This window comes from Dermacentor variabilis, chromosome 6 (assembly GCF_050947875.1).
Source record: "Dermacentor variabilis isolate Ectoservices chromosome 6, ASM5094787v1, whole genome shotgun sequence".
NCBI classification, from domain to species: domain Eukaryota; kingdom Metazoa; phylum Arthropoda; class Arachnida; order Ixodida; family Ixodidae; genus Dermacentor; species Dermacentor variabilis.
The window spans coordinates 45,375,824-45,520,002 of record NC_134573.1 but is presented as its reverse complement, the minus strand read 5'-3'; the positions used below and the strand labels follow the sequence as shown (position 1 = coordinate 45,520,002).

The 144,179-nt window shown below is 45.3% G+C and overlaps 1 protein-coding gene across 1 annotated transcript; it reads right to left on the bottom strand.

Moving 5' to 3' along the window:
- Positions 1 to 61,304: 61,304 nt before the first annotated feature.
- LOC142584774 (thiol S-methyltransferase TMT1B-like) lies at positions 61,305 to 120,267 on the bottom strand. Its single transcript, XM_075695023.1, has 4 exons — positions 120,060 to 120,267; positions 112,487 to 113,097; positions 80,893 to 81,042; positions 61,305 to 61,624 (listed from the first exon to the last, which is right to left on the bottom strand). The coding sequence occupies exons 2-4, from the start codon at positions 112,934 to 112,936 to the stop codon at positions 61,391 to 61,393; spliced, it is 834 nt and encodes a 277-aa protein (XP_075551138.1). The 5' UTR covers positions 112,937 to 113,097; positions 120,060 to 120,267; the 3' UTR covers positions 61,305 to 61,390.
- Positions 120,268 to 144,179: the final 23,912 nt, after the last annotated feature.

Sequence of the window (144,179 nt, the reverse complement as noted above, 5' to 3'; positions counted from 1 at the left end):
AGCACAACCTGCATTGGAGTCACATGAAATTGCGCCGCCCTCAGTGACCTCATGAACCGCGGATACGACGACGACTGAGGATCGCCAAGTCATAGTGATGCTTAAGTCACTTATAGACGCCATGCGCATTCTGCTGAACAGCATGAAAACCCCGTTGGCACAGAGCGCACTGCAGGTGCTGGACACTTTGAGTCCGGTGCTTGCGGCTCTAGGGTAAAACTACGGCCCGAGAATTGCCGTCGTTTCAAGAGGAGGTCAAGAATGCATCTGTCTTTAAGTGGAACGCCAGAGGGCTTAGGTCACACATGTCCGACTTTAGACAGTTTGATTTTACGCATCAATTTCCCATTATCGTGATTTGCGAGCCCAACCTGTCAGCTCCTATCAGACTGTCCGGGTATGAGTGCTTTATGTCCTCTACCCACGGAGAGTGCAGCAAGGTTGTTGTGTTTATACGCCGTGACTTGACTTATGTACATCACCCAGTCCCTCCTGACGAAGCAAATCAATACGTTTGCTTAACAGTGAAGAAGAAAAAGCTCACTTTCACAATTCTTGGAGTCTATCTCCAACAAGCCGTCTAGATTGTGAGCACTTACGGGGAATTTTGACATTGACACCACAGCCGTGGGTGCTCACTGGTGACTTTAACGCCCACCATTACCTATGGGGAAGCTCCAAAATGAACTCTAGAGGCAGAACGCTGGTGTCCTTTGCCTATGAACTTGAATTTTGCCTGTCAAATGACGGAAGCCCTACTTATCTGCGTGGATCAGCGTATAGTAGCTGCTTGGACCTTACCTTCGTTTCACGTTCGCTTTCGAGAAGAGTGCACTGGTTTTTGGATTTAGAAACACGGGGTAGCGACTACATCCCAACCTATTTGAAGATCGAAGGATTGACTAGCTCCAAGTCCTCCAGAATCGTCCAGTGCAGCAATTGGCCTAAATACAAAATAATAATGGAAGACTGTTGTCGTGACGGCACCTACTATAAACTACAGGGCGCGATAAAGGATGCCATACAAACAACCACGCATTCGCTTTCGAAGAGTTCTTTCCGCACCGATTTCGACATCGAACTAGCGAAACTTCGAGCAATTCGCCGTCGTGCGGAGCGAAGATATAGTCTAATTATGATTGGAGATTGACTAGACGAACACAAAAGAAAATACAGCGTCACATGAACAAGCTGGCTTCGCGACAATGGGAATCCTTTTGCGACTCCCTGGATCCGCGAAAACCTTTGTCGCTTATATGGAGGACTGTTCGTGGCATTCGCACAACCTCTGGTCAGCGCCACCCGTTTATATTTCTGGCACTCCATATAGAATGTAGAGATATTGACGTCACTGAATCTTTCTGCAGAAAGATTGCTGGCGAAGCAAATTCCGATGGAACGGCTACTGGAGCGCTCGAGCACCCACTGTTCTCACGCGATACCCGCATGGAATGCCCTTTTTCTATTGAAGAACTAGAAGCTGCGCAGGCTTTGTGCAGGCGTTCTTCACCGCCAGGACCTGACGGCATTACATACCGTGCCCTGTGTAACCTAGGAGACCAAGCTTGGAAGGCACTTTTGCTCCTGTACAACCAATCCTGGCAGACGGGTACGGTTCCGCAAGAATGGAAGTCAACTCGCCTTATTCCAGTTCTCAAAGCTGGCAAGTCGCCTTTGGACATTTCTTCATACCGTCCGATCGCTCTTGCCAGCTGTGTCGGAAAACACAATGGAAAGAATGATTTTAAAACGTCTGGAATGGTACTTAGAGTACTATGAAATCTACCTAGATGCTGTGGCCGGATTCAGACGTGGCCGTTCGTCAACAGACAACGTTGTTGACTTGATAAGATTTGTGCAACACCAAAAGGCCCGTAAGCGACTATGTGCTGCTCTGTTTCTAGACGTTAAAGGGGCTTATGATAATATCACCCATGAAGCCATCCTTAGCAAGTTAGAAGCCGTCGGACTTGGTGGTAAGATATATATGTGGGCGTGCAGCTACTTACAGAGGAGACCACTTTACGTGCACACAGAAAATGGCCCGACATCCGAGCATTACGGTAGCCGAGGAGTCCCTCAAGTCGGAGTGCTTAGCCCGACTCTTTTCAATCCCACCCTCTGTGGATTAGTTGACAACCTGCCAAGCGTCGTACGACTTTCCATCTATGCGGACGATATCTTCATTTGGGCATCAGGTGTGACAGGACTTCAGCTTCGTGCTCGGCTTCAGAAGGCAGCCACAATGACATCTTGCTACCTTCGTGAACAAGGACTTGAAATTTCATGCGGGAAGTGCGCAATGGTGGCATTCACGAGGAAGCGAATGTCTGCTTACGGCGTATCTATTAACGGGCAACTTCTACCATACAGCAGAAGTCACAGGTTCTTGGGAGTCGTAATTGACAGAGACATATCTTGGACTCCGCACGCGAATTACGTGAAAAAGCGGCTGACTGCTATCTGTCACCTGTCCAAGTTCCTTGCAGGAAAAAGTTGGGGAGTATCTATACACGCTATGTTACAGCTGTACATGGCGTTGTTCGTTGGTTTCCTGCGATACAGCCTGCCTGCAATATTCAACACCTGCAAGACTAACCTGCGTACGATTCAGAGTATCCAAGCCCAAGCCTTCAAGATGTGTCTTGGCTTACCACGTCGTGCATCAACGGTTAAAACCATTGCCCTTGCGCAGGATTACCCAATCACGGCGCACATTACCTTTGAGACAATACGTATGCATCTGACGCATTATGCTAGTGCCCCTTCCCACCACTCGGCGAGCCTCACTGCTGCAAGGCCCTGCTCGACATCTAGCGGTGTTGTCAGTGCACATCGTGCGTCGTTTACTTCAGGGTACGCACCTGCGGCCAAGCCAGCGTTTCCTCCGTGGTGTTTGAGCCGTCAACAAGTACATATGATTATTCCAGGACTACAGAAGATGACAGATATACCGGACCCTGCTCTAAAACAGCTGAGTTTACTTTTGCATGAGAAGTACAGCAACCACGCGCACATCTATACCGATGGATCGTCTAGGTTGTGCAGTTCTGCTGGTGCCGTGGTTACACCAACGCGAGGAATGACACTGCGGTTCAAGACATCGCATATCACGACCTCAACGGTAGCAGAACTAACGGCCCTGCGTCGAGCACTGGAATTCATTGATTCTGAAAGACCTACAAAATGGGCTGTGTTGTGTGATTCAAAACGGGCACTACAGTGCACGCAGTCAGTTCTCCGACACGGATGCCATGACCAATTGACATACGAAGTCGCGAAACTTTACCATCACGTCCAACAAAAAGGTCGCGAGGTCGTTTTTCAATGGGCACCTGGCCATTGTAGAATCAGTGGCAATGATTCCGCCGATAACGCTGCTCGCACAGCACATCAAGAAGAGCACAGCGTTCTAATTCCGCTTTCGAGGACAGACACCGCAAGGCAGCTTCGACACCTAGAACGCAGTCTCACACTGGCCGAGTGGAACTCGCCATACCACTTACACGACTGCATCGACTAAACCCCTCCCTGCAACTGCGACCTCCAATCGGACTTCCTCGACGCGAAGCTACGCTTCTCTGTCGCCTTTGGTTATAAGTTGCCTTCACAAAGGCATACTCTACATTAGTTGGAATGACCGACAGTGCAGCATGCGAGGTCTGTGGCACCGAGAAAACATCGACCACCTGCTGCGCCACTGTCCACGATACACCCCAGAGAGACAAGAACTTGCCAAAGCTTTCCAAAAACTGGACAATCGGCCGCTTTCTGTGCAGGTGCTTCTTTGAGCTGCTCGCTCGCTGGTTTTGGGCATTCTTCTACCGCTTTCGCAGCGGTGCTCATGTGTACAATACTCTAAAATAACTATTGATACCTTTATTATATCGCCAGGGTACAGAGATGCCTCAACTGGCAAAAAAAAAACACGTCAGACAAGTAAGCTTACATTGTTTATTGTCAATCGTGAATGAAGCAGTACATGTCCACAATTTTTGTACAGGTCAAGTGGAGCTAATGCTCTGAATCACTGAGTTTACAACATACAGAAACACAGATAGCAATATATTTAACGGAATTAAAAACTGAAATCGAGCGAACTTTTCTCATTGTGTTTGTCATGCCGCTAAATCAAGGACAACGATATTGTGCTCGACTACACTCGTACTTGTGTTGTTTACAAGGCTGTTTGACGTGTTTCGTACATACGTATATTGTCTGCCTTCGACGATTTCAGCTAGAATAAAAAAATACATAATTGTTTGGCAAAGACTTACTGTCAGTAAGGTAAGCTGGAGCTGCAATGTCGCATTGTTTTGATAATACACATAACATAACACAGGCATAACAAATAACACAGGCACGAAGTCTAGAGAAAACAAAAACATTATGCTAAATTTTGGATTACATATTGTGTGTTCTTGATACTTCTGCTGCACATGTTGTGTTCAGGTGCAGCAGTAAAGGTTTTGACACAAGTGGAGTACTCGTAGGAAGGCGAGGAATGTTATAGAGACGACAGTGCTTACAAGGACCTCTGCAAATATTGCGTATAAACAAGGACACTAAAGCGAGCATTGTTTAACTGCGCGAACAAACGAACCACAAAGACAGCGAGGGACAAGGACGGGCGCAGACTTGCAACTAAAGTTTATTCCACAACGTACACATATAAGTACACACCTGACATACACCACTGCGCGTGCGCAAAAAAAAAAAGGAAAAAAAAAGGCAAGGTAAAAGAAAAGTAAAACCTTGTATAAGCGAATCGCGACCTACCTACGCTCGTCAATAAACCTCATCTCACTGTTATGTAAATAAACTGAGGTGTCACTGACACATTCTTGTCCCTTCTTTCTAATATGGTACGCCTCGAGTAGCTCTCTGGCTCGGCTATCTCGGCAGCGGCACAAAATCTTTGCTTCCTTCATGATCGGCTTGCACGTGCATGCCAGGCAGTGGACAGGCAGGTGCCCATTCGCTTTATTCCTAATAGACAATTCATGCTCACGCAAGCGCACATTCACACACCTTCCTGTTTGACCTATGTAAACTTTGCCGCATGATAGAGGTATCTGATATACTACTCCAACACTGCAATCTACGTGGGAAATGGAGTGCTTTGTTCCGCACCCTTGGAAGTTATTTTTACTTCTTCCTATGCGCGAGCATAGCCCAGCGAGCTTGCCGGGAGCCGAGAGCGCTATCTCAACTCCATACCGTTTCGCAACCTTCTTTAAGTTGTGGGAAGTTTTGTGAACATAAGGCACAACTGTCCGTTTCTTATTTTTGCGCTCCCTTGCGTCTTCAGCAACATTGCCTTGCGTCTTTATCTTCTTAAGCACTGCCTCCACTACTGCTGAAATGACTGACTGCGGGAAACCGGCTTCTTCCAGCCTTACAATCTGCTTGTCAAAGCTTTCCTGTATTTTGTGCGTGCAGGACTTTCTTATGGCTGATATGATGCACTGGGTGGCTATTGCCCGCTTTACCGTTTTCGAATGAGCCGAATCGTAGGGCACCAGTTTCTTTTGGGATCTTGGGTTATATTTCCAGCACACATGGTCGTCACAGAAGCTTATAGCGTTGTCTAAAAACTGAATATTATTATCCTTTGTTAGTTCATGGGTGAATGTTAGACCTTTGCCAAGGCGCTGAAAAATGTGTAGTACACCTGCGATGGCGTCGTCATATGTGTAACTGGCCTGCTTTTTTAAAAGAACAAGAAAATCCTCAACATAACGGAAAACGGTAACAACCAGGTCACGATCGATCCCTTCGTTTACCGCTCTGTCAAATTCCGATAAGTAAATATTGCACAAGATAGGAGCTACGCAAGATCCTATACATATACCTTGTTTCTGCACGTAATAGTCGTGTTTAAACTGGGTGAAGGTAGATTTGAGGTAAAACTCAAGCAACGCTAAAAACCTATTAACAGTCAACCCGGTAGAATTCTGAAAAGACACTTCGCCATTAACTTCAATACATTTCTGAACAGCCTGAAACAATGCAGCGTGAGGGATAGAATAAAACAAATCTTCTATGTCAATGGAAAAAGCATGGCCAATATCGTCATTCGACTCTATAAAGCTAGTAACAGCTTCCGAGTTCCTTGTTTCAAACGGGTCGTGCACTTTCAGGTGCGATAAACATTTCTGCAAAAACTTGCGTACTTCGTTCTGCCAAGTTCCTCTTTCACTCACGATTGACCGAAAAGGGATATCGTCTTTGTGCGTCTTGGCCGTAAAAAACACGATCAAGCCATCCCCTTTGCTTTTGTTGACTGAAGTAGCCAGTTTGTGCAGTTCCATCTCCTTGCACATAGAAACGGCCTTCGCCTTTATCCTTGCGGCTTTCACTGGCACAGGCTTGAAGTTCTTTTTCACAGCAGCCGTCGCCTTCTCGTCGAAAAGCCCCGACGGCATTACCACAAACCCTCCTTCTTTATCCTGTTGCAGCAGTCTGAGGTCGTTCTGTCTAAAAAACCTGACGATTTCTGACGTTGGGTTCTTCCGCTTTGGCCTTTTTTCAGTCTTCTTGACTGTGTTGATTAGGCTGTCCACGCCATCCAACAAACACCTTTCTTGATCCTCTGCCTCCGCTTGCTTGGCCAGGCTCCGGTTTATGGTCAACCATTCATGCGCTTCCAGTGAAGTTTCCATGCTGTACTTGGGCCCTTTCTTGAGGGTGGACAGTATTCTCTCGGGCACCGCAGCTTCTCCGAGCTGCATAACGTTACCCAAAGCTTGTGGTTTGGTGTTCTTGATCTTTGCTAAGGCATCTCGGAGGTAACAGCGCCACCAACGTTCCGTCGTCTGAGCTTCTAGCCGTTTGGCGTCACGCATTTTGATGGCAGCCAGCCATGCAGGATAATTCGCAAAGAAGAGAAGTCGTAGCAAGTCTACAAACCTCCGCGTCTGCTCCTTCAGCTCGTCGCGTATATTTCGACATACTTGTTTTCCATGTTTCAAGGAAGGTTTAACATGCCCATACAACCGGAGTACTTCTTCAGGAACCACATTCTTCCTTATGTAGAAGGCATACAGGCGCGCGCGGCACTTCGCAGTGACGATGTTGGCGATGATCTCCGGAACACGGTTTACAGGAGTGGGAACACAAAAACCATAGCCCGCTGTAGAACATACATAGTTTAGAAGAACTTGTTGTTGGGCGAGTTGGTAGATATTAGCGAGCATTGTTTAACTGCGCGAACAAACGAACCACAAAGACAGCGAGGGACAAGGACGACTTAAAGAAGACTATTACGTGCAGAAACAAGGTATATGTATAGGATCTTGCGTAGCTCCTATCTTGTGCAATATTTACTTATCGGAATTTGACAGAGCGGTAAACGAAGGGATCGATCGTGACCTGGTTGTTACCGTTTTCCGTTATGTTGAGGATTTTCTTGTTCTTTTAAAAAAGCAGGCCAGTTACACATATGACGACGCCATCGCAGGTGTACTACACATTTTTCAGCGCCTTGGCAAAGGTCTAACATTCACCCATGAACTAACAAAGGATAATAATATTCAGTTTTTAGACAACGCTATAAGCTTCTGTGACGACCATGTGTGCTGGAAATATAACCCAAGATCCCAAAAGAAACTGGTGCCCTACGATTCGGCTCATTCGAAAACGGTAAAGCGGGCAATAGCCACCCAGTGCATCATATCAGCCATAAGAAAGTCCTGCACGCACAAAATACAGGAAAGCTTTGACAAGCAGATTGTAAGGCTGGAAGAAGCCGGTTTCCCGCAGTCAGTCATTTCAGCAGTAGTGGAGGCAGTGCTTAAGAAGATAAAGACGCAAGGCAATGTTGCTGAAGACGCAAGGGAGCGCAAAAATAAGAAACGGACAGTTGTGCCTTATGTTCACAAAACTTCCCACAACTTAAAGAAGGTTGCGAAACGGTATGGAGTTGAGATAGCGCTCTCGGCTCCCGGCAAGCTCGCTGGGCTATGCTCGCGCATAGGAAGAAGTAAAAATAACTTCCAAGGGTGCGGAACAAAGCACTCCATTTCCCACGTAGATTGCAGTGTTGGAGTAGTATATCAGATACCTCTATCATGCGGCAAAGTTTACATAGGTCAAACAGGAAGGTGTGTGAATGTGCGCTTGCGTGAGCATGAATTGTCTATTAGGAATAAAGCGAATGGGCACCTGCCTGTCCACTGCCTGGCATGCACGTGCAAGCCGATCATGAAGGAAGCAAAGATTTTGTGCCGCTGCCGAGATAGCCGAGCCAGAGAGCTACTCGAGGCGTACCATATTAGAAAGAAGGGACAAGAATGTGTCAGTGACACCTCAGTTTATTTACATAACAGTGAGATGAGGTTTATTGACGAGCGTAGGTAGGTCGCGATTCGCTTATACAAGGTTTTACTTTTCTTTTACCTTGCCTTTTTTTTTCTTTTTTTTTCTTTTTTTGCGCACGCGCAGTGGTGTATGTCAGGTGTGTACTTATATGTGTACGTTGTGGAATAAACTTTAGTTGCAAGTCTGCGCCCGTCCTTGTCCCTCGCTGTCTTTGTGGTTCGTTTGTTCGCGCAGTTAAACAATGCTCGCTAATATCTACCAACTCGCCCAACAACAAGTTCTTCTAAACAAGGACACTAAATAAGCATATAAGTATGCCCAAGTAATGCTCACGGATCCTTGTAAAATGCAATTTACGGTTTCAGGCTCAAGGAACATTGTAGTTTTCGTGTTCAAACAATGCACAAAGGCTACAAGGACATGAACACTTTATCAGACTAACAGAGGAGAGGAAGGGAAGCCTCACCCAGTAGCCTGCGTTCCAACAATCAAACATATTTGTGAGGGCCGTGACGAAGTTCCCATGCTGATGTTTCCCTTGCTCGTCCACTTTTGATTGGCCGAATGTTAAGCCAAACTTCGAGTATATTTCAAAACCTTTTTGTGAACACACTGTCCTCAGGTATGTCATCTGCTGTTTGTAGAGAAAGAAAAATCAATTTTATTGGTTTGTCATGTTTGAGAAGTGTGGAGTAGGCCACTTGTGTGAAGTTGCCTGTTCTAGCTAATTCTTTCGGTGCAGGGCTAGCCTAGTTACTGATTTCATGAAAACTGTACATGGGCCTTTCGTAGTTAACAAATGAAAAATTAAATATCCGGATCAAATTCTAATCCTATCACTTACCATAGTAACAACGTTCATTCGGATTTCGTCATGTCCTATAGATATATTGGTGTATACATTACAATTAAATTGGACCAATATGAAGTGTGTCACTATTAATGATATTCACCTGCTCGGGCACTTACAGTGCAACTTTTCCAAAGCACTGTCTAGTTTTAAACTAAATCTTTACAAGGCGCTAATACGCTCAAAACATGAATATGCATCTGCAATATGGAATCCCAGTCGCCTTAGTCTTATTACTTCACTTGAACTAGTACAAGATAACTCTGCTCGTTTAATTCTTTCTAATAATAACTGTACCGCAAGTATAACCATAATGAAGCTAACCACTACTTATTCCCCTAGCTAGGTGCTATGTTTCGCTATTTCATAAACTTTTCCGTCATACCACACTTGGCGACTTCATACCGCGGCCTCAAGTATATTTCAAACTGCATCGCTCATCTCAGTAATGCAGGGATTGATTCTTGCTACACGAAGTCTTTCTTTCAATCTTTCATCCCCCGCACATCTCAGGAATGGAACCACCTTTCCTCAAGCATCGTAGCCATCACCGATAACAAACTTTTTTTGCAAAACATTAGCTAACATTGTATAATCAGGAGAATCATTGTATTACCAGAACTCTTAATCATAGTCAATGTTATTTGTTATGAGCACTTTGTAATTATAATTATATTTGCACGTATCATGGCTGACATCATCTCTGTCTGAGTTGTATATGCAACGACATGAGTTTCTACAAGTTATGTTGTTGCACATTATGACGTTTACTAAGTGAGGTCCTGTCAGCTGCACAAGCCTGTCTTTGTACAAAGGGCAAAATTCAGGACTTGCAATTGTCTCCTCGCACAGCTCCTAGGCCGATAATCACCTGGCATGTAAGCATTGAAGTGAGCGGCAACACCAAACACAAAGCATAATAGAAGGAAGGTACCTAGCAATGGCGGATGGTCAGGAGAGACGATGAATGTGAGTTCACATGCACACTATGTATACAATTTGTTGAACAGGAAATGAAGCATAAGGGAGCGAACACGTAATCAGCGAGTCCCCTCTTTCAATGATTGTAGTTTGGGGAACATTTGTATTTTTTGTTAATCTGTATCCCTGTTAAACTTTCCTCTATATACCATTTCACCCTTGTATGTTATTTTACTTACCTGAATAAGAGCAATTCTTTGATAATGTTGTCACCACATGTTTTATGCTCACCTGCAGTTCTGTAATTTCCGTGACCAAATGTATTAATAAATGCAACCAGGCAAATCATGTAGGACTGTACAAAGGTAATAACGTACAGCTTGTACGTTTACAGGTAATCTAGCCTGACGCAATGTGTTTTCTAGAAAGTTGTTATTCTTTGTTGTTTGCTGTATGCTTTCATTGTATTTTGTTCAACGCATCAAAATGGTGTGAAAGTGTCTACGCATGGCGATCAGGCTTTTCAGTGCTAAGTACTTGTTTATTCTTTTTATGTGTTGTGAGTTTGGTCATTTCTTTTACTGTTAGCTGACTCTTGTCTTGTGTGAATTATTTGTCAAACTAATAAATACTGTGCGCAAAAGTGTAAATGTGGGAAAAAATAAATTTTGAATTGTTTTGTGAATGGGCGTTTTTAATAGTTTTTTTCTAAGTACCACCGGTGGTAGCACTGCTTGATCGCTCCATAGGGCTTCATCCAAATTTACTATTACAGCCCATTCCAAACTTCACATCTTAACCTACCAAAGATGTTTGAGTGAACAAAAATGTTTTTTGTTGGGGAGGGAGCGTAAATGAAAGTACACGTGTACATGTGTCTACTAAACTGGAGATCAAACTTCTGTATTTGTGTATGATACTAAGCCTTTTATAAGAATCTGAGGCATGGTTTGTGTAACTAGGTGGAATATAGGTAGACATGCCCTGACGACTAGTGCAGCTTTTCAGTTTTATGAAATCAGTATATGATAATTATCTGCAGCTTAACATACTTTTGATAGTATTTAACTGGCTGAAAATGTAAGCATGTGCCACATTATAGATGCTACTAGGCCTCTCATGAAGCACTCATTCCAATTTCACTTGTTAATATATCTACCAACTTTCTTTTCATCAGGAAAACTTATTTACCACTCGACGTATTCAGGGTGTGTGTATGCTTTGACAAGAACAAAAATGCAAAAATTGTCATATTTTAATGCTATTAGCCTTCTTGGGGAATTGAGCCAGTTTGTGTATGTCCTCATATGAACTATTTCCCATCTTCGGTCAGTGGGTGATTCATTGTCAAATAGGTAGATCATCCAGTTGTAATGAGGTATATAGCTCGAAAACCAACCTTTGGACTGACTTTGCTCACTGCCTATGTAACTCATGGTATTTACCGGTCTTCATTGATCCTCTTTTACGTCAGCTTAGGTCATTGGGTATCTGCCACTGTTATGTGCTGCTCTTCAAAGAATCTTTCCATGCCAACTTGGATCACTGGGTATGTGCCGCTCCTTAATAAAGCTCTGATGCCAATTTCCATAACTGGGCGTGTTTTACTGGGTCTGCGCCGCCTTCCATGATAATCATTATATAAAACATATCGATACCCACAACCATAACATGCATTGCTAACAGCGTTGAAGAGGCCAATCATCTCGATACACCGCCACATTTCTTTTGTTTATGCTCGTGTCTCCCTTTGTTTTCCTCACTTTATCCCGAAGAGATTCTAAGAGTGTTTAGTTTTCTAACGATTGGTCACTTCTCAAATCAATTACCTCCCAATTTTCTGCAGTTCTTTCATATGTCAACAAGAATAACTCCTTTACTACTAATGATTTTTAAATGTATTATGGTACATTCATTTCTTACACAGTTGTCTCAGCAATGAATTATCAAAAAGAATTAACCTATAATTTCTAATATGGCTTCATTTTATAGTAATGCATGCCTATCAGAAGAGCATTTTCTTTTTCAGTTAATTCATCATTGTGTTCCAAGGATATTTCAGATGTTTAATGGTTTCAATTGTTTCATTTGACAGATCATTGTCTCTTCTATGTGACTTCCAAAGATTGATTATCGTTAGCTAAAGTTAAGTTGTAACTGCTGGCATGAGAGCTGCCTTTGTTAACACGTTAAGTAATGAAATAAAATGCATTCGATGCACGCTAAAGAACTTGGTGAAAATTAATCTGAAGCTCCCCTTCGCCCCCCGCCCCCCTGCTGAACAGTGCCTCGATCGTGGCGTTAGCATAAACCCCAGAATTGGTTTTAAATCGATATTTTGGCAAAATATGTAACGCGGGGATTTGCACAAAAATGTGCTCTATATGATAGACCAACCTGTATTATTAATGCGAAAGCAATATATGGCTCATGAGGTGGGAAATCCGGCATTGGCATGGCTAACAATTGTCCAAAAAGTCAAGTGAGCCAATTGAGGCAGTTGATGATCCCAATTAAGGCAAAATTAATTAAAGCAAGTTTATTTACAAAAAGTTCATTACAGCACTCGAACCCATGTCCTTTGATGTTAAGGCGAAGCTAGCTCTGTCTCCTAACTAGCTTCACTTTAACATCAAAAGACATGAGTTGATGCCGTGTACATTTTTACCAAACCCTCCCTTCTGCTTTCCTTTTGAATAACATAAACACTACTCCATAATATTTCAGGTCTATTAGGTCGTGTTTATGTTTTTTACAAGCTTACTAGACAGTGACAGCATAGGGCGACATTGTGTCAGCAAGACTTGACTAATACAAAGTTTTGGGTCACTCAGGGAATTTTGCAATGCCACTCAGGGAAAACATGAAAAACTCAGGGAATCTGGAAATGCCAGTTTGGTAGAAACCATGCAAATATAGCATGCTTTAGAACGAGTTAGTAAGTGTATTAATTTTATGGTGTTGGTGTCACAAAAGGCGTAAGGCATTGATTTCGGCCTATTGCTTGCGAGAATGTTCTTCAGAAATAATACGCATACAGACCTCATTTGTGCACAGCAGTATAAGAATGTTGCTGACTGTATTACCACAGTGTATTCAACTTCAGTGAGGCAATATCACGCAATGAAAACAAGAAAAAATGGTCCATTTTTGTTTCCAGCGAAGAAACGTTTGTTAGGACAGCAGTATAAAAAATTATGCGAAGCATGCTTATGTCGGCTTCTTTTTGCTGCGGCAACACCATATATATGGCAACTTACCACAAACGGAATGCCTAGGTTCACCTCGTGAATTTCAAGGCTGGCAAATCCAGAACTTCTGAACAAATCTGCGCTATCCCGATTCAAGTAGCAGCCACAGGTTATATTCGTGGCCAACGGGGTGAAAAAGTCTTCGAAAAATTTGGCCAGGCTGCCCTTGGGATGACCCAAGTGCTCGCTAAAGAGGAAAGTCCGCCCTGCGTAGTATAGCAGAAATGAGATAGAGCAGGTCTGTCGGATAAATAGGGAACAAATCTTAAGGAAGGAGTGACATCCATACCGTATACTCCTATATTTTACATGGACACATATATTTGACGAACTGTGTAGATTCTTTGTTTATCAAATATTTATTTCGTACAATTCTTTTCAAGCGTATCAGCAAACTTTGCTTGCGGTAAAGTAACTGCCATTACGAAATACGCAGCGGTATTGATTACACGTTTCTCGTATATCCTTATCTATGTACCGGTGTGCATAGATGTGCGTCGGCCGCCTAGGTGAGAGTTGACGCAACCTACGTATTCAATGGCTTACAGGTCTCAACATTGCCTTGGTGCAACTATATATAAGAAAGACCGCATTCACGTATCACACACCACATTCATATCACATTCACACACCACACTTAAGTTAGCAACACTAGCGGAATGCTAACAAATGTTCGAGCCAAATCACTCTAGCTTTCACTAAAATTACGCTCTTAGAAAACCGTTGTCCGGAAAGTAACAGGGATATGCAGGCGCTGTTTTGGATTACGCACATACTAATTTGATTATGCACAACTAGTACAAAATAAATCTGTTTGCTTCGTTTTGTCCAGCGTGTTCGCTACACTGTAAATCGATTTAAACCTTCAAGGCCCTTATGTATAGAAATTGCTGTATAAGTAACACCTGTTTAAGGGTCTGCGTTATAAACTGAAAGAACACTTACGGTTACTAATCGGTTTAAAGTGTACATCTGCGAATGCGCGGTGGAAATAGGCACTGTTTAAAGCTTGTTCAATAAAGCGACAAAGCGGAACCAAATGTGCCGTATTAAACAAACCAACAGAACTGGTGACTCGCCACGTCCATGCGATTCAGTTTATGTTGAAAATGATCAATTCTTCAAGGGTTATACACAGACATCCCTCATCCTGAATGTCCGAATATTTGAAGCTTCCTATTCAAAAACGTTTTGCTCCCCTTTCAGTATCGTACAACGATACTGAAACGTGCATTCTAAGAAGCAGTAACATTTAGTACCATAATCATAAATCGAAGTTCATAAAACTGTACGGTTTTTTTCGATGAGCGAAACAAAGAGAGCGATGGTAAGCACGCCAGGCCCGTGCAGGTCTGCGCCGCACTGGCCTGCTGCGGCGCCGTGCACGCTTGTGCTCAGCCTTCGCTCGTGTTCGAGTACGTGTTCAACCACCTATGCGTAGCTATTCTTGCAACAGTTCAAATCACGTGCACAATGAGAAAACACGCCGAGAGGCAACCACCGAATGCAAATGTCGAGCGAACGACGTGGCCTGGAGCAAAGGCGCAACGGAGAGACCAGCAGTCGTATACGGTTCTGAAACATTCGCCACATCTGCATTACTACCGCTCACCGCCAGGTGCACGTGTCGTCGGCTTAGGCGCTATCAAAGGCTGCTAATAAGCCCTGCGGCCTTGCCAAGATTACATTGATACTATATGCTATGCATTTATATGGAATTTAGGGTAAGCGGAATTTCGTTGCAGTTGGCCGCGAACCACCATTCCAGAGGTTACCAGCGTCACAGGTGTATCAGACGCGATGTTGTTTTCTTCTTAGGTGGAACTGCGTCGTTACATGTCACTTGTTTATAGAACAAGTGACATGTAACGACGCAGTTCCACCCAAGAAAATAACATCGCGAACAAGGGACATGTGGCTATACGCACGTGACTATATGAGAATACTCACGCTCTCACATAAACCCATATGTCCACGAACGATTATGGTAGATAACAAGGAAAGCAGGCATCTTACTTGTGAATGCATCGTAAGTTCCAAGCAAGTGTGATCTAGAGCCTTTATAACATGCTTTGACATTTTACGTAATAAAGTTAGATACAGAAATACTATACCGGCTTGCCGTTTTTTTTCATGAACAATACAAGGAATCCATCACTCAACTGCGTCAAATAAAGTTATATTTCAAAGGTTGTTCCTACGCCTTGATGGCAAACTGGTAGCTTATCAAACTTTTGCAGGCGATAATGAGTACCCAGTTATAGCCCTAACTGGGTATTAAGGAATGAAACCGCTTTCCAAGGCAAGCCGAGAGGTTAAGAAACAACGGTAGTTTTCCATGTAATGCAAATGATATCCTTTATGTTTTTCTTCAATAAATGTATGGTAAACCGATGGACATTTTTTGTGTTAATTTCATGGACCTAATACTAGTTCAGTCTTGTACATTGCAGATTTGCTGTTTACGCCACATGTATACCATGGCATTTTCATTCTTAATTCTAAGGCATGATCATGACCCTCTACGAAGACTCGCTTTTAAGGTATATGGCTGAATTTGGCTTGCATCCTCATTTTTATATTCGTTCTGAAGTGACGGCGCATTGTAAACCAAGCTAAAAAACTGTTATTGTTTCACTTCACTCGAATATAATCTTTATTACTTATTTTCTTCCCTTTAACGAACTAAGATAATACTCGAAAAATGTGGAGATATCCTCCACCCTCAACCCCAAGTAAGTTCTCATGATAATTTGTAGCACATAATAGACATATCTATGAGTGTGTCCTGCTTAGTCATACGCAACATAGCAATTCACTTACAGTTTTGATGCTACTCAAGTTACGAAAACTTCTAAAAATGTCTTATGTTTCATGAAATACTAGTGCTCTTTCTCATTACACTCCTAAAGAAATACTTGCGTTTCCCTATGCATTTTCCTCTGAGCAATTTATGTGCTACAAAAGAGAAATAAACACAAGGTTCTTTTGGTGTACAAGTGCGTTTTGCATTTCTTCAGCATTGCCAATTTCTATACATGATAATTTGTCTTTAGTGGTTCTTGAATATTTAATACAATATATAATACAGATGGAAATTTGCCGAAAATGTTGCAAATATTGATTTGCTTTTTCAAATGAAGAACGCAGGGAAAGCACTTAAACAAAAGTGTTCTCATAACTACTACTACCAGGATTAAAATTCACCACAAAGTAAGATTCGAAGGTGTGACTCAGTTTTCAAATATTTAGTATCTTACCAGAATGACACGCGGGAATACGTCCTCTGCAGAATGTTTTTACCATGTGAATAGTAACATGCAGTGTGTTCACTGGTGTTTACATTTAGCACATTGTCAGGAAAGGTGAAGTTTCACTGAACTACAAGACAAGTTAGCTGCAACTCCTACGCACAGGGAAGTGCTACTGGGACTCAGCGTTTTTTGAGGATTGAATCATCATTCCACGAAGGAAGTGAGCACTTACTTGAAACTACTCAGGGCAAAAGTAGAAGCACTCTGCTTCATTGCATCTGTTTACGCCTCAACCATGGTGGGCCGATCGCAACTTCAGCTCAAGTGCTAGCGCTAATCTCCGGTGGCCAGGAAGGATATCGGGCCTAAAATGTCAAGGTTGGCTGCCGAGAGCTGACCTTCGTTTTGAGCACAAACCCAACAAACAGGAGCGTATGCACTGTCACATCTGTGTTTGTGGCAGGTTGACTCCCATTAAGCAGCAGCCAATTGCCGGAGGTTCATACGAAAGATTATATAAAAGCAATGTGATAACGAGAAAATAATTTTTGTAGAAGCCTACACGTTTATTGCACTTAAAGGGACACTAAAGGTTACTATTAAGTCAACGTGGACTGTTGAAATACCATCACAGAAACCTCGAAACGCTTGTTTCGTGCCAAGGAGAGACTTATTTTAAGAGAAAATGCGTTCTGAAGCGTCCGCGCACCTCTAGCGCAGTTCAAATCGCCCGCCCTCCGATCGAGGAGTACTGACATCATGGTCTCATAGTGACGTTGCGCCATCGGTGAGTAGAACGGCGTCCGCAGACGGCGCTACGGCTTTTCTGCGCAAAACGCGAACGCGCGGCCAGAAACAGAGCCAAGACAGAGCCGACAGCAGAGCGAAAGCGGGAGTATGGTGGCTAGCGGAAGGAGAAAGGAATTACGTCCTACATTACGTCCCACGGCACACGGAGAGTCCGTTTTCGTTAAACTATAGGCTGCGGCGAGCTCGCAGCGTGGTCGGCGTGGTCTATGAGGAGCGACGAGCCTTTTCGCACTCGCAACAGGGCATAAAAATGTGCGAATCGACGCAAAACTTGGCCTAGAAACGTGCTTCGCCACAGTCAGGGCTCAATACGACCCAAGCTGGCACGACCCAGATGTCGTTTCCCGCACCGCCACCAGGCGCCGCTACTATACCTCAAACTCCAGCGCAAGACGCCCTAAGCTGGTACTTCATTCTATGACGCTAACTTCGACGCTCGTCGCAATGGACCCTGACACCGACATATTGGCTCGCGATGGTGGGCTCAACTTCAGCGATTTGAGCACCGACGAGCGCGACCTGCTGCTGAGGGCTCGCACTGCCGGCGTCGTTGCGTACTACGACGGCGGCCTCGACATCGGCTCTCCGGAGCGGGAAAGCAACGAGGGCTTCCCACGACATCACATGGACGTGGCATTCTCGCTGCTTGTTCCAAATGAAAGTTTCGCGAGCCAGCAGAACCCTCACAGCACGACGCGATAACGAAACTACTGAAACTCCAAAGCGTGCGCGGCGCAGAGTCGAGCGCGCAGAGTCGAGCGAAAACGAAACCTTTCGAACACCCATATTACTGAAAGGTAACGTCAAAATGTTATTTTTTCTTAGAATCGAATAGACGTAGACAAGTAGCATTTTTTTTCCGTCTTATAATCGAATGAAATGATATTTTTAATACGAGTAGTTGAGTATTAGCAGAGTCCTTCCATGTTTTTCTGGTCACGAAACTCCGCCGTCACGCTATGGGAGAGGTTCATATGCTGCCCAAAGGTGCCGCTACGCGGCGCCACTGTGCCACAGAGGACATCGTTCGCGTACCGAAATGCGTGCGCAGTGCGAGGCGAGCTGACTTTTCGGGTTCGTTCTGTGCATGTGCTGTGCTATTTTTCGAGTGTTGGGCTGTTTGGTTGAAGTGGTGGGGTGGGGCAACGATGCCGAACACGTGTTGCGTGCCTGGGTGCCGTTCCGGCTACAAGGGCACGACCGAAAAGGTGTCGTTCTGTTTACCTAATAACAAGGAGCAGCGCGAGAAATGGAAGCGGGCCATACCGCGGCAGGAAAGTGGCGGTTTTAATTTCGAATCGAAGTATACACGTGTGTGCGCGAAACACTTTGACGCCTCGGACATCGTCACTGCGTACAATTTCAACATCAACGGCGACGACGTGTCCCTGGAGCGTGAGAAGCCGACGCTGAACACATTTGCTTTATGCTTTGTTGCAACCCCAATTTGTGTTATACCAGGATAGAGTAGTTCACAGCAATAGCGCCCTTGCCCCGACCATCTATGAAAGGTATAGCATTAGAATTCCTTTAAATGCAAGTGTTAAAACAGAATAATATGCATTGTTTTATTTTCCATTGTCCTTTAGTCTTGGCTAATGATGGGCTACAATTCTTCAATTGCACGTACTTTTAAGTCTATAAGCTGCTATGAGTAAGAAGGTTATTAGCACACTGTTAGCTACATTTGTATTGTGATTTGCTGAGCAAGTTTTGTCTGCATGTTTAAGTAACAGCTGAAGAAGTAGAAAGGTGGTATCTCTAACAAGCCATTTAAAAAAAATTGCTGTATTTGTGATGTGGCTACTTGTGTTCGTTTGAGAGTTCTTTAGCCGTGTGTTATGAAATGCTTATGCTTTACACTTTCTTGTTTATATAAACAATCGACTATGCATTCTGTACTTATTGCCATTCGTTTGCTGGTGTTTGTTTCCTGCCTCCCAATGCATACCTCTCACGTTTGATCTTATTTCTTTATGCGTATTATATCAGTGTCATGCTTTTAACAAACTTCTTGCATTGTGAATGGTGGACCATTTGTGACCGGACGCCTCCGTGCTATCTGTATTTCGCTCCGCTTATTTTACATGATAAATAAATGATCGTGCTTGTATTTTGTTTTTGCACCAACACGTTTTATTTATTTTCTTAATCGAATTATAAAGTTGTTTTTTCATTTTTCGACCATGATAAGAATATCAGGACCGGCGATTGCAACATTTTAACATATTGTAAATAGTTGCGAATTAAGAACCAAAATACCTAGTCTCGTCGTTTCTGCGTCGAAACCACGAGCAGTGAAGTGCTGGGCTTACTGACGCTTCTAAACGACTGCTTGCTAAGGCAATTGCCTAATTACAGCTAGTTTCAACTGTGCAGGTCCTAACACTTCAGGTTCGCCTTAATCCGTTGTTAAAAGCCGCACCGAAGGCATTTAGCAGGATGCGTTGTTGGGCAAGTTGGTTCATTGTAATAGGAAACATTGGTTGCGCTTTCTAGACAATCACATGTAAGAAGACAGGACAGGTCTGTCTGTCCTGTCTTCTTACATGTGATTGTCTAGGAAGACATTTAGTAGCGAAGTTCGTCTTGCATTAATTCTACCTAAATCTTATTCAGAAATGACATCGCTTTGCAAGAAATCTTAAGCGCATGGAGCAGCTCAGTTCCCTTTTCTTTGTCATTAAGTATTCTACGGTAGCAGCCCTTTGCAATAGCAATTTCATTCTTTTGATCTCGTTATAAGATACTGCCCACAGAGTCCTTCTATGCCACAATTTAACAGAAACTGAACAGCTGTGCTCGGCGAACAATCTGACGCTATGCGCAACGGAAAATTGGCGCTTACTCCTCTGGTGATAAGTGGGACCACTGGCGTTTTGTTGCGAATGCGCGGTGTTTAATTTAAGGCAAATATTAAAAAGCGGAGCCCACCGAAGCGTTGAGGCGAACGGCGATGACGAAGAAATCCGGACCGGGACCGCCCGGCCGTGTACAGCGGACGCACTTCGACGGGGGCGAAATGCAAAACACCCGTTTATTTAGATTTAGGTGCATTTTAAAGGATCCGAGGTGGTCAAAACTAATCCAGAGTCCCCCACTACGGCGTGCCTCATAATCGTATCGCGGTTCTGGCTCTTAAAATTCCAGATCTTTCTTCTTTTTGGTCTGAGACCGCCGCAAGCTCCATGTTATGAGCGGCTTTTTTTTTCGTCCCGTGCGCTCATATCATCGCAGAAGACACGCTCAGGCAGTAATTTAATTATATTCAATGTTAAAAATAGTTACGTGAAACTAAAGCGATCGTTGAGGAAGTTCAGAAAGCTAGAATACCGAGGCTGCCCCACACACAACCACAGCGGTAGCGGCGTTCGCATGCCCTCTCATGCACGGTTGCGCCTCTAGCGGCGGGCGCTGGCGCTATATGAAACTGAGGCGGCAGTTTCGTGACCAGAAAAAAACATGGAAGGACTCTGGTATTAGTAACACAAATTATGAGGAGTCCTTTCGTCATCGGGCTAGTACCGGAATGTCGCTGGGGGGTCTCAAATCGTGTCATGCATTTACCTCAATTTCTCGGTTACTAAAGCTCTGTTCGCGATTATATTGACGCCTTAGACGTTCTAGAACATTGCTCTACCACTTTAACTTGAGTTTCTGGTAACCTTTAGTGTCCCTTTAAAAGCAAGCTAAAGTGGCTCATTTACTGAGCGCTTCTTCTTTAAGAAATAAAATTTGGTGACGTTGCATTATGTGTATCGACGTATCAAACTGCTAAAAGGCGTTGGCGATAGCAGGACTGCAGTAATACGAAGAACGATGGTTAATTATGCCGTCTGCATTTACACCTTATTCTATCGTTCACTGCGCATGCTTGGTTACTTGCCATTTGTTGACGGCGAACCCGCGCCGGACACAATATGCAACCACACCAAATGGGTTTCATCATCATCATCAACGTTAGAATCATCAGCCTATTTTATGTTCACTGCAGGACGAAGGCCTGTCCCCGTGATTTCCAATTACTCCTGTCATGCACCAACTGATTCTAACTAGCGCCCGCGAAGTTCCTAATTTCATCACCCCACCTAGTCTTCTGCCGTCCTCGACTGCGCTTCCCTTGGCGCCCATTCTCTTACCCTGATGGTCCACCGTTTATCTAGACTACGCATTACATGACCTGCCCGACTCTATTTCTTTTTTTTAATGTCAAATAGCATATTGGCGATCCTTGTTTGCTCTATAATTCACACCGCTCTCTTCATGTCCTTTAACGGTACGCCTAACATTTTTCGTTTGTTTTCAAGCTTCTTTGTCAGTCTCCAAGTTACTGCTCCATATGTCAGCACCGCTAGAATGCATTGATTGTACACCTTTATTTTTAATGGGATTCAGTGTAATGGTAAGCTTCCAGTCAGAATCTTATAATATACGCCGAAAGGCACTACAATCCATCATTTTCTTTTGTAAATTCCCTTCTCATGATCAGGGTCCTCTGTGAGTATTTGACCCAGGTAAACGTACTGCTTCACAGACGCTAGAGACTGACTGGCGATCCTCAACTCTTGTTCCCTTGCCCGGCTAATGACCACATTAATCTTCAACCCCACTCTTATACTCTCTCTGCTAAGGTCCTCAATCATTTGTTGCCACTGTAATTCTTTGCAATTTATAGTACATTGTTCAGACCGTTCACTGCCTGTCAAAAGCCAGTGATCTCAACCATGTTATTTCACACTGGCATGCAAACTGGAAGTTGGAATACAAAGCTGCAAATGATTATTACAACTGCAGGAGTGTGCCACAAGACTTTCTTTTTCGCCAGTAGTTTCCTTTATGTCAGCATCTAAAATTTCCTGCGCAAGGTTAGCGCATTGCAAACAGGCAGCAGTGCATAGCCAACTGTGCCTGAAAATTGTAGGGTTAATGTAAGTCACAAAGACGGCTAAAATAAAGTGAAAGCCTGCATGTCCTTCTCGATGCAGGCATTTCCCTGCCACCAGAGATGCCTTTGCGTCAGTTTAGTACCACCTGTAATAGAAGACTAGCCAGCAGCAACATGTACTTTGGGATTGCGACTTGTTGAGCGTTCAAGATTGCTTTTAGAAATACACCACTTTGAAAAAAATTATATATAGTAGGGGGGCAGACAAAGGGGATGGTAGGAGTACTACCTGTTGAGCTAGTTGGGGATGGAAAGCTATTAGAAAAGGAGTGCAAACTAACACACAGAGGAGACAGGTCAGCTTCCTCTCTGCATTAATTTCCGCTTTTCTAATAGACAAAAGGGAGGCTGGAGTTGCTATTAAAAACGTCATCTGGATCCTCAGCTCCGACATGAAAGGCAGGGGAGCAGTTTCACTTGGACTGTTTGATGCAAAGGGAGAGTCTTTACTGCGGTAAAAGTAGCTCGCCTGCTCCGAGGATACTCCTTTTTTATTTATTTATTGCTGATATGTATCCACTATTGTAAAAACCCTTTTTAAAAATTTATCTGCTCAAGAATTGCCAATGTATATTAACTAAAATTTTAGAAGGGGCTGGTAAGCATAATGAGCACGAAATCTGCTAAATTGAGTCACATGGTTTGCTTCTCAAGAGAAACAGTAAAGCATTAATTATAGTGCATGTTGCACTTTAGCATGCCTTATGCATTTGTTTGACAACTTTCGCTTCTTCATCATTTACAACGATACGGAACCCACCGCAATTACTAAGGATGAGCTCAAGTTTCTGGTTTTCCAAAGCAGCTTACAGGAACTCCTGTCACATTGCCGTGTGTGCAATTCGCCATGTGTGAACAAGTACTCTGTGTTGGGCACTATGGTAACTGTGGAAAGTAGGTGCCATCAAAAGCACATAAAAAGCTGGCGAAGTCAACCAATGGTGGGAGCCACACCAGCTGGAAATGTGCAGCTAGCAAAAGCTATCTTGTTCTCAGGATATTTTATTGGTCCAGTGCTTCGGTGCATTAAGTTTATCAACATAGCAGCCATTACTGAGAGGTGCTTCTGCACCTATGAGAATGCGTCTACACCTATGCTTCTACACATGATGTCTGCGGTCAATGCGGCAAGTTTCCATTCAACTTTACTTTTTCTTCAACAAGAAGGGAGCAGCTGCACAAAAGCTACTGCACTGAGCGATCTGAAGGATCTGAAGGGGCATCTGCCCCCGTCTCACGCAGCAATGGACAGCTTGAAATCAAACCATGCTTAGGACAGGCATCTAGTAACCAACAAAAAGGCAAGATACACCACATACACACAAATATGAGTGCATAAATATTTATATGCATACAATTGCATTAGAAGTTTGAAAGAACAATAATACCTCAGCATATATATATATATATATATATATATATATATATATATATATATATATATATATATATATATATATATATATATATATATTAGCCAATCTGGGATCCCTTATAGACATTACCTAAACTTTTTAACAACCAGTTTATTGTTCAGTCAGATGAAGGCAATATGAAGACAGCAGGAAGTATGGAAATGAAACCCAGGGCTTGACGGAATCTGGTCTGGTCAGGGAGAGGCATGACCAAAAATTATCAACACCGACCAAGAATTAAAAACACTGAATGAAAAAATAAAAAGGTTTCGGCTCTCACACAGGAGCCTTGTTCACAATCATCATCACTCGAAACGTGACGACTGTACAAATGAAAGTGTCTTTAAATTTTTCAGTGAATGCTTTCTTTAATTCTTAGTCGGCATTCTCCCTTTTTATCACGAAGTATGGAAATAAGTGTGAAGCTGGACAGTACACCAGCATAATATTGAAGACATGTTCTTTTAAAGCAACGCAAGAACAACAAACTTGGAGTGAGGGCCAGAACTGTCAACCACAAAAGTATATCACAAACAATTTGCAAACCATATTATACTATTCGCCTAATGTACTTTAGCAAGACTTGCAACTGTGGAACAGGCTTTGCCATTGCATGAACAATTGGTAGTGGAATGACTATGCCCCGTTAGAAGTACACTGAACGATGCGCTATCACCGAATAAAACGAGAGCATAACATTGCACATCATCATCATCATCATCATAATCATCATCCGCCTGGTTACGCCCACTGCAGAGCAAAGGCCTCTCCCATACTTCTCCAACTACCCCGGTCATGTACTAATTGTGGCCATGTTGTCGCTGCAAACTTTTTAATCTCATCCCCCCACCTTACTTTCTGCCGCCCCCTGCTACGCTTCCCTTCCCTTGGAATCCATTCCGCAACCTCTAATGACAATCGGTTATCTTCCCTCCTCATTACATGTCCTTCCAATTCCCATTTCTTTTTCTTGATTTCAACTAAGATATCATTAAGTCGCGTTTGTTCCCTCACCCCATCTGCTCTTTTCTTATCCCTTAACGTTACACCTATCATTCTTCTTTCCATAGCCCGTTGCGTCGTCCTCAATTTAAGTAGAACCCTTTTCGTAAGCCCCCAGGTTTCCGCCCCGTACGTGAGTACCAGTAAGACATAGCTGGTTATATATTCTTCGCTTGAGGGATAATGACAACCTGCGGTTCATGATCTTAGAATGCCTGCCAAACGCACCCCAGCCCATTCTTATTCTTCTGATTATTTCAGTCTCATGATCCGGATCCGCAGTCACTACCTGTCCTAAGTAGATGTATTCCCTTACCACTTCCAGTGCCTCGCTACCTATCGTAAATTGCTGTTCTCTTCCGAGAGTGTTAAACATTACTTTAGTTTTCTGCAGATTAATTGTTAGACCCACCCTTCGGCTTTGCCTCTCCCGGTCAGTGAGCATGCATTGCAGTTGGATCCCTGAGTTACTAAGCAAGGCAATATCAGCGAATCGCATGTTACTATGGTATTCTCCATTAACTGTTATCCCCAATTTTTCCCAATCCAGGTCTCTGAATACCTTCTGTAAACACGCTGTGAAGTGCATTGGAGAGATCGTATCTCCATGCATGATTCCTCCCTTTATTGGGATTTTGTTGCTTTCTTTATGGAGGACTACGGTGGCTGGGGAGCCGCTATAGATATCTTTCAGTATTTTTACATAAGGCTCGTCTACACCCTGATTCCGCAATGCCTCCATGACTGATGAGGTTTCGACTGAATCAAACGCTTTCTCGTAATCAATGAAAGCTATATATAAGGCTTGGTTATATTCCGCACATTTCTCTATTCCCTGATTGATAGAGTGAATATGGTCTATTGTTGAGTAGCCTTTACGGAATCCTGCCTGGTCCTTTGGTTGACAGAAGTCTAAGGTGTTCCTGATTCTATTTGCGATTACCTTAGTAAATACTTTGTAGGGAACGGACAGTAAGCTGATCGGTCTATAATTTTTCAAGTCTTTGGCGTCCCCTTTCTTATGGATTAGGATTATGTTAGCGTTCTTCGAAGATTCCGGTACGCTCGAGGTTATGAGGCAATGCGTATTCAGGGTGGCCAGTTTCTCTAGAACAATCTGACCACCATCCTTCAACAAATCTGCTGTTACCTGATCCTCCCTAGCTGCCTTCCCCTTTTGCATAGCTCCCAAGGCTTTCTTTACTTTTTCTGGCGTTACTTGCGGGATTTCAAATTCCTCTAGACTATTATCTCTTCCATTATCGTCGCGGTTGCCAATGGTACTGTATAAATCTCTATAGAACTCCCCGGCCACATAAACGATCTCATCCATATTACTAATGATATTGCCGGCTTTGTCTCTTCACGCATACATCTGATTCTTGCCTAGTCCTAGTTTCTTCGTCACTGATTTTAGGCTTCCTCCGTTCCTTAGAGCATGTTCAATTCTATCCATATTATACTTCCTTATGTCAGCTGTCTTCCGCTTATTGATTAACTTGGAAAGTTATGCCAGTTCTGTTCTAGCTGTAGGATTAGAAGCTTTCATATATTGGCGTTTCTTGATCAGGTCTTTCGTCTCCTCCGATACCTTACTGGTATCCTGTCTAACGGAGTTGCCACCGACTTCAATTGCAGACTCCTTAATGATGCCCATAAGATTGTCGTTCATTGCTTCAACACTAAGATCCTCTTCCTGCGTTAAAGCCGAATACCTGTTCTTTAGCTTGATCCGGAATTCCTCTATTTTGCTTCTTACCGCTAACTCATTGATCGGCTTCTTGTGTACGAGTTTCTTCAGTTCCCTCCTCAAGTCTAGGCCAATTCGTGTTGTTACCATCCTACGGTCACTGCAACGTACCTTTCCGAGTACGTCCACATCTTGCATGATGTCAGGGTTAGCGCAGAGTATAAGGTCTATTTCATTTATAGCCTCGTCATTTGGGCTCCTCCATGTAAACTTTCGGCTATCCCGCTTGCGGAAGAAGGTATTCATTATGCGCACCTTAGTCTCTTGTGCACAGTCTACTAATAACTCTCTCCTGCTATTCCTAGTACCTATGCCATGTTCCTCTACTGCCTTGTCTCCAGCCTGCTTCTTGCCTACCTTGGCATTGAAGTCGCCCATCAGTACAGTGTATTTGTTTTTCCTTACCCATCGCCGATTCCACGTCTTCATAGAAGCTTTCGACTTCCTGGTCATCATGACTGGATGTAGGGGCGTACAACTGTACGGCCTTCAATTTGTGCCTCGTATTAAGGTTCACAACAATACCTGCCACCCTCTCGTTAATGCTATAGAATTCCTGTACGTTACAAGCTATATTCTTATTAATAAGGAATCCGACTCCTCGTTCTCGCCTTTCCGCTAAGCTCCGGTAGCACAGGAAGTTCCCGCTTTTTATTTATTTATTAGTTACCTGCATTGCCCCGTAGGGTATTACAGCAGGGAGGTTACAAGCTTGAATGAATACATCAACAAATTATTTCAAGGCGTGGAAAAAAGCATCATTTTCTGTAATATATACAATGCTCAATGGCAAACTGTTCCAATCTCGGACAGTTCTAACAAAAAAGGAATAACGGAAGACGTCACCCCTACAAGAAAATTCCCTGACCTTCAAACAGTGGTCAAGTCGCGTAGATATATAGTGTAGTGCCTGGATATATTTTTCGCAGTTTATGCCTGTTTTAGGATAATAAATATCGTGGAAAAATTTTAATCTGATATGCCTTCTACGATCCTTCAGCTCTTGCCATTTAAGTTTAAGTTTGCTTTCTGTCATGCTAAGCTGCCGGCTATAGTTGCAAGAACAAATCTAACTGCCCTATTCTGGATTTTTTCTAATTTGTTTATAAGCTCAGATGTGTGTGGGTCTCAACAAACACATCCCTATTCAAGTATTGAACGTACATTACTGAAGTACAACTGTGTATTTAAGTTACTCGGTTAATGACTAAAATTGCGCCGCAAGATCCCAAAACTGATGCTGCCTTATTTCCAATATAGTTAACATGCTTGTTCCATCGTAAATCAGAAGTAAAAAACACACCTAGATATTTAAATTTGTTGCTTATTTTTAGAGTTGAATCATGAATTATATACCTATAGGGATGATTAGCTCGTTTTCTTGTAAAGGTGACATGAACGGTCTTATTTATATTTAATGACATATCCCAACGCACACACCAGTCTGCTATAGTGTTTAGGTCAACTTGCAGGATTTGTGAATCGGAAATGGCATCTACGACTCTATAAACAACACCACTAGCACTGTATACCACTAGCACTGTATATGCCTCATTTGTCTTCCTAACTTCACTGAGCCCTATTACATCCCATTTGCTGGCCTCTAATTCCTCCAATAGCACAAGTATGCGAATAGGGACATCTTATTATTGGTGTAAGGGCAGATTATGTTGGTACACAGCTTTTCAAGGAGAGCGGACTTGCTTGACTAGCAAAATGGTAGGTACCGAGGTTGGCTTGACTGGCGATGACCGCTGCGATTCACCAGGGCACGGCGCCAAGTACTGCACATACAGTCTACTTTGCACTCAGGCTAACCAAATCTTGTATTGTGAGCAAGGACAAGCAAGACAAGCAAGTAAAAAATAGGGCAAATAATTCAGTGAACTGCTACCAAGTTCTAAACGGCATGTTTTTTTCATAGTCGGCTGCAGTTCCAAGCAGCACATCAACGGAGAAGGAGAGGCTTGTGAGTATCCTAGACTACTTGGAACAACAGGGCATCACAGTGGGCTCCCTAACCACCGGTATCCTCGAACCTTAATACAGAGACAAGTGGTTCTAGTGGTCATGCAGTAGCTTGCATGTGCAGCTTGCCAACCTTCATTATTTAGTACTGATCTTGGCTCTAATTGAAGCAACTCTACACAGCGCAAAGCACAATGTACAGTCACTGAAATGTCAACAGTGCAGTGCATGGGGAGTGCACGGTTCTTATGAAACAAGCGAAAAGCAAGAAAGGTTGAAGCTGTGTGCCGAACTACGAAATCACAAACACCACTAGTGACATATCGCAGTTGGTCGTACATGTCTATGCCCTTTGGCTTTCAATAGTTTGTACAAAAACCATGTACTCCACTGGTTGCACTTGAATGACTGCAGATGGTACCTTTACGTTTAATTTTAGGCCTGTCGTTCTCAAAAGTTACCTTATTTCGCAGATCGCCACGTGCCATCAGGGCCTACTGCAGGCAGAAAAAGCCTGACATGACACACCATTTTGATGCGTAAAAGGAGAACGAGGTGAAAGCAGGCGCCAACGTTTCGACAAGTCGACTTGTCTTTTTCAAGGCGACGAAAGCGTACGTCGCCTTGAAGAAGACAACTCCACTTGTCGAAATGTTGGCTCCTGCTTTCACGTTGTTCTCGTTTTGCTCATCGTCTTGAATTTCCATCTCCCGCATCCCCCGTGCTTTCCCTATTTTGATGTGTGGCACATTGCAAAGGTATGTCAGGAATATAACTCATCAATATACAGCAACAATGAGTGTCTTGATTCCGTGCTGTTTTTCCTACGATTGAAGAAGAAGACCAAAGCAGCTGCCAAATTCCGCAACTGCGCTTATATTCACCAATGGATACACAGCATAATCAACCATCTCTACTGGGTGGCTGCTATGGGACAAGGTGATGGCGACCTGATTGTGAGCACGTGGAAGTCCCTGGTGAACCAAATCTGTGACTAGCATCATGGACGTGAAGGGCACTTCAGAGAATGTCTGCATGGCCCCCTTGAAGACAGAGCTGGATGACACGAGGTAATTTGCTTAAACTGCTCTCTTAAATGCCTAATGCCTTAAAAGCCTTAAATGCCTCATCAGACGGTTGTCTTTAATACATTGCGTGTGGTACAGGAAGTCACATAAGCTCGCTTTACGCAGAGCCGTGCTTGGCCCGTTGCTGGTGCGTTGGTCATCGTCTTCCGCAGATGGCTCCGATGACGCTCATCGTGCCAGCGCTCCCATACTGCCCCTTGCACTCATGCCACTACTCTAGCGTTCGGAATCATCTTCCATAGCTGCTCCGATGCTGCTGATCATGCCAAGAAATAAAGGCAAAGTTAATTAAGATAAAGTTAATTCTGGCCCTCGAACCCCTGACCTTCGGTGGGAGTAAAACCCTCAAGCTTATGACCCATGACCTTTGGTGTTAGGGCGAAATTAAGGCACACGAACCCTTGACCTTTGGTGGGAGCTGAACCCATGACGTTTGGTGTTAATTATGACAAAGCTAATTAAGGTAGCGTCCATTAACACACTTGTACCCACGACATTTGGTGGGAGAAAAAAGTGTGCTAAGCTGACTGTCATTTTTTTATCTCATGTGCAATCGGGAAATGTTCATGTGCTGCTACGCACGCAAGGTGTCTTATTTTTAAATTTTGCTTGCACAAATGCACGACTAGAACATCACAAATTCCATGAATGAGCATAAATAAAAATTTTAAGTATGTATATTTGTACACAGTATGGATTCAGCAACTGCTGTAAAAATTAAAATATGACGTAGGTTGCTTGCAGCAGGTTTGTGCGAAGCAAACTACCACACACAAAGATGCATGGGATGAATTTGGACTGACAAAGGGTACGTCTAAAAGTTTTAGTCGCTGTTGCAAATGTTGCTTTTACCTGCGATATTCCTATGACGGGTGTTCTTGTACTACCCCAGATACCTTACATGGGAGTGTTTTGCAGCTTTTCTTTTCTTTTTATGACCATGGATTATTTTTTTTGTTTTGTTATTCTGCCAACTCGTGCTGACGTATATCCTATACTGCTTGTGTATTTCCCTTTGTAACCCTCTGCGTGCAACCTGCCTACCATGGGAAGGAAGGCCGTTGTCGGGCATTGTGCCTTTCGGCCTCCTCCCTGCAGTGTATGCACTTTGAATAAAGTTCTATTTAATTTAATGTATAACCTTGTATCGCTTTCCTGTGCATCTGAATGCGTGGCCATCTGCTTAGTCGTACAGAAAGACTGCGCCTGTCCTTCTGTCACGCTCTCTCTATGGTCGTTAGTTTGCACAGTTTAAATTTTTGCTATACTCATTGTAAGCACTCACGCATCAACTACCAGACATGCCAAAAATATACTGTGTTTCTATGGTTCAGCAGAAACAAAATCAAATAATTTTGTCGGTGAATGTCAATAGAAAGCCACGCTATTTCATATGGTTGTCTATACTTGCCAAGTTCATCATTTTAACACCTTCTTGAAAATGTATTTTGCAAACAGATTCACCCTCCTCCCAAAAGCAGAGATCAATTTTGGAAAACCCTCGCTTGCTGAGTAATCTGCGCCACCTTTCACCTGGAGCACAGATGTACTCATTAGAGTCATTCAACAACTTGTTCATTCGCTTTGCCCCTAAATCTGTGGCTTACTCACCAGATTGCATGAAAGCAAGGTAAAGTTCCTAAATGAAATGCTATGAAAAAGCATACCAACCTCCAAATTTCTTTTCAGGACTCAACTAGCTGTTCTTTACTATAATGAGAACGCTACGAGACATCAGGCTTCCCCCAGGAAAGGAGCGCTACGATGGAAAGTAAAGCTCAGCAAAGCGAGGAAGGGGCACTTCCCCGTCGGCCTTTGCAAGACACTGCTAACCTATGGTACTGAAACAAAGTTCGTTCCTTGAGAAATTTACTAGGCTTGTTGCTAATATTTACCACACCTGAAGAATGCCTATAACATCGGCTTCGGTAATACGTTTGTTGTGGTATGAGCCACTCCACAAAGAGCCATGCTGTGACACAATTTATTTATTTATTTACTTATTTATTATTTATGTGTTTATTTATAGGCTACGTTCAAAAGCTCATCCAAGCAGTGATGATGACGTGTGAGGCCAGCTCATACCAGAGCAGCCTTGCCCGCAACTCATCTGGTCCACGCCCGCACATGACAGACGCTTATGAAAAGCCAGCCAAGGAGGAACTCATTGCTACACGGCAGTCAAGATTCTCTGGTACAGGTGAGTAATTTCTAAGAAAATCGCTGCCTTTTTTTCATTTTGCCAGAACAGCAACTGCCTACCTTAACAGAATCTTTATGTACACATTGCTTGCTCTCTTCCTCACTTGAGGGGAGGAGGAGGAGGAGGAAAATAAGCTGGTGCACCGATTTAGTGAAATTGAGAATGTTGAAGAAAAAGGAAGGAGAAAATGAAAAGAGGGGCTGAGGACGGTGTTTAGTTGTCAGACTGAGACAACACTGGGAATCTGATACCGGTTTACAAGCAAGGCTGACGAAAAAATGTAAGCGGATACAAACATGCAAGCAGTTGCTGGTAACAACCGCACACCCATCTTCCTGCAAAAGAGGGAATAAGAAGTTGTGCTGTTCGAATGCGTGGAAAGAAAAACAACAAAAATGCAGGAAGAAAATCGAAATTGTTGGAAGGAACTAAGTTATAGCAAGACATGTTCAGTTAGGAGTCAAAATACAAATGCACGTCTTCTTGAAAGCTGAAGGAGAGGTAAACATGATTGATTAAATATTAAGTTAACAAAGAGCTTATGCTGGGGAAGACAATAATATTTATCAGTAAAACTTATGTAAACATAACATCATTGGCTCCTAGTTTGCCATTATAAACAGGGGGCCAATGAACGTTAGAATAAATCGACACCGTACGAGCACGGCTAAGAAACCTCCAAAAGCTGTCACACATCATTTTAACCTACCAGGTCGCAATTTGGACGAGCTTAAATTTCATATCCTATGGTCACACTTTTCTTCGTGGAGACATGGAAAATACAGAAAATGATATCTTTTTCATAAGTTCAATACACTGCAACTAACAGGCATAAATGTTTCAAATGGAGCAGGCCTTAATTTTTCTCAGTCTTACAACTAGTCAGACCAGAGCTGAGAATGCGCCACCCTTCCCCCTGTCTAATTTTTTACACCAGATATTTTTCTTTCTAATTTGATTTCCCGTAATGTTTTCTCAAAAGTGTCTTACTAATCTATTGTCTTCCACAGTATAAGGTTACAGATAACTTAATTAATATTTGATCAATCTTAATTCCCTTTCCCTCGGCCTTCAAGAAGGTGCGCATTTGTATTTTTACTCCTAACCGAACATGTCTTGTTATAACTTAGTTCCTTCTAATAATTTCGACTTCCTTTCTACATTTTTGTTATTTTTCTTTCCACGCATTCCAACAGCACAATTTCTTATTCCCTCTTTTGCGGGAAGATAGGCTTGCGGTTGTTTCCAGCAACTGCTTGCATGTTTGTATCCACTTACATTTTTGGTCAGCCTTGCTTCTAAACCAGTATCAGTTTCCCGATGTTGCCTCAGTCTGACAACTTAACACCGTCCTCAGCCCCTCTTTTCTTTTTCTTCAACATTCTCAATTCCATTTACTTGGTGCACCAGCTTATTCTCCTCCTCCTCTCCTCATCAATTGAGGGGGAGAGCAAGTAAATAAACACCAAGGTAGACAGTTGCTGTCCCATTGAAGACAAGTCCGTTGCCGAAGCGTTGGCTTCAGCGACATGTTCTACCAGAGTTTGCGACTTAATGTCACCATCTACCAGCGTACCCCTCTCTTGTTTTGAATAGAATAAAGTTTATCGAGCTCTTAACTGGAGTTGTACACGCAAACAGAAACTACTATTGTATCGCGACAAGGGCCAAGCACACAATTGTGCCCGCAGTTTTCTGCCACTGTCCACTGCAGGTACCTTTTTGTGATTTTACTGCTTCCAGTAGGCACAACCTCCATGTATTGTTCAATGCCACAGTAGTTTATTATATTAGACTGCCATGCCGTGTTAACGTGCCACAATAGTTTTGCTTTTGTGTCTAACTCTACCTTTTTACTAATGAATGTGAAAGAAATGAGTATGTGTTGTCAACGCTAACTCCTCCTTCTTCTTACTTCACTTCTCCTATGTTGTCCTGCGCCGTAGTCCATTTTCGCCATCTTCCGAGGGGATGGCGAGGCCGATGCAATGATGGGCATAAAAATGCAGACTTCTTTTGCAATCCAAAGTTTCATGTTACGCTGCTCACCCTGTCAATCATAGGCTAAATCTGCTCACCGTTGCCTAGCTCTTCATGACTACCGTCATGTGGTGATGATGCGACGAGTCAACTCGTACATTTGCTGACCAAAAGTAAACGGTTCTCTTATGCTTATTGTCCCTCTTTAGAAGCCATTTCTGAAGAGAGGTATGCAACAATTTCCGATCAGTTTTGTTATTTTCGCACACAATGACAGCCCTCCACGAACTGTAAAATAGTCGCTGGAGCTCGCTGCTGTGCAAGGACTAGTCTCTCTTCCCTGGGCAGCTTCACTTCGCCTACATGAAGTGTTTGCACTGCATGCAACAGGCGTGCTCATTTGTACATTTTGCCACATTCTCTAGCTTCTAAATCTGCCACGCTAATTTCATGGGTGGCCACTGATGAGCAACAGTAAATCGCATTTTATTTACTGCGCTGCGTAGATAGCTAGTGTCCTTATCTATCACTTGCTTGCCAATTACATCAGCACTGACCAGGTGCAGTTTCGTCGGATGCAATCGCTTCTTGTACCATCCATCCAAAAGGGGCTTTTATTCGCTGTAAGTTGAGCACTGATGTGGTCCACTCTTCCATGTGTTACTTTTCGCTAGCTGTCCGCTTCAATCAAAATGCTTGCGTCGTCATTGAGCAATGTTTAGGGATGGGAACCATCAGCAGTAGCATCATACTTCTTGGAGCCTAGAAGTCGAAGCACATCGCTGTTAAGTGGTGGACTAGTCATGCAGTATACCTCATGGGCTTCGAGAGCCTATAGTGTGAGTGTTGTTGAATCGTATACGAAGTGTGACAGAAATGCGTCGACAAAGCAAGTGATGCCGTGGCTTTGCATTGCTGAACATCACCAACAGGCTCTTCAATACCCATTTCTCGCCACTACATGGCTTTGTCAATGTCGGTGTGAATAAACGAATGCTACCTTCCGCTGTCTAGCATTACAGAAACCATGAGTCTTCGGTGTCCACATTCCGCGATAACGCGATCAATCTGGAGCAGCACGGACTTTGCTCCTATGTCGCCCGTTGTGGCTGTGGTAACAGTTAGCGGAGTCAGCCGAGACACAGGAAGCTGTGCACTTGGACTGGGTGACGCGGTCCTTGCGACGGCACTAAAGAACTCATAAAGTACTATTAGGCGTCTGAGTTGGCACTTGCTGTATGTGAGGCCACAGGAATTTCTGCAAAAGTGAGCGACATGATTCAGAAAGGTGACATGCCTGTTGACATCGCGCTCCTTGGAAACAGGATTCTGCTGCAGTTCTGAAAGGACCATAATATTTCGAGATGCATTTACCCCAACACTGCCATGCACTTTCCGAAGGCACTCGCCTGAAGTCATCACGTTCGCGGAGGGGCGATTCCCAGGTTTCATGGAGGCAAAATTTATAATAAACAAGGATCCGTGGACAAAGCGCTCGGAAATCTTTCTAAGCAAGGGCTAGCTTGTCCTTCTTCCTTCTCTTCTCGTCCTAGGTTCCTACGTAGTCCAGCGCCATAGTTCATTTTCAGCAAGCTATTCCATCATGACAGAGACTAAACCATTTACCTGTGCAAGCGCGACTCAGAACCAATGGTGGTGTCTTGATTGCTGTAGCTGACAATATTGTGTCGAATATCACAATTTATCATGTCTTTAGTAGTGATTTGTGTTCATATCGTTATGAACTACTACAGTGCATTGTTCTGGCTGTGTGATCGCCTGCTAAGTGCAGCATTTACATTTTGTGATTTGGCATTGCATGGTCAAGTTTTTTGCTTTAGAGCTTCTACGCCCACCCTTTAGATCTATCAAGCGATTTCAATTTCCGAAAAATACTCATTTTTTCCCTATCCTTGTCGGCACATCTACCAAAAGGTAATCTTTTGCTAACTTGATTTAAATTTTAATTCTATGCATTTTGCTTCTAGGCCTTCATCCTACAACATCTAACCCCCTAGACCCAATCGCTCACTACCAAACCTTATTTAGTAATTATCTCACTCATTTTCGTGGTTTAAGCCATTTTCTTATAAAAGGCAGTTTTGTTAATCGAATTAATAGTGAGAAAACTATTACATTTTGTGAAAGCCTACTACTTTGCAAATAACGAGCTTGCATTTTTGCTTGACAAATACACGCTAGAATTTTTTTACCGTACCATTTACGAACACCGAAACTTCTAAAAAGATTGCACTGCTTGTCACTAAGTGTGTGCCTTCAGGCCCAAGTTCATCAAAGAGAAGCAAACTACGGTATACGGAGACGCTAAAAATACTCTCAAATAAAAAACAGCCCTTTTCCACTTCGCAAGAAACAATATTTCAACTTGTCTGGCTGGTTATGGCGACATTTACTGTGCAGCAATAAAAGCAAACCACACCTTTCAACTACTTTCTTTCTAAGCCTATTTTTCAACTACTTTATTCTTTCTACTAACCTGCCAAAATTGTGGAGCATGTCCAAGTGTAATAAAAAGCTATATACCACTGACAAATACAAATGTTAATGTAATGAGACCTAGAAAACAAAAAAATGTCAAGCAGTCTGAAACGATGCCTCTGCTAAAACTTTTTCTGATCTGTTGAAGCGTCAGACGTGCCCAATTACCTTTAAATTTCAATGATTCCACCTGTTCCTGAAAGGAAAACTTGCCATCCATGTGCATGTAGCATAAAGCTACAAAGAAACCAATCCGGGTGAAGTTGGATGACAACTGTCCCTTTCACGAACCTTCCTCCACTTTATGGGATTCCACAGCACTGGTTTGCCGGAATCCAGCTGTTGTTGACATTGCAGAGGTTCAAGTTAATTCATTAGTTAAAGATGTCTTGCTGTGGTATGGGCATGGGCATGGGCAGGACATGTAATGAGGAGGGAAGATAACCGATGCTCATTAAAGAGTACGGACTGGATTCCGAGGGAAGGGAAGCGTAGCAGGGCGCGGCAGAAAGTTAGGTGGGCGGATGAGATTAAGAAGTTTGCAGGCACGGCATGGCCACAATTAGTACATGACCGGGGTTGTTGGAGAAGTATGGGAGAGGCCTTTGCCCTGCAGTGTGCGTAACCAGGCTGATGATGATGATGAGAGGAAATGATCGAAAAAACTACTGTTGAACCGTAAAGATAACTCATTGAATAGTTTTCCCTCACATTGTTGCATTTGCTTTACGTGTGTGTCTCTATGTCATTGTCTTCCGTACTGTACTCACGTAGCCATCAATCCCGAACTTGCCCCCAAGCCCTTCTCAGCTTTATTAAACAAGGAATTCAAGTAAGTTGAATCTAATACTGCATGTCAAATGACTGCCGTGTTATTCGTTTTATCTAAATACTGTGGACTGGAATTACTTGGCAAGGATTAAAACACAATATTTTTTTATTGCACTTGGGCTGCGGGCGTCATGGATTGCCAGAAAATTTTCATGAAAACAGCCAGGGAAGGCTTGGGAAAAGATCGGGGAATTTTAACATGACCACATAGGTATGCTGTCTTGTTATACCATTAATCGCTGCTCGCAGGAAACGAAAGGTTGGAATGGGTAAAGAACACTCCATGGGCAGCAAATGCAGCCATTACCCATGTCGATGATCCAGGGAATAGATTGAAAGAGCAGGCAGACGTTCTTGTGAGCGCTTGGAGCGTGTCTCCAGTTCAATTCGTTACTATAAGTCGTTACTCAAATATAAACAAATAGCGGAACGTAAGACAGTGGATCAAAAAAAAATTACCGACGATTACGTTACTTCCTAATGCGAAATTTGAGCGCAGCAAATAAGCTGTTTCACCTTTTGGATAGATTGAGGCAAAGAAATCGAGCAACACATGTATGCGCTATCACAGAATTTTTTTTTTATTTTTCACACGTATTCCTTTAACAAAGACTCCACTAACAGTTCTTGACAGTCATGAAGGAAGCTTTGTGGTCGGAGAAATAGACTGATATATGTTCGACTTGGTACACCAATGCTTGATTCTCAAAGACGAGATCTATACAAGTGCCTCGCGAGGTTGTCACAGCCGTGGGGGAAGCAGAGGCTAAGCGCCGCCGCCGAGAAGACCCTGCCGTTCGCGCCGCCGAAGCGGAGGCTCATTGCCGCCGTCGAGAGCAACCAGCAGTAAGCGAGGCTGAAGCAGAAGCTCATCGCCGCCGCCGAGAAGACCCTGCAGTTCGCGCCGCCGAAGCGGAGGCTCATCGCCGCCGTCGAGAGCAACCAGCAGTAAGCGGAAGCGGAGGGGGGCGGCGTGTACACCCAGCGGCAAACGATGGGGGCAGAAGCGCGCGCAGCAAGCGGACAACACGATAAAGGGAGGAGGGAAGAGATAGCAGCGACTGACTGATGCCTTTGACTGATACTCTTTCTGCATGGCGGCGACGGTGTTCTATGCAGTCACGTTATCTTGACTCTCTAGCGGCGTCAGCGGCATCCAGCGGTATCAGTCGGTCGCTGCTAGCGCTGGGGGGATGAAAGGGGGGCGGAGTTGGTTACGAGGCCGACGCCGACGACGACGCCGACGACGACGCGAAACCCAGGAACGGACGCCAAAGAGCTGCGCTCTAAAATGCAGGCAAAATCAACCTTGTAACCACCCTTTCACCGTAGCCGAGTATAGAGGTCCATTGAGCGCATGTACCCATGTCGGCGCTCTGCACCTGCAGGCGATAGATTCGTGTACGACAGGAACAAGAGCTTCCACTAAGACACACAAATGAAACTTTTTGCACTTTTGAACACGATTTGGGCTTCGAGATACCTGCGTTGAACTTGGAGAGATCGTAGTTCCTGTATTGCAAAATGGAAAAGATCCACCTTCAGTTAATACTTGCCGGCAGCACTTCCAAATTTTCTCCAGAAGCTATTCGCGACAATGGTAAAACAGCGCATGTTTCGCTTGCTCAGATCGAAGAAATTATTGACCCTTACTCGAGTGATTTCGGGGAAGGCTTTAGTACAACTGACCATCTCGTACGCGCAGAGTGTAACAAGCGTGACGCTTTAATTCATAAGCAGTACTTCTTTTTCATACTCTTCGATATGGAAAAGGCATACAATGATGTGGCGCTGTGGAGTATACGAGTTTGTCGAAGGTTGGTATATGTGAAAACATGCTGAACGTTAAACAAAGTCACTTGAGCCCTATCAAGAGCTCCTGTAAGGCCATATGGCCTTTAGCTCTTGTTTCCTTTTTCTGTAATGAAGAAAGAAATAAACTTCAAACTTAAAAAAAAAATCCTCCAAACTTTTCAAATGGAAGAGTCTGCGTCAGAATCGGCCGGTAATTCTCGCTCCAGGCCATTTCTTCGGAAAACAGGGGTGCCACAAGGTCGCGTATAAACCTTTACTCTTTTTGTAGTATAAGTTCGAGTTCTTTATGCTCATGAATTTCATGTACCATTTTATTTTTCAGAACATGCTGACGAAGTGCAAGAAGCATTCAAATTTTCTAACCGCGAAGTTTACGAGCGACAGGTCCAACTTGGCCTCAGCAGGGTGTCAAAATGAAAATTAGTTTATGCTAAATGCGTAGAAATGCTCCTGATTAGCTTTTACATGGAGGACATGACTGGTCCCAAATGCAGATATTAAACCCAATGGAGAGCGCCTAAACTCAGCACAAGGAACGCACATCTTTTGGGTTTAATACTTCACTCAAAACTACGCATCCTACGCATCATAACGTACACAAAAGATATTAAGGATAAACGCTTGAAAAGATATGTTAAGCGCGAAGCGTTTACTTAAAATGCAAGGCAGATCAATCGGAATGGTTGGCGTTTTTCGGGACCGGCATCAAGGGCGCCCGCCGAACGTTGTCCTACTTCTCTACTATCCTTCTCCATAGTCAGTAGCGCTCCTTCTGCGCTTTGTTACGAGAGCTCGTGACATTTCCCCGATGGCAGACGAAGCCCACCGGGCAAGTCAGTCAGTCGCTCGTTAATTGTAAGGCTTCAGACGGGTAACGTGCGTGACTTCTGTTTTAGCGGAGTGTCTTCCACTGATTGTGACGCGTGCAATACGATGGTTGACCTCGTTGAGGCCTTCGAGTATAACGTGAAGCCCAACATAGTAGGCCAAGAACTTCTGCCACAAGCGGCGCTTCCATAGTGGCGTCTAGAGCCACGCAAGGTCACCGGGATCTAAATATACATGTAGGCGGCGGCCGTCGTAGCGGATCTGTGGCCGGTCCTGCGAAGTCAGGGTGCGTAGCCGAGGAAGGCACAGCGCTTCGGCTCGACAGAGGAGCTTCGTAATAGAGTCATTGGCATGAGCGAATTAGGGAAACATGGTGTCGGGCGCATTGCGATGCGGACAAGCATAAAGAAGGAAGAACGGTGTGTAACTGGTGGTATCTTATCTTGCGGTGTTGAATGCTGAGGTGACAAAAGGCAAGGCACTGTCCCAGTTCTTCTGTGTGGAGTAGATATGCAGGGTGTTTGAGCATTCAAAATCTATAATAGTTGTCTGTGGCAGATATCACAATTCTAGTAAATGAGAAGGTCTACTCGAAGGAGCAGACAATACTTGCACGAAGAATTGATGCAAAATCGACTAATTAATAAATATTCACCACTTAAGTTTTTAATTAACTACATTATGGCCCATATTGCTATGTACAAATTTTAGCCGTGGAGCTCTCAAGGCATTTCCAATTGGAACGAATTTTCAAGATGACACCAGTTTCGAAATATAAATTCCCGAACTTTGCAGAGAAATGCGTTGATGTTGCAGTTAATTTGTTAAAGAAACGTCGTTTCATGCACTGAATCACACAAGTAACTGGAATGTCAATGCATTTCTCCGCAAAGTTTTGGAATTCATATATCGAAGCTGGTGTCGTCCTGAGAATTCATTCCAAGTGGATCCCCCTTGCGAAGTCCACTGCTAGGAGGAGGGGGAAATAACTTTATTGAGTCCTCAGGAACCACTCCCCACCCACTCTTGGTTTAGTGGTCAACAGGGGTCGCGGGCCGCACCCACGTTGGGACAGGAAGCCTGTGAGCCTCGGGCCTTTCGTGAGGCCTCTGGACGGCCCGGAACTGGGTCTGGCCGTCGGTTCGCAGGGCCTCCACCCAGTCTTTTTTACTGAACACGGTGCCGCTCAACGCGGAGCATTACCAGAGCATGCGCGCTAGCGAGCAGTACGATTCGCCACAATTCGGACATTGCGGCTGTACCTTTGTTGAATAAAGGCTAAGTCTGCCTCTCGAGGAGAAAGAACCTGTCTGAAGCATTCTGAATATCCATGACTGTCGTCTATTGAGTTTAGCATGTGGGAGCGGGAAGGTCCTCCTCGACAGATGATAGTGCGTTGTTATTTCGTTGAAGGTGAGCAGCGGGTCTCGGTGCTCCACTCCCTCTCTGCCACTTCCCTCGCCACGCTCGCCGCAGTGCGTGAGTGCTTGCGCTCCGCCGTGCGCCAGCTCATTGGCGTTAGGAAAGTCGGGGTGCACGTCGGCCCCCATGTGAGCCGGAAACCATTTGTCGATGTGATGACCCGCGACTCCCTCGTTGCCGAGGACGGCCGTCGCTGCCCGCAATATCGAGCCCGAGGCAAATGCTCTGGCCGCCGATAGCGAATCTGTGTACACGTGAGGACATTCTTGGTCCCTCATTGCCATGGTTATTGCCACCTGTTCGGCCACTTCGGATGTTACCCCTTGACCGATGCCGCATTAATAATCGTCCCATTCCAGCGTATAGACACGGCCGCGTACCGGTCGCTGCGCCCGTACTGGGCCGCGTCTACAAATGCCGCCAGTCCCGGGCAGTTGGCGGTCGATTTCAGCAGCGCTCGGGCCCTCGCCTTCTGGCGCCCCTCGTGGAATTGCGGGCAGACGTTTCTCGGAAGCGGTTCTACCTTGAAAATGCCCCTGACCGCCGCGCTAAGCGCGACCTTGCGTGCGTTGCACTCTGCCTCTGCATTTATGCCTGCTTCTTCTAGGATGCGTCTGCCGGCCCTGGTGGTGGACAGCCGCACGACCTGTGCCTTGGGCTGTGCTTCGGTGATTTCTGCTAGTGAATTGCGGACCCCTTACCAATCAAGCCACTTCGTGCTTGTAGTGACAGGAAGACCTAGCACCCTTTTGATGCTCTTGCGCATCAGTGCCTCTATCTTGGCCTCGTCTCTCTTGGTCCATTTTAGAGGCGAGGCTACGTAATTTACGTGTCTCATGAGGAAGGCGTGGTAAAATCTGATGAGATTGCTCTCGCTGAGCCCTCCCCCTGCAGTTGGACACGCTGAGGATCAGCAGGAGCATGTTCTCCGTTTTGGACGTGAGTTTCATGACTGTTTGCGTGTTACCGCCTTCAAACTCAATTTGCAGCCCCAGGATACTTATAGTCTCCACTCTGGGGATCGGCTGGCCGTCGCTCATGTGTAATTTGATCGGTATTTGATCGATCGGCGTGAAATTCCTCATGCCTTGTTTCGAGGGCATGTACAGCAACAGTTCCGCTTTGCTGGGTGACAGGCGGAGTCCCGTTTCCTTCAGATACCCCTCCGTTGTGTCCAGCGCCACTTGAAGAGCCCGCTCGACTTCTGCGTCAGACCCTCCCGGGCAACAAACCGTAATGTCGTCTGCGTACATGGCATGATTGGCGTTGGTCACTCTCGTCAACCAGTCCGAGTGCCCTTTCTATGCTAGATTGAATAATAGTGGGGAGACCACCGCCCATTGTGGGGTGCCCCTCGCGACCAGCGTGTACCAATCGGACGTGGCCTGTCCTATTTTGATCGTGGCCTTCCTGTCTCTGAGGAAGGAGCCTATGTAAGAGTGGAATTTCCGGCCGAGCCCCATCACCGAGATCGTTTCCATTAGAAATCTGTTTGACCGTGTCGAACGCTTTCGTTAGGTCCAGGGCCAGTATGCCCCTGGTGTCTCTAGTCATGCCGCCGAGTACATGCTTCTTAAGTAGTAACATTACGTCCTGTGTGGAGAGGCCTGGTCTGATTCCCACCATGTTATGTGGCAACAGACCCTCTCTCTCTATGTACTGCGCGACTCTGTTATGTATGGCATGTTCCGCCTTCTTTCCCACGCACAAGGTTAGCGATATCGGCCGCATGTTCTCGGCCGCTAGTGGTTTACCGGTTTTCGGTATTAGTATGACCGCGGCCTCTTTCCAGACCTCTGGTACTCACCCCACGCTCTCTTGATTTCTTCTGTGAGCTTCTCGACCGAGTTTCCGTCTAGGTTTCTCAACAGTCTGTTCGAGATCGCGTCCGGGCCCGTCGCCGAGCGTCCGTCGAGTCCTTGTAAGGCATCCCAAATTTTCGATTCCGTGAAGGGCGCGTCGAGTTCGTCGACCTCTGCGCCGGCGTATTGTGGATAGTCGCCATCGTCTGACACGCCCAGTGGCAGATACAGCCAGCTCCTTTAGGAGCTCGCTCTCCATTTTTCCCTGCTCCTTTTGCTTGTGTAAAATCCTATCGATTACAAATCTCTGAGTGCTTTTGGATTGCCTGTCGTCTAACAGTTTCTTTGGGAGGTTCTATTTGCCTCTGGCTCTCATTTGTCCGTCTACGGACGCGCACACCTCGTTCCACTGTTGCTTGGAAAGCTCGATCGAGTGCGCTTTGATTTCATGGTTTAGTGCCGCTACTTTCTTTCGCAGTCTGCGATTTAGTCTGCGTTTTCCACTTGGCCGTGATGGAATTCTTCGCCTCTAATAGGTGCGCAAATCTCACGTACATCCTATGCACGTTCAGTCCGGTTTGGACGACCCTCGTTGCGGTGCTAACGTCCTCTTTAAAGCGTCTAAAGATGCGGTCTAGGTTCGTGTATTCGCTTGTCAGTGGCTATGGTGTTAGGCTGCTGAGCACGAGGTCGCGGGATCCAGTCCCGGCCACGGCGGCCGCATTTCGATGGGTGCGAAATCGCCGGTGTACTTAGAGTTAGTGCACGTTAAAGAACCATAGGTGGTCGAAATTTCCGGAGTCCCCCACTACGGCGTGCCTCATAATCAGAAAGTGGTTTTGGCACGTAAAACTCCATAATTTATTTTTTTTAAACGTAGTGGTCACTGCCGAGGTTCTCGTGCAGGTTACGCCACTCGACCCCTCGCACGTTTTTGACGAAGGTCAGGTCGGGCGTCGTGTCCCGCGCCACCGACGTGCCTAGTCGAGTCGGGTAGCGGGGGTCCGTCACCACCTCTAGCGAGCACTTAGTGACTGCCTCTAATAGCTGCTCTCCCTTAGGCATTGCTTGCCTTGCGTTGCTTGCCAGTGCAGTTGCCTTGCGTAACCCCAGGCTTCGTGGGGCGCATTAAAATATCCCGCCACTATTAGTGGGGCCCAACTTGCCATTGAGGCCGCCTTCGTTATTATCGATGCAAACGGCTGTCTCTAGTCAGAGGGCGGGCTGTACACGTTGACTACGAATGCGCTGTTTTTCAGCAAACCGTTCGGTATGATTTCGATCGCGGTTACCTCTGCTTTCGTGTTGCCTAATTTCAAATCTCGTTCCTGGAAAGAGCATTTGTTCACCACGAGGGTCGCCACTCCGCGCTTACCCTGTTCGAATTTCGACGAGGCGACCCGGTAGCCAGGCAGGGTCGCCTAGCTACTCAAAGTTTCTTGTAAAATTGTGACGTGCGGGTTGTCCGCCTGTGAGGCAACGAACTGTAGCAACGGAGCCTTGCGCTTTTTCAAGCTAGCGCAATTCCATTGCCACACGACCAGCTCTTTAGTTGAGTTGTTCACCATGATTGCTACCTGGAATTTGTTTAGCACCTGCAGGCGTCATGTGTGCTTCGATACGCGTCACTCTTGCCGCGAGCGCTACCACGCTCTCCGCTAGTTGCTGGACCATTCTGGAAAGAGCTAATCGACTGCTGAATTCCCAATAGGATGCTACTGGACTCGGTTTCAGCCAGGTTTTCCTCCTCCGTCAGGGGAGGGGCCCTCCGTTTCACCGAGCGAACCGACTGCTCCCCTTGCGGGGTCGGTGTGCTTTGCGGCACCTGGTGCTGCTGCTGCTGTTGTTGTTCGACTAGCTCGGGAATGGAACCTCTTTTCCGAAACGATTCGAAATCCGCCCCGATTTGCTGAATCTCCGCCTTGAGACGAGCGTTTTCTTCCGCTAGCTGAGCTATTCTAGAGTCTTCCTTGTTAAGCTTTGGCAATGATACCTGCGTTACCTTTGATAGTGGTTCCGGCTTTGGCTTTGGCTTGGCCCGGTCAACCCAGGTCGGGCCCTCTTGAATGCGCACTTGGGAGCGGGAGCGCCCCCAGGAGCGGGCGCGACCTCTCGGTCGGCTGCGCTGTTGTCGTGTCGGCGTTATCGAACGTCCCCGTCTGGTGGCGCTTGCCACGCTGGAATCGCGTGATCTACTCTCCAGCTGTTGCGGCTGGCTTTGCAGCTGTGATTTCTCCGCGTTTCTGCATCGGCGCCTCCTGCACCGCACGACGTAAGGGATTTGGTATCGCCGCTTGCATCAGTACGGAACGATGCGGGCCGTGGGGACCATGGGAAAGGCGGCCCTAGAGCACAACGCTTCTCGAACAGCAAGAAATTCAACACAAAAGGAGGAAGGGGGCTCTTCGATTTCAAACTCGGTAGTCTTATTAAGGGCAGGTGCGCAAGGGCAATAAATTGCAGTGGTCGTTTCGCAGCACTGAATGCTTGCATCAATGTAAAGCACGATGGAGCCAAGCGACAGGTGGGCATCTTGAGCTATAATTCAGTCACGAAGCGACGCAGCCGCATGAGTTGATGTCGGGCGACGTATATCAGTTGGCTTGTTATCGACCAGCTGTACAAAACTCCAGGGACGAAGAACTAGTGATGGCGGTGGTAGAAGGCAGTACGAGAATGCGTAAGCCCTGAGAGCACACGTGGCATGTGAAAGGCTGGCCTTAAGCCTGCGAGCATCAGGCCACTGCTGTACCAGCTCATCTAGTGTGTTCCGCTGTGCATTTTCTTGGAGAGCCACGATCGGGGTGATGCGGGGAAGGCAAGTGATGACCCTCATTGCCTCGCGATTAACAGCCTCAAGGCGATCCCATTGTGCCCTCGTCAAATGCTGAAATTGGGCTTGATAAACAAGGCTGATAACAAGGCTGATAACATAGTCTGCAGCGGCGGCGTAGAGGTAGAACACCCGCCTCGCGTGCAAGAGGTCCGTGGTTCGAATCCCGGAGCCGGCAATTTTCCACCGGATTAAAAAAAAATCCGCGTGTTGATAAAATTGCACAAACAGGCCTGGAGTGTGGCCTGATCCCGCTGACCAGAACCGGTAATGCACTCCCTCACCAGAGCAGGATTGGCCACCCTGGTGCAGTACTTGGCCACAACCTCCTATATGAACACAACAATGAAACCCCGGTCCTCAGTCCCAAGCAGCTGCGAAGCAACTGACCACGGCGGCGGTCAGACCTGCGACGCAGCAGAGGGTGCTAACAATCACTGGCTCTGGACAGGCCGCCATTGGAATCTGAACCTGGCAATGTTTAACGCTAGAACGTTATCTAGTGAGGCGGGTCTAGCAGTGCTATTGGAGGAATTAGAGGGCAGTAAATGAGATATAATAGGGCTCAGTGAAGCTAGGAGGACAAAAGAAGCATATACAGTGCTAAAAAGCGCGCACGTCCTGTGCTACCGGGGATTAGCGGAGAGAAGAGAACTAGGAGTCGGATTCCTGATTAATAAGAATATAGCTGGTAACATACAGGAATTCTATAGCATTAACGAGAGGCTGGCAGGTCTTGTTGTGAAACTTAATAAGAGGTACAAAATGAAGATTGTACAGGTCTACGCCCCTACATCCAGTCATGATGACCAGGATGTCGAAAGCTTCTATGAAGACGTGGAATCGGCGATGGGTAGAGTGAAAACTAAATACACTATACTAATGGGCGACTTTAATGCCAAGGTAGGCAAGAAGCAGGCTGGAGAGAAGGCAGAGGGGAATATGTCATAGGCACTAGGAATAGCAGGGGAGAGCTGTTAGTAGAGTTTGCGGAACAGAATAATATGAGGATAACGAATACCTTCTTCCGCAAGCGTGACAGCCGAAAGTGGACCTGGAGGAGCCCGAACGGCGAGACTAGAAATGAAATAGACCTCATACTCTGCGCTAACCCTGGCATCATACAAGATGTGGACGTGCTCGGCAAGGTGCGCTGCAGTGACAACAGGATGGTAAGAACTCGAATTAGCCTAGACCTGAGGAGGGAGCGGACGAGACTGGTACATAAGAAGCCGATTAATGAGTTAGCGGTAAGAGGGAAAATAGAGGAATTCCAGATCAAGCTACAGAACAGGTATTCGGCTTTAACTCCGGAAGAGGACCTTAGTGTTGAAGCAATGAACGACAATCTTGTGGGCATCATTAAGGAGTGTGCAATGGAAGTCGGTGGTAACTCCGTTAAGCAGGATATCAGCAAACTATCGCAGGAGACGAAAGATCTGATCAAGAAACGCCAATGTATGAAAGCATCTAACCCTACAGCTAGAATAGAACTGGCAGAACTTTCGAAGTTAATCAACAAGCGTAATACAGCTGACATAAGGAAGTATAATATGGATAGAATTGAACATGCTCTCAGGAATGGATGAAGCCTAAAAACAGTGAAGAAGAAACTAGGAATTGGCAAGAATCAGATGTATGCGTTAAGAGACAAAGCCGGCAATATCATTAATAATATGGATGAGATAGTTCAAGTGGCTGAGGATTTCTATAGAGATTTATACAGTGCCAGTGGCACCTTCGACGATAATGGAAGAGGAATTAGTCCAGAGGAATTCGAAATACTAAAGGTAACGCCGGAAAAAGTAAAGAAAGCCTTGGGAGATATGCAAAGGGGGGAGGCAGCTGGGGAGGATCAGGTAACAACAGATTTGTTGAAGGATGGTGGACAGATTGTTCTAGAGAAACTGGCCACCCTGTATACGCAATGCCTCATGACCTCGAGCGTACCGGAATCTTGGAAGAACGCTAACATAATCCTAATCCATAAGAAAGGGGACGCCAAAGACTTGAAAAATTATAGACCGATCAGCTTACTGTCCGTTGCCTGCAAACTATTTACTAAGGTAATCGCAAATAGAATCGGGAACACCTCAGACTTCTGTCAAGCAAAGGACCAGGCAGGATTCCGTAAAGGCTACTCAACAATAGATCATATTCACACTATCAATCAGGTGATAGAGAAATGTGCGGAATATAACCAACCCTTATATATAGCTTTCATTGATTACGAGAAAGCGTTTGATTCTGTCGAAACCTCAGCAGTCATAGAGGCATTACGGAATCAGGGTGTAGACGAGGCGTATACTGAAAGATATCTATAGCGGCTCCACAGCCACCGTAGTGCTCCATAAAGCAAGCAACAAAATCCCAATAAAGAAAGGCGTCAGGCCGGGAGATACAATATCTCCAATCCTATTCACAGCGTGTTTACAGGAGGTATTCAGAGACCTGGATTGGGAGGAATTGGGGATAAAAGTTAATGGAGAATACCTTAGTAACTTGCGATTCGCTGATGATATTGCCTTGCTTAGTAACTCAGGGGACCAATTGCAATGCATGCTCACTGACCTGGAGAGGCAAAGCAGAAGAGTGGGTCTAAAAATTAATGTGCAGAAAACTAAAGTAATGCTTAACAGTCTCGGAAGAGAACAGCAATTTGCAATAGGCAGCGAGGCACTGGAAGTCGTCAGGGAATACATCTACTTAGCGCAGGTAGTGATGGCGGATCCGGATCATGAGACGGAAATAATCAGAAGAATAAGAATGGGCTGGGGTGCGTTTGGCAGGCATTCTCAGATCATGAACAGCAGGTTGCCATTATCCCTCAAGAGAAAAGTATATAATAGTTGTGTCTTACCAGTACTCACCTATGGGGCAGATGCCTGGAGGCTTACGAAAAGGGTTCTACTCAAATTGCTATGGAAAGAATGATAGGTGTAACGTTAAGGGATAAGAAAAGAGCAGATTGGGTGAGGGAACAAACGCGAGTTAATGACATCTTCGTTGAAATCAAGAAAAAGAAATGGGCATGGGCAGGACATGTAATGAGGAGGGAAGATAACCGATGGTCATTGAGGGTTACGGACTGGATCCCAAGGGAAGGGAAGCGTAGCAGGGGGCGGCAGAAAGTTAGGTGGGCGGATGAGATTACGAAGTTTGCAGGCATGGCATGGCCACAATTAGTACATGACCGGGGTTTTTGGAGAAGTATGGGAGAGACCTTTGCCCTGCAGTGGGCGTAACCAGGCTGATGATGATGATGATAATGATGATGATGATGATGATGAAAGAAGGCTTGGTTGCACTACCGCCTTCTCCAACTGTCGCGCGACATATGAGCGGGCGCCGCCCGTTTTAGGAGCAGTGCGCCTAATCGGACCCAACGTCTGAATCGCCTGCTTTTTAGCGCTGGGAAGCCAAGCAGTTCCGGTTCCCGACTCATGGACCATCAGTCCGAGAATTTTTAAAGTTGAGCATTGTTGAAGTGGGGTTCCGGATAGATGAAGAAGAATGGGTGTCGCAGAGAGCTTACGCTGGCCCCAGCGATTAGCGACTGACATGTAAGCAGATTTGCTGACGGAAAGCTAAGGCCGACCGAAGAAGCGTAAATCGACGTCATATTTAAAGCTGATTGAAGGGCAGTGGCTTGAGTCTGCACGTCATGATGAGTGCTCCAAACCGTAATGTCATCAGCGTACAACAAGAACCTAATGTCGGGTACATCGTGTAAGCGCCATTCAAGCGGGATGAAAGCAATATTGAATAATGAGGGTGAGAATACCGATCCGTGGGGTACGCGGCGAAGAGGGACAAATGAGCCAACGGCGTCACTAGTCAGGCGAATTGCAAAATGTCGGTCTTCAAGGAAAGATTTACAAAATTCCGTACTCTAGGGGGAAAATGCAGCATGTCAACTGAAGCCAAAATAGCAGCATGACTGATGTTATCAAACGCCTATTCGACGTCCATAGCGAGCACAGTACGGACACGGTGGCTACGAGCTGACGATAAAACTGAGGATGCCAAGTCAGCCAGCCCATCTTCAGTACCTATGGATGGACGGAAGCCAATTTGAGCCGGGTGGTAGAGACTGTGTTGCTCCAGCCACCATGACAGTCGTGTGGCTAGCATTTTCTCGGCAAGCTTGCACAACATTGACATTAGGGAAATGAGGCGGAAGTTGCCAAGGTTGGTCGGCGGCTTGGCTGGTTTCCGAATATGGATAACAATAGCCGATTTACAGCCTGGAGGAACAACGCCATCTAGCCATACCGTGTTAATGGTGTCGAGTAGTTGAGGCAGCACAACGCAACTGAGGTTCTTTTAAGCCTCATAAGTAATAGAGTCTGGACCGGGTGCTGTCTTGCGACTGGTACCATCTATCGCTGCAAGCAACTGAAGCATGGTGAAAGAGCTTGCAATCCCCTCGGAGTCTGCTGTAGATGGTAACCTGTCGATATGTGTCGTAATGCCTGCCAAGGAAGTACCATTGGCTGTTTGAGGCAACGCGTCGTACTGAGGGAAAAACTTCTGGGCTGCTTCTCTGGCGAAATCGTCCGGCGACAAGCCAGCAGCGAAGCAGGCTGTGCCCGCTACATCTGGACGGTGGGAACCGTGTTCCATGGCACGGAGCGTTCGCCAGAGAGAAACATTTGATGTCTTGGAAGAAAACCGCTCACACCACGTAAGCTAGTGCCACCGCGAGAGGTCGCGTTCATATCTTCGGGCCTTAGCAGTAAGGAAATTGAGTCTTGTACGTGCTTGTGAAGAAGTGGGGTCTCGGGATGCTACCAGCTCAGCTTGTCTGCGAACAGCCCACAAGTTGAGCAGGCCGATATCCGGTGCTGGTCGATCGACGTCTACCCAGCTGATGGTTGTAGCTTCATTGAGCGCGCTTTGTATGCGGTCAACAAGTAGTGATGACGAGTCCACAGAGGGATCTTGGAGTATGGGGCGAAATGTATCCCAGTTGACTACAGTACACTTGCGGTGCAATCGGCAGACCTGTGACGGATGAAGGCCTATGATGATAGGGTGGTGGTCACTACCTCATACATCGGGCTCCAGCTGCCAAGCGGGAGTGCCAGGACCCGACTACCACGTAAGATCCGGTGCGTATGTTGTACGTCGAGCTTGAAGCACAGCCCGCGTTGCTGATTCGGGATGGTTCAGTAGTACAAACAACGCATGCGCAAAGGTGTCGCACACACGCCTACCTCGCTGGCTAGAAGTAGGGTACCGGCAATCTGGGTGAGGGGCGTTGAAATCACCACCAACTAATATAGGACCGGCTGCGTATTCTCGAAGGACATTCAATAACCACCCCAGAATAATCCTTGAAGGAAGAGCCACCAGCTGGTCTTACGTAGTATGACGCCACCACAACAGTTGCTTCGGGTAACTTCACAGCTACTGCCGCTACCTCCTGATATGAGTTACACCAGTTTTTTAGAGAAAGGCAGACCTGAGAATAGCACGTATCAACATACACTGCCGCCTTTCCTGGATGGGCAGCTGTGTGCACGCGACGGTCACTCATCGAAGGAGACATGTATCCACTGAAGCCCGGAATGGCAGGCAAGACGTCGGTCTCCTGTAGTAACAGTACGTGCAACCGGACCATTAGTTCGTGGATGGTATGGCGTCGAATGCTGAAAGCTAGCTGAACACAGACGACTAGTCTCTTTAACAACGTCTACGATAAATTATCTCTCACAAGCGCTAATGATAATGCGAAGGGGCCCATGTCGGAGAATGATGGAATATAACAAGAAAAGAGAGACATATGTTGCTGTTGGCAATGGCAGCGCTGAAATCTCACAATAACAGGTCAGGTGGCCTACACAAACAACAATCCGGCGATTGCCGTTGGACGATCGCGGGAAGAAGCCCTGGAGGTCTATACCAACTTGTTCAAAAGGGAAGCTCGAAGGCACAACTGGCTGAAGTTGACCGTGCGGTGTGATGGAGGTCACTTGTAACGCTGGCATTCGGTGCAGCTGGCGACGTACCGCTTGGGATCGTGACGCATCTTGGGCCACAAAAAGCACTCTTGAGCACGGTAGACCGTTCTTCTCTGCCAAGCCAAGATGGCCAGAAGTTGGATCGTCGTGTATAGCTCGTAGTAATTGAATGTGGAGGCTCTTCGGCACTACTAATTGGGAGCGCACGCCAGTGCACGCGTCGCTTTTGTAGAGGACCGCGTCGCATAAGTGAAAGGGACTATTTCCTGAAGGCTCATGTGCGATCGTGAAGACCGGTTGCAAGCTCTCGTCCTTATGCTGTTCGGATATGAAGGCACCCACGTCAGGAAATTCCGGAGATAAAATGGCGATGTAGTGATCGAAGTTCTTTAAGTCGTTGGAAGAGTCATCTGAGAAGGGCAATTAGCATCAGCGTGGTGTCGACCGCTCTTGTAGGAAACAACAAAATCGCACTTTTGTAGACGTAGAGCCCAACGCGCAAGTTGACCACAATGGTCTCGAAGCTGCACGAGCCAGCACAGTGAATGATGATCTGTGACCACCGTGAAAGGGGGCACGTAGAGGTAAGAACGAAACAGTTGTACCCAGTAGAGGACCGCCAAGCGCTCTTGCTCGATCACTGTTTAATGGGGCTTGGAGGGACTCAAGGAGCGGCTAGCGTACGATATCACGTGCTCACTTTCCCCGATGCGATGAACAAGCACAGCGCCGATGCCAACGCCATTCGCGTCGCTGTGAACCTCTGTCCGTGCTGAAGGATCGAAGTGGCGCAGAATACGCTGCAACGTAAACACAAACTTTAATTGACGAAACGAAGAGTCGCACTCTGTGGTCCACTCAAAATGAATGCCTTTCTCGAGAAGGCACGTGATATCATGGGCCGCGTGAGTAAATCTGAGAATGAATTGGGTAAAGTACGAGCATAAGCCGAAAATCTTGGTGACTGCTTGGCAGCATGAGGTTCCCTAAATGCATCTACAGCCGCAGTCTTTTGTGCATGCAGTCGTATGCCATCTTAAAAGGCCTCATCTTATAACCCAAGAGCCTGTCGTTCACCAATAAGGCACTTCTTCAAATTGAGGACAAGGCCCGCTTTCTCCAAGCATCAAGACCAACTCCAGGCGCTTGCTATGCTCACTTAATATTCTACCGAAGCTCACAACGTCGTCCGGCTTGCACGTGCAAACTTCCGATTTAAAGCCCCAGAGTATAGTGTCCACCAATTGTTCTAACGTTGCGGGCGCATTGCACAGCCCGAAAGACGTGACGTTAAGTTCAAGTAATCTGTCAGGCGTTAGAAATGCTGTTTTCTCCTTATCGTCACCGTGGATAGGAAATGGCCAGTAACCTGATCGCAGATCAACGGAAGTAAGAGGCCGCAAAAAGGCAATCGATCGCGCGGTCAATTCGGGTAAACGGGTACACGTCTTCTTTAGCAATCGCGTTTAGGCGTCGGTAATCAACACAGAATCGCCACGTACCATCTTTATTTTTCATCAATGTCAATTATGCTGCCTAAGGGCTAGATGATTCTTGAATGAATCCTTTTCTCAGTATTTCTTCGACTTGATCGTTGATTATCTTGCGCTTTGCGAGCGACGCACGACCGGGTTTTTGTCGAATCGGTTGGGCAGACCCTGTGTTGATGCAGTGACGAGTTATAGACTCCGGGATTGACGGTCAGCTGTCGTTCTGCGCCAAGTCGAATACTGAGCAGTGTTTCGCAAGGAGGGCCGCCAATGCCTGACGCTTATGGTCACAGTGACTTAGCGACCATCCAAAGGATATCTGAGTCAACAGAGAGCATGCTACTGGCTTCTCCTGTGTCCGCAAGTTCTGTAAGCATCGCCATGGGTATCGGCGAGCCTTCTTAAAATGTTGCAAACCTTAAGACTTGAGGCAGCACTGCCGCATCAGTAAAACAATTTGTCACCCACAGCCCTGTGCACACATTTACCACCGATATCATGCAATGCGGAACCAACACATTTTTCTTTAGGCAGTTGACATGTGGAGGATCCACTGCAGCATTAAGCGGCTTCGGAGTTGAAGAAACAGAAACACGGATCGTGAATAAAGCGGGCACAGCGGTATCCTCGGAAACACAAACATACTTTCTCGGCTGGGCGACTCTTCCAAAATCACGGATGAAACACTCCCGCCCACACTGAGATCACCCGCTCGGCAGTCAACATCGGCACCACATAATTGTAAAAGGTTTATCCCTAAAACACGTCGTTGGCTGAATGAGAAAGAAAGGTAAACTCGGTGTTAAAAACTCGGCAGCCCAAGGACACATTCACATTGCAAGCATCAACCGGTTATAGTGAGTCAACACTCACCCCACGAAAAATAGTGCTCTGGTTCCAACGAAACAAACCTTGCGTCTCAGAAGGCTTTTAAACAGAACACTGATGACAGAAACAGTTGCACTTGTGTCGACTAAAGCCATGGTTGGAGAGTGTCAATAAGCACACGAACCCTATTCATCAGCCTACAAATAATTCGAGGTATCTCAGTCGGCAGCAAAGCTTTTCCAGCGACCTCACCTCCATCTGCCGCGTTAGCTAGTTTTCGGCTGGGGTGACGTGAAGCGGCGCCGTGGAGACGATGACGTGATGCGTCGCCGGGGATATGGTGATCGGTATGCTCTGAAAGCTGGTGGTGCTGTCAGAATGCAATCGCAAGAAGGCGAATGGTTGCGGGTTCTCGCTTCTCCAAAGTAGCTTCCTAGGGTGGAGTTATGTGACTTGTCTTCTCGGAAGTGGCCTCCTAGAGCGGAATTCCCTGGCCGCTCTGTGTCGATGATGCGACCACTGTGCGACGTAGACGGTATCCATTGCCCATAGCCCGCCGGTCGGCGTTGGTTACACTACCTAGCCATGTGACCGATTTTGCCACGGCTGTGGCACACTGGCATAGGGCGAACTTCGGAATGCTGATGACCATGTGCAGCCGGGGCCTTGCGTGAAGACTAACGAATAATCTCTCTTTGTAAGTCATAGGCAGCGGCTGGTCATCCAGAAGGAACGTTGCGTGGGCACCGTGCAAAGTTTCGGTCAAAGTGATCGTTATTGGTTCGTTCAGGTCATAACACGGGCCGTCTCAATAGCTGCCAAGCAGTCGAGAGGGTGGCACAAACGGCGTTTCGGAAAGCGGAGGACCTATAATGTGGCGCCACACAACGTGCTTCTTCTTCGGGTCCAAGGAGCTCCTCACGGACAATCTGACGAATGGTAGACGATAAGTCTGTTGGAGAACTCATGTCCACACTGGCCACAGTTGTCGCCTTAGGTAGCCGTCCAAATTTTGGTGCAATTCCTTGATTCTTCACTCTTTCGAAGGTACGGCAGTGCCGTATCACGTCTGATATGGTTTCCAAGTTTTCTTTTCCAATCATGAAGTTATACACGTCTTCCACGATTCCCTTTAAAGGGCGTCCCATCTTGTGACATTCGAGGATTTACGGCTTTGCAGTTTTAGAACTTCCTCGATGAATGTGGTGCATGTCTCCGCGGAGAGACGAGCCCTCTGAGCTAAGGTTAACCCGCTCGTTTCTCCTTACCATCCGAACCACCAAAACACTTCTTGATCACCTCAGTAAAAAAGACCCAGGTAGTTAGTGCGTCCGGATCGGTGTCATGCCAAACCATCGCCATGTCGGTGAAGAAGAAAACAAAGTTCCTCAATTGGGAGGCAGCGTTCCAGTGATTGTACTGGCTTACCACTCCTGATGGATGAGGCAGTTGTCAAAATCTTCTCCTGCCTTTGGGGAGAACGTGCGCGGCTCTCGGTAGGGGCTGAATTGGGGCCGATCCTGCCGGCGCAGTACGCGGAGCACCTTCGTCTCGAGGCAATGGTGGCCGATGGCAAAAGTCGGGCAAGGCGGTGGCTTCTACGGAAGTCTTGTACTGACGGCTTCGTTGACGGTCGTGGCAGTTACGCTGCACAGCTTCAGCAAATGTTACGCGCGAAGCGCTTACTTAAAATGAAAGGCAGATAAATCGGAACGGTTGGCGTTTTTCGGGACTGGTACTATGGCAGCCTACCGAACTTCGTCCTCTTTCTGTACTCTCCGTCTCCATAGTCATTCGCACTCCTGCCCTCTGTTACGAGCGCTCTCGTCACGAGAAAAATGTCGCGAGCTCTTGTAACACCAAAGTAGAATACACTTGGTTACTGCTATGTTAGCTCACTGTTTGTCTGGTAGGTAAACAGGTAATTAAGTAAGGAGGCAAGTAAGTGAATAAGTAAGTAAGTAGGGAGGTTATAGCCCCTTTTAAATGAGGGAAGGCGCTGCTTGAGCTCTGTGCACCAGCTGGCTGCACCGTGCCAGCCGTTCATGTTCGCGCCTCCGCTCGACCTGTAAAGCCTCTGTCCGCTTGCGCTTGCTTTTACCCGAATACCGGACTCGCTAAACTCTGTATTGTGGTAGTAACCCTTCTGAGGGAAGCGACGGTTCCAAACGCGTAGTTGCTGGCACCATTCAGACGCCGAGTGACCCTTGCGCAGCAGCCGCCCCGTTTGCATGTTCCTTTGAGAAAGCATGATGTCGCTGTTTGACATGTAACAATGCAACAAGGACGATTCATGGTTCACGCGAACAGAAACTTCGATACCAACACTATGCACGTACCTCGCGTCAACACGGAGCACTTCATAACACAAGCCGATGGCACTTAATGTGTACCGGAAGTGCTTGAATGTAGTGGTAAATGGTTGTTCTTTATTCACTTTCAGTTACAGATGGATTTTAATCACGCCGTACAAAACACAATGATCATAAAAACGCTTATTAGTAGAAATGATCCGAAAACGAGAGGCATGATAAAACTATAAAGTCGTGCAGCAGTACACTTGGCAAAGCCCGATGTGGGGGCAGCATGAGGAAAAAGGAAAATTAGTAAACGCTTATTGAAAATGCTTAGAGGGAAACTATTCAATCCAGCGCGGATCATTAGGGTTGGTATTAGGCATATACATTTTAAGTGAAAATAATTTGTGTGACATCGTGTCGATCGCGTTTCAGAAGTCCAGGAAAATGCAGTTAGCAACTGGAGTTAACAAAAGGAGCATTAATAAGGCATACTCAACCGCACGAAAACATCATCCTGAAAGCGTGCTGGAATGTGGGAATGAATTACACTCAAGAAATGAATTTCAATTAATCTGAATCACATAAAATGAGAAGGCGAAAGTGTGAGTACGCAAATTCAGTAAGAATTATTGAGAGTGTATTACTTAACCACGGATTCGTCACTCTGAAAATAAAAATTCAACCCCCTTAACGTAAGGTAGCTTATGCATTGCTTCATGTGTGCTTGTTCATCGATAAGGTCTTGTGCTTCTATTATCGAAATTCGGAACGTGAATCAGGAAGAAACGCCCATCCAATACCGAATAAGTGTGTCTACAAACCGGGAAATCCTGGAATTAGCCGGCATTTTGAATAGTGTGGAAATACTCAGGGAAGACTCAAGGAATTTATGCTTCTGTCAGGTAAAATTAGCTCTAATTTTATTGAAAGGGAGCGAAAGTCGCACTAATGCTGGCTTAATTATCTCAGAAGAATGGTAACGAATCGACATTGACGTTGTGTCGTCGGCTGCAGAAGTTGCCAGTGCACAGTCAGCGGCTGATTTTCTTGACGCCCGATTTTTCTGGACGCCCGATTTTTGGGACATGTCTGATAATTCGCACGGCTACGCGGCACCGCCACGTGCCCCATAGTGTCACTGTATAAGAACGTATGAAATTTCGGACGCAAGAATCCTTCGCCGTCTGATTTTCTGGACTTTTGTCGCCACCGCAAGTCCGAAACGGCATTCAACAAAACAACCACTGCCGCCATTTTGATGATCTCAACCTCGATGCGATGCTCTCACTCGCAGATCCGCTGGCCGCCGCCGCCACCACCGCGGCAACGCAAGGCTACTTGGACGTTCGCTACTGTTAGCAATGGCACCGACTCGTGCATCGTAATCGTCGCCGACGGCTTCGAAGCTCGGAAAGCACAAAGTGTTGCAGTATGCTGGTTTCCGAAAGTAAGCGGCGCCTCCATCGAGAAGTGTTATGCTGTGAAGCATACTCGAAGTATTGCGGCGAGCTTAGCAAGTGTGGGAAGGGACATTTGTCGAGGAACCCAGTATGTATTCCGTAATTATACAAGCGTGCACCCGCCGTCTCCTGTCACAGTACGAGCACCCATATGCCTAATAAATCTATTGGCTGACCTTCAGAGCTTTCTCAAACATGTCATTGGCGGTTTGAGCCCTGAATGACGGTAAAAAACATGCATTCATTTATTTCAGACTGCCCAATTTGTCGGACGCTTTCGCGACCCCTAGAGAAACCCAAAAATAGGACGATAGCTGTACAACTGACCAAGAGAATGCCTAAATTGGTCCATGGGGCGAACGCGCAGCGGCAGGAGGACGAGAACAGAAAGGACCGGCGCATTGACGAATGAAGGGGAAAGGAAGTGTGCCGCCACTTCTTTGAAGCAGCTTCAGCTAGAAAAACGTGTTAGCTGACGTCGAGTTGCAAGTGTCCCTCGTTCAAACCAAAGTAAACTCTTTAAAGCAGTGAAACGCAACACTGAGGCGTTCTGCGCGGGCTCAGAGTATGTCAGGCCAGTACAGGTTGACTTTCCAGCTGCCGAGAATCTCAGTTTTGACAAAGTTCCGGCATAATACCAGTGAGCATGCTATCAGTTGGCAGAAATAGCTCATATTCGAAAATATTTGCTTCTGTGTGCATCTCTTTTATCTGTATTAGAAATTGTGCTACTCTATTTGCAATTGGCTTTACCATATTTTAAGATTAGATTTAAGCACAGTCCATTTTTATTAAATGGCTGTCATTGTTTGAAAAACGTAAACACTACTCAGTACTTTTTACTGCTCCCAGCATAGTGCAGGATGTAGAAGTGATGGGTAGGATAAAGTGCAGTGATCATAGGTTAGTGAGGGCTAGAATTCACCTCAATTTGAACAGCGAAAGAGTAAAATTGGTCAAGACGAAATCCGCCAACGTAGAAGCAGTAAGGGTCAAAGCAGACAAATTCAGGCTGGTACTTGCAAACAAATATAGCCTTATAACAGACAGATAAAGATGACACAGAGGTAATGAATGAAACCGTAACTAGGCTGGCTTCAGAGGCAGCATTTGAAGTGGGATGCAGGGCACCAACACAATCAGTATGCAAGCTTTCCCAAGTAACGAAGGACTTATTAAAGAAACGAAAAAGAATGAAAGTGTCCAACTCAAGAGATAAGATAAAATCCGCGGAACTTTCAAGATTGATCAGCAAGGCGGAAATAAGTGATATTCGAAACTCTAACGTGGGAAAGACGTGAGAAACATGGGAAAATGGATGCAGCCTGAAATCAGTCAGAAGAAAACTTGGCATAGGACAAACCAAGATGTATGCACTGAAAGATAATCAGAGCAATAAAATCAGCAATCTCGAAGATATAGTAAAAGCAGCGCAAGAATTCTATACTGACCTGTACAGTACCCAGAGGAGTGAGGATACCTCAAATTCAAACAGGAATGAACAGGATACAGAAACTCCTCCTGTAACTAGTGATGAGGTCAGAAGGGCCTTGCAAGACATGGGACGAGGAAGAGCGACAGGAGAAGATGGAATAACTGTCGATTTAATCAAAGATTGAGGAGACGTCATGCTTGGAAAACTGGCGGCTTGTTATACGAAGGGTCTATCGACTGCAACGGTCCCAGAAAACTGGAAGAATGCAAGCATTTTACTGATCCACAAAAAGCGAGACGGTAAATAATTGAAAAGTATAAGCCCATTAGCTTGCTCCTAGTAATATATAAAATTTTGACCAAAATAATCGCCAATAGAAAAAGGCCTACGCTCGACTTTAGTGAACCGAGGGAACAGGCTGGCTTCAGGAAAGGATACTCTACAATGGATCACATCCATGTCATTAGTAAGGTTATCGAGAAATCTGCAGAGCACAATAGGCCTCTCTACCTGGCTTTCATAGATTACGAAAACGCATTTAATTCAGTAGAGATACCGGCAGTCATAGAGGCATTACCTAATCAAAGAGTACAGACCGCTTACGTAAATACCTTGGAAAATATCTACAGAGGTTCCACAGCTACCTTAATCCTACAGAAGAAAAACAAGATAAAGGAAGGGGTCAGACAGACAAACACAATCTCTCCAATGCTATTTATTCACTGCGTGCTTGGAAGAAGTATTCAAACTATTAATCTGGTAAAGCTTCGGAATAAGGATCAACGGCGAATATTTCCGCAACCTTCGGGTTGCCGATGACATCGTTCTATTCAGCAACATTGCAGGCGAATTACAACAAATGTTTTAGGACCTTAACAGAGAGTGTGAGAGTGGGGCTGAAGAATAATATGCCGAAGACAAAGATACTGATGAATAGCCGGGCGAGGGAACAAGAATTCAAGAACGCCAGTCAGCCTCTAGAGTCTATGAAGGAGTACGTTTACCTAGATCAATTAATCACAGGGAACCGTGATGATGAGAAGGAAATTCATAGAATAAAAATGGGTTGGATCGCATACGGCAGACATTGTCAGCTCCTGAGTGGAAGCTTACCATTATCATTGAAAAGGAAGGTGTACAATCAGCGCATTTTACTAGTTCTGACATATGGGGCAGAGACTTGGAGACTGACAAAGAAGCTTGAGAACAAGTTAAGGACAAAGAGCGATGGAACGAAGATTGCTAGGCATAATGTTAAGAGACAGAAAGAGAGCGCTTTGGTATCGGAGAGCAAATGGGTATAGCCGATATTCTAATTGAGACTAAGAGAAAAATGGAGCTGGGCATATCATGTAATGAGCCGGTCAGATAACCTTTGAACGATGAAGGTTACAGAATGGGTACCAAGAGAAGGGAAACGCGGTTGAGGACGACAGAAGACAAGGTGGAGCGATGAAATTAAGAAATTTGCGGGCGCTAGCTGGAATCGGTACGCACAGGAGAGGGGCAATTGGAGATTGCAGAGAGAGGCCTTAGTCCTGCCTTGGACATAAAACAAGCTGATGATCATGATGGTGATGAAACACTACTACATACTTTTCAAAATGTATTAGGTCGTGTTTATTTTTTCACAAGGTTACTAGAGAGTGAGAGCATCGGACAACATGGTATCAGCCTACCTTGTCATAATGCAGAGTGCTGTCACTCAGGGAATTTCGCAATGGCACTTTGGGAAAACATGGAAAACTCGGGAAACTTCAGAATGTCACTTGGTAGAGACGCTGCAAATAAGGCATGTTTTGAAAGGGTTAGTACGCATAAACATTTTAATGGTGTAGATGCCATGAGAAGCGTAAGGCAACGGTTTTGTGCACCTGCTTGCGAGGATGTTTTCAGAGAGAATATGCATACAGATTTTATTTTTATACACACCGCATAAGAATGCTGCGGAGTGTCATACCACAGTGTATTCAGCTTGACTGGTGTAATCCGTAAGATAATATCATTCAAGGTTTACGCGATGAAAACAAGTAAAATTGTTTCGTATTTCTTCTCAACGAAGAATGTTTATTATGAGAGCAGTATAAAAAGATTTATGGAAAGCGTGCTTACATCGGCTTGTTTATGCTGTGGCAACACCATATATTTGGCGGCTTACCACAAACGGGATGTCCAGGTTTAATTCGTGCATTTCAACGCTGGCAAATCCAGAACTTCTTATCAAATCTCCGCTATCACGATTCAAGTGGCATCCGCAGGCTACATTCTTGGCCAACGGGGTGAACAAGTCCTCGACAGATCTGGCCAGGCTTCCCTTGGGATGGCCCACGTGCTCGCTGAAGAGGAGAAGTCCACCCTGCGTAGTGTTGCAGCAATGAGATGGAGCAGGCCTATCGGATAAATGGGAACAAATCTTAAGAAAACAGTGTCATCCCTACCGTATACTCCTATATTTTGCATGGATCACACACATATTTCATGAACTGCGTAGATTCTTTATTTATCAAATAATTACCTGATATAGTTGTTTTGAAGGGTATCAACAAGCCTGGTTTGCGGGGCAGTAACTTACGTTTTTAAATGCGTATTGGTCTTGATTATATGCTCATCGGATTTCCTCATCCATGCATAAGTGAAGTAATGCGCCACGTCTCATTCCCTCCCAAATAAACATATAGGCTGTTTGTTAGGTTGATTGCCAAAGAATTCCACACGCTAATGAGGCGCAAATTTTGTAATCTGAAATTGATCGTATTGCTTACTGTTTTGAAGAATGGCCCACGAGACTAGCCACAGCAAGCTGTAAAGGGATGTGCGTCTGTTGCCGAGGTGGGTGCTGACTTAACCTACGTATTCCATAGCTTCCAGGTCTCAACATTGCCTTGATGCAACTATACATAACGACCGTAATTAGAACGCATCATATCTCACTTAAGTTAGCAACGCAAGCGGAATGTTAATAACAAACTTAGAAGACGTTGTCCGGCAACAAACAGGAATATGCAGGCGCTGCTTGAGATTTCACACATACTATTTGATTATGCACTATAGTTGTGCAAAATAAATCTGTTTGCTTCGTTTTGTCCAGCGTGCTCGGTACACTGTAAAGCGATTTAAACCATCGAGGGTCTTTATGTGTAGAAATCGCGAAATATAAGTAACACTGGTGTAAGGGTGTGAGCCATAAACTGAAAGAACATTTATGGTTGCTAATCGGCTTAAAGTGTACAGCTTCGAATGCGCGGTGCAAGTAAGCGCTGTTTAAGAATGCTTCAATAAAGTGACAAGCGGAAACGAATGCTCCATATAAAACGTCCATGGGAATGCTTCAGGTCCATGGGATTCGCGTTGTCTTGAAAAGAATAAACAATTCAACAGCTATACGTACGCACACCTCATCGGTAGCCCAGCTTAAAAGTTGCTTACGGTGAATCTCTTAAAATTTGAAGGTTCCTTCTCAAAAAAGTTTTCTCCGCCTTGTAACGGATTTGTTCGTGCAACGATACTGTAACGTGCATTCAAAGAAGCAGTAACATTTAGTTGTATAGTCACATATAAAATTTCATTAACGCGTACAGTTTCCCTCGATCAGCGAAACGGTGACAGCGATGATAAGCACTCGAGGTCCGCGGTGACCTGCGTCGCACTTGCCTGCTGCAGCGCGGTGCGCGCTCGTGCTCAGCGTTCGCTCATGTTAGAGAACGTGTTCAACCAAGCAATGCGTAGGTATTCTTGCAACAGTTCAAATCACGGCCACAATGAGAAAGCACGCCGAGAGGCAACCATCGAATTGCAGATGTTGAGCGAGCGACGGGCCTGGGAGCAAAGGCGCAACTGAGAGACCAGCAGTCGTATACGGTTCTGAAACATTCGCCACACCTGCTTTACTACCGCTCACCGCCAGGTGCACGCGTTGTCTGCTTAGGCGCGATTAAAGGCTGTTTGTAAGCCCTGCGGCTTTGCCAAGATTACATTGATAGTGTATGCTAAGCATTTGTAGACAATTTGGCACTTTATCGCAAGTGTATTTTCGTTGCAGTTTGCCTTGAACCAGCACTCGGGAGGCTGACAGCGTCATAGGTATATGAGACGCGACGGTGGTTCTGTTTGAGGTCAAAGTTCGTCGTTACCGCATGGTGTTTTTTTAGCGAACGCAAACGCGATGCCCGCCACACGTTCGCGCTGCCGAGGACGCGAGAGCACACGCACAAAAGAAACGAGAATACGGTGCAGACTGATCGTGCTGCTTTGTGCTTGATCGCCCTTCGCATTATTTTTTTATCGTGGCACCAAAAGCACATGCTGGGTGCTGTCCCAACCACCTGCCAAACATGTTCTCCGGAGACGATGCGGAGACGGCAACGCTCTCTGGTGGCGCTCTCTGACTGCCCCACCTACAGCTCACAAAATGAAAATGGCACCATCTTGTGCGGATGTCAGGAAACTAGCATAATGATGATTGCTTGGTATACGTGGAAGGGTGAAATATTTCCTGTGGAGGCCCGCATAAAGAACTTTCTCTTTGATAAAAATTTGATGGTCCGAAAACATGATGCTGAAGTAATTCAACAATAACATTTGTTATTCCCTTTTACAAAGGCTAACACTGCGCAGTAACTAATCACCGAGCACTACCGTTTGCACATTTGTGTCGGAAGATCGTTGAACATATTTTACGCTTGTCTAACCCGTTACAATTTTCGATATTCATATGAGCATTTGAATTGTAAAATTTCTCGAGGCTTTAACATTAGAAGCATTACCTATGAATATACAGAGATATTATGCTTAACTATACTTGAATCGCATTTATGCATGTCTGAGATCTCAATTTGGGCTCCTGACTGACGACTGTTTCGTTTTTCGTTCATTGATTCTTCTGAATGATTGCGCCAACTTGTACTCTACTTAAGAGGTAAAATAGAAAGTCCACTATGCACTATCTTGTCAAAATCAGTAACACGAGCACTAAACTAAGAGATCGGCCTGCAATTCAGCGTCGGCATTAAAACCTTCCCTACCAAGCTTACCGTTATGCAGAAATTTCAAGGAGACTGGCAATGTGGGACACCTCATTTGATCCCTGTATGTCGAAAAGATGAATACACTGGACAACTTGCAAACAACCTTTCGACGCGCATGCGTGGAACAGGTATTTCCTTATTGGTGTGGGATTCCGCGCCTGGTCTCGCGCCTTCTACTTGCATATATGGGGAACAGGGGGCTCGCTCAGACGTTGAATCAAATTGCTGAACTGCCAGATATGCGCACAAAAGATGCAGTTGCCGGCCCAGCCATCCCGGATAAGAGTATCCAGGAAACACCTTAACGAACCTACCGGCGCTGTTTACAATACGCCAGGAACGCCTTTCCAAAGTCTATGAGCTTTCTTATGAGGTTAATGAGCCTTATAATTACCTGTACTATCAAGAGATTATATCTTTCCCTTTACCCTGCCCCAATCATTCCATACAATTATAAAGCCTCTACCATGTAAACACTTATGTTCTAATATAAACCGATGCGCCCATGTAAGGTTATGGTAGCTAACAAGGAAAGCAGGCATCTTACTTTTGAATGGATCGTAACATCCTAGCACATGTGATCTAGAGCCCTTCCAAGATGCTCTGACATCTACCGTAATAAAGTTAGACAGAAAAATAATATGCCAGCTTGCCGTTCGTTTTTCTATAATTGTTGAAGAAACATATCCAGCCACTCTGGTAGTGCTAACCAACCACTCTGTTTTCGCCCTACCTGGCCGTTAAGGAATGAAACCACTTTGTAAGGCAATTCACATGGTTAAGAAACGATGGTAGCTTTCAGTGTAAAGTAAATGATACCGTTTGCGTTTTTCTTCCCTCAATATGTAGAAAACCGATGGACATTCTTTATGTGCTTATTCGATGGAAGTAATATTTGGTTGAGTTTTATACATTGCAGATTAGCTGTTTAGGCCACATATATATCATTGCATTTTCCTTCGTAATTCTAAGGCATGGACATGAAACTCCAGTAACTGTCACTTCTAAGGCATTTGCATTAATTGGTATTGCATGCTTATATTTAAATTCATCCTAAGTTATGTCGCATTGCAAACCAAGCTAAAAAACTGTTATTCTGTTTCACGTCACTCGGATATAATGTGCATTATTTATTTTCTTTCCTTTTACAAAGTAACATATTAATTGACAAGCGTCGCGATATCCTCCACGCTCATCCCCAAGTAAGTTCTTAGGAGAATTTGGAGCGCATGATAAACAAGTTCATATAGGTGTCCTGCTTATTCCCACGCAACGTAGCCAATTCGCTGACAATTTTGATGTTACTCAATTGACCAAAGCTTCCAAAATGTCTCATCTTTCTTGACATTTTACTGCTCTTTCTCGTTAGACTCACGAAATAATCCTTCCATTTCGCTATGAATTTTAATCTGAGCAATTCATACACTACAAAAGAGAACTGAACGCAAGTTTGTTGTGATATACAAGTGTTTTGCATTTCTTCAGTGTTCGCAATTTCTACACAAGGCCATTTCTATTTAGTGGTTCTTGAATTTGTTCAATACAATGTAAGATATTGATGGAAGTTCTCCAAGAATGCTGCATATATATATATATATATATATATATATATATATATATATATATATATATATATATATATATATATAAACGAGAAGAAAGGGGGTTAACCGAGGGGCCCGATTTTTATTAGTCATATCATGAGAAGCCAACAAACACTGACACCAAGGACAACATAGGGGAAATTACTTGTGCTGAATAAATGAAATAAAGAAACGACAAATTAGTGGAAATTAAAGTGGTTGAAAAAACAACTTGCCGCAGGTGGGAGCCGAACCCACAACCTTCGCATTTCGCGTGCGATGCTCTACCAATTGGGCTACCGCGGCGGCGTTTCCCCATCCACTTTCTTGGGTATTTATGTGTACTAGTAGAACCCTGGGAGTGTTAGCCAGCGCCACCACTCAAGGACCTTGGCGGCGGACGTGGAACGTCGTTTTTGCCGCAGGCGTCACGAGAACGTGATCTTTTTTGGGTGAAGGCAACTGGTCAATAAACCCACATATGCTACCTGAAGGCATCAATGTCGCCGGATTCGAGACCCTGGTTATGTAATAAACAAAAGGGGGTTAACCGAGGGGCCCGATTTTTATTAGTCATATCATGAGAAGCCAACAAACACTGATACCAAAGACAACATAGGGGAAATTACTTGTGCTGAATAAATGAAATAAAGAAACGATAAATTAGTGGAAATTAAAGTGGATGAAAAAACAGCTTGCCGCAGGTGGGAGCCGAACCCACAACCTTCGCATTTCGCGCCTGTTTATTACATAACGAGGGTCTCGAATCCGGCAACATTGATGCCCTCAGGTAGCATATGTGGGTTTATTGACCAGCTGCCTTCACCCAAAAAAGATCACGTTCTCGTGACGCCTGCGGCAAAAACGACGTTCGACGTCCGCTGCCAAGGTCCTTGAGTGGTGGCGCTGGCTAACACTCCCAGGGTTCTACTAGTACACATAAATACCCAAGAAAGTGGATGGGGAAACGCCGCCGCGCTAGCCCAATTGGTAGAGCATCGCACGCGAAATGCGAAGGGTGTGGGTTCGGCTACCACCTGCGGCAAGTTGTTTTTTCATCCACTTTAATTTCCACTAATTTATCGTTTCTTTATTTCATTTATGCAGCACAAATAATTTCCCCTATGTTGTCCTAGGTGTCAGCGTTTGTTGGCTTCTCATGGTATGACTATATATATATATATATTAAGCAAAAGTCTTCTAATACCTACTGCTACCTGCATTAATATTCCTTACAAAGGAGGATTCAAACGTGCTACTCATTATTCAAATATTTATTATCTAACTAGAATGCCACGCGGGCACACGTCGCCTGTTGAATATTTTTACCATGTGAAAGCACCATCTACTGTGTTCACTGGTGTTTACATTTAGCCAGGGCACGTGAACTTTGACTTCGCCAGAATACGGGTTAACCGCAACTTTTCTGCAGAGGAAAGTGCTGCGGGTGCTCAGTGTCTTTTTTAAAGGATTGCATGATCATTTTACGAAGAAAACAAGCTTAAACTTCAAATCACTCAGGGCACAACTGTTTACGCCTCAACCAAGGTGGGCTGGCGCAACCTCAGCTTATATGTGCTAGGACTAATCTCTGGTGGGCAGGAATGATATCGGGTCTAACATGTCAAGGTAGGCTGCCAAAGACTGAAGTAGGTTTTGAGTAGAAACCCAACAAACAGGAGCATATTCACTGAAACATGTGTGTTTGTGGCGTGATTCCTTATAAGCAGCAGCCCATTGCAGGAGGTTCATACGAAAGGTTATATCAAAGTGATGTCATAGCTAGCAAATAATCTTGTTAGAAGCCTACTCACCTATTTTACTTAAAAGCGTGCTAAAGTTGGTCATATACTGAGCAATACTTGTTTACGAAAGTAAATACGAAATTTGGTGAGGCATTATGTGTACAGATGTATTGAACTGCTAAAAGATCGTGCAACTGCAGAACTCCAGTAATACGAGGAACGATGGTTTATTATGTGGTCTACATTTATGCTTAATCCTACCGTGCACTGCGCATGCCAATTACTTACCATTTGTACACGATGCAACTGCACCGGAAACAATATGCGACTTGAGGCGACTTGAGGAATATGAGGCTTGGCAGTGGTGACCACGCTGCTTGGCGCTCAACTAAAGGTTACTGCTTGTGCTTACTACGGATCGCCGTTTCTGCTGGAGTTGCATTCCGACGCTTTGGAAAGAAGCGGTCTTCGTCACGTGCACCGCCGTGGTCAGCGAAAGCACGGAAGACGTAGCTTTTGGACTCGCTGCCACCACGACGCGTGGTGCCTTTCTACAGCTCTGGGGAATATCTCGGCATCTTGCGATACCGCCTTCGCTATAAATGCAGACTGCCAGCCACCCGTCCTTTCACTTGGCAGTGGTGACCACGCTGCTTGATCCCCACTGCAAAGATTACTTCTTGTTCTTACTACAGGTTAGTGCCCATTGTACATATAGATTTGCATTTCTATTCATACAGTGTCGTCGCCACTGCCAAGTTTGAGTGTGTATTCGCTTGTTTCGCGCATCAGTTGCAGTATGTTAGGATTGCCGATATGGCTAAGGTACTCGCAAAGCTGAAGGAAGAGATAAAACCTGAATTGCTCAACGAAATTAAACAAGAATTCAAAACTTTCAAACATTCCTCGGAACGTGACCTTAGGAACGAGATCCGGGAGGTGCGCAATGAGCAACGCCAAATGAGTAAGAGTATTCACGTTTTGCATGAGTCGATCGAGGAAATGAGACAAAAGCTTGATTCTGAGCTCTCAAAGAATGAAAGTCAGGCAAAGGAAAATGAGAAACTGCGCGCTAATTGTGCCGCTCTGGAAAAGAAAGCAGCTGAACTTGAAAGGCGACTCACGCATTCGGAGCAGTACTCACGAAACGCTAATCTGGAAATACAGGGCGTCGTAAAGGAAGACAATGAGGACCTTGCTACTATTTTGTCTGATATAGGCACTGCAATCCATGAGCCAATCAGTTCATCTGACGTTGAGTGTTGTCACCGTGTTCCCACATCCAACCCGGATAAAACAAACATTGTCATTCAGTTTAAATCTAGAGCTAAACGTGACGCCACCTTGAAAAAAGCAAAGAAGACAAGAATCACGAACAGAGACGTACGATTTACGTGAGCGTTTACGTGACGTACGTTTACGTGAGCGAACATTTGTGCCCAGCGCTAAAGAGGCTGCTTGACATGGCAGGGAAAACAAAATATGACCATAAATGGAATTCTGTGTGCACCAGAAGCGGGAAAATCTTTGCAAGTAAAAATGATACCTCTGATGCTGTGCAAATATCGGAGAAACGAGATCTTGCAAGGATTACGTCTGCTGTTTCTGCCGTGGCTGGGGACGCTCAGTAAAAATTGCCATGGAATATCACGATTTCATCTTGCCGCAACCTTTACAATTACAATCTAACTCTAGCATTTCTGTTCTACACTTGAATGCTCGATCTGCAGTCAACAAACATGGAATTATTACTAACGTTTTAAATCGCTTTTCTTTCAAGTTCGATATCATTATGCTAACCGAAACATGGTATCACGACAGCAGTGCTCGGCTGTACCTTGATGGCTATACTGATTGCGTTTTAAATCGAACTGATAGGCGAGGAGTGGGTGTAGCAGTCTAGGTCTCGTGGGGATGGAACTGTGAAGAAATATCAGAATTTTGTAAAAGAACAAACGACTATGAAATTTTAATGCTTAAACATTACGCCGATATAATTTCGGTCGTATATCGCCCGCCAAATGGAAATATTTTTGGCATTCTAAATTTCTTTGATAATTTACTGGAATATGTTTTTGCTAACGAATTTGGACTTGTCTGCGGGGCAGACACAAACATAAGTTTTCTTGAAAATACTGCTGCCACACTGGATTTTACTAATAGACTTAGCTGTGCGGGATTTGTAAACCTAATTAGCACACCAACTCGTGTTACGTTGTCTTCGTCTACATGTCTTGAAATTCTTATCACGAATATTGACACTGTCGTTGAGCATACTGGAACAGTAACGTCGGACGTGAGTGATCATTGTCCTGTGTTCAAGACATATAAAGTCAATGTGAGAAAAAGTTGTTCAAAGTTAAATGTGTCTACTATACAAGATATAAGCGATAAAAATATGGATCTTTTTAAACGCACAGTTTGCAATTATGACTGGCCTTTCCTATACAAAATAAGTGATGTAAATGTCGCGTATTCCAAGTTTATTTAAGCGTTTATACAAATCTACAGCACACATTTTCCATTCGAAAAGATTAATCAATCCAAAAAGATAAGAAAACCCTGGATTAATTACACAGGAACTTTAAAAATTATAAAACGCAAAGAGTAACTGTACCATAGATTTCTTACAACACGCTCACCTGAAACGCTGATACTGTTTAAAAAGCAGAGAAACAAACTAAATACGGAACTTAGACACACTAAGAATGGTTATCATGAGCATCTGTTTGCAAACGCCGCTGGTAAACATCCTGAAACCTTCAGGAGCATTAACAATAAGGCTCTGGGCCGTGCAAAGCATTCTACCTTAGCAGACAAGACAATCTATAATAATAATGAAATTTCAGGTTTAGCACTTGCAAACAATTTCAGTAAGTACTTTGCAAGTATAACCGTGCGACAGCAAACTCGGCGTCATACGTCATCGTTTCTTTCCGTTTCGAACAGCTTAATTTTAAATCCCACTAGTGAATCTGAAGTATTTAGCACTATCATGAACCTTAAGTATAGTAAAGCTCTTGACATTGATGATATCCAAACAAAACCTATAAAGTATGTTTAAGAATACATTAGTTCCGCTTAAACGCATACTTTTAATCTAGCTTTACAGTCTGGGGTGTTTCCAGAAAAGATGAAAATGAGTAGGGTAACTAATTTTTAATGGAGGCAACAGAAACGATGTGTAAAATTACAGAGTCATCTCAATCATTCCTATATTTTCCAAATGATTAGAAACGATTATTTTTTCGCGCTTATCAAACTTTTTCGACAGAAAAAACGTTCTATCTAGTGCTCTGTTCCGTTTTCGTAAAGGCAGGTCAACAGAAACGGCTTGGCTCACACTCAAGGAACATGTACTAAAACACATAGAAAGAAACCTCTTCACATTGGCACTATTCATTGATTTCAGTAAGGCATTTGATTGCATAAATCATAAAATCTTGTTATGAAAATTATCACAGAATGGGGGGGGGGGGGCATTAGAGGTACTCCTTTAGCATTATTTGACTCTTACCTTACTAATCGAAAACAATCAGTATGCATAAAACACGAGAAGTCAAGTTTTGTTCCTTTACTAAATGGCGTCTCACAAGGAAGCGCACTAGGTCATATGCTTTTAACCTCTACATTAACGACATAAATAATATTGATACAACTGTAAAATTTATCGTGTATGCCGATGACACTAATCGTTTCATTTCTGGTCCGAATTCACAAGAAATAATGGAAAAATGCAACTATGTACTCACTAAGCTATCTTAATGGCCAGTCACTAATTGCCTAAAAATAAACCCTACGAAAACTAAAGTAACGTTATTTCACGCAAAAAAATAAAGTTTTTATTTATTTATTTATTTATTTATTTATTTATATTTATTTATTATACCGTCAGGGCCAAAGGCATTACAGAGGGGAGTGGGCAATATAGGTTACAAAGACAATAAATACAATACAGTGAATTTTGTTAGAACATTATTTCAACATTCTCGAAAATAAACAAAGGTTGTTAGTGCATCACGAAACCGTTGATATATCTTCAATGGCTGCAATATCGCGAAGGAGGCGGTTCTCTTCGGCAGATGTCTGGGGAACTTAGGAGTGAAAACAAGCTTTAGTATTGCATTTTTTATGCCAACCTTGTGCCGATGATCAATGCGATAGCAGATGTATTCCGGCGGTGAAATAAAATCGTCGTGTAGCGTGACGTGATGATATACCTTGTGGAATATAGTGAGGCGACTGATTTTCCGGCAAGATTTTAAAGATGGGAGAGAAAGGTTAGTTCTCATGGTTGTGATACTTTTAGTACGGTTGTAATTTGAAAAGATGAAGCGAACGGAGTTATTTTGTATAAGTTAGAGAGAAGATAAAAGATTTTCATGCCCAGGGTCCCATATAGATGACGCGTATTCAAGTTTAGGTCGTATTAGTGATTTATAAAGTAGGAGTTTTAAGGGCGATGGTGCAGCAGAGAAGTTGCGCCGTAAATAACCTAACATGCGATTAGCGTTATTGGTAACGTAATCAGTATGGTCATTCCATGTTAAGTTTTGTGATATATGTACACCTAGTTATTTATATGATGCGACGGAATCAAGCGGAATGCCATCAAGACAATAAGAAGGCCATAATAAGAGACAATAATAAGAGCGGCGAGAAACGCGCAATGAACTTACATTTCTTAATATTTAATTCCATTTTCCAAGTTTTGCACCAGTTAGAGACCAAGTTAAGATTCGTCTGGAGAGTATTAATGTCGTTGAGGTTACGTATTTCTCGGAAAATTACACAGTCGTCAACAAAAAGGTGGTTGGCAGAAGATAGGGTGGACGGAAGTTCATTAATACAAATTAAAATAGAAGTTATCCTAGCACCGATCCTTGTGGTACACTAGACAGCACGTTACTAAGCGGTGAGGTTGTGCCATTAGTGAACACAAACTGACAGCGGTTGATAAGGAAAGATTGAATCCATCTAAAGACACGTGGATCGAGATTAAGATGACTTAATTTTTAAAGCAAAAATTGATGGCACACTTTATCAAAAGCTTTCGCGATATCTAAAAAGGTGCAATCGGAGCAAGATGACTGGTCATGAATGCAATGTAATTTAACAGTGAATGAAAGTAACTGCGTTTCGCAGCAATATGTTTGACGCAAACCAGGTTGCGCAGAAGAATAAAGAGTTATAATCAAGAAAGATGGCGATGTTTTTAAAAATTATATGTTCTAGTAATTAGCAGCATGTGGGGGGAAAGTGTATGAAATGGGACGATAATTTTGAGGCAAATGCTTATTACCGGATTTGTGAAGTGGAACCACCTTCCTGATTTTCCAGTCGTTAGGGAGGCTTGATGAATCGAGCGACTGCTGGAACAGTTTTGTTAGTATAATTGAACTATAAGCGCATGTACTTTTCAGGAATTTAGAACTAATTTCATCACACCCCGGAGATGAATCGTGCTTTAAAGAGTCGATTCATTTAGCAATGCCAGGATCATCAATAGTTATTGGTTACATAATGGAAAATCTGTGGTGCGGCATATCTGGAAGATCAACTGTCGAGCTTGAGGAAAAGCTTTCAGTGAATGTTCTATTCAGTGTGGAAGTACAAAGATTATTTGGGATTATGTTGCCGGAGGTATCTTGCAATGTAATTAAAGGGTCGTGTGCAGGGTGTATAATGCGCCAGGACCTTTTTAACATTGGTTTTCAATATAGGTGGTAAAATAGAAGAAAAGAAGTTGTTCTTTGCAAATTTGAGGGTTTTCACGTATGTGTCTCAAGCAGTCTGGTATGTCGACCATCGCTCAATAGAAGGTGGAAGCTTGGCAAGACGGAACAAACGCCGCTTTATGTTAGTCGTCTGATGTATGAATTGTACCAGGGTGCTTGAGGGTTATAGGTGACGACGCGCTTAGGGATATATTTGTCTGATTTTTGGTCTACCTTCGCTTTGAACAGTAGCCAATTTTCTTCGACAGAGCGAGTATTGAAATTAACAAGAAAATGATCAATAAATTCAGATAGTTCATTATTAATAGCGGCAAAGGTAGCCCGTTTGTAATCTAGGATGGATTTTTTTATTTTATTTGTTTTAGGACGTGGCGTATTGATGACGAAATTAAGCAGAAGATGATCACTGATACCTGGCAGATATATAACTTTATAGCTAGCTCTGGATGTGTGGTTATGATTAAATCTACAGTATTTGCAGTACTTGTTACAGTCCTAGTGGCTTGTGTTACCAACTGTGTTAGCGTAAACAATGTACATAGATCTAAGAAATCTTTAGCTTGTAACAAGGGCGGCGATGAATAACGCGGATAGCAGTTCACAAGATACTTCGAAAGTTAAAGCCTCCGAGTATAAACAGTGGTGATGTAAGATAGCGTGTACGAACCAAGTTTAGAGCATATCATGGAGTTCGTTAGTAAATGTGGACGAATAGGATGGAGAGTGGTAGCATACACCAATAATTATTTTCAGATGATCGATGACTACCAAAGCGAAAACTAGCTCCAACTCGCTGCAGATTTGAATGCATGCATGATATTACTAGTAATCAAACTGCAGTGTGTGCTGGTAAAGAACTGCAAATTGTGGATGAAAATGAAATATTAGGCGTCACTTTTTCTTTGCACCATACTTGGGCTTGGAATAAACATATTCAAAATATCTGCACTGAAATATCTGCTATCACAGGCGTTCTGTCTCGATGTCGGCGTCTTCTTCCTAGCCAAAGCAAAACTGAACATTTATTATGCCTTATTTTCTTCCCATATAAGTTACTGTAGCTTACTGTGGGCGACTACAGGAAAGACAAATATTATCAAAATCCTTTCTTTACAAAAGAAAATGATTCGGCACATTGACAATATCGGTTATCTAGAGACAACGCGGCCAGCGTTTTTAAAGCATAAAATTATAAAAATAGAATATTTCTACACTTTTTGCCTTCTAAATTCATTTTATTTCTCAAATACGGCCTTCAAAAATTTCCTGGTGTCTAGTGCATCTTTGGCACCAAAATTAAATTCTTCCAATACAAGAAATAGAAATAGTATGTTCCATGGTTTCGTAATAAATATAGCCTACAGTCATTAAAACATAATCTAACACATATTTTAAATAAATATAAAGGTACATATACTTCTTCATCGAAGAAACTGCGAATGGATTTTGCTAAGATGTGACGATTGATTGTTTATCGTTCTTCAGAGACAACTGTACGTGTTACTGATTTTGTAAACCATACACATGTATTTCTATCTTCTGGTGTATCGAATGTTTCTTTTTTTTAGTCTGTAATATCTAGTCTCTATATTAGAGCGAATTGTGTTAGCTTTGTTAGTAACCTTTACACACATACTTCCATTTTTCTAATGTATCAAATGTTTTTTCTCTTAGTCTCTATAATATTTTCGGTCTTGTTATTTTGCATTTATGTAATTAATTTATTCTGAGTGCCTAAGAATGCTACAATTTTGATGCAACCACCATGTATGCCTTGTAACGGACCATGAGCCTAGTCAAGCTGTTTTTCCAACAGCTTTTAACCTTTGGTATCCACCAGAACACTTGTAATTCTGGAAATAAAAAAAATGAATTGAGCCACACCCTTTCGGTATAGGCTCAAGGTATTACGATTATCTTTTATAACCTCTCCACAAAGAAAACCTATGGATTCTCAAGGGCTGTTACGACGTCAGTCATGAAAGACACCAATAATTTGCTCATAGGATGCACCACATAAAGACCGCTTGGTTTTCCACAAGGGGGAAATTACGTGTATTATCAAATGACTTGCTGTTTTGAAACTGATGTTGATATACGTCATGTATTGGTTTTCTGATAAATTTATGATTGCAGGGAGACAGTTTGCGCCTGACAACGAAATTCCACAATTGTTTTCACAAAAAGCTTTGCACGCGATTTCTTTGTGACCCTAGAGAATTGGAAGACAGCAAATTGTATACGTTAGTTTCTAATAACTTCTGGTGGAGCACTCTGCCATTTCTTACAGACAAGTGCATAGCCATAACGTTATTTCAGCGGATGTGCCTTCCTTATCAGCCACGTGTACGGAGAAAACATAGTCTATAGTTTGTTTTAAATGGTGCGCAGTCTTTTATTCATGTCACATCAAGTGTACCTCAAGGATAGGGCATGCCATAGAGTTTCATACAATAATTACTAGAGGGAACTCTGGTACTGCTGTCGTTCTACCATGGTAATGATGAGAGGTACATGGATTTGTCTGATCTTTGTCCTTGTGGATTCAGGCGTTCTTTTGGCTTTGCATATTACACTATCGAAATCTTACTGTCGTAACTTTCAGGGCAATCTATTCTGCTCTTTTCTAAGTCCAGAAGTCCCCCCGAACACGCACAATTTCTATCAATTACAACGACTGAGCTTGTCCAGGTGGCCAAATCTAAACGCGCCAAGCGTCTCAAGGCACTGGCATGCCCGCGATAAATTCATAAGGGCGTTTTGTTCGCTTGTCGACACATGCGTCCGAGGCTTAATGGTTTCAGTTTCAGGCTTCTGTGCTAGAGTTCCTGTTTTCGAATAATGCTGTGGAACAATTTTAATTATGTTTATTTAATTATTTCTTACGCAATACATTGGTGAAAATGACAAGTTTACAAAGTCACAAAGCCGTTTGAAAACAAAAAGACAAAAGCTTAGGCAAATCCATGCACTTCCCATAATTCCCATGCTGGTAGAACCGCTCTCATTGCAGCTCCCGTAGACACTAGCGCCATAGTTCCCTCTAGTAATTATTTTAAGAAACTCTACGGGTCCTACAGCCTTTTTTACTTTCGATCTAAATAGATGATAGCAAACGCTAATGTGTTCTGTGTATGAGGTCACGTGAACTGAATTGTCCGTTTTCACGCCACAAAATCCAGATTGTGTTATGAGGGGGGCTGCTGTAGGAGGCACCCGAATAATTTTGACCACTTGGGGTTCTTCTGCCTTCCCCAAAAGCAATACAAGAGTACTTTCACATCCTCCCCCCCACCCTTCATTTCAATGCGATAATCGCGGAGGCGATGAAATTCATGACCTTGTCTTCGGCAGCGCAACACCACACTCACTGAGACCCGCCACGGTTGCTTAGTAGTTTTGGCGTTTTGCCGCGAAGCACGGGCTCACTGGATCAAATCCCGGCCGCGGAAGCCGCATTTTGATGGATGCGGAATGAAAAAACCCCGTGTACCGTGAATTTGATGCATGGTACAGAACCTCAGACGGTAAAAATTAATTCGGAGTCCCTCGCTAACGTTTGCCTCATAATCATAGCCTGCTTCTCCAATGCGAACCCCACAAATTAATTTTACTTTTGAAGCCAGTGAGGCAGTTCGACGTTTTTAGATTCTGACTGATTCTGCCGCGAGAATTATCCTAAGAACAGTGGAACCAAGCAATGTTCAATACGCGGGAATCATACGGGCGCAGCCCTCCCAAAGTGCTTGAGGAACACTTTAACCTACCAGATCACAACTTGCTGGAACTTAAACTTCCGATCGTAAACGCAGACCTTTGTACCCGGAGAGAGGGATAAAATTACACCTGCTCAATAATACGAGTCGGCTCTTGTTTGCCCGAGGTACAGATGCACCTCATCCACACTTTGAAGAATCTCTTACCAAGAATTAGAATGGTTTCAAAAGAAGCTCTCGCTTACAAACATTAGAGCCTCTCTTTCCGTTCTTATCTCTGGTCAGAACAGGTCTATCCTTATATGCTACCCGAATTCTAATCCCACATTCAGCGCCGCCCCCGCCCCCCGGCCATTTTGTCGATTGAGTATGGGAAATGCGACATGCAGTGAACGAGTAAGCGATATCGGAAACCAATGCGAGATACAGTACAAGAGCATCTCCAGTGTTTTGGTATGCAATTCTCTAACTCTCTTCAAAATAACTCGGAAGTGATACAGGACATTCCCATGTTCCCGGAACTGCGCGATAGTAGTTCAGCTAAATTACTGTATTCAGCTTTCGTGGAAAGCTTTCGTGGAAAGTGAGAATTACGCAGGCAAAAGGGGTCTGAAAAAACTACTGCGTAAACTTTGCCTGCGTAATTCTCAGGCACTAGTTCAGTATTTGAGAGAGGAAAATCCTGGTGATTGTACTGCTTTTAGTATGGATATCGAAGACCTGTATTATTCCTTGCCGCATGACGGGTTGCTAAATTCCGTAAATGAGTGCATTAAAGAACAAGTGCAAGAGTCGGCTTTTATTGACAGATGCGGTGTTTCCACGGGAGCTTTTCTAGAAATTCTTTCAATGTACTTGAAGTCGACGCTGATTGGGTGGAGAGATGGCGTTATTCTGCAGAAATCAGGCATTTGTATTGGCTCAAAGGTTGCCCCTATTCTTAGCAACATTTACCTGAGTAAGGTTGACAACTGCTTAGAGAAAGCCTTAGGTGATAGTGTTATCAAGATATTTCGTTACGTTGATGATTACCTGATTTTCTGTAATAGGGAAGAATTCGATTCCGCTGCTACCTCTGTAAGTGAGCAATTTAAACTTTATGGGGGAGGATCAAAGTTTACCAAGGAATTTCCTCAGCGACGCGTAATTCAGTTTCTTGACATTTCCTTGATCTTCGAACAAAATCATGTTTGTTGACAGTACTCCCCAAGATCTTCGAAGCCGTTGCTAAACTTTCAATCCAAGCATTCTAATTTAGTAAAAAACGGAATTGCCATGTCGTGCCTTAAGTCTTTCCTCACCAGATCGTGCATGCACAAAATGAGCGCCAGTTTTAATGCGCAGGTCCGGCGTCTATTAGAAGCAGGGTATCCTAGTGTAGCGGTGGCCACTGTGGCTGAGCGCCTAAAGAAGTCGGTTTCGAGAGGGACGGACGTGATTACAGAAAGCAGTAATAGCAAAAAAAGAGTAGTAGCTATTCCGTATATTCATTCAGTGTCGCACAGGCTTAAAAAAGTTGCTAGTAGATATGATGCTAATGTTGCTTTCACTGCTCCCAATAAGCTAGGTAAGATATGCGCTGCCGTACAGAATAAAAAGGAGCGGCTAAAAGGCAAAAAACGAACAGATATTTGTCCAGTGAAGCACAATAAGAACAACTGTTTTACTGACTGTCGTATGGGTGTGGTTTATAAAATTCCCCTTAGCTGTGGCCAGTTCTACGTAGGGCAAACGGGACGGTGTATCAATCAGAGGCTAATGGAACGTAAAAGGTCGTTAACCGGTGGATCGCCTTCTAATCTTTCGCTTCATTGCCGAGATTGTAACTGCACGCCAGAGTTAGATGAATGCGCGATATTGTACAGGCATAAGAATGAAGATACGCGTCTTATGGTAGAGGCATGGCATATCTATAATGGTGGAAGTGCGTGCGTGAGTCAGCCTTCGATTACTTTACATAAGGAAGAGATTAAGTACCTTAACAGTTATCTCTCACGTAGGCCGGCACGTTTACCCGATTGACAAGTGGTGTTACCATTCCTGAGCATGCGCAGATGAGTTTTGTGCCTTTCTTCTTTTTTCGCCTCAGTGCCCCCTTCAGTTGATAGTCGGCGTTCGTGTTGTCCACTTCTCTACTCTTGTGTCCTGTCTGCACGCCTCACTTCTATTTTGCATAATGAATACTTACCAACTAGCTCAGCTTTCTGTCGTTCTAAGTGACACCATTTTGGTCTCGGCCGTTCTGTCGTCACTGACGAGAAAAGCAGCCGAGAATAGAGCCGCCAATGACGCCACCTTGTACGGAGATTCTTTGATGCCCCACATTCGCCTCTGTGAACACAAATACTAAATATGCAGAAAGCGTTGACAATGGTGGTTATTGTAAGGGAATTGTTTATTGATGCGGGCCTTGATACTTTCACTTGTTATTTCCTTTCATAATTATGTATAGAAAACAACTGTTAATCATCACATCTACAGCGATAGTAATTACCAAGCGCTCCACCAGAACCTCAAATCCACAGACGCGCCGAAACTCTCGCGCTACAGCACAGCGGATTAACGACATACGTTCCCCTCAGTTCTTTTCCGCGAAATCACGTGGGCTTTGCTTCAGTGCCTTTGTCTCGTCATTGAAAGTACGACCACAGACCACCACGAAAACAAGCGGAATATTCAGCGAATGTTATTCAATTTTAAAGCTGCCTTTACGACGAAGAACACGAGATTACGCTTGCTTTCTCGAAACGCAAAGGGGGTGCTGCCTCTTGAACTTGCTCAAGTATTTTCGCAATAATAACGTGTTTCTCTCTCGTAACATAACCGTCGGTGATAAGAGCCCACATGGAAAGCACGCCTTCGGGTCTGCTGATAAAAGTCACCGTGATTGGCTGACAGATTTGAGGCGTCACACGCCGACAGTGCAAGTGTACATTACAAAAACAATTGCAGTTATACAAGTATCACGTGTTTGTTAGCCTATCTTCGGGTGCTAGCGCAAGTATTCTACAAAAATAGGGCTGAACTTTAAAAGGTGGCGATATTTTAAACGTAGTTGCGTTTTACTTGCAATTATTGGTGGAGCGTTTAGCGCTATGACTGCGTCGTTATAAGCTTTCCACAATATCAGCCATATTTGACGGCAAACAATACTGCTGTGTATAGAGAGGGAAATCGCTTATTGGAAACTGCATCAGTCGGATGAGCTGCGTGGTGAAAGTCAAGGTTCCGCGGCTACCTTGGCGCATGTTAACGTGGGCCATTGTTAAGCAAATGTGGCAGATCGCATTCTTGATCATCCCACTATTCTGTGCTTCACGGTCAAGAGCAGTTAATTGGGACACTTAATGCCGATTATTCAGTAAGGTCTCCGAAATTCTTTTTTTTTCTCTAGTTCTTCTACACGTTAAAATGAACTTTGCCAGAACATTAGCTCACCGTTATTACGTCATAGTTTTTGCCTGTTGCCACCTGTTATCGCGCTAAGAAACTGTTGTGGTGAACATCAAGCTAGAGAAGCTTTGTCGATCCAAAACTGACCCTCTTTCTACCATGAGAAAATATGAGGCTTTTAAATGTAGCCTTATGAAATAAAGCCACATGTTTCATATACTTGTGTCGGTGCCCTTCATGATATGCGACCTAACAAAAAGAAACGCATGATGCCATATAAACAAATACAAACAGTGGGATTATGATAAGCGTTAATATCGGTATTTTTACCAGGCATTAATTGCTAACACAACCTAACAAAAATAAAAGTGGACACGAAAGCTACACGTATGTTTTATTAGCCGAGTAAGGATAAACGCTGTCACCTTTCTGAGAACACGCTTGCACTCATCCAGAAGCTTGCGGCCGTCTTGCGCTGAGCAGAGCACGTAGGTTAGGAGCACCGCATCAAAGTGGCCGTCCGGTAGCATGTCCATGTTCTCACCATATCCACATATGGAACGTTCCAGCTGCACCTGCGTAGAGATGTTTCCGTTAGCTCTCAGAGTAGCTATAAGCTTGTGTGAGTATAGTTTGTTTAGAATTTAGTTCAGAGGTTTCCACCAATCTATACCAGTTGTATTAGTGGGCTGAATCACAAAGCAGTTTGTGCCGCAGTTTTTGGAAGGATATGTACGCGTTAGATGACGGCGCATGCGGGCTCATTTTCTCCTGGAAGAAGAAAACATGTGCAACCAGCAAATTTCAAGGTTTGTTGCGAATTTGTCCTTGCAGCTACGCGCCATTATTTTACGCGGGACGGAAATCAACGCTGCATGAAAAAAAAGGACCTGTTTATTAAAGCTTGCAGCAGCTAACCAATAATCAGCGTGGCGTCTTTGCTCACAAACAAGTGGCCGTCATCGCAGGCCATTGTCATCAATGTGCCCCGGTCCTTAGGCGCACAAACCGTGTAAATATTGTGCGCACCCCGTGTAATTATGTGCGCACCCCACGTGGCAATGACACAACACGTCTCAACCCAGGTATCCTGAAGCATTCTCTGAAGGTTTGAAGGAAATATGAATGTATGAGCACTACTCAAATAAGAATGTGTACAGAAACCATAAGCAACATAGTGACGGAACAGAGCACTGGCAGCGTCACAGTTTTTATTTCAATATTGTCAAGCTGTAAAGTGTGGCATAAAAACAGTATAACGGTGCTGCCATCTGATTCAGTGCAGACATATTTTTACACTTAGTTTACAGGTGTTGCCGAAGGCACGATGAGTATTTGTAAACATGCATTGGCAGTTTAACTAAGTTGGCTCATTACGTGTGAAAAAAGAGCACGCTACCGTTAGCGTCAGTGCTATCTTTAGCTCTGCGTGTTGGAAAAGTCCAGTTTTTCAAAAATTGCAGCTTGGCTACACCAGCCGTTTCATAATGTTTTCCGCCAGCAAATGGTCTTTCCTTACGTATTTGACGACTGTCAATCAGGGCAGCATTCATTTACCACAAAATGTCTTCTAAGGAACACCGAGTAACCAACAATATATACACAACTACGAAAATCTACAGGATGTATTATAGCAGAAAATGTAATACACTGAAAACTATTCCATTTTCTAACCAAGCTTCCCTACCGCAGAGGCTGCGCGAGCTCAGTACTATATTAATAAACAAAGTAGTCACAAACGTGTTTGCGACTATGTGACTTTCAAATGTTCTTTACCGATGGAAGAAGAGTACATTTCGACAGTACGGAAAAGACGGTAAAATATTCTCCTTTACTGTTCGTGTTAACAACACGCAGTGAACGCGCACCATCGAAGCCGGTCCAACTGAAGCTGGGGTGAGCCGGCTACAGCAATCGGCGCCACTGTACAAGGGACGCAAAGCGTACATTTGGGACCAATGCATTTTGTGCCTGTAAGTACAGGTGACGGAGGAACGAAATACGTCGCTACTACTGACGGTCGCAAGCTTCAGATGCCGAAGAGCACTCGCACGCCAGCGCCCCCTCCCCTCTCTTCAACCACACGTGCCCCTCAAAGGGTCAGTCTGCGTGCGGCGACGAAGGCGCCCGTTAACTCTGTTGCGGCAGCAGCTGCATTTAGCTTAGAAATTCCGAAAATGAAAAATCGTGAAAGTGCAAAAAAAAAAACACACCTTTGTTTAAAAAAGCAATTATGCGTTTCGAGATTCACGGTTGCTGCAGTGACCATGTAAAAAATTGTTGCTTGTTTCATTGCTAGATTTAGCAGGGAATAAAGCCTTGACTCTATTGTTGTGACTCCTTGGTGTGTTACTGTGTTATTTTGACTGGTAATTTTGCACCTTATGCCTTGTCCGTGCAGCTTATTCCTTAGCAACATATAAAAAACACCAATAGATTGTGCATGCCGGGCACTTGAGCGCCGCACAGTCACGCTCTGGTACCCACACAGTCAGCTTCGTGATCTTTACGCAATGTTTGATTTACTGTTTTGTGCACGCACTAACGCGTCAAGCGTTTTTCAGTAGTTTCGTTTTCTACGCCCTTATTTCACGCCTACACAAAAATGAGGTCGCCCGACGAGCAGGGATAGATAGATCACAAGGATGCCACAGACGTGCCCATAGAGTTTATGGGCATGTGCCACTTGGTGTGACCTCCTGTACACCTAGAGGCCCGTCCCTACCTGCCTACCTGCAGGGAGCGAAGTCCTCTTGAATGCCGCCATTTGCCCGTCTGATTTATTACGTGATCGACAACGAGCGGCGACAGATAGAGCGTACCGGGTGAGCTGCGGCTTGCGGGAACAGTTTCCAGAACCGTGCAAGAGACGGAGCACTTGCATCTGAGGTGAAGCAAAGTCGTGGCCAGCAGGCTAAGTTCTCAGACCTGAGCACCGCGTACACATTGCCCGAGCCTGCCCACGTCTGCCTTACGCAACCAGGCTACAGAAGCCCAGTGTTTCTGAGACATAGATGTTTGAGTGCGCATTCCGCAGATGAGGCAATGTGTCCAATGGCTTTCCGAACTTCCATCGGGACTTTCACTTATTGTTTTAATCGCTCATTTTAGGGAGTTATTGCGTAGTATTTTGTTTCAAATTCTGTGATGAAAGTGAACGCTGCATATAAGGGTGGCGCAGGTATCGATATATATATATATATATATATATATATATATATATATATATATATATATATATATATATTCACCCGCGTATGTATTCTATGCAGACGACAACGAAGATAGGGACATTAACGGACTTCATCTAGTGGGTCAGTGAGTTTCGACGAGGAATAAAAAGTCGTGTCTCTGGTCTGTTTGCTTTTGAACAAGTTCTCCTGCGGTTCTTGAAGAACGTCTCCCTGTCTACTGTCCGCGTTGTGCTGCGACACTGGTGGAGGTGCTGCGCCTGATGCTCTGAACGCATGAGGCGCGGTCAGGCCGGGCTGACCACGCCTGATGCTCCGGCGTCCTTCTGAGAGTCGTTCACGCAGCCCGGGCGCGTTATCACCAGTTACGACACCCGTGTATCTCTTTAGTCATCGACTGCTAGGCCTTGCCCCGGAGTTCTCGCCACTTCAACCACCTCTCTCCAGGAGCTCCAAACATCTCACAATGGCCAAAACGAGCTCACAGCAAGCAACCCAAAGCAGCCGGTTTTCCTGTCCACAGCAAGTAACCGTTCTTCATGTTCTGGTTCCCGATAGCTATCGCGGTGCAGTTTTCGAAGACACTGAAGACTGGCTTGACAAGTGTGAACGCGTCGCACAGATTAATCAGCGGACTGAGCAGAAAAAGCGCCCCCACGTCTATTTCGCCCTTGACGACAGTGACCGTACTTGGTACGAGAAACACAAAGCTAGCCTAATGACATGGAATGACTTTCGTCAGAAAATCACGGATACTTTTGCGGGGCCGACCGACGCGACCGCGCCCAACAGATGATGAAGCTACGGGTACAACAACCTAATGAGTCGGTCAGAATGTTCGCCGAGGACATGGCCCACACCTTTCGTAGAGCCGACCCTGACATGACTGAAGAAATGACTAATGACTAATGACTGAAGAAAGAAAGTTGCGCTACCTCATGCGAGGTGTAAAAGAGCAGTTTTTCGTGGGGCTTCTGCGGAATCCACCAGTCACCGTCGCTTACTTTATCAAAGAGGCTACGGCTATTGAGCGGGCCGTTCATCAGGGATGCAGGCAGTACGATCGACTGTCCACGAGCACCACAATCAATGCCGCCGCAGTGACTGGCGAGTATCGGAACCCCTTGCGGGAATTGATCAGAGAACTCGTCAGAGAGGAAATTCAAAATATGCTGACACCGACAGTCAATAGAGCCGTAGCGTCAATCGCCGGAGTGGTGCGTGACAAAATCAGGCAGGGTTTACCGGCAGCCGATCTTCAAGATCACCAGCGTCCCATGACCTACGCAGCCGTTGTCCGATGTCCACCACCCGTTACAACCACACCGCCGTACGACCAGCCTCTGACAGTCGCTCCTTGGTCGCCGCCGCAAGAGGAGGCTTCGAGGCGCGCAACCATAACGCAGCTACAGTCATACCACCAGCGCCTTGTTCAACGCCGCAAAACGGCACTACGGGACGGCCGCAATTTCGGAGAACCGACACATGGCGCACTGTCGATAGGCGCCCACTCTGTTTTCAATGCGGAGGCACCGGCCACATTTCGCGTCGTTGCTGGCATCGCGACACATCATTTCGACCTTTTTGTCCATGGTCCTACGGCCGACGTGCAAATGACGACTCCATGCTACGCCGCGACGAAACTGCTTTTCAGGGACCTCCAATAGCGCACCCGAATTACGAATCCGTGCCACATGTTCCATCCGATTTCCATCCATGTTCTATCCGACTGGACGTACTTTTGGTGACCACCGAGGACGAACGTCGCCCAGCCCACGCCGGGGAAACTGAAGGCGACGATCTCTGAGGGTTGCAGGCCCACCGCATGACAATACAAATCCCCCAACACTCTCGCCGCAGAACGACGTGAAGCCGATAAACCCCGATACCGAAGAAATTGTGAGCGCCGACATTGACGTTTTGGTGGATGGACAGCCGGGGACAGCATTAGTCGGCACTGGTGCCGACTTCTCTATATTGAGTCAGGAACTCGTCCTCCGCCTGAAGAAAGTAAAGACGCCATGGACGGGACCTCACATAAGGACGGCAGGCGGGCAAATACTGATGCCTACTGGTAGATGTACTGCTAGGATTAGCATCCGGGATTCTTCTTTCGTGGCCGCTTTCATCGTTCTTCCTGTGTGCTGTAAATATTTGATTATAGGAATGAATTTCCTGAAAGAATATGGCGGCCTAATTACCATTCCGGGCCGCTTGGTGACGTTCTATAAGAGCCCGGTTTAGTCCATTGCTTATCGCCGCAACGCAGCTACTTTCGTCTAACAGAAGACGACGTCGTCATCCCACCTCGATCATGTACACTTGTATCGGTAGCTTGTGAGGCACCGTTTCATTGCGAGGGAGTTGCCGACCAAATAACCACTTTGTTGCTTACGCACGGTATCTCGGTAGCACGAGGAATCGTAAATGTCAACCACGGGTGCACGAACCTTTTACTAACCCATTTTTGCACACAGCGATGGTGCCTTCCAATGGGCACGGCTGTGGCTTATTTTGATGGTGTTGCTGATGTTCGCGGCTGCTGTTCACTACTCGATGAAGCGCGTACGCAAGACCCACCTCCTGCACATGACGTTAGCACTGCTTTGTCGCAGCGCGAACGACAGCGGCTTCTCACGCTATTGTCGAAGTTCAATGACTTTGCGTCGACGTCCAGCGTCCAACGGATACCTCTAACGAAGCATCGAAGACATTTACAGAGGATACGGCAAGACTATTTCACCGAGATCCTTATCGTGGGGCTCCCAGAGAACGTGAATCCATACAACAAGTGACAAAAATGCTGGAAGACGACGTGATCCAACGGTCAACGAGTCTCTGGGCATCTCCTGTAGTTCTAGTCAAGAAAAAAGACGGCAGCTTGCGTTTCTGCGTGGACTACTGAAAACTAAATAAGGTGACAAAGAAAGATGTGTACCCGCTTCGCCGTATAGGTGATTCATTCGACAGGCTTCGTCACACGCGTTACTAGTCTTCAATAGACTTCAAACGCGGATATTGGCAAATCGAGGTAGATCCGAGATACCATGAAAGAACTGCTTTTGTGACGCCAGGCGGCCTATACGCATTAAAAGGCTTGCCTTACGGTCTTTGCTCTGCCCCTGCTATGTTCCAACGCCTCATGGATACTGTTGTTTCGCGCCTGAAGTGGAACACCTGCTTAGTCCAACTTGGACGACGTCATCGTGTCCTCCGCAACGTTTTAAGAACACGTTGAACGGCTTGAATCGATTCTGCAGTCCATACGGTCCGTCGGCCTCATCCCGAAGCCGGAGAAGTGCCACTTTGGCTTCGCGGAACTAGAGTTTCTCGGTCACGGCGTCATCCACGCAGGTGTTCGCCCAGGTCCTGAGAAAATTGCCGCCGTAGCACAGTTTCCCGTACCATCCGATAAAAGGGCTGTCAGGCGCTTCGTGGGCCTCCGTGCCTATTACCGGCGGTTTAGTGAGGACTTTTCTCGCATTGCGTCGCCGTTAACTCGCCTGGCAAGAGACGACGTTGTTTTTGTATGGGCCTACGAAGAGCAAGGTGCATTCAACGACTAGCGGGAACGCTTCCAGACACCTCCAGTGCTTGCTCACTTTGATGAGACCGCTCTTTCATCGCTCCACACTGATGCCATCAATGTTGGCTTGGGAGCTGTTCTTGTGCAGCGGCAGGAGGGTAGAGAGTGAGTAGTTGCCTATGCTAGTAGAACATTCTCGCACACACAGGCTAATTACTCCACAACTGAGAAAGAATGCCTCACCGTAGTATGGGTGGTTCTGAAATTTCGCCCATATTTGTATGGCCACCGCTTAACAGTTGTCAGCGGCCAGCATTCACTGTGCTGGTTGACAAACCTTAAAGATCCTTCGAAACGACTGGCGCGTTCGAGCCTACGGCTGCAAGAGTTTGACATGGCTGTCGAGTACAAGTCGGGGGAAATGACATACGGAGGCTGACTGCTTGTCGCGATCGCCCATAAACTCATCTGCTCCACCCGAAGAAGACTCGGCATTTCTTTGTGTTCGGGACACATCCACCATTGCGCAACAACAACGGAACGGCCCTGAGTTGCTTGAACTCATCAATTACCTAGAGGGCAGATCTGCGAAGCCGCCTAGAGTTTTCGCAAGAGGACTGTTGTCGTTTTGTTTGCGGACCAAAGTCCTCTACAAAAGAAACTTTTCTTCGACCGGGTCTCTCTATCTGCTCGTCCTTCCTACAGCTTTTCGTACGGAAGTACTTCAAACCTGTCACAATGAGGCGACTTCTGGTCAGTTAGGCTACACGAGAACGTTGGCCCGAGTGCAGCACAGGTACTACTGGCCGAGACTTACCACCACTGCGAAACGTTACGTTCGCACTTGCCTAGACTGCCAGAAGCGCAAGTCGCCTCCGTGGAAACCAGCCGACCTTCTACAACCCGTCCAGGTTCCTCGAAGACCATTTGACCAAATCGGAATTGATATATTGGGTACACTTCCTACTTCTACTGCAAGGAATCAATTAATTATCGTCGCAACAGATTTTCTCACACGTTACGTTGAAACGAAGGCAATTCAGAGAAGCACAGCAGCCGCGCTTTTCCATTGAGCCCATTGTGTTGTGACACGGCGCCCCAACCGCAAGATACCAGCAAGATACCACGCACTATCAACAGATATATCCGCATCTGCAGAACAAAGTTCATGTATCTGTTGATGACGTACATGCGGATGCAGGCATGACAATATCTGTCATGAGCGTCAATTTTAAGAAGCTTCTTGGACTGAAAGTGACGCTTTCCTTAAGCCGTGGTGCGACATTCCGCGGTGTGAGCGGTGATGCGTTGTCTCCTGTGGGAGTCTGCACTGCGGACGTGTCTTTGAGTGGCAAGGTGTTTCCCACAGCATTGGCGTTTATGACACAATCCACGCATGACGTTATTTTGGGAATCGATCTTTTGCAGGAGTGTGGGCAAACTGTTGACGGTAGAAGTGGGCACCTTTCCCTCCGGGATAATTTCCCAGCTGCGCTCTTGGATAATTCATCACGGGATGAACGTACCTTTGTCGTCTCCGAGGACACGGTCGTTCCTGCATTTTATGCTGTGTGCGTTCGAGGAACCTCCTCTAGTAACGACCTTGCCATGTTTGATACCACGCTGGAACCGATTCAATAGATCTCTTATGTGAAAAATACGTTTTAGCTCCCCATCACGTGGTGTCTGTAGTCGAAGGACGCGCAAGTGTGTGGACCATCAACAGTTCAATGGAGCCTACAGTGTTGCCTCGTGGCATAACACTCGTTGTATTCAAATGCGAATCATCTACGACGCTGGTTGTGCTTGTTGCTGCTACAGGCAAGAATGAACATCTAGATTCTCAAGGATCAGAAGATCCAGAACTTTTACAAATGACCAGCAAGTCACTTAGTCAAAGCGAACGTCATAAACTCCTGTGCGTTCTCTCCAAGAACTCGAAAGTGTTCGACTTTACGAAAAGTAACAAACTGCCTCAAATTCTAGCGTCTCAAATACGTCATCGGATAAACACTGCTTCGGCACATCCCATATGGCAGAAACCTTACAGAGTGGCACCATCAGAGCACAGCATCATCAAAGAGCAAGTGCAAGAAATGCTAGGAAAGGGAGTAATTCAAGAATCAGCAAGTCCCTGGGTCGCTCCCGTCATTCTTGTGAAGGACAAAGACGGTACATGGAGATTCTCCGTTAAATACCGCTGGCTGAATTCCGTTACCAAGAAAAACGCCTATCCGCTGCTCCGTATTGATGACGCCATCGACTGTCCGCATTCCGCTTTCTACTTTTCTTCCGTGGACCTAGCAGCAGGTTCTTGGCGAATTCCTATGCATCCAGCTGACAAGAAAAAGACGGCATTCGTTACGCCTGACGGGTTGTAGGAATTCAACGTCATGCCGTTCGGATTGTGCAATTCGCCGCCGACATTGGAAAGATTCATGGATACTATTCTGTTTGGTTCGAAATGGCAGATTTGTATGTGTTACTCTGATGTTGTCGTAATCTTTGGACGCACATTTCAGCAGCACAACGCTCGTACGGCTATTGTACTCGACTGTATCGAAAAGGCTGGCCTTGAGCTGAATTAAAATAAAAACATTTTGGTGAGTGCTAAATTGTGGTGTTAGGACATCTCGTCGATAACGATGGCATTAGATCCGACCCATAGAAGACGGCAGCCGTTGAATAATTCGATCAACCTAAATCTGTCAGAGTTTCGTAGCTTCGTAGGGCTCTGCTCATATTTCCGGCGGTTCATACCCGGTTTCGTGGATATCGTTCACCCGTTGACTAATCTGACGTTGACGAAATAGGGACGCGTTTCCGACGCTCGAGTACCTTGAAAGAGATCTGCCATATTTGAAGAGTGCGCGTAATGCCGGTATCTTCGTATGCACTGTGGTTTCGACGTTTCGTTCGCGTTGAAGCGACAGATGCACGTAAGTCAATTGGCTCGCTCCTGCTGCCGCAATTCCTCACTCCAGAATTTTGAGAGTGAGTTTTAGCGCTCATCGAGCGAGATGCGTTCATGTGCGCGCGTGACACCGCGGTGGGTAACTTAGTTAAAACTCGTTGGCGGGCTTGTTGGTTTGAAGCTATGCTAGAATGTGTAAGCACGACTGAAGAAGGACGTAGAAAGAAGCAGACACACAAAGAAAGCGTTGTCTCTGTGTGTTTGTTTCATTCTGCATCCTCGTTGAGTCACACTTATAAATTTATCATTGCCATTTGGGTAATTAAGCTAATGGTTACAAGTTTATACGCCCAATAAAACTGCTATCCGTACTTCGTACAGCAACCTATTTTATTATTTTCTGCTAAAACAAAAAATATAGCGTGCAAATCAAGTTATGCTCTGTAAATTATTTTGATTGCGCCCACTAGCAACAAGCTAAAGGCGCACCAGATGCGCCTTATGCGTGCATTATGCTCCAGACATGCCACTGTAGCTATAAAGACCTGCTGGGTATGTGAAGTTCGCCTGTTCAGTGACCCGTCTCTTTGTTGAATGTAGGCTGGCTTGCAGAGCTACAGGCGTATTATTGCGTCCTCTCAGCAATTTGACGCGGCACCACTTCGCTATTGAACTATGGCAAGATGGACAATTTTCATAGTCTGCGACGCATTCATGGAAATTAGGCTTACGGCACGTAGCGAGACTTAAGATGCAGTTAGCGAAACACAGCTCAGCCGTCCTGGCGCAGTTACCTTTGAGTTAATGACTCGTACGGAGAGATCTTCGCGACGCTTTGTATAGGCTCCAACATTACTGTAACTTATTTCAGTAGTTTTCGGGCACGCTCGCCCAACCCTGCTTTCTGGCGCAATTAGCGAAAAGCAGCTCTGCCGTGCGACGCCTAAGCGTCGCACGGAAGTTTTATGTGTACTGAATGTTACGGGGACATGTTCGTGACGCTTTCTCTGACCCTCAATATTATTAACGCGATAGTGCTAAGTGACCCCTGTCGAAGAAAATCCGGCGTCGGCGTTCAGCGCCAGACCATAGAGAAAGAAATTCTACAAGAGCGGACCCCTCCCATAGAGCCTAGCGGACGAATTGACTGCAGCGCACCAAGTGAATGGGATTAACACCTTCCGGTTTCGGTTTTGGGCGCGCGCGTTTTGAACACCCGTTGGTACACGCCACGCCGGCTCCGCTGATCGTCGCAACATTTTTTTTTTCGCTTCTACTGCTGAACCACGCACGGCCTTGGCGTGGAATCGTTTTATTATTTAGTAAAAATAATTGCGAACGATCTTTACAAGCCTCCGCCGAATCTGTGTAATTTCATAAAGAATACTCAAGATGTCTACCGAAATGATGAAATGTTTATTTTGCTCTATATAAATGCTCGTTCTGGGCTTCTTGTGCATTCATCCTTAAGTTGTGGCACCAGGTAAGCAGTAGTCGTTGCCGTACGAAGCTCCACCGGATGCCATCAACTGAAATAAAGTAAATTACAAGAATGTATCGTTTGGTATTGACCTAACAGGAATATTGCGTGTGGAGGCGAAACGTGCGTAAGTGGTGATTGAGCGGCATGACAGAGAAATTCACTTTTACATACATTTCGTAGCCTGAGCACGAGGTCGCGGGATCGAATCCCGGCCGCGGCGGCCACATTTCGATGGGGGAGAAAAGCGAAAACATCCGTGTAAATAGATTTAGCTGCACGTTGAAGAACCCCAGGTGGTCGAAATTTCTGGAGTCCTCCACTACGGCGTGCCTCATAATCAGAAAGTGGTTTTGGCACGTTAAACCCCATAATTAATTCAAACAGACTCCTTGCAAACAATGTCATAAAATCTGAAGAAAAAATCCGATTTTCAAGCATCCCTCCCTTCCCGGGCATTATTTCCTGCCCTTTAGGAGCACGAATACACGGGTGACCGCGCGTTTCCAGAACTTGGCCTCAGTAGACGCGATGGTGGGCCAACTACACAGAGGTGGCTACAACACAGGCTCTCAGCCAGACCATGTTACACGCTCGCAGAATGCCTTCTAGTCGCACTCAAGGCATATTCGTGGGTGCAAAGCCTGTTTTCAGTGGCTCAGAAATGTCAAGTTCTTGAGCTCCTCGGCGTTATCTTTTACGCGTGCTCCCGACGCGAGCAGCACACTCGCATGTTATCACTCTAGTTGAAAACACGACGAGCGTTTTCGACAAGGGTGAGTACCGAAATAAGGTATATGTTGTTGCAAGGCCATAAAAAGCGTCACGAACTTGTACCAAATTCTGTACCAAAATTCAGTACACGCAAAACTTAATCACCACGGCCGGCTTGCATTTCTGCTAACAGCTTCACAACCCCAGGCGCGGCGAGCGTGCCACAAAAGTAGCCCAAAAAGTTACGAAATGAATTACAATATTATTTGGGGTCAGAGAATGCATCCCGAACTTCTCCCAGTAAGATTCAGTACACGCGAAACTAACTGCGGCACACAGCCGAGCTGCTTTTCGCTAACGGCGCCACTACACCGAGCGCGGCCACTGTGCTTGAAGAGTACCCCAAAAAGTAACGAAATTAGTTACAATAATGTCTGGGGTCAGAGAAAGCGTTAAAACTTGTCCCGGTAAGATTCAGTTCACGCGAAACTGCGTCACACGGCCGAGATGCTATTCGTCACAAAACCAGGTGCGGCGAGCGTGCCCAAAAACTACCGAAATAAGATATAATAATTCTTGGGCTCATAAAAAGCGTCGAAGACATCTCCCAGTACGAATAATTAACTCAAATTAACTAGGCGTGGATGGCGCAGCTGTTTTTTGATAACTGCGTCACTATAAAGGTTCAGTTTTGTGCAGCAAGTCTAAATGCGCTCGAAGTGCGTCGCGGAGTGTCAAACAAAATTACTCACCTAGCTGTAGTTCAGTGGTGCAGCGGCGCCGTGTCGAAATGCAGACGGAACGCAAGAGAACGCCGGGAGCCCAGAAAATGGGCTGCATCCAAAAGGGACGGGCCACCAAGCAGGCGAGCTCCACATGCGCAGCCGGCCTCGCTCACTTCGGCGGCATGTCTGGCGAATGACGCATGCATATGGTGCATCTGTCGTGCCGCCATCTTGCTGCTAAATGACGCAAGTAAAACAAGTCGCGAAGTATAAGTTCATTCATACGCAAAACTTTTTAGCTATAGCGGGAAAGAAAAACACGAAATTTTGTCTGTAAGTTCATTTCACGTTCTTTGTTTCCGATGCTCGCGTCAACTAACGGATGGCGTTGACACTAGGCGTGACGTGTCCCCTCCGTTAAATTTCTTCCTCTATGGTCAGACATGGTTTCGGCAAAAAGATATTCGTACCAGCCATACCCAGCGCAAGGAAGCAACCGAAATAATTCAATTTCTCAAGCTAGAATACGTAGAAAAATCGTAAAGTAACTTACACACAACTTACAGACAAGGTAGCGTCGTGTTGTAATTTGACTATACGAGAAAACGTACTCCTGTTGCGCCAGAACTCAAGGAAACCTATATTCCAGAGTTTCACCATTCATAGAACGGCGGCCACCATTTGAGCGCGCCGGCGCCTCGGCGACCAGAGTGGCGCGCCCGATTCCTTGCAATGCCGCCAGATGGCATTCGTCTCCGCCGCATCGCCTAGTCGTGGCTGGACTAGTTTGAAATGAGGGAAGCTCACAGTAAAATTGATTACGAAGAACGACTGAGGAATATGGAAGAAAGTAAATAGGCTGGGAGATTGTGGGAGATTTTCACAGGAAAAACATTGATTCATTGACAGTGCCGAAAAAAAAGCTAGGAAGCTTACCAGCAAGTATGCTTTCTGTAGGGTGAACAGCGCAGCAACCAATAATGTCAAACGGAAAGTCAGAGAGGCTGAAATAATGTCATGGGTTGTGGCAATAGAAAAGAAACGTGACATGAGTAACACCTTAAGAGAAAAAACGAAACCAGGAAAGAAATAATTGAAGATAACTCCAAGGGAAGCTCAATACTTTTCGAAGTGAGGTCAGGATGCCTTAGAACATGCGCTTAGAAAGCGAGATATAAGAAGCAAGAAGAAGCATGTGATTGCTGCGGTAAAGCTTGGGAAATGATGGAGCATGCTTTGTCACAATGCGGAGATATCTACCCAGCGGTCGATTAGGCACCACTGGCCTCCTTGAACCCCCTGGGTTCAACGAGAGCACGGGAAAGGTAAACATGTCCGCAATAGAGATTAGTAAGAGGCGATTGGACGATTGGTGGAGGAAAAGTAGAGAAATGACAAAAAGCGGAGACGCACCAAAGCAAAGTTCGCAATAGGAATCAGAAAATTTGGTGGTGGGAGTTCATAGCGGTAGTTCTTTTTCTGTTTTTCTTTCTTAACTTAGGTATCAGATTAGGCAGTATAATAGCAAAAGTGTGGTGGCGCAACCCACCGCCACGTTTCAAAGGGGAGGCTCACAACATCCATCCATCCAACCATCCATCCATCCAACCATCCATCCATCCATCGTCATCTGGATGGGGCCAAAATCTTGGTGACACCAGATTTTGTGGCGGATGGACGTGTTTTTCCAGATCTCCGTGGCGGCGACGAAATAATAAGCTTTTTGTGCATGCTTGGAGCTCTCTTCTGTTTTTGGTTTCCTGATTATTCTAGTCTTTAATAATAATTGCGTAGTATTTTTTCTCTTTCGTTTTTTTTTCCTGTGCGCGGGTGTGTTTCGTGTATAGCGTATATCTAGTTTTGCAAGATAGTAAGAGCGTCCTTTCGCGCAATGTCCTTGAACACGTGCAACCGGGTGAGACGTTAAGTCTATACAGCCTTTAAATACTAGCATAGAAAGGGAAAGACTAATAGCTATTAGTGGTTTCACTGTGTGTACTTTGGTATTGCGAATATTGCTTTGGTAGGAAAGTGAGAGCGTGGCCGTGTGGTTGAAGACATGCGCACGCGTGCCACACCTTAAGCCTGTGCGGCATTGATTGCTTTTAAAACATTCCGGATAATTACTTTGAGGCATATTATGGATTTAGATTCTGTGCGTATCGGTTTTTGCTCGAAGGCACGTGCTCTGAGAGCTTCGGTATTTGCATTAGAAAAAGCCGCGCAATAAATGGCAAGAAACACGGGAAAGCATTCAGTGCCCGGGGGGTCTCTCAAGGCAGGTGAGAGGACGGATGAGAATGGGGAGGGAATCGAGTCAATCGGCACACAGTCATGTTGATGCTAGGCTGAAGAAAATGGAGGATTTCTAGGATGAGCTTGTAAAACAGGTCGACGAGCTTAACATGAGGTAAATGTGGAGTGTGATGCACGGAAAGTGGCAGAAAAAGGGCTCGAAGCAGCCGAACAAAAGCTGAACAGGGCCGCCATTGTGAACGAGAATTGTGACATTGTAACGCAGACTCCTGACGAGACAGAGGACGGCGTGTCAGCAAACCATGTGGAATGCATGCGACGTGGGGAGGGGGTAGCTGGACATAGCGGCACCTACCTTGAAGCCGGCACACAAAAAAAGCAGGAACGCAGGGTTCAATGCTCCTTGTCAAGTCCGAATCATGTGGAAAAGGATGACAAAGGGAAGCAAGGAGAGGCCTCGTCAGTAAAAGATGGTGAAACTGTGATTATCGCCGGCCACTCAAACCTGGGTATGCGCTCAGAAGCAATTGTGGAGAGGGTGAAAGGCTATAAAAGAGTGGCGGTAAGAACACTTCCAGGGTGGACACTGGGTTCTGTTATGGAGCGAGAAAAAGCAAAGCTCGCAGAAAACGCCCAGCTGCGCAACCTTCAAAATTTTAAGAGCATCTTTGGTTATCAGGTACAAAGAGTGGAAGGAAAACTTGGCTGGGCGTAACGTATTTGTGGACCGGAAAAATTGCCCAGGGAAGAATCAAGGGTTAGTGGAAGGCTTAAGTGCTGATATTAAGGGTTTCGGCATTGATGCCGAAATTACGTTATTAATTGACATGGATGCTCCCGTACATGATCTAGATGGCTATACCGACAACAACGGGAAGTCAATGCCAGATATTTGTAAACAACAAAACCTCGTTATCGTGAAACCAAGGCCTAAGTTTGAAGGGCGGTACACGTGGAAAATGGGAAACTGGCAATAGACCATTGAGTACTGCCCGATGACAAAAGGAATTTATGATAAGTAGAGAAAGAAGGCCATTGACGAGGAAGGGTATAGCAGCATAGGGAGTGACTAGAAACACATTTTGAATATGGGATATGTAGTTGCGAAAGAGAGCAAGGGATGCAAAATGGCCCGTCCAAATTTGAACACTAAACAAATAACAAACATAGTCACGACAGTCGAGGAAGGACATGGCAAATGAAATCGAGGGTTCGACGGAAGCCCGTCTGGTCGGGATGAAGCATTGAAGAAATAAAACGAAGGACACCGACCAACAAAAGTGCTAAAAAATGAATGAACCTAAAAGACGTTTCGGCTTCGCTACGGAAGCCTTGTTCACAATGGGATGACGGAAGGTTCATGGAAGCTTATGTATGCTACAGAACGGGACGTAAGCAGCGCGTGTATGACGGGAGGAGGGTTCCCTCATTTCGATTGAGCGTGTGACGTGTTTTTTGTATCTCCAGTGATTCCAGATACAGCAGCGATTTTAGGTTTCTTTCGTGGCCGATAATTCTCGAGCGATCCCAGTCGATCTCGTGGCCCGTTCTATCCGTGTGCTCGGCAAGGGCATTCGACACTGTACGCTTCTTTTCGACATCTTTCTGATGCTGCCTCAGTCTCTGTTTGAAGTTTCCCGACTCACCGATGTATGCGTAGTCGCAATCTGCGCAGGGTATCTTATAGACCACGCCGGGAAACGATTCTCTCGGAAGCCTGTCCTTGCCGCCGACGAGCGCTTGCCTCAGCTTACACACGGGCACGTGCGCCACCTCAACGTCATAACTGCGTAGAACGCGAGACAAGGTTTCGCCTACCCCTAGAACGTAAGGTATGGCAGCACGCTTTCTTGGTCGGGGATTGGCCGGACGAGCTGGATTGGACAGACGGCGTTCCACAGCGCACAAAAAGGATGTGGGATAGCCGCTTGCCGAGAGATCACCTCGCACGTGGTCGAAGTCAGTGGAACGACTTTGGGCTGTGGTGCAAATGCGGTTCGTACGGTTGAGCAGTGAGGCAGCAACCGACCTTTTGTGAGCGTCTGGATGAACGGATTGAAAGTTCAGGTAGCGGCCAGTGTGTGTGTCCTTACGGTATACGCTGAACGAGAGCCGTCCATCGCGTCTGGTGACAAGTACATCTAAAGAAGGTAGTCTGCTGTCGACCTCTGTCTCAACTGTGAATTGGATGACCTTTTCTTGACTGTTTAGGTGCGCAGTGAAAAGTTTTTCTGCGCTATGTGGACGACTGTTTCTGTCTGATTCGGCGCAGCGCTTTGGATTCGTTCACTGCGCACCTAAACAGTCAAGAAAAGGCCATCCAATTCACAGTTGAGACAGAGGTCGACAGCAGAGTACATTTTTTAGATGCACTTGTCACCAGACGCGATGGACGGCTCTCGTTCAGCGTATACCGTAGGGACACGCACACTGGCCGCTACCTGAACTTTCAATCCGTTCATCCAGACGCTCACAAAAGGTCGGTTGCTGCCTCACTGCTCAACCGTACGAACCGCATTTGCACCACAGCACAAAGTCGTTCCACAGACTTGGACCACGTGCGAGGTGATCTCTCGGCAAGTGGCTATCCCACATCCTTTTTGTGCGCTGTGGAACGCCGTCTGTCCAATCCAGCTCGTCCGGCCAATCCCCGACCAAGAAAGCGTGCTGCCATACCTTACGTTCCAGGGATAAGCGAAACCTTGTCTCGCGTTCTACGCAGTTATGACGTTGAGGTGGCGCACGTGCCCGTGTGTAAGCTGAGGCAAGCGCTCGTCGGCGGCAAGGACAGGCTTCCGAGAGAATCGTTTCCCGGCGTGGTCTATAAGATACCCTGCGCAGATTGCGACTACGCATACATCGGTGAGTCGGGAAACTTCAAACAGAGACTGAGGCAGCATCAGAAAGATGCCGAAAAGAAGCGTACAGTGTCGAATGCCCTTGCCGAGCACACGGATACAACGGGCCACAAGATCGACTGGGATCGCTCGAGAATTATCGGCCACGAAAGAAACCTAAAATCGCGGCTGTATCTGGAATCACTGGAGATACAAAAAACACGTCACACGCTCAATCGAAATGAGGGAACCCTCCCCCCGTCATACACGCGCTGCTTACGTCACGTTCTGTAGCATACATAAGCTTCCATGAACCTTCCGTCATCCCATTATGAACTAGGCTTCCGTTGCGAAGCCGAAACGTCTTTTAGATTCATTCATTTTTTAGCACTTCTGTTGGTCGGTGTCCCTTGTTTTATTTCTTCAAGAACATGGCAAATGGCCATGTAAAGAGTGATAATATAGTGAGCTTCTAAGTGTAATAACGACAGAAATACGGAAAGAGAAACAACGTGTTCGTTGGAAAAGAAAGAAAAGAAAAGCCGAAGAGCTGGTGGAACACGCAGATACGAGAAGTGATCGCCGTACGACAGAAAGCAACCTAAGAGCACAGGCAGGCAAAAAAGAGCAGTTGCCGCAGGATGCAGTAGTCAGTAAATGGGAAATATACCGGAAGAAAACATCTATCATTCAAATACCGGTACAAGCAAAGATAAAAGGTGAAAGTGACCGTTTTTTGTAAGAAATACGTGAAAAAAAGAAAGGCCGCACCTACCATATTTTAGGACCACATAAAATTATTAGGCAGGAAGTGAAGAACAATACAACATATCCTAGACGAAGACGGAAACAAACTGGAAGGGTACGCAGCATTAAATTACATCCGAAAAGCAACAGCCGGATCATTCCAAGGCAATGAAGATATTGTATTTGAACAAAAAGCGGGCGTGAAAGATAACCAGGTGAAAAAGGAACTCGTGCTGACAAATTTCAACTGAAAGAAAGCCGAAGAGAAAATTCCTAAGTGCACAGCCGCAGGGCTAGACGATGTTCCTGTTAGGCTGACTAATGAACTAGGACCAAAAAGTAAAGATGCGCTGGTGAAAGCATGGGAAAAAACTTTAAAAGGTAGACGAATACCAGACAGTTGACGAAAAAGTAGAGTGAATTTACTTTATAAAGGCAAGGAGGAGAAAAATTCAATTTACTCGTATAGACCGTTGACATCGGTAATATACAAGTCAGCAATGCAGGCAATTAAATTAAATCTGCTATCATGGCCAGAGAATACTGGCGTTTTTTGATGAAATACAGAATGGCTTCAGAATAGGTAGGCGTTTCGATGATAACTTATTTGTTCTTACTCACTCTATTGAAATATCAAGAGTAGAGAGCAGACCGTAATATGTGGAGTTTTTAGACATTACAGGAGCCTATGACAACGTAGACCGCCACATTGTGTGGGATATTCTGGAATGGGAAGGCTTAGGCGACAATTGCCCACAACTTTTGGGAGATATTTACCTAGAGAATACCGTTTGCATTGAATTGTTAGGTATGAGGAGCGAGGAGAAAGTAGTTATCAACAAGGGACTGAGGCAGGGCTGTCCTTTATCCCCACTGCTCTTTATGATGTACATAGTGATGATGGAGAGAGCGCTAGAAGGAACAAATCGGGTTTAATCTCTCATACAAACAGGCGGATACAATAGTGGAGCAGCAGCTTCCAGGTTTATTTTATGCGGACGATATTGTGTTGCTAGCTAACAAGCAAAGTGATTTGCAACGCCTGGCTAATATCTGTGGACAGGAAGGTGAGAATTTAGGCTTTAAATTTAGTGTTCAAAATCAGGTGTTATCGTATTTTATTTATTTTATTGTTTAGAGGATGCTGCCAGCCTTAGTCTTAGGCATTGGGCAGGAGTGGACAGTGCGATTTCCAGATGAACAAAAGAAATGAACAACAAAAATCATTACAAGAATTTAATACATTTCAATAGACATATTTCCTGATCCGCAGGAGCCGCACACAGCATTTCAACGAAAGAAGCATCACAAAATTTTCATATATTTTAAAATACGGAGATTCGCTGAACCACAATAGCTGTACAGAGCATATTGATAACAACACGATATTGATAATAAGGAGTCACATTCATACTGGTATGCTGAAAGACATCGCCCATGCTCGGTTTATTGAGCAGCAAAAAATCTACAAATAGTAACGACACGGAAGCGAAAATAGCACCTGCGTATAATTTAAATCAAAAAGGAAAAAGAAAAATTACATTTATACATATATACATATGCATAAATATAAAATCAAGTCTAAATGCTATTCAGCATGTTGCAGAATGACTGGACGGTCGGGCATTCCACTGTACTGACCAGGGAGCGCATTTCACTCACCTATCGTCCGAGCAAGAAACGTGTTTTTAAGTACGTTTGTTCTGCAAGAAAATTCCTTTATTTTTTTCGGATGATTAGATCGTGTTGCAAGCCTGGTAACTAAAGTAATATACATATCCTTATCTATCCGCAGCATATCATAATAAAGTAAATACATGTATTTCAGTCGGTCCCTATACCGCCTTAATTTTAATGTTTCCAGGTTGGTTTTGTTTGAAGAACAGTCGGAGATACGTGCCACCTATAACAGTGAAATACGAATCTAACAGATTTTCTTTGAATGTTTTCCCATTGTGTAATGTTCTTCAGGGTGCACGGGTCCCATATTACCGAGGCGTACTCAAGAAGTGGCCTAATATACGTTTTGTATGCTAAAAGACGGATTTCTTGTGTAGACTGTCGAAGCGACCTTCTCCAGTAACCAAGGCGGCGCATTGCCTTTTTTGAAATATGAGATATGTGATCGTTCCATCTAAGGTCGGATGAAATTACGAGGCCTAAGTATTTGTAGCTACTAACCGTAGAAATATTATTACCACTGAAACTAAGCAAATTTTAAGGGGTCGCATTTTCCTGTTACTTACATAGCAACCGTTTTCTTTGAATTAATGTTCATTTGCCATGTGGCACACCACGCTTCTACCTTGGCTAGTGAAGAAGTCAAGCGGACCTGATCATTTACGCTATTAACTTCTTGATATAGTATACAGTCGTCTGCAAATAATCGTGTTTTCGCGTTTACTTCTTTTATTAAATCATTGACAAAGATTACAACGAAAAGAGGCCCAAGGACGGACCCCTGTGGAATGCCCGACCGAACCGGTGCTGATCCAGAACGCGCCCCGCCGATAAACACACTTTGCCGCCTTAACGACAGATATGCAGAAATCCACGAAATCAAAGAATCATTTTTAAGTATTGTTTGTAGCTTTAACAGTAGTTTTGTGTGAGACACACGGTGGAATGCTTTTTCGAAATCTATGAATGTGAAATCAGTTTCGCCCTGTCTATCTAGAACTGCTGCGAGTTTGTGTATAGTTTCGAGTAGCTGTGTTCTTGTATACAGTCCCTTCCAAAACCCATGCTGCCTGGGAGCAATTATATTGTTGTCATTCAGAAAGACCGAAATATGTTTAAATATAATATGCTCAAGATTTTTGCACATGCGGGTAACAATGAAATTGGTCTGTACGAAGTGATAAGCGGCCTGTTTTCTGATTTGAGTATTGGGGTAACCTTTGCGTACTTCCAGACATCGGGAACTTATGCACACAATAAGGACTTGCTAAATATGATGCCCAGATGTTTGGAGCACCACTCGGCATATCTCACGACAAACGCAGCAGGTATGCCGTCCATTCCAAACGATTTCTTTGTATTCAAATTTAACAAGAAAGATAAAATGCCTTCTTCGTTCACTGAGATATTTGCAATTGGCGGCCAATCAACTGGAAGATACCTTGGTTTACGTCCGTTGTCATCCGTGAATACCGAACAGAAAAATTGATTGAAAGATGTTGCTATCGAACTTTTATCAGTTACGGTATTTCCGTCCATACAGAAACTAGACAACGGTTGCTTTTTCGAAGAAAAATGACGCCAGAACTTTGCTGGGGAAGACAGCAGAAAATTTTTCAAAGACACACTTTCATAGTATTCCTTTGCTTTTTGAATGCTTGCCTTTAGTTGCAGACGCATGTTGGACAGTTTACTGGCATTGCCCTCTGTGGTACAATGACGGTGCTGTTTTCTTATTCGTTTAGCCTTCCGTTCCAGCCGCACTTCCTCCTTTGTAATACATGGGCGTGTGCGCTGTTGAATGCTTAGTCTCATTGGAACAAAGTCCCTGAGGCATTTTAAGAATAGCTTCCTAAAGAAGCACCACAGCTTGTTCACGCACCACGTGCGCGATCCAGAAAGAATTATGAAGTATTCAATGAAAACAGTGAACAGAAATTCGCAGTACAGAGTGACGAAATACCTACGGTATAAGAATATAGATACATTGGTATATGAATACATGGAGTCAATATATATATATATGGAAACACAGGAAAAACACAATAACAGTAAAGGGCAAGAGTAAAGCAGCCATAATGAAACACAAAGCGCTATGAGAATGCAATAGATACGAGGTGCTCCGCGGTATGTGGAAAGGTGTATGCATCCAGGACTTACACTTGGAAATGCGGTTGCTTGCTTGAAATCAGGGGTACAATCATGACTCGAGGGCAACCAAAAGTTAGTGGGACGCCTCGCATTGGGCGCTCATGGGAAGACTACAAATGAATCTGTGCAGGATGATATAGGCTGGACAAGTTTTGAGGTGAGGGAAGCTCACAGTAAAATTGATTATTAAGAACGATTGAGGAATATGGAAGAAAGTAAATGGGCTGGGAGAGTGTTGGGGCATTTATACAGGAAAAACATTCATTCATTGACAGTGCGGGAAAAGAACGAGGAAACCTACCAGCAAATATGCCGTCTGTAGAGTAAGCAACACAGCAAAAAATAATGTCAAGCCGAAAGTCAGAGAGGCTGAAATAATGTCATGGGTGGCGGCAATGGAAGATAAACGTGACATGAGTAACTGCTTAAGAGAAAAAAACGAAACCAGGAAAAAATAATTGAAGATAACTCAAAGGCAAGCTCACTACTTCTCGAAGTGAGATCAGGGGCCGTATAACGTAAAAGTATTCCAATACGTTTTTATTCCAATCTACTGACGTCAAACATACGTAACCGCCGACGCAAGCATCGGGCAGTCATCCGCAGGGTTGTCTGAACAAACCCATCAAATGCTCTCTCGTTCATAGGAGGTCACTTTTAATATTTGGGGTTTTACGTGCCAAAACCACTTTCTGATTATGAGGCACGCCGTAGTGGAGGACTCCGGAAATTTTGACCACCTGGGGTTCTTTAACGTGCACCTAAATCTAAGCACACGGGTGTTTTCGCATTTCGCCCCCATCGAAATGCGGCCGCCGTGGCCGGGATTCGATCCCGCGACCTCGTGCTCAGCAGCCCAACACCATAGCCACTGAGCAACCATGGCGGGTACGTCACTTTTGTTTGCTTGAAGAACGAATAACATTGCCTGCACTGAACGGCTTGTCTTATCTAATTGGCTCACAAGAGGGGAGGAGCACGCTCACGTGGAGAGGGATTCGATAGGGCCGAGCCAGTGCACTGAAAATAGGCTTATTTATTTATTTATTTATTTATTTATTTATTTATTTATTTCAGTACTCACAGGGCCAGAAGCATTACAGAGAGCAGTGGCATACAAAACCGGCGGCAGTTTTCTTAAATTTGTTGGCGTCGGTGATGGCAGCTATGAAGGCAGGGAGGTGGTTCCAGTCATTTCCAGTTCACGGAATAAATGAATTTACACAAAGAATAGTTCGGCATTGCGGTATTCCTGCCTTGAAGTTGTGGTCAGTGCGCGAATATATATAAGATGGAGAGAGGAGTAATTTATCTTTGAGAATAGGGTTGGTATAATAAGTTCTCTGAAAAAGACATAAGCGAAAATATTTTCGGCGCAGAGAAAGAACGGGAAGGCCAAGTGCAAATTTCATCACAGATACGCTTGCTGGATGAAGAGGGTGGTACCGGCGTCAGCGATTGGTCCGCTTTCACTTACTTAGCTTGCGGTGGCTCGTTGACAAGCGCGGCAGCATGCAGGGGCGCTATAACGTAAAACTTTTCCGGACTTTTCTATTCCAATTCTGGAATCAGCCCACCGCAATTGGTCAAAAACTTTTTTGAACCACCCCGACTTCACCTGTCTGTCACGCGACGTCACGAGAACCGCGACAGCTCCCCATCTGATATGACATGACACACTGATTATGCTGAATTTGAGTGAACAAAACAAATATAGTTATTTCTGATTCGACGCCTTTTTGCCATTAGCCCTCGCCTATTGGTCAAAGCTTTGCGGGCTGCACCCACTTCTCCTGCCTCTCACGCGAGGTCACAAAACCGCAAAAAACTTACCGCGTCAAAGATGCTACAATATGCCGAACACAACCGAAATTTCTTCTGAATAGCCGCAGGCTGCCCCGTTTCGAAAGGAATAAAAGATTGCTGCCGCCGGTCGCTCTGGCACTGGCTACTCGCTCCTGCCCGAGAGCATGGGTTTAGTAGCATGTAATAAAACTTTTTGCGTGGCCGTGTAACGTTTTCGAGAACTTTTGGCACGTTTCCGACCTCGTTCTGCCAACTCTTCTTTGCTGAGGATCAGTTTTAGCGTCATCCTTAAGTTTCCGTTGCATGCCGCCGCGATTGTCGACGAGCCACCGCAAGCTAAGTAAGAGAAAGCTAACCAATCGCAAACGCGGGCACCACCCTCTTTATCCGGTTATAGACATTCAGTGCAGTGGCTCGGCCCTATCGAATCCCTCTCCCATTGGGCATGCTCCTCGCCTCTTGTGAGCCAAAGAGATAATATAAGCCGCTCAGTTCAGGCAACGTTATTCGTTTTCCAAGCAAACAAAAGTGACCTCCTATGAACGAGGGGAGCATTTGATTGGTTTTGTTCAGACAACTCTGCGGGTGAGTGCCCGATGCTTGCGTCGGCGGTTACGCAAACATGACTTCAGGAGATTGGAATAAAAACATATTGAAATAGCTTTACCTTATACTGCCCCAGGATGCCTTAGCACAGGCGCTCATAAAGCGAGATATAAGAAGGAAGAAGAAACATGCGCTTGCTACAGTATAGCTATGGAAACGAGGAGGCATGCTTTATCACAATGGGAATGGCCCAGGGATCGATTAAAGCACCACTGGCCTCCTTGAAGACCTTGGGTTCAACGAGAGCAGGAGCAAAGTCCACAATGTCCACAATAAAGATTAATACTAGGCGATTGGAAGATTGGTGGAAGAAAAGTAGGGAAACGACAAAAACCGAGATGTACTAAAACAAAGTCCACAATAGGGGGCCAGAAAATTCGGCTATGAGAATTCTTCGTTGTTGTTTTTTTCCTTTCTGTTTTTTAACCTTGGTAGGATATCAGGCAGTATAATAGGAATAGTTTGGTGGCGCTACCCACCGCCCCGTTCCAAAGGGGGCGCTCATAAAATCTATCCATCAATCCACCCATCTATCGATCCTTATATACAGCGCATCCCACGCAAGAGGCCGCGTTTCTACGAGAAAGGCCGCCTTCGCTAAAAGCGTTTAGGGCGAACGTTTCCAGGTAAGCATTGCACGGTTACGTACGCTCCAGTTGCGGGGAATCGCGAAAAGCAGTCAGCGATTTTATAATGCTATCGCGTTCCACTCTTAAAGGCGAAGCTTAAGCGTCCGCCATCTTTTATAGCGAAGCTGTGTACCTCTACTGCCCAAGGAAATTTTCGTGTCGTTGTTGGCGTGGTAAGTAAAAAAGTCCGCATACGTGGGCCGATCCCGGGGGTAGTGCAATGCCGGGCCGATCCGCGGCGGAGGTGAAGCAGGAGATAAGCACTCCCCATACGTTAGCCGATCCTGAAGATGGTGTAATACCTGCCCGACCCGCGGCAGAGGTGAAACAGGCGTTAAGCTCTCCCTATACGTTAGCCGATCCCGGAGTTAGTGCAATACTGGCCGAGCCGCGGCGGAGGCGAAGCAGGCGTTAAGCACTCCCCATTCGTTAGCCGATACCGAAGGTGGAGCAATACCGGCCCGACCTGTGGCGGAGGTGAAGCAGGCGATAAGCAGTCCCCATTCGTTAGCCGATCCCGAAGATAGTTCAATACCGGCCCGACCTGCGGCGGAGGTGAAGCAGGCATTAATCACTTCCCATTCGTTAGCCGATCCTGAAGGTAGAGCAATACCGGCCTGACCTGCGGCGGAGGTGAAGCAGGCGTTAAGCACACCCCATACGTGGGCCGATTCCGAAGATAGTGCAATGCCAGGCAGATCCGCGGCGGAGGTGCAGTTCGCCATTAAGGGGCCCACATACACAGCTTAGCTGGTCATCCTTGTTCACAGAGTGGAAGGGCACTGAGTTTTTTGGCAATTAACTCCATTAGTTTTTGGGATACTTTCGAGGCACGTTCGCTGCGTCTGGCGTTCTGACGCAGTTAGCCAAAAGCAGCTTGACAAAGTTTGACAAAGCTTGACAGGTGACAAAGTTTGGCGTGTACTGAATCTTAGTGCGACAACTTTGTAATATGCCTTTTATGGCCCTGCAACAAGATATACCTCCTTTCCGTACTTAAGCTTGAGGAAAATGCGATGAGCGATTGCCAAGAGTGATAACACGAGAGTATTTTGCTTGCGCCGGCAGAATACGCAAAAGATAACGCCTAGGAGCTGAAAAACCAACAACTTAAAAGTACCGTCTCTTGAATGACGGAAAACAGGCTTTGCACCTATGCACTGACCTTGACTGCGAGTAGAAGGCATTCTCGGAACGTCTAGCATGATCTGGCTGAGAGACTTTGTTGGGGCCACCTCTGTGTACGTAGCGTAGCATCGCGTCGGCTAAGGCCAAGTTGTTTTGCAACGTGCAGTCGCACAAGTATTTGTCCTCTTGAGTGCAGGAAATAATGCCCGGGAACGTAGGAATGTTTGAAAATAATGTTTTCTTCATATTTTATAGTATTGTTTCCGATGAGTTCGGTATTTTCTGCGCACCGTGTAGGCCAAAGCGAATTCCTTTTGCTGTAACGCTGCCCATTCATCAATTGCGCACGTTTCGCCTCTACGCGCAGTATTCTTATAAGGTCTATATGTCAAAATCACACACGCTTGTAATTTACTTTTTCTGGCTGATGCCCTCCCCCCCCCCCTCGTGGAGTACGGGAACTACTGCTGCCTACCTGGTGCCACAACGTTGGATGAATGCACAAAAAGGCCGGAACAAGCATTCATATAACGGGAAATGAGCATTTCCTCATTTCACAGGTGGTCTTACTTATATTTGATGAAGTTTCACGTGGCACCGATTCAATGGACATTTGTAATGATCATTCGCAAGTATTTTTACAAAATAATAAAGAGATTCCGCGCAGCAGGTCTAATGCGTACCATGTAGATTCCAAAATGTATGCGCCCAAAAGCGGAACATTGGTTGGCGTATTAATGCCGGCCGCTTGGGGCGCTACATTCAATTCAGCCGCTGCGCTCTATGGGAGTGTCCGCTCTCGCTGAATTTCTTTCTGTATGGTTCCACGCTGGAGGACCGTGTGTGCTGCACAACGTAAGCCAGCACCATGCCTTGTGTTGGCTGGAAAAATTACTTGCCAGTAGGAAGTCTTGAGATCCACCGATTAGAGGTACTTTGCGTTGGAGAGCCGGTATGCTGCGTTGTCTATCCGTGGGAGGTGGTATACGTCCTTGTCGTGATCTTGTTCAATCGACGATGATGGACGCAGTAGAGTCCCATCTTTTTTCTTCACTAAGACTATAGGAGATTCCCACGCGCTTTTCAGTGGCTCGATGATGCCTTCGTGCAGAGATTTACAAGCGTTGTGCGAAAAGAGCGAGCCCAAGCTTTACTAGAAATCCGAGCGCAGCTGTCCAAAGAGAGCACCACGATTTTCACGGAGAAGATGGCCCGTCTTTTCCGCCAGGCCAACCCAGAAATGTCGGAGGAAAAGAAATTTCGCCCACTCATACGTGGTGCGAAGGAGGAACATTTCGTCGGAATCATACGAAGCCCACCGAAGACCGTCGACGAGTTTCTTCGCGAGTCCACTAGAATCGCGAAGAAACTGTAAATGCGGTACCGGCAATTCAACCGCTGCACGAACTCAAGAAACTACGCCGGAGTTCAATCACTGGCCACCGGTGAACTGCGCAGGACTATCAACGCGGTCGTGCGGGAGGATCTCCAACAATCACTCGGAATACCTCAATCAACTTCAGCCTCAGCCGGAAGCAATGGCGTACGCCGCTGTAGCCCGTGGTCATTTTGCGCCTCCACGCCGGAACCAGGGCCCGGTAACGCCACAGTTCCGTCGTGCAGCACCGCCGCTGCCAGGACGCCAACCCATCGCCCCGAGCAGCATTCCAAGGAAGGCTGACGTCTGGCGCGCTCCTGACCACCGTTCGCTCGGCTCTCACTACGAAGGAGGCCTCATCTACCGCCGATGACCTTACGGCGAGATGGGAATGCGGGGGTTCGCCGTCAACGCATTGCGCCCTCAGGAAGGCGATGCCCTCGTAATATCTCCGACTACCTTGCCGCTACTCAGTGGAGCCCTCGACGACCATCCCGTTGGTCGTCACCGGGCCGCTACCTGTCGCCGCAGCGCCCTCCATACAATGGCCCAGGGCAGAACCGCTCCATCAGCCCATATCTGGAAAAGTGAAAGCAGCAACCGATTGAGGCGCGGTTGCTGTTCGTCGAACTAACGAAGATCCTCCGCCGCCGACGAAGACGCCGAAGAGACTATTTCGACGACATAACAACGAAAGGCCGCCATCGCTACGAAGCCTGCAAGCAAACAGTGCACCGACCAAAGACCTGACGAAGCGACGTACCAGCCACACCTCAACGCGATGCAGCCGTGGTCCAACGCCAAGAGCTAACTGCAATGCAAGATAAAGAACGACCAACATCGACATGCCTGTCGACGGCCGCGCAGTCACCGCCTTAGTTGACACGGGAGCCGACTACTCCGTCATTAGTGGAGTGTTCACCGCGAAGTGAAAAAAGTCAGGACTGCATGGTTCGGCCCTCAAATTCGTACAGCTGGAGGACACCTCATAACGCTGACGACAATCTGCATGGCAAAAATTACAGTTCATGACCGGACCTACCCTGCAACGCTCGTTATCCTCCAACAGTGCTCGCGAGGCGTAATTCTCGGCATGGAATTGCTGAAACAACACGGCGCCATCATCGACCTGAGGACGAAGTCAATAACAATGTCCACAGACCAAGCGATACCGATGGAGAGGCCTTCCAGTCAGCATTCCTTGAGTGTACCTGAGGACCAAGTCAGCATCGCGCCTCGCTCCGGCATTGTCGTTTCCGTCGACAGCGAAACAACCGCAGACGTAGAAGGCGTCACCGAAGGTGACCAAATTGTACAGTTCGATTGTGAAATTTGCGTAGCAAGGGGAATTGCTCGGCTGCCCGGAGGGAAAGCGAAAATGATGCTGACAAACTTCAGCCAGGAGTTCCAGCAAGGGCACGACGATCTCATTCATTGAGGCAATTGAAGAAACCAGCAATGCGTTTGACCTCTCGGTTTCTGCCGTATCTGCCCCGATGACCACTGTTTCCGAACTAGACTTCAACAGAAATCCAAGTCTCCCCACGGGTAAACAGGAAGAGCTCAGAAGCCTTCTCCGGCGATAGAATGACTGCTTTCTGATGTCATCGAGGATTCGATAGACACCAGTTTCAAAGCATCGCATAATAACCGAAGAGTGCGCTCTAGCACTCCGCCAGAGCCTTTACCGAGTTTTGACGCGAGAACGTGACGCTATAAGGCAACAAGTCGACGAAACGCTGCGCGACGACATCATCCAGCCGTCGAAAAGGCCCTGGGCATATCCTGTAGTCTAGGTGAAGAAAAAGGACGGAGCCCTACGTTTCTGCGTCGATTATCGTCGACTGAACAAGATCGCGAACACGGACGTATACCCCTTCCACGGATAGAAAAAGCATTGGATCGGCTCTGCAACGCTAAATATTTCTAGATGGATCTCAAGTCTGGCTACTGGCTAATAGAAGTTGACGAGAGGGATCGCGAGAAGACCGCCTTTATCACTCCAGACGGCTTCTGAGTTCAAGGTCACGGCATTCGGACTGTCCATGGCGCCTGCAATGTTTCAGCTGGCGTGTCAACAGCGTGCTGACCACGCATACAGAAGGAGCTCGTAAACACGTGCCAATAGATGGCTCCAAAGAGCAAGATCAAGCAGGCAAGGAGTCTTCGGTAGGCAGTGAAACGTGGTGCAGACCGCAAATGTATGTATACAATGTATATCTACAATTATAAGAACTAGCTGAATTACGTACAGGCACCTAATTCAGTAAAAAGTTGACACTGCCGCCAAAGTGCGATGTTGTATGTGAGGCAATAGTAACGCTCAACCCTTTCAGAGATTGTGAGCAATAAAGCAAAACGACCCCTCAAGCAAACGTGCCTCCCTGTGTGTCTTGTGGACTATGCGGTCAAACAGTACTGTTGCTCACAAGGTTACCTTTACCATCAACTAGCCACTCTTGTATTGGACTAAACGCTCTAGAAGTTACACATTAGCCGCCAACATCCCCGCTAATTATCGTCAATCAAAGCAAACTGCATACAAAGCTTCGCTTACATCAATTCCCACAGTGTGTGGTATCAGCATATATGTTTTTGTCTGTTCCTTTTATTAAAAAAATGATGGTGTGTGATTTAGCGAGTACTTATTTATAAAACAAAGCTAGATATAAACAAAAGAATTCTTGTTTTGACTTTGGCATTGAGCTCATTGGTAAATTTGATACTAAACCGAATCAAATAGTAGCCTATTGTTTACCTACAAAGCCGTTCAACCAACATCAAACCACAATAAATTCTTTTAGACAAAATGATGTTAGGTTAAGACAAAATTTGAAAGTTTAGTGTAAGTACAGGTGGTAGCAAAATTGTAGTCAAGGTCTACGATTAGCAGTGCGCGAACTTGCGTTTGTGTAGAAAGTCACATTTTAGAAATTGAGTGCACGTACTGAACTAACCGTAGTTGAAATTTATAAAAGGAAGCCGCAGTTTCCAAGGGATGAATGAACGAATTTTGCGTTTCGTTCCAAAGCCACGATTAGATCATGAGGCACGCCGTAGTGGTGGGGACTCCGGATTAATTTTGACCACCAGGGGACCTTGAACTGACCCCCAATGCACGGGACACGAGCGTTTTTACATTTCGACCCATATAAACGCGGGCGCCATGGCCGGGATTCAATCCCTGGTATTTGTGCTCAGCAGCACAACACCATAGCTGCTAAGCTATTGCGGCAGGTGGCGGTTTCTCCCGAAAGGTGAAATATCGATTGCAATAGCAAATTAATAAGAATAAAGTAAGAAAAGTGGTTGTATCGTCCGTATAAACTTGAACACACACGCTTACTAACTGAATTAACAACCCTGGTGCCAGTGCGCACAGGAAAACAGGACTACGCCTCATCTACGATCATTGTTTGTGAAAACCGCCAGGGACTGGAACGGTCTGTCTGCCGACATCACGCACCACTCCGACACTCATCACTTCAAGTCTGCTCTCGAATCACTGTTTTGTTAAAGCCCATCCCTCATGTAATACCCCATCTCTGGGGCCTTTGAGGTATAATAAATAAATAAATAAATAAATAAATAAATAACACCTCACACTTGATGACCGCGGACGCTCGCTGTGAAGCCGTTGGCGTGAGCAAGCGCGGCAATATCTCCGATTGGAGTGATCTGCGTGTTTTCAAGCTCTTCGAGGCAAACTGAGCGGCGAGAACACAGCACGCACAAAAGTATGATTCTTCTGCAGATCGCTTTTAAGATATGGCGCGCGTTCCCGGCGCACGGCCGCGCAAAGTACGCCTTGCTGGTGGGGTAAAAGACTCCCCCTCCTCCCCCCCCCCCCCCCCCGCCTTCCCTGTCGTGCGCGAGGTTGTTCTGCGATCGTCAGTTACCCTTTCGCCCTGTGACGAAAACGCAGTTGCTCCCGTAGTATAGCGCCAATTCCCTCCCTCTCAGACTTTCGCGCAACGGAAGACCGCGCGTTTCTCGACGCTTTCCTCCCTCGTGCACGTCATATTGGGACGCGACTGTTAGCTTCCCTCCCGCGCCTTCCCTCGCACATACTGCGTTTGACGCGCCTACGGCGTTATTGCCCTCGGATTTCGTGCAGAACATCACGGCGACAGCAAAAATGCACCTATATTTCTAGCGGAATAAAATGCACATGGGCTGAAATCGCCGTTCGTAAAAGCCTCACATTGTGGCCTGCGTCAAGACATTGGAATTATAATAAAAAGTGAATACCTTTGGATTCGCCTCGAGGTTATTCTGGAACGCAGCGTCGAACTGAGTATTTGGCTCCATCTTCCAGTACTCAACAGGTCGAGACACGAATTCTAGGTTGGGTCCAAAGGCCGCGCCTACCTCAAGCACACGCACAGCACTTCGAGCCTTGAGCGACTCGCTGTGCGACACTAAGCTGTCAAGTTGCTTCAGTAGAGTGCGTCGCACTTCAGCGAAGCTGTTCCCCCAGATCCGCTGGCCCATTCTATAGATGAAGGCGAAGAAGGCCTGATGCAAGTGGTGGCTGACCAGCAGCGCAGGCAGGAGTGCAAAACCAACGAGGCCTCCTACGATGATGAAAGCGTGCCCCAAGAATGCGTATAGCCATTTCTCAATGGCATACTTAACTGCCAAACCTGGGCACAGATATTGCCGTTGCTTGGCCGATTGGACATCCTTGTTGCCGTTCATAATCGTTCCGTTTCCTGAAGCTGGTAATGGCAGAGGTCACTTTACCAGAGAGTCACACGAGTTTTGTGCAGTATCGCATGTACGTTCGAATGACCAAGCACTTCGTGATGAAATTTTAAGCAGAGAAGGGAAGGCCTTGTGCAGTGATAATTTAGGCGCCCCTGAAAAAGGAAAAAAAAAGCCTCGTAAGCCCCAACACGAAGTTCACCAGGATAACTCTAGATGATTGTTTAACGGTTGCTGCATTTGGCAATTACAGGCGACTAGGAGAATCTTTAAGCTCTAGATGTTGATGAAGAGCTCTACTTGCTTGCTTTCTTTTTGCGACACAGGCGAAGTGTTGTAGATTGATGAGATATAGGACGAAAATTTGGAGTAACATGAATGACTCCCCATTTTGGTTTGTTTTGCTCAATACGTGCTACATAAAAGTGTTTTTCCGAGCGTGAAAAAGCCCATGGATAAACGCAATGTGCCTGGACAGGCCAGTCACGCGGAAATTTTTCTTTTATTTGCAGGCTTCTTTCACGCTCCCCAAACACCTTTAAATAACACGTATTGAGCAACAGAAAAGTGAGTGGGTAGTTTTTCATGTTGCTCTACAATTTTCCGATTCACAGTTTTTATCGAGTACAATGTTTCAGCAGTTGAATAGGTAAAATGAAGACTAATTATATAATTAGCCGGGATGCAAAAAAGAAAAAAATTATATTCTGAGTGTCTTCAAGTGAGGCCAAGCAGCATTACCTTGGTTCTGTCCACCTACGGGGCATTTGAATATATTTAAATCTGGGTACGTGACAGTTAGAACACCCTGTATAGCTCAAGTGGGAAGAATGAAAATGTTAAAGGCCCGTCAGTGCGCCCTTGAATAAAATAAGGCTCAAGGATTACGTAAGGACTCCTGCATACCCCCAATACTTTATTACATGCTTTACTTACTCTTCAGCCATTTATCGCTTCCCTTTTGTTTGTGAGTGGCAGTAGTAGTACGTTGAAGAAACGCTCATTTTCTTCAAAGAATTTGAAAACTGTCGTGTAGACAGCTCTAATGTAGAAAATATTATTGACGTGTGCTAGTCAAGTGCCAGAACAACTTATCGCCTTTAAAAAATTAGGTTGTGCGACTGTCGCTATTTTTTATGCAGCAGTTAACCATTGGGGGAATGAGGTTTCACCAGAACATGGTCTAGAAAAGCGCTAAAGTAGCTTATGCGCGATAGCATGCAACTGCATAGCGGCACTAAACATCAGTCGCACCTGTAAGAGCATCTAATGCACAAAACGAACATGTCACGTTTGCTTGAATGACAAGCCCTGTGCTACCTGCAGTAGCTGTGCATGATTGAACTCTCTGAGCTCTTATTTGTAGGTAAACTACAATATTTTGGGCAAAGAGTGGCCTTTGCTTGCGTTAAAGCACCCGCAATTTATGAATTGCAACCAGTGAGTTTGCAAGACGTATCCATTCTAAATCAATTTCCAAGATCAAGCTAGTTAGGAGATATGCGCCATCAAACTCACCCTAAGAGTGCATCGTTTTTTGCATAGAAGCACAAACGTAACTGGAACGCCCATGCATTTCGTCCTGTATTTTAGAATATCATATTTCGAAAGTGGTGTCATTTTGTAAATTTATTCCTAATGGATGCACCTTGCAGGCTTTCCGGCAACATACCGAAAGTGCGATATGTGCAGTAAGTTTAAGATTGAAAAGATAATTAGTAATTTTCTTTAATTTGTCGAGTATGTGTTACGATTTCTTCTGCTGATGATGTCCGCCTCTTTGTATAATTCAGCTCAATGAAAAGAGGTATGCTATTTGTCACAGGTGATCTTTTTTTTTAATTCTACGGAACCTAAAATTGATCACCTTGCATACAACATTCGTATTTGCTACCACAATCAGCATATGCTACCAAGCTCGATAACATGCAATATGCGTAATATTTGGTCCCGTTAGCATTAAACTGTGAAATGAGCTGCGACAGAGCAATATTGAACATAAATATTTTTCACAAAAGCTGAATTAGTGATAAAGGTTAGGGTACAAGTAATGAAAGAAAAAATTTATTATATTTTAATGAAACCAACAAACGCTTAGAAAGATACCTGTTTCACCTTGGATTACTCTGTGAGCCTATATAAAGCAGCAGCTCAAGATTTCTAGGAGCACATACGTACGTACGTACATACATACATACATACATACATACATACATACATACATACATACATACATACATACATACATACATACATACATACATACATACATACATACATACATACTGCGGTAACCCATGAACATGACAAGCAAGCTATTTCCTTCAGTGCGCATGTGCGCACTCTTTCTGTCACACCTTCCCTCTCCCCTTATCTTTTCTTTATATTTCCGAGCGTGAATAAACCCGGCGTTCTTCGGCTGGAACGACTGTCTCGTTCACTACGGGAGGGGCGTTGCCTTCACCCGTCAACCATCGCAACAGTGGCGACGAGAACGCCCACGGATACGCAACAACGACCGGGCACTAGCCACGACACGAAGACGCCAATCAGCCCAGCCGCGACCATGGCCCTCAAGCTTCCGGATTTTATAGAGGACACAGATAAGTGGAACGCATATCTCGTAAAAGTCGACGCTTACTTTGAAGCAAACGAGGTTACAGACGACGCCAAGAAGAGAGCTTTGCTGGTTGCGGCGTTAGGATCTAGGACCGTGGAGATTCTTTGCGGTAGAGTAGCACCTAAAAACCGAGCTCGCTAAGCTATGAAGAAGTCGTTTCAACCTTGAATGAGCACTATGATCCATCTCCTAACGAGATATCGGAAAGTTTCAAGCTCTTTCATCGAAACCAACAAGAAGGAGAGTCTATGCAGGCGTATCGTAGAGATTCGTAGAATAGCCCATAACTGCAATTTCTCTTCGATGTTGCAGCGAATGCTGAGGGATCGCATCGTTTGCGGAGTGCGGTCGAAAAACTTGCAGAAACAGCTACTAGCCAAGAAGGATTTAACTCTTGCGGAAGCCGAAGCACTTGCTCTAGCAGCAGAAAGTGCAGAGCTAGGTTCGCAACAGTTAAACAGTCAAGGTGAAGCCATCGATGGGCTCAACTTTCAGCGGAAAGGGGAATCCGCAATATCAAGGAGTGAACCGAGTATGTCAGTGCAACAATGTAGCTGCTGTGGCAGACAAGGGCATCAAGCCATTCGTGCTCGCTGCGAATGCGCTGGTGTTACAAATGCGGGCGACAAGGTAACTTGGCGCGAGTAGGCTCGCGAACAGTTCCCGCCCATCGAACCTTGGCGATAACCGAACGTTCAGCTGAAATTGAAGACAGCGGCAGCAATGCATTGCAAATATGGTCAGTAAAAAGTAATGTCTGGTTCCGCCCATACAGAAACTTGTCACGTGGAATGGAATTCCGGTGAAAATGATAATCGACACCGTATCGCCTGTCTGCGTGGTGCCTAAAGCAATATACGAAGCTCATCGTCATAAGTGGCCGCCGTTTTGTGAGGCTGCGCTAACCCTTTCATGTTACCTTGGAAAGCTACCAGTGCTGGGCGTTCTGCAAATGCAAGCTTCCTATAAGTCTGCGACAGTTGACTGCAATCTTGTAGTGTTGAACTGCGAAGGCCCTAGCCTTTGTGGCCGCGACTTACTGCAGAAACTCGAAATAAAAGGGGCGCCACTTCTTCAGATCACGTCGCGGTCAACCGAAGTGAAGCTGGAGAGCCAAGGAGCTGCACCCGTGATGGAGCAGTACGCTGACCTTTTCACGGAGGGCTTGGGACTCATCAAAGGGCCACCCGCACGGCTGCATATAAAGGACGGAGCAACACCAAGGTTCTGCAAGGCAAGAAACGTTCCGTTCGCTCTGTTAGACAAGGTCTCCGCCGAGTTAGACCGACTCGTGGCCATAGGCATTATCTCGCCTGTTTCCTATGCAGAATGGGCCACCCCGGTGGTTCCCGTATTGAAAAGCGATGGGACAGTTCGCATCTGAGGAGATTTTAAAGTAACACTGAACCCAGTTTGTGAAATGGAAAGGTATACTCTACCCGTAGTAGACACTTTCTCTACGCTTCGCGGGGACAGCAGTTCAGCATCTTGCATTTACGCGATGCCTACAACCACATTCTTCTAGACGAAGATTTGCGTAAATTAGCTGTTATAAATACACACAAGGGCCTCTTCTGCTATAATCGACTGCCATTTGGAATCGCGTCTGCACCTGCGATTTTTCAAAGAACAATTGGGCAAGTTCTGCAAAGTCTTCCAGGGGTTCAAGCGTACTTAGATGATGTCTTAATAGCAGATGTGAAGGATCAGCCAAATACGAATCTGCAAGCAATTCTGCAGCGTTTGAGGGAATACGGCATCAAGCTCCGGGCGGACAAGTGCCGACTAGGCGAACCGTCCGTTCGCCTAGTCGGCAAAAATCTAGAAGGGAAAGGTCTGGAGAGCTTGCCGGCCACAAAGCCGGTCTATTTCGTCCTATCCATTGAAGATCGAAAGTGCTGTGAAGGCACGACAGAGCCCTAGAAGAGGAACGCGAAGGAGGGCCGTCGTGTTGGTACGAAGTGTCTTCCAAGAAGATTAGAGGCAGTTCAGCAATGAATTATTCTACAACTTCTTTCGGCATCCGCTCGGTTTATGGCATCCCAGTGAGTGTGCAATAAAGAAAAGTACCACCCGATAACTTTGTCATCGTAAATATCGCACCGCAAGTTAACCGAGCACCATACTTGGTGGTTGTGCTCACGGAGCGAGCGGGGATTTCAATTGGCTCAATATTGCGCACTGTGAAAGTTCACAACCAAATTTCGAGAAAACTGGGCTTAATCTGTACAAATTATTTCAGTTAGGAAATATGCTTCTCCGTCTACCCGACTCAGTGCCCAATTTCTGAAGTCTAGGCGTCTGAAGAAGTCCGTGTGTCTTAGTTCTTGGTGCAGGCTCACATGAAATGGGTACAATCGATGTTCCATGGGGACTCTGCACACTTTTTGATGTGTGCTCCTTAAGAGTCGTCAGCTTCTCGCGTGCTTGCTGCGGACTTTGCCACAAAATATCCTAGTATGTTCATATAGGAGAATGGCTTCTTCGAACTTTCTGCTTATCACATGTTGTTTCGGTGTCCGCCATGTCATTAGCGACACAGCTGCGGCAAAAACGTTGAAACACGCGTATAAAGAAGGCGTGTGTACAGGATCGCCTGGATGGCAGGCGTAATAGTATTGCACCGCTAAACAAGCATTTCCGTTCATAGCCAAATAAACGATCACCATGTCAATTTTTGTTCTTGGACTGACAGCCTAGTGTCGACCAGTGATGACATTTTGAGCTGTGTCGTTTGCTGTCGACGATACACACTGATATGACGCTGTACCTGCAGCACCTAAAGGCCTAAAGAGAGGGGTTGGAGCTACAGCGCTTATGCGGTGCCCAACGAATTGACAGCAAATCTGGCGGCTCGCCGGCATTGAAGCGCTAGGCCAACGCCGCAGACAGCAAGGAGATAACGCAAGCTCCTCGGGAGGCCGGACCGACGGTGACCTCGGAGACGTGACGAAAGACTGGGGGGCGGCAACCTTGACGACACAGGCGCTCGTTTTTCCAGTCAGTTTCGGTTTCAGGGAGCCTGCCAAGAGGAACTAATTGTTCGCGTAGCTCCCGCATGAACTCCGCTATTCAAAATTTGAACGGTGGGATAGGTAATGTCGAGGACGGGCTCAAATGTACTGATTTGCTGTAGCCAGTTACGGTTGATAATCAGAAAGTCAGTTACCGTAACTTATGTAATTACGTACGTAAGTGCGGAATTTGCAATGTATCTAGAGGCTACCAACCCGTACACTCGAATGGTAAACATAATGTTACCGTTTTTTATATTTTATAACTTTAAAAATTTGGTGCAGCTTAAAGAACACCCTGTATACGCGCCAGCGCACACACACACAAACCCACATGCGGGCGCGCACACAAGCACATCAATGTATGGAGATAGGAAATAAGATATGAAAATGAAATATGTGCGAGAAACATAGAGTGTATGCTTTGTCACGCCGCACCAAAAGTGGGAGAAGTTCGTCATCTCCCGAAACACTTGTTAAGCAGAACATTCATTGCAACGGTCCATGAGTTGGAAAATTCTATTTCGTCGTTAGAGAAACCTTCCTTAAACATTGTTTTATTTAGGTGTACGCGAAGTGGGTAGCATGTTTCGTTTTTATCCTTTTGCTAAACTAACTATTGAGCTTTATTTTTACTATAGTTACTATAGTACTATAGGTTACTATAGTTTTCAGTGCTGGATTGTTCTAACGTGTCATTGTTTGTTGATAGTAATATATTTAGCAAATATTTGTGAGTTTATGATAAATAAAGTGCAGCATACAGAAACAAGTTTTACGTTCGAGATCCCGTAAAACCTAGAAAAGCTTTCGACAAGTGTGCGACTCTAAAGTCAGGCATAACTTTTGACATTGCGGATGATCAGTAAAAATATTTCCGCACAGATGTCACACTGAAGCTAGATGGCAATGTTTTTAACTGTAAGCGAGAATTAGTTTTTCCGCATGCAGTGACTGAACGTGTCAGGTGACTTGATAAAGAAGCAGCTGATAGAGGCAGGATACTGCTCATCTCATACTTATTACATGCCCAAGAACAAAACGACCAAAAAAACATGTGCATTCTGGCAATTACAAAATATGCAACATTAAAGAAAATGTATCGGGCCAGTACGGTGCATGTGGCACTGAGAAATGCAACGTGAACAGCGAAACAATTTTGATGCAGTGCGAAGCGCAATTCGGAAACAAGAAGGCACATTTAAAGAAACACATGTAAAATTGCAACGCACACAATTTTTTCATGATTCAATAGGAAGCCCCATGGCTACCGTTGTTGAGCAAAACAGGGCCCTACCGTTTCTGCCTGCTTTGTTTACAGTTGCATCACTCAGCATTACTGAGCGATGCTCAGTTGCACAGTTTTTTTTCATCGCTCAATTTCACAGTTTCATGCGGTGAAAAAAATACTCATCATAAAAAGCATACAGTGTTTGCGAAGGCAATCAAGAAATATTCATTGAGAGGATAATTGAAAAGTTACCTGGAGCACCACACGATCCTGCCTGGTCTTTGATTTCTGGTGTTAAAATCAAGGCAGAGCTGCACCCTTGTGTCCACCCCGCAAGGGCTGCGTAGGAGCGGCGAGGAACGACTGACGGCGAAATTTTCTGGCGCACGGGTGCTCTGTCAAGAGGAAGGAAGCCTTTGTGACGTAGCGTTGATCCTATCGCGTATGAGTCCGTGATTCTGTGGACGACCTATTACCGAAGATGCCCGCGTGCCAAAAACGCACGCCGCTTCCTGTCGCTCCATGATTGTCAATAAAGCTTTCTCCCTCGCTTACCGCTTTCGCTGTCGGGAATACGAAGTCGTCGTTATATTCCACGAAAAAGACATCATGAAATATACCCAAGAAAGTATGTTACAGACTACCTAGGCCGCTGCTGTGTCGTTCTTGAGGGGCTGTTAGTTTTGAAATTTATTCGCGCTGCGACGCCGGGCAGTCGAGCTCTGCGTTGGCAGAACAAGCTGCGCTAACTGCTGGCATCGTGTCAACGCCTAGAAGGAGTTAACGCCTGAGTGTCTTTTAACGGCAGAAAACCTGCTCAGGCCGTGTCGCGCGAGCATGGGGCCAAGGCGCGACGTTCATGCTTTTGTAGTGGGTGCTTTAGCCAACGGCTGAGGCAGGCAGCGAGTGCATGATCTCACCGTGCGACTATCGTGCATGTCACCGAGTGCACGATGTCACCGTGCGACTATCGTAGATTGTCCATGGAGAGATTAAATAAGAAGGATGTGGCTAAACGTTGGGCCAAAACTACATCAAAAATATTACGGCGAGGGCCAATAGGACACACTTATCTTATATACATTTATACAGAAATTACAGTGATAATCGCGTGGCAAAGCCTGAAGCGTGCGCAGGAGGGCCTTAACTTCGCTTGCCTAGAGGCAATGAATTGAGTCACTTCAAAATCAAGAAATGGGCTGACAGGTGGAATGTCACACTGTGGTATAAAGCTTGTAAACAGGGATAAAGTGTCTCAGAAAGGCTGGCCAATGTTTCGACAGGAGGACCTATCTTCACTTAAGAATTCTTACGTGATCAAAATGCGCAACCAATATGACTTCTCTAAGTAAATGGCAACGTCCAGGATACGTGAGGTCATACATTGTCACGTGTCCTTCAAAAACTCTACCCTAATCCACCTTCGTCCACCTTACTCTTTGTACTAACCTTCATCCTCCTTGCTGTAATTTGCACCAACCTTAATCCACATCAACCCTAATCCGCTTTAATCCACCGTACTACACTTTAGGTCACCCGCATACAGTATACCTCACTTTAATTCACTTTAGTCCACCTTAAGTGAACATACTCCAACTTTAATTCTTTGTTACTACTGACGTCACACAGCTGATCCCCAAGATGGCGGGCCACGGCCCTAAATCACGCCGCACCCGTGCTAATCCGGGCCCTCTTACAATTCTTCAATGGAATTGTCGGGGATTTCAAGCCCGTACTTAGCGGGCTGCTCTCCGGCTCCACCAGAAACATATCCCGATTTATCCGCAGTAGTGGCTCCGCAGGAGCCAGGAGAGCAAGCCGCCCTCACAAATTATACTGTGTATCAAAGGGACGCACAAACTGCAATATGCGTGCACCGAAATTACACCGCCCACTTGGCGGATCGAGAACCCTACTCGTGTGCTATGGTGACCCTTCTCCCAGTTAGGAAGCAGGCCCATCCATACACATTCTTAACATTTACGGTCCACCCAAACTGCCCAACATAACTTACCGACATCTTTAGCAAAGGACGCGTGGCGGCAGGCAAGAAACTACTGGTCATAGTAGGTAACTTTAATGCCCCCAGCACCTATTGTGGTTACCATCGGGAGGAACGACGCGGTAGAAAATTGGCGGAACTCATTTCTACCATGGGTTTTACCCTCCTGATGAACCCTACACACCCAACAGGGATTGGCAACTCTGTGACTCGCGACACATGTGCCGACCTCACACTGATAATAAAAATCAGACACACAGATTGGCTAACACCGAGGAAACCCTCGGCAGCGAACACTGCATTGCCCTCACCATAACTTGAACACACCCTCTTACCCGTCCTTAACAACAGGCAAAACTCCCCGACTGGACTAAATTCCGGTCGGAATACACCAATTCGATCCCCATGGCCCACCAGGGCTACGCCACCTGGTCTCAACACCTCGTGTCATCATTTCGTCACAGCGAGCAGACGGTTGAACTCTCAGAGGCCACACCTGCAGTGGACAACCACCTCCTGCACCTCTGGGAGGCTTGGCACAAGCCTAGACCGCCGATGGCGCCGACAGAAACATGACCGAAAACACAAACTACGAATCGCAGCCCTCACCCAAGAAGCGGACAAGTCCCTGGCCCAGCTCGCCGATTCTAACTGGATGGAACACTGCAAAACTTCCGCTACGCAGATGTCAAATCGTAGCACCTAGCGTCTTTTCAGGGATCTCATAGACCCTAGCCAAACACGCACAGCAACACAAAAAGACTTACAGCGTGCACTTCACGCATACGCGGGAGACGCGGACAAATTGACACAAGCGCTCAGAGATAAATATCTCGGTCGCGAACACGACGCCCTCGGACCATTGTACTCCTCTGCAGGCACGGACAACACTGACATGTATCGTTGCTTCCAATTCCACGATCTGAAGGCGGCCCTATCCAACATGGAACGAAGGACGGCGCGAGGCAGGGATAGAGTGACGGTTAGGCTTTTAGCCAACCTCCCTGACTCGGCGTACCTTCACCTCCTCGAATATTTCAATCGGATCTGAGAGGGGCGTGAGCCCCAACTGATTGATTGGAAAACGGCCTTGGTTACTAGCATACCCAAAGCAGGCAAATCCACTAACATCGACAATCTCAGACCCATTTCGCTAACCTACTGTGTGGGGAAGCTTATGGAAAGCATAGTCCGAGATAGGCTCTGAATATCTGGAAACCGAACACACCTTTGCGGAGACCATGTACGGTTTTCGCCCACATCACTCTGCACAGGACATTCTCCTGCAACTACACTGAGATTTTATCGAACCAGGTGAACACCCCAGTCATGACAAGGATAGTCCTCGTCTTAGACTCCAAAAGAGCTCTCGATAACGTCACTCATGACATCACTGTTACCCACCTCTTACAAACTGTGGACATAATGCTTTCAGGTATGTACACAAATTCCTCATGGAACGGCAGACATACCTCCGTATTCAAGACAAGGAGCATGGCCCGTACCCCCTTGGTACGCGGGGAACACCACAAGGAGCGGTGCTCTCTCCTCCCCTCTTGAACCTTGCCATGGCTCACCTCCCCCCATTGCTCAGTGATGTCCCAGGCGTGCAGCACGCTATGTACGCTGACGACATCACGCTATGGGCAACCCAGAGATCTCTCGGCAGCATCGAGACGTGCCTGCAAGAAGCAGCGTCAGTAGCGGACGACTACGCCCGACGCTGCGGTCTCGAATGCTCAGCTGCTAAATCGCAATATGTGCATCTTGGCCCCAAACCAAAGGACACCACAAAAATCGAACTTTCCCTACGTACCGGGCCTATCCCGGAACGTAATGAAATCAGAGTAATTAGGCTCTTCGTCTACATACACCGCAAGATCGACACCACCCTGCGTAAACTGCGCACGAAAGGGGATTAGGTGGACCGTATAGTCCACCGGCTTTGGAACAAACGTGGAGGCCTCTGGAGCAGGTATGCTCTGCGCCTCGCCAACGCTGTCGTGACCAACCGGATCCTGTATTCGACCCATTACCTGCGTCTGCGTAAATGCGCCGACAATACACTCGACTGTATACTCAGCAAAATCTACAAACGTGCCCTTGCAACCTACCCATCTTGACATCTAACCAACGTCTCGCAGGTCTGGGCATGACAAACACATACGGGTAACTTAAAGAGGCTCATCTCAACAACCAATACCTGCAACTTGGTAAGTCGCAGGCTGGGAGAGACCTCCTACACCGTTTACACATCTCCTACACCTACACGGTAGAAGGGCGGACCACGATCTCTGAGTACTGGCGTGCTGCCCTGATAATTCAGCTTCTGCCCCAAGACAGGACTAAAAGGGGACCCAGGATGGTAAGCGTATTGTGCGGGCTAACGCCCTACAGCAACGCTATAGCTCACGCACGGGGGTCTTCTACTCGGACGCATCCGACCCGCATCACGGCTGGTTGTACATGGCCGCTGTTGTTCACCAAAACGTACCTATTGAAGGGCTCACTGTTCGAGCGCCAGACATCACACACGCGGAGGAAGTCGCCATGACACCCGCTGCAATGGACCCCACATCTCGGATCATCATTACCGACTCGCGGGGTGCGTGCCAAAATCTCATCCGGGGTTACATCGCTGAACCCGCAGCCCAAATTCTTATTAATATTATACCGAGGTAGAGATATCGATGAAAACCTCGAAAAATAATAGCCCAAGATAATAGTCATACGATAGGGCAAAAGGAAGTAACGCCATTGTTAATGAAGAATGGGAAAATTAAATTATGGAGTTTTACGTGCTAAAACCACTTTCTAATTATGAGGCACGCCGTAGTGGAGGACTACAGAAATTTCGACCACCTGGGGTTCTTTAATGTGCACCTAAATCTAAGTACACGGGTGTTTTCGCCCCATCGGAATGATGCCGCCCTGGCCGGCATTCGATCCTGCGACCTCGTGCTCAGCAGCCCAACACCATAGCCACTGAGTCACCACGGTGGGTAATGAAGAATGGGAGTGTGTGCAATTGTCGAGGTGCAAAAGAAATAATGCGAATAGCTTGTTTTTGAAGGATTAGGAGAGGTGATAGATGGATATTATAGGTTTTGCCCCAGAATTCCATATAATAATTGATATGATTGTGAATAAATGCACAATATAAAGCGACAAGAGTTGTGATATGAAGAAAAGCTCAAGCGAGAATGAGTGCCCGAAGCCTTGGTGGTATTTTCCTAATAGCCGACGAAGTATGGACCCGTAATTTCAGCTTAGAGTCAATAACAACGCCTAAAAAGTTAATGATACTGTTAGTTTTGGTCTCTTGGGATTTAATATATAGACAATGAGGAATTGAAGTTTTTTTTTCCAGATGAGACGTAAAAAGCATAATGCGCGTTTTCTTTATGTTAATTTTTTTATTTACAGCGGACCAATTGTGAAGAGAATTTAAATCTGTAAACATTGAGGGATGCCATTATGTAAGGTTAAGGTTAAAATCGGGCCCAACATAGAGCCTCGAGCAACAATGCATGTTACAGTAATTGGATCCGAGTTTACACCATTAATCGAAATGCGTTGTTTTCTGTTGTTCAGAAAACTCCATTATAGGTATGAGGGTGGTCCAGTTAAGCCATAACGCTCCAGTTTTATAAGACGTATGTTGTGGTCAATAGAGTCGAAATTCCTTGCAAAGTCAACAAAAATAGTTCCAGCATAAGATCCATTATCAATATATATTTAAATTTTTCAGTGAAGTTTACAGTGCCTATATTCGTTGAAAGGCCCCTCACCAAAATCAGACTGACAATTGGAGAGAATATGAAACTTTACGAGGTATTTGCTAAGGCGGATATCAATTAGTTTTTCTAAAACCTTGTCTTGGAAAGGAAGCCCGAAAATTTGCCTGTAATTTTCGACAAGCTTACAGTCACTTTTTTTAAAGATAGTACATTTGCCTTCTTGAACTATTGGGGAAACACTCCAATTTTAAATACCAAGTTAAAGGTGTGAGAAAGCGAAAGACCTAATAAAACACTAATTAGTTTAATGACAGTGCCGTTAATGTAATGTTGATGGTAATGCTAATGCCCCAAGAACGAAACAACTAAGCTTTGCAAACGTAAATGCGCGTAGTATCCTGAATAAGCTTGACGTACTAGAGTCTCTTCTTATCAGCCTAAAGCCTGACTTCATAGCGATTAAGGAAACGTGGCTTACAGGTTACATACAGGACAAAGAAATAGCTCCACCCGACTATGTGATTGTGCGCAAAGACAGATTAACGGGAGGGGGAGGAGTGGCTTTACTAATAAATAAAAATATTCCTTTCGCTGTCTTACCAGAAGTCGAGACTGCCGAAGCACTTTTTTGCAATCTGAGTTTTGTTGCGACCACTATCAGTGTCGGTTGCGTTTACCGTAGCCCTTCGACTGACGAACGTGCAATGGCATCATTATATCAGTATATGGAACTTCATGTACAAAAAGCCCAGCTGATCCTTCTTGGAGATTTCAACCTTCCAGATATCGACCGGCCAACCATGTGTTATCGCTCTCCTTGTTCAGAAATTGTTTTTGATATTATGCTCAGTTTTGACAACTATAAACTGTCAAGGAGCCCACACGTGTTCAAGGCAATGCATCCAACATTCTTGACCTCATCTTTCTGAGCAATCACTTTTCGGTCGATAAAACTAACTTAGCAGCGCTAGATGGAATATGAGATCACAAATTAACATTATGCGCTACTCCCTATCAGGCCACAACAAGTCAATCTATTTCGAAAACTAGTTATCCAGACTTTACAAAAGCTGACGACTTAAGCATAGTTAATTACTTAATATTGGAGTATCAGTCATTTGAAGAACTGTCTAATACTTCAGACACTGATATTGAGCATTATTTGAAAGGTTTAAAGCTATTGTATCCCACTGCATCAATAACGTTATACCAACAAAAACCAAGCGAATAAATAGATATAACACATGGATAACACGTGATGTCATTCATGCGAAGCGCAAAGTGAAGCGACTAAAAAAAATTGCTCAAAACAAAAAAGGTCCTCAACATAAACGTAATCTCACGTGTGCTATCAATGAAATGAAAGAAAAGATTAGTACACCGAAAGCACATTAATTTTCAGTTACGCTTCCTAACTTTTTAAAACATTCCCCTGGAATGTTTTGGAAGTATGTTAGCCCCAAAATACAAAGCAACACTCTGAATTCTCAGGAACAAAATTTAACCTTCGCAAATTCCTTAAATACATATTTCCAATCTGTGTTCACTGTTGTCGATGGTCGCATTCCGGAGGTGAATCACTACAACCAGAGACCGCTAGACATGCCAACGATAACTAAGTCAGGAGTGCTCAACTTATTACTAACAATAGACACAAAAAAAAGAAAACGGCCCGGACAATATTCCCTACACTTTTCTTCAAAGATATGCCGAAGTCAACACGAAATATCCACATCTAATATTTAACAAATCCTTATCAACATGTAGTCTTGCAAAGGAATGGAAAATAGCAAATGTAATCCCGGTTCATAAAGCGGGAAGCAAAAGTGATGTCAGTAATTACAGATTAATATCGTTAACGCCAACAGTAGCAAAATTATTAGAGCATGTCAGATTAAAGCATATCACAAGCTATCTAGAGCATGCAGAAAAATTATCACCCATCCAGCATGGTTTCCGGCGGGGACTTTCAACCATAACCCAATTACCTGAATTAACGCATGACTTATCCCAAATCATTGATTATCAAAAACAAGTTGATTTAATAGCATTAGATTTTTCGAAAGCGTTTGATAGAGTAACCCATCGAAAACTAATCAGCAAACTGAAAACAACTTTAGACGATGGTTCTATATTCAATTGGATTGAAGATTATTTAACTAACCGGTTTTAGTATGTTGTTGTTAACAATGAAATTTCTTCCATTGTACCAGCACGGCCGCTCGATGCAAAGCAAGGTGCGGCCAGCTACGTCGCGCCGCGGACAATAGGCGGGCGCGTCTCGGCCGAGTTTACAGTTGCGACCGCTTTTCTTGGTGAGGGCGCCACTGCTCTGGGATGCTTTCGCGACTTCGCGCCGGGGTTAAGTGGGCGTTGGTTCTCGCGTCAGAACGTGTTTGCCTCGTGCTCTATGCACTAATCTCGTGCTTTTTCGCGTGCGTGTGTGTGAGCAAGTTGGTTCGCGCCAGAATGTGTTTGCCTCGTGCGATATACATTAATCTCGTGCTTTTTCGCGTGCGTGTGTATGAGCAAGTTTGCCTCTGCTTGCTGTGCTTTGTTAAAGCTCTTCGGTGTGCGTGTGTGCCGCAGCCAACCTCGTTCATGTGGCACGATGCCGCGCAACTGTTGCGTGCCACTCTGCGACACAAATGCCAAAAATGACCCGACTGTGAAATATCAGGAGTTCCCCTGCGATTTGGAGCGTCGAGAAGAGTGGCTAAAAATATATCTCTCCAAGGAGTGGCGGGAAAGGGAAGCAAGTGGGAACAGAGCAATAGGTTTCTGGTATGTTCCCTGCACTTTACAGAAAATAATTATAAAAAGAACACGAAACTTAGGCTCCTGCTTCCGAATGCGGTACAGACCGTGTTTTGCAAATATCCACAGTGCCTGCAAAAAGAGAATGTGCAGCCCAAAAAACGTCATCGAATAAACTTTACTGATCACACACTAGTTGAGGCAAGCGATAATTGCAGCAGCTCTGGAGAAAGCCCCAACATTGAAAGTGCCTTGCAGATTCTCAGAGACGAGGTGGAAGCTCTAGTTCCAGAGACTGCCTTAGAATCATGCTCTAAACGTCGTTTTTCTGTTGATCAGACCTGCCAAATTACATTAGATATTATGGACGTCCTAGAACAGTCAAAGAAAGCAGTCAAGAGATTGAAAAAAAAAAGTTGCCCGTCAAGGAGAAGAGTTGAAAATATTGCAGTCCGAACGGGACGAAATGAAAACCCGCCTCTTAGTTTATGAAAACAACAACGAAATTCAGTCCTTTGTTCAGGTATTACAAAGAGCAGAAAAGGAAGGCAAAGCTGCTGTTTTTATCAGCAACCAAGTGACCCCTTCAGGGAAAAAAAAAGCCTGCCTACAATGAAAGAATCCTGCGGGAATGTGTTTTATGGAAAGCGTGCTCAAAGAAAGGGTATGAGCGTGTTCGAAGCAGAGGTCTTTTGAAGCTTCGTTAAAAGGGGCACACTCTTCAGATAACGTCTAGCATCACTCAATGTGCTCAGTTTTCATGATAAACCGTATACTGATGATTATTTGCAATGATAAGCGTTTTTATTTCAACTAAGTTTGCGTTACTTGGGAAACTCGATACAAGTTCTCCCTATGTAAAGTTTTTTGCGTACGTGTTCACGAGAAGTGAATAAAAGTACTGATAGATTGCTTCACGCAGAACCTCTCGATGGAAGTGCACCACCCGGTCGTGCATCGTACGGGGAACCGCCACCGATAGCGTTCCGGCGTATTCTAGAACAGACTTCCACTCCTGTGACAATCTGTTGGCGTTTGTGGCGTGATCAGCACTTCCAATGACAACTTAAAAAATTTTGTCTGCAATTTCCAAATATAAAACGCGTTATTTAGGCCTTGACTGGAGTGGAGATCGCGCATGCCGACGCAGCCATGAAGGTGCTCTCTATCAGCAGCCATCTCCGAGCAGTGGCGCCGCAGCGGGCGCACGGATAACTAGGCCCGAGACGCCGTTCAGGCGCGACGCAGAGGGCCGCACCTTGTACTTTTGGATCGAGCGGCCGTGGTACCAGTTACATCGGGGTTGCCTCAAGGGTGCGTCCTTGCTACCACTTTATTCCTTATTTTTATTAATGATTTGCCCTCTAACATCCGCGTTAAAATGAAGCGTTTTGCCGATGACTGCATTCTTTATAATGAAATTAACTCTATGAATGATCACGTTGATTTAAACAGCGCCCTTCATCATGTAATGAAGTGGTGTAAAAAGTGGCAGATGGAACTGAACATTAAAAAAACTGCCTTTTTTTCTATAACCCGCAAAAAACATAGGTCGGACTTCGATTACACTATCGATAACATACCACTCATCCGAGTTCATGAGCATAAATATCTTGGCTTCATCATTTCACATCCTATCCAGCTTTCGTGGACACAAGGGTTTAGTTTGCGTGAGTGCCACCACGTGGCGTACTCACCTTAAACATTTCAAACTTCCCGCGGTGACGCGTGACGCGTCAACCAAACAAAATTTTTAAAAAAGTAAAAGTTATTCCTGCGCATTGAACTTCGCCACAATGCTTGTCCCGCCGGCGTTATCAGTGTTCTTGATCAAGCGTATTCGCTCGTCCCCTGGAAATTACTCGTCATCCTAAAAGCGTTTAGTCGCGACGAGCAATGGTTGATTCTGGGCTTTTGATGCGGTTCTTCTTTTTCTTGTTGTTTTTTTCGTTTCCTTTTCTTTTTTTTTTCATTCTACGAAGTAAAGAAGCTAGCCTAACCATAGAGAAAGGAATAGAACAAGAGCGGACACTCGGCAAAATTTGGAAACAGGAAACACGTCACGCTATAGTATTAAGGCCGAGGAATTGGGGCCGCGAGAGAGAGAGAAAGAAACCTTTATTTGAAGTAGTGATTTGTCAGTCGAGGTGCAAGGGTCCCTTATTACAGGAACCCTCTGGCTTGGATCGCCCTCCGGGCCTGGGCGACGAGTTCGCGCTGGTCGACCAGGTCCGGCTTGGAGATCGCAGCCTCCCACATTTCAGCGAGGAGGTTTGGGCCTGCGTCTGTTGCTATTGGTTGTGGCGCTGTGATGCTTGCTCGGGCGTTCTTGCATTGCATGAGGAGGTGCGCCAAGGTGTCTGGCAAGTTGCAGTGTGGACAGATGTAGCTGTATAGAGTCGGGTGGAAATGATGCAGTAAGCTTCCGTGGGTATAGGTATTGCTTTGGAGTCGCCTGTAGTCGGTGCCTTCGTTTCTTGTTTCTTGTGAGAATCGAAATAAAAAGAATATGAAATGAGATTAACAGAAATTGTTTAATTTTTTTATTCTTTCTCAGAAAAAAGTAAAAATATCTGCGTATAAATTAAATTGAACTTTGCGGCTTACTTCCGTTTCCTAGCGACAGACGAACCGGCGAATGACGAGCCAGATGTTTGCGTCATTCGTCAGACTCACCGCCGTAGCGAGAAAGACCGGCCACGCATCTGAGCGTTGGACTGTTCGGGCACCCGTCTGCCTGTTTTTCTATTTTGCGATTTAGCCTGGTTTGGCGGCCTCCCGGTGAATTATTGCGTTCCTTCGGAACTTCGACATGACAGCACTGCACTATTGGACTACGGCAAGGTGAGAAACTTTGCTCGACAGCCTGCGACGCACTTCAAGCAATTAGGCTTACTGCCCGGCAACTAGGCTAGACTTATGACGCAGTTAACGAAAAACAGCGTGGCCATCGTGGAGCAGTTAATTTGAATTAAAAAATCGTACTGGGAGATGTTTGCGACGCTCCTATAAGCCCCAATATTGTTTTAACTGATTTCCGTATTTTTTGGGCACGCTAGTCGCACAGGGGGCTGTGACGCAGTTTCGCGTGTACTGAATTTTACTGCGACAAGTTTTGGCACTTTCTCTGACTGCCAACATTATTGAAACTAACTTCATTACTTTCGAGGCTACCTTTCGAGCGCAGTGGGCGGGCCTGGCGCTGTGACTCGGTTAGCGAAAATCAGCTCGGCCGTGGTGCGCGGTTTCGCGCTGTAATGCACTGACAAGTTCATGGCGCTTTTCTTTCTCTGACGCCGAACATCGTTGAAAATTATTTTCGATACTTTGTTATGAGGCCCGCTCGCCGCGCCTGTTGTGACGCAGCGAAAAGCAGCTCGGCCGTGCTGACAAAGTTAGTTTGGCGCGTTCTGAATCTTACTGCGACAAGTTTGTGGCAATTCTTAGGTCCCCGCAACAATTTAAGCCTTCTTTCGGTACCCACGCTTGTCGAAAACGCGACGAGCAATCGACAAGAGTGATTACACGGGAGTGCGTTGCTTGCGCCGGCAGAACGCGCAAGAGATAAGCCAATGAGCTCAAACGCCAGGAACTAGTAACTTGAAAATTCTGTCTTCTGAACGGCACCCACGCATTTTGTCTTGAGTGCGAGTAGAAGGAATTCTGAGAGCGTCCAGCATGCTCTGGTTGAGAGCCTGCGTTGTGGCCACCTCTGTGTATTCGTAGCGTACTATCGCGTCCGTTGTAGCCAAGTTCGCGAAACGCGCCGTATCCCGCGCATTCGTGCTATTAAAGTGCAGGAAATAAGTATTGGGAAGAGGGGAATGCTTGGAATTAGAATGTGTTTGTGGTATGTACGGTATTGCTTGGGATGAGTCGAGTATTTTCTACGCCGTGTGTGTAAATACGAACTGCTTTTGTTTGTAATGCCGTCCATTCACCACTTTCGCACGCTTCGCCTCTACAGGCATTATTCTTACGTGTTATTACCAAAATAACACTTGCTTGTAATTTTTTCAGCTCACGGCGTCTGGTGGAGCTTCCAGCGGAAACTACTGCTGCTTACCTGGTGCCACAACGTTGGATGAATGCACAAAAAGCCCGCGACGAGCATTCATAAAGAATTAAACACTTCCTCATTTCACAAGGTGTCTTGCGTCTTTATGAAATTGTACGTGGCACATATTCAACGGAGGCTTGCGAAGATCGTTCGCAATCAATTTTACTTATCAATAAAATGATTTGCAAATAAATATTTAATAAAAAAATTAAATATATTAACAAATATTTGCTGCAAAAAAAAAAACTATGGAGCCGGCGTGACGCGCGCCAGCTAGTATTCAAAACGCGCGCGCACATAACCGAAACCGGAAGTGTGCTTCAGATATGAACGCCCACGGCTTGGTGTGCTGAAGTCAATTCGGCAGCTGGGCTCTATGGGAGTATCCGCTCTTGTTGTATTCCTTTCTCTATGGCCTAACCGTCAGAAGCACTTCGGGGCAGCCTTTCTTCAGTCGGCACACATTGTTAACGTCCGAACATCTCACAGCGTCTACTAGAGACGCCGTCGTGGACGGATTTTGATTTTCCCCTATCGAATTCGTTAAGGTGCACACAATTATTTCACTAGCGACCTTGCAATGCGCACACATGGGCTACCGCCGCAGCTGCAAATCTAGATGAGCTTAAGCCATATACTTGGATTAAGCTCATATACTTGGATATGTTGGTTTTTCACCTTGACACAAAGTCGCGACACAAGAGTTTAGCAAACTGTCACTGTGTCGTCGCAGGGTGTGAGACTGGGCTAGTTGATATTCCATGCTAAAGTGACTAGCGCAAGAGTGGACACGGGACACTAAAGAGGCCACAAGGATAAGGAACTTCCAACTGGGCGCTTGTCCTTGTAGCGTCTTTAGTGTCCCCTGTCCAATCTTGTGCTAGTCACTTTAGTCTGTGTCGTCGTCTGTTAGCATGCTATGGCCGAAGCTGCTCGCAATATTACGTCACATTTACTGGCCACCAGGCCAGGTACACCCTTGGGTACGACATATACAGTACTTGCAATTAGTTTCCAAAGTAGTCTCCTATGGCGGTTATCCACGTGCGTGAAGCAAGAACGCTATTTAAAATTATTGTGCGGCAATATATGCGGCATTTGTATGCTCTCCACATTCTCTAGCATGTTGCCGTTCCGCTTTAATTATACAGCCGCAATGTAGACTAGCAGCTATCGAACGCCATAAAGGCTATCCACATACTCAAAGACCTCGTGAACAACTCCTGACACTTAATTGTATTCAAGAGTTGTGCGACTGCCCAGGACGTCCTTAACGAATGTTACACAACACATTATATGAGGGTTTACTTGCCAAAACCACAATTTCGTTATGAGGCATGCCGTAGTGGAGGATTCGGGAATAATTTAAACCACTTAGGATTTTTTAACGTGCGCCTAACTTTAAGTACGCGGGTTTCCGCATTTCACACCCATTGAAATACGGCTGCCGTGGTTGGGATTCGATCCCGAGACCTCGTGATTAGCAGCCGAACCCACTAAAAGCTAAGCAACTACGGAGGGGAAGGAATGTTGGCAGTAGGAGGAAGGTGACAGCCGGCACGTTAGACAATTTGCTCCCATCCTCATTGCGCGAGAATCGGTACCATCTGTTGAAGAATGACACCGTAGAATGCACTGTATTCAATGTGATGGAGTCCGCGTCTAATATTTCAGACCCGAATCATACTGCAACTACTGAAGACCAGGCCTCTCGCTAATACGTGCAGTCGCTTGACAGCTGCCGAGCGCTGGCGTCGGCCACAGTACCTACTTGACCTTTGTTCAACACTTGCCGACATTCTCGCCTTATTTCGCACCATTGTGTTTCAGCTGAACTGCTTCAACGGCCAATTTATTTGTGCCAGAACTTGGCCACCCTCTCAACGATGTGGTTTTTTTATTTTTAAGTCATCTTTTACATTTAGGCTAATGCTGTCCTGAAATTCTCAGCGGTTTCACTTTTCCCAAAAAGCCCGCATTTTTGTCGGCTTCTGTTCATATTTTGGAGGATTTTTAATAGACGAGGAAACCATTGCGTGGCCCTCTGACCAAGCTACTCAAGAAGTCATTTTATATCCCTGAGGTCTTGTGAAAGCTCCTGCCTTCTTGCCGTTCATCAACCTCCTGATTTCCCTGCCAACTGTATCCCATTTTTACGACTATAATCCCACAGAAGTTGGCAACGATATAATGTCCATGGGATTAAAGCCATTTAAGTCAATTCTACTGTGGATACGACAGCCGCTTTTGCTCACTATGAATGGAAATATTGCGTTTATGAGCGCCATTCTTAAGCATTTAAATTGACAGTCAAAAAATTATGCAAGTCTCATATATGTGCGAATCGATGCAAGCAAAGCTTTGTGTGTTAGTTGTCATTGTCACACGTAATCTGTCACAGTAGACATGCACTCTCTAATGAAATGCTGTCAATGTTTGCCTGATTACGCCTGCCATTGTGATGCAAATAAACGGAACTTCAACTCATTTTGTCAGAAATAAACGGTGAATGAAATGCTGACGACATCCTAAACAAGGCCAACAAGTGCCGTAGTGCTCGACCTTATGATGTCCCTATTCGTAAGCTTATATTCGTGATTTATTTTTTTTTTTTGGGGGGGGGGGCGATGTGCTCTTGTACCCTAGAAATGTCCCTCGGACTTGTCTGATGTGCTCGTTTTTATTCTCAAGTACCCAATGAAAACTCTCATCGCTGCAACTTCATGATGTCCTGGTGGCAGGCCACCATGGCGTGTCGCGCAAGTATGACCACGCTGATTCATTCGGGTTGATATATACTATTTTGCGCGTCATACTTCGCCACATTCGTTTTTCCAACTATGCCAGAGCTCGAAAATGGAGGCGAACTCACTACGTCCCTTTCCTCTGTTTACTTCCGCAAAGTGTGTGTGTGTCGCTGTGGTTACCAAATACGCCCAGCGGTATCTACCACTCAAGCCTTTCTGGCGGCAGAGCAACTGAACTCGAAGGCTTTATTCAACATGGCGTCGACGTTCAATATGGCCATCCTCAATTACTTTTCGTGGACTTCGCTCACCGCCTTCTCTCCAGTGTCATCTCTTAGGCTACTCGCTCCTGCTAGACACAACGCAAACACGCAACGGCCTAATGAAGTATCAATTACACGCTAGTTGACATGCTGTCGATGTATATTTCCGCTGAGCACCGGGATTGAAGCGTGGTCCTGTCTATGGTGACATTATCCGTCTACAGCCTCGCTCAACAACACCGCCCGTTACTCATCACGTTTTTTTTTTGTCAACAAGAGCATAGTGTATTTCCTCTGAATGTGCATTCGGCTTTAGGTGTGACCTTGCACGCCCGCTTATTCTGTTTCGTTGACGGCGACCGTTGTCGTCAAGCTGCCGCCTCATTCTGAGCTTCGCAGTCACCAGAGAGCACAGAAAGCTGTCTTCACAAACAAACCACCGGGATTCGAGCCCATCTCCCAAATGCACCATCTTGCATTTGGGAGATGGGCACGCTAACCATTACGCTACCACCTGCCTCCACCAATTTCTGTTTATCGGCCTTCCCGCTTCACGTTTTTGCCGCAGACGCAGGCGGAACGGATGCAGAAACGAAAAAAAAGTAAAGATTGCTTGAGCCGCCAGCTGGCACATGACCTTACCTTTGGCAGGTTATTCTCAGTGGAGCGCATGTAGGCTTGCGGCTGCGTGCAGATTGTGGGTCGCCTTAGCTTCATTGTAAATTTGCTTTCACCGACTCTTTTCAGCTAGAACTGAAGTGCCGGACAAAAATAAGACCTACCGTTGAATATTTTTCTCTTGTATTCTAGGTTTAAACGAAAAACGCTCATTTACACAAATAGGTATTTTTTAAAGAAATGGCATACGGATACTATATTTCGAGGTCATGTCGTTGTGTCAATACGGGCCGGCACCATGTATCGTCGAAAGGGCATCACAGTGCCGATGGACGAGGCAGGTTACTAAATGAAGAAAACAGGAAACGACTGTTTTTCAGTTCTCGCAACATATTGTACACAGAACACAAGGCACCCACCATCATGACATTATATTTTTGAGAACAGCGACACACAATGGCGGACTGATATACTTCATAAAGGGGTTTCATTTTATTTTTTCATCGCAGAACCGCAAGCACAGGTTGCGTCGCGCTTATACCGCAGCCACGTCTTGTGGCCGCACTCCTTTTCCTCTAACAATGTGGCCCCCGGCGGCTTCACGCGCTCCCGTAGGTGGCGGATTGGACTGTCACTCCAGAAGTTTAAATACATAACCTCTTTGCATAGAAACGACTGCATGATTGTTAACATATTGTTGGCTTGGATATGTTCGGCACGAGGCCCAAGTCTTCTAACGCGTTCTTATGTTTGCGTTCGCGTCTCTGTCTTGAAGGGACGCTCACCGTAACATGCTGCAATGGTGCTTGCATTGAACGTATGTAAGGCGAAAAACGCAGTTCTAAAATGTCTGTTCACTAACTTGTGCAGTACACCCATGTTTATAGTATTCGCGCAGTATAGTAGTAGTATAGTAAGAGTCACGAGTATGGCATTCGTAAACGCAAGCGTCACGTTATGGTCGTAACTTGTCGGAACAGCGTAGGTGTAATCCACAGACCCTGCCACTAAGGAATACGTGGCTAGGCATGGCTGATGAATAAATAATTGCGAAGATTGGTTTTCTGTAAAGGTTTGTTACCAAGAACGGCGGGAGCTTATACTGCCGCAAAGAACGGATGCTGGGCGGTGACTCCAATCATTTACTCGGCACATCACACATCTAACTGGAATTCAACTGGTTTCACCAACTCTTGCTTATATTCTCTCGCCCATGTAAGCTGCGACTTCGCCTGCCAATCGGGCCCCAGCTTTTCCTCTTTGTCCCCCGCTTCTTTCCCAATCTGCTGAGACGTGCTTCCACTGATGCTTGCTCCTCCTTTTTCTCAATAAATGAAGGCATTCATTCAGGCATTCCTACGTTACTGCAGAAAATAGCGTGTCTTTATCTCCACAACCACCCTGTCGCTCACCTGGACTCTCCCATCGCAAAACAAAGTTGCTGTGTTGGAAGTGACTGGGCGTCACATATACAATTTTCTAGGAATGGCCAGCAGCACGGCGGGCAATTTTCGATGGGTCACGAGACAGTATATAGAAAACCTTCTTTGTCATATCCACACTCAGTGCTCTGCTTCGTGAGCTATTAGCCGCTACGGCGAAGTACGAGATGAAAGAAACCTAGCTGGTCACGGGCAGCTCTTTTTGGATTCGTGATGCGTCGATTTAATATATATATATATATATATATATATATTTCTGATCTAAGCCTAAATGACAGCGATATAGGTGAGGTGAGTTACGGTAGCTCGTTGGCTTGGACTAACAACGCTCTTCACGCAGCAATTTCGTCTTATGCGTGTTTGCGAACGGGAACGAAAGACAGGAGGGTAACACGCTTGCTTAAATGAAACATTTGGAATAACCCTTTGTTTGTCGGTTGGACATATGTCGAGGGTCCTCGATACGAACCACCTGCAAGTCTGTATCACCTTGCAAAGGGGAACTCAGATGAAAGTTGACAAGCGGATAGGCTTTGAATTATCATAAGGATATCTTTATCGAAATTCCTTACCATGAGGTGAAAACCGACGAATAAGCATTTAAGTTTTCCGTGTTATTAAAACATCCTGTTAATAAAAGGTAGGGTAACCCGTAACTCTGCCTCAACGACAAATATCGCATTTGTGTCGACTGTATCCGTTAGTCCACCTAAAGCGCACAAATGCCACATATTTAGAGCTTACGCTAACAGGTTACAATGCTTTCAAGACTTTCGCGGAAGTTATATTCGCAAGTTGACAGGATACTTCAGAGTGGTGTACAGGTAATAAATCAATTATGTCCGCATTAGATGTACAATTAACTGCACTTTTCTAAAATGTCATACCGTTTTTCATACTGATACATAGAGTCGCAAACCCCGCCGTTTTTAATATATCAATAAATATTCTCTTTAATTGCGAGCGTTATAAGAAATCCGCTTGCTACAGTCACTCGATTTGACTTTTTACCCTAAATGCAGCACAGGTCAGTCAATTAGATACAGCGCTTGCGGAGAAAACCGATTTCTACGTTGCTGGTGTTAGACAGGAGCCACAGAGCTAAAGCTAACACGAAGCTTTAGCTCGAAAATAACTACGATATTGCCTATTTAAATAGCTTTAAAATGCAGAAGCACTTTAAAGGGAAGCCATAGAACCAATTTGAACGAACGTAATGGCATTTCAGAGAAAGGTTTAAATTCTAGCGAGACCAAGAAGCACAATTTAGAAGTAGCACCTCGAATTTTTAACAAAAATTCCCGAAAATTGGCAAATTAAACAAAAAAGAAAACTGTAGTTTAGAAATCCGTCACTCGACACCAAGAACATATATTGTCAATCTGTAAGCTGTACTAGGTAATACAGAGCGGACAAACAAATTATCAAGTAATAATAATGTTTCAGAAATCAAGGTAATAGTTAAGCGCTCACGGGGCATTGTTACTATGTCTACGAAGATTTGCGAAAGTCCAACTCCGAAACAAGCGCCGTACTTCGGCATGATGTGTTACAAATAAATTTACTCCTCCTTAAATATATTATTGCGTGCATGTACAGAGTTGCGATTTCATTTATTATTGCTGAGTTACAGGGTTGCAAACATGATAGTTTTGTTTTTGTCATGTTGTTGTTTTGAACAATGTATATGAAAAATATGCAACCTAAATAGATATTGTTCTTGCTACAGTAAGTAGAACTTAAAGTTTTAATTTAAATCCAGTAAGCCTCATCACATATTGTGCACTGGCTGCCGGGAACAAAAATTTCTTTGTTCCCATGTGTTTAGATAGGAGACGCCGAGATAAAAACATTCTCAATGCCACTTCTATTGCACAAGCACTCAACGCCTGCATAAGAGAAGTTCAAAGTAAGTCGAAAAAAAGACAACAAAGAAACCGAACACACAACGGTGGCGCTTCCAATTTCGAAGAATGTTTTTGAAAGCAGAATCCTAGCTCAAGACTGCTCATTTGCGCCTCATTGTTTCAGCCTCGAAACACTTGCTGGACGTGTCTTCCTAGGCTGATACTACAGGCGAAACACATAAAAAGCTGGCTGCGTGAAATCGTTGTAATAAATTTCAGAGCGGGCAACGAAACTCGATCACCAACGTTGAATAGGTGAGTCTCGTTGAGGGCAAGCAACCTCTCACAGCAACAAATACACAGCAAAAGTAGGCGAACCGTGGTGCGTGTAGAGAGATTAGACAACAAGCGCTTGTAGGGACACAAGTACAGTGCCATCCTTCTTGCCCAACTATCACTGATTCGTCATAAAGGACTCGGCTCTTCGCTAAACTACCCTGAAGCATGGACAAACCGTACAGGCCAATTAGGGAAAACGACCCAACGCTGCTGGAGCAGATGACGAGGGTTGCGTAAAAAAGAAGACGCGGATGCAGCGCCGGCTGTTCCACAGATGGCCGCCGGTGAAACAAACGCATGTCTAGAGAGTTGCCATTTACTTTCGTGCTCAGTGTTTGGGACATTGTTGAAAGACGATAACATAAACTTAAAATATTGTTTCTAATTGTTATTCGTTAAACTATGGAAAATGGGTATTATTGCATTTTTTTAAGTGACGTCAAATAGCAGCATTTTTGAGAAAAACTCGACGACGTCTGTGTCATAATTATTTGAAGTAGGCAATTCCAAAATAAGAAAGGTTCAAATAAGATGCCCCAATTGATGTGCGTGCGCTTTGGATTCGCCAAAAGGAAAATAATATGCACTGCAACATGCATATGCATAACGTGCTTTTTCAAAAGTTTCAAGTTGTTAGCAGAGAAAAGTAAGTGATGCATGGCTCGGGGAAAAGTGCTGGCAAGTTTTTTTTTATCCTTATTGAAGCGACAGGGCGAATACGACACACGTGAGGTATTTCCCATGTTTAACAACAATTATATTTCGGAAAATAAATAATCCTAATGCTGAGTAAGTAGCCCGCTAATCTAGTCATATATCCCGGCCACGGCGGCCGCATTTCGATGGGGGCGAAATGCCAAAACACCCGTGTACTTAGATTTAGGTTCACGTTAAAGAACCCCAGGTGGTCCAAATTTGCGGAGCCCCCCCTACGGCGGGCCTCATAACTAGAATGTGGTTTTGGCACGTAAAACCCCATAATTTAATCTAATCTAGTCATATGTTTCCGTACTGTATAATTCAATATAATCATATCTGCTTAAATGATGAGAGGATATATTCTGTTTACTAGGCTGTTCCATATACTATAAATGGAGTACACAAATTGTTTGCACTTTTCGTCAGAGCTTGTTAGGCACCCTGAATACCACGATAGTCTATGAGCGCTTGTCTTTTTTCACCGAATCTTTTGCAAACCAAACAATATTCAACAGAATCAGTGTTTCTATTGAAGTTGAAAGTATTGCTAAAGGGACCATTGTTTAATTCTCAGAAAAGTAAATATCGATAAACTTATTGTAGATGCTGGGATGGCAGTGTCTGTCATCGCCAAAGTCGCGAAGGCACAAACAGCGCAATCTCTTCAGCGCACCCGATGTGCACGCTGCCGGCCAGCCAACACTGACTGGTCAAGCCGGTCTGGCGTGAAACGGGACACGCTCTATTCCCAGCGCCGGCCACGCCAACGCGCGCCGAACGCCGCTGGTGAAGCTGGCTGCGCGGTGACGGTAGACGGTGGAGCGCTCTTGTTACGCCGGCCCAATGTGCGCGCCTTAATTCTCATCTTAGTTAGATGAGCCTATATTCCGACAGACAAGATAAACGTTCTCTGGCATCTCCTAGAGAACTAAAATTATAATAGCACGGGACCAAAAATACGCAGAACTACAAAGGTAGCGATAGACGGGTCACTGCATCCACGAAAGAATACAGAGACAAGGACGCGAACAATTGTATGCGCACCAAACACTGTGGTTCTATGCCTCAAAAGAAGTCTTTTATCCTCACTCCTGCATGGGTACTGATACTAAGCCGCAATAACAACAGGCAACTGAATAAATACATAAATTACTAAATACAAGTCCTTTTGTCCACGGGATTTGTTAAACTTCGTTATCAAATTTTTTTCATAATCAGCATAAGGAGTCTCCTGTAAAAGAATTCTACGCTCTGGTGTTTGGCATCGTACCATTCGAAGACAAAACATATTTAACTGAAACTTTTGATGCAACCAATTACTTGAAGCAGCCTCTTTATTTTGCGCGGCAAAAATAACAATTGCTTATTAACTGGGCAGCAACGACGACTGCTGCTCATCAAACCCAAGTGATCAGTTTGTTAGTTAAAGATTAAAAGTAAACGACAGTGCACGCGAGGTTGAAGGAGTCATGCTGCCTTTAGCGGATAACGTAAATCTAGATGAAAATAATATGCGTCACCACAAATACCTGGCACATGGATTCGCTTTCCTCATTTGGTGTGGTACAAACATAAAAAGAGAAAAAAGTAACAGCAGACGTATTCAAAGGAAAACGAGTAAGGTCAGCCTTGGCCGCCTCATGTATGCCGATAAACACGGACGCGGTTGGATGGGCGCCAGAGGAAATAAAGCTCGCGGATCGGCCGATGTTAAGATACAACCAAAGTGGGAGTCATAAATTTTGTGACTCCCGCTCCGCAAGAAGCGCTGCGGCAAGTACTCGAGCATGTGCGCATTTATAAAAAAATAATCGTGGGGCACCAAACGTCTCGGTGAATCTCGATTCTTGTTCCATGATTAAGAGGCAAAACGTCACGCGATTTGCTGTCACTGAGGAAAAGAACTGGCGTCACGGAGTGTACGCTTGCCAAGGGTGGCTGCATGACGAAATGCTCCATCTTAACTTATTCCTTCTTGAATGAAGCCTGTTCGGCGACTACTTGGCGTATTCTCGCTACCCTCACTACGTCCCTTCCTTAAGTGGGCTAGTAAATTAGTTATGCAGTGAGCAATAAGGCATTTATAGCGTTCCGCATTGTCAACGCATCACCAGCGCTAATGCTCTGGCGCCATTTGGTAACTAGAAATCAAACCTGTTTTATGGCTCCGCGCCGTGCCTCTTGCCCTAGCAGCGTGAAATCAAACAGCCGACCTCAAAGATTACGGTAAAACATACGTAATGCTTTCACCTCAGCTTGAGACCAAGCTTAGGGATCACGGATTTTGCTACTTGCTTCTTGCTGACAGAGAGCTAGTAATAAGCTCGAATCCGGATCAAAGCGGGTGGTCGGCACTGTATGGGCGCTGTCATGTTGCTGTAGGTATCACGGATAGAGTGGCTATTACGGTAAGCGGCGGTAATTGCCACAGTAATTCTCCGTATACGACGTGCAAGCGCAAAGGGAATAACATGTCACACATCGCTGTACCGCATCACGTAGCGGGCAAAACAAAAGCGCTCTAGTGCAGCCAATAATGAGCCATTTGCGCCCGGAACTATATAGCACTGCACAAACACATTGCGTATGTACGCCTCATACCTTCGATGTTGCTGTAAGGTGCTTGCGGAATGCAGTGTATATTTGTCCGGAAAGGATATCTGGGATCGTGCCGAGCTTCGACGCGTACGATCTGTCCTGCACCATCTGCGCATGCGTGAGGCACGTGGGCGCGAGCTGTCGCGCGCCGACAAGCGTGCGTATAGTTTGGCCTTTAGACGCTCCACATCTAATTAATATCGCGCAGAGGACTCGTCACAAAATCGCCTTCTAAAGGCTACCTGTACATGGGCACTTCTAGGCAATCAGCTAGCTGATGTGAGAAACTTAGCTGCGGTTTCCAAAGTTGTCGACGCAAATATACCGTGATTGCAAATCCATATAAACTTTTTAATTGGTGCGCTCATTCCAGATTGCACAGTAACTTGCTGGGCTCCAACAGTCACCGATTCAAGCACCTGCGGGAAGTAGACTCCGGCAGGACTTTGCCCCTGCCGTATCGCACCAATCGAAGCCAAGCAAGTATATTTCACCCCGATTACCTCTCAGTGGCTATGGTGTTGGGCTGCTGAGCACGAGGTCGCGGGATCGAATCCCGGCCACGGCGGCCGCATTTCGATGGGGGCGAAATGCGAAAACACCCGTGTGCTTAGATTTAGGTGCACGTTAAAGAACCCCAGGTGGTCAAAATTTCCGGAGTCCTCCACTACGACGTGCCTCATAATCAGAAAGTGGTTTTGGCACGTAAAACCCCAAATATTATTATTATCACCCCGATTATCTATAGCCTCGGCTTCACAGGACGGTATGCCCATCATTTCGGCTGTAAGGACTGCCTGAACTGTGAACGCTGCCAAGTGTCTGAAAAGGTGCAAAAGCTCTTTTATAACTTTCTTTTGCAATTGTCAGAGGAGAAGAAGCTGGTTTCAATACCGTTAGGAATTGGAAGGCAAAAATGGTTAAAAAGTATAGTTTAGTCGCTCTTTATTACCACACAATAGTTCCAAAACATACAAGGACTAGTAGGAAGAACTTGAACTCCGGCCTAGACTCGAGAAACAAAGAAACAAATGTGTCACGTGCTTATTTTATATACGCATATACATGCCTTTTTCATCGTTTGTCATCACTCTATTTCCTCCTTCCTTTTTCGCCTGCGGATAATAGCATTTCGGAGCATACCACCTCTGGCCAACCTCTTTGCTTGTCTGTTAATAAAATATGCAACTGTATGTAGCACAAAGTTGCTTGCTCTAAGTGTACCAAAACCTTGTCAATTGCCGTTTCACGCTTTTTCTC

What these genes read in the sequence shown, in the direction of transcription:
- LOC142584774 (XM_075695023.1), bottom strand. Translation starts at nt 112,936, where the DNA reads ATGAACGGCAACAAGGATGTCCAATCGGCCAAGCAACGGCAATATCTG. An exon ending in ACCTCGAGGCGAATCCAAAG is followed by an intron (nt 81,043 to 112,486) that starts GTATTCACTTTT and finishes ATCTCTACGCAG; the next exon opens with GTGCAGCTGGAACGTTCCAT. An exon ending in GCAAGCGTGTTCTCAGAAAG is followed by an intron (nt 61,625 to 80,892) that starts GTGACAGCGTTT and finishes AACACTACGCAG; the next exon opens with GGTGGACTTCTCCTCTTCAG.